We start from the raw sequence: 144,179 nt of genomic DNA, 5'->3' as shown, positions 1-144,179 counted from the left end.
CAAGATTAGATAAAGTTCTGTTACTTTCATGGCAATTATGTCAGTCACGTATCTTAGGTCGGATGCTTTTAGAGAGAGCTCAATGAATTTTTCTGACTATCTTAGGTTCATTTATGGTCTCACCTAAGTTGAAAGTAGAGTACACTATGCCATTGAGTTTAGCATCAAACTCATAAAATGTCTCAACTTCAATCATGATTTCGTAAAACATAGAGGTGAGCATCTGAAGTTTTGCAGCTTTTCTAGGTTTCTTTCTTAAAACAAATTATTATTGTTCAATTTTATTTTTCCATTTAAAAATCAATAATGGGGATTTAAATTCAACTTTTCATTATTTTTTTTTCTTAAAAATAATTTTAAAATTTATTTTAGCACAATTATTGTTCAAATTTATTTTTCCATTTAAAAAAATTGTGCATAAGGATCAAATTATTAATTATTTAGTTATTGAAAGAATGTGTATAAGAAAATTTTAAATAATTTAAATTTATATAGGGCGTTTATATGTTTATATACTTGAGGTTGGATTGTGTAAATTTATAGATAAGATCATAAAATATCAAATCATCCACTTCGTAGTAACAATAAATAATTTTTTTTAAGACCATAAGATTAGTGAATCCAAATTTTATAAGTTCATTAAAAAAAAATTCTATCTAATTAACTCAAAGAATAAAATTTCAATTATGTATTTGTTGTTAATTACTAGTATAGATTTGTGAAGGGGTTAAAATTTTTTGTCATTGTATTTATTATTTACGAGAAAAAAAACTTAATCGAATAACTTGCGTACAAGCTTAGGTTTGATTGAAAAGAAAATGAAATATGCTTAAACATGTAATCTAACTTAATGATGAGCTCAAACTCAACTCATATTTTAAAATTAAATGAACAAATTTAAAAATTTTGATACTCAACTCAACTTGAGATGTTTAATTAGAAAAATACAAAAGGTCAATATATAAAATCCTTCCAAAAGTAGAGAGGCAACTTATCTTGATATACATTGTTTTTTTTTATAATTCAATAGTTGAGAGATGAAGATTTAAACATTTGATATGTCTATTAGAAACACCAGGAAATGCCAACAAACTCAACTAACAAGACTCTTGTCAACTTAACAAGATATTATTATTTTTTCCGGTGTAGGGGTCTAGTCGTCAAGCACCTTGTCCACCTAGCCATAGCTCTTGGGTTCAAGTAGTGTGGGACACATTAGCACCTAGGCCGTGGGTCAATGAGGGAATCCTATTGTATATCCTACCTGGTAGGATATGATTTACCTCGATGATCATACGTTTATTCAACAACATATATATTTAGAATTAGAACACATGCTCAGATTCTAATTTGGCCGGAAGAAAAATCACACTTTGTTACAAGAACTCTAGCTAGTAGGTTACTATGCGATGAATATTATAACAAAAAGATGGTAAGATAATGCCAACAACAATAGTAAGATGATAGTGAGGTGACAAAATGGTGTCAATGGAGTAGTGGGAGCAGGACTTAAGGAAGCGGTAATACTAATATTGGGATTATTTCACATCCAATGATAATGGGAATGTCATGGAGATGATATACAGTATAGTAGTACATTGATAATTAAGACAAGATGGTAATGATATTAAATTTTTTTTTTTTTTTGATGGAAACGGGGTCTTATTTATAAGTTAAAGAGTTTATACATCAACAACATTTGACCGTCAGGCACAAAGTCTAGGTGCTCCGAGGCCTGCCAAATCCCTAACGTAGTGCACACATACAAAACTGGGACAGGACCCATACACAGACAAAATGTGTTGTTGGTGAGTCCCCCGCTTCGCCAACACATCCGCACAAGCATTAGCTTCACGATACACGTGAAGCACCCAAACCTCCCAGCCCCAGTCCATGAGATTCCTACAATCACAAATTAAAGGTAGCATATTAGGAGGATAAGTGACATTGTGATCTATTAACCAATGTACCACAACATTGGAGTCGAGTTCAAGCTGTATGATATTAATTGAATAATATGGTAGTAATGGATTTAGGATGGAGTCATAAAAAATTTCTAGGATTAAAATTACTATTGAAGGGGTACAACTCTCATTATTTATTCTCATTTAAAAAAAAAATAATAAATAAAAAAAATAAAAAATAAATAAAAAAAAGAACCTTTCTGATTGTAGTTGCTTATACTTTTATAGTTTTTATTGCAATTATGAAACTATCATCTATAGTCATGAATAATGTCAAAAGTCAAAATTAGGCTACACGACAAAATAAAAATGATTTTTTTTTTATAGATTCTATTATTTTGTACATTAAAAAGAAATTTTTTACAACACTTTGTACAAAATCAATCATAGATAATTGTGAGATTTAAAAAACTATCGAGTTACATTTTGATAGATCACAAAATGATTGAGCAAAAATGTATTAGAACTGTGGTGTATTTTTACCCCGCAAGCTTATTGTCCTCTTTGGGGAGCCAAACCCGCAAGGTTTTGTTTCTCGGCCCCGAGTATGTAAGTCCAGGATTTTCACCTCAGGCCAAGGACTTGCCTTGTAACCATTTTGGCTTGACACCTTTGTCTCACATCAGTTGGAGACGCACCCCACTCATGGCTTATAAGCCCTTGGAGCAACCATGAGTGTACCATTACTCTGCATGCGGGACAAAGGTGTCAAGCCAAAATGGCTACAAGGCAAGCCCTTGGCCTGAGGTGAAAATCCTGGACTTCCATACTCAGGGCCGAGAAACAAAACCTTGCGAATTTGGCTCCCCAAAGAGGACAATAAGTTTGCGGGGTAAAAATACCCCACAAGAACAATTTAATATATTTTATTTTATTTATATTTTGTTATTACTTAATAGATATTTTTTTTAATATATTAATTTAGTTAGAGTTTTAGTACATTTTTTTATTTTTGAAAGGTTATATTATTTATGCATTTCCCTTAGGAAACTAATGCAGCAAAATACCTACAAGAAACAAAAAATGTTTGTTTTAGGAAAATAACCTTAAATTCACAATGGGTTCCTTAAATCCGCAAGATTTGGAATCAATCATAGAAAATTGAGAAGAAACTTTGAATTTTTATAAATCTAATTTGTCTTAGAGGCAACAATTTTTTTTAAATACTGAAAAGAAATCCTAGGGCAACTAGGAAAACGTATAACAAACCATAATTTACAGTAATCAGGAAATTAGGTGTCAAAAATAATAAATTTTACCAAAAACAACCAAATTAGGATAATTACATAATTGAAAACTACTATCTAGCACATGACCCAAAATGAGAAACTTCATCCTGTTTCAGGTGTATGTTTCTCCTATCTCACAGCTGGTGGGACCTACCAGCTGAGGGTCCCACCAACTTGTGAGATAGAGGAAACATACACCCGAAACAGGGTGTAGTTTCTCGTCCCAAAATAGATGAGACTTTATTTTCACTTTTAAATAAAAAATTATTAAAAAAAAAAATTACTAAAAGTGACAAAAACAAGGACTATGGGACCAAATTGAAAACATATTTTAACTTTGTGATTTCGAGTTTGGCCATATTTGAAATGACATTAAATAAATTATTTTAAATTTTTAGATTCAGTTCAAATCACTTCATGGACACCATTTTATCACACCTCTATATTATTCTTATTATTGTTGCTAATTATCATTAACGAACCACAATATCATTTTTTTTTTTTTTTTTGGTGGTAAAAGTACCACAATATCTTGTTATTATAACGTACTATCCTTACCATCCTTTGGGCTAGCTTGTTATCAAATAGATAACAGAGTATCTTTACAAAATAATGGCACTATTTGGACTTAGGGAAGAAGGCAATTATGCAATGGGGCCAATTGCCTAAATTGACAGCCTCGTTTTAAACTTCAGCCAAAAATAAATAAATAAATAAAGACAGCCTCGTTTTAAGATGTAATACACTTTAAGTTTTTCTTTGCTAAAGTCAAAAGATAGAGAGAAAAGTGAACATTAAAATTTTCTTTTGCTAAAGTCAAAAGATATAGAGGAAAGTGATCATCCATAATGCTTTTACAATAATTTTTCAATAAATTTTAGATGGTAAGTTGTTATTAATTTTACTTTGAATTAATCAATGAAATTATTTTTTTACCCACTAATAACAACTGACAACAAGTTTCCACTTAAAATTTGTTGTATAAGTATTGTAAAAATATTGTAAACATAACATTTTTTCAAAAAAATATTATTATTTAAATTGGCACGTTTTAAATAATGTATTATGTACACAATGACTTTTTCTTCTTACCCTTCATTATCATGATCAAGATCGTTCTATGCATTTTATGGCCAAAGACAAGAATTAAAATAAAGTCATTTATATCTTTCAAATAATACTTAAATAAATTTTTTTACTTAAAATAATAAAATCTATTCTTCTCTTTATTTTAGATGATGTAACATTTTGTTTTCAATAAATAATATGGCTAAACCATTTTTTTTTTTGGGTGAAATTGTTGATCTTAAATAAGATTTTATCAATTTTAATTTTGAAAATTTTCTTTCTATCGAAGTAAACGGCCAGCCACATATTTCTCGCTTGAAAAAAACGCCCCCCGGGGGGGTGGTGGTGTGCTTTGTTCAAGACCTTTTATTCGGCAGGTGTGGACAACATATTTCACTCTTTCACTCTCCCAAGCTCACATAAAGACCTAAATTAATGGCAACATGCCAGCACTAGTATAGGCAAAAACAAACAAACAAGTTAAAAGCAAAGTAGCAAACAAAGATCTGAAAGAATTTTTCAAGGAAAATCTCAAACTTGAAGAGAATGGTTGGAACAGAGTCAAACGCGTAGCAAATTTAGCATGAAATTTGAGAGTCTGCTAAGGAAATTTGGAAGACAGACCTTGTTGCTACATCTTTTAGTTCTTAATGAAATTTGAGTTTATCCACAAAGGGGGGAAAATGTATAAAGAAACCTAACCAAAAAATAAAAACTTGCGAGTGGCTTTGGTTCATTATTAATTAATGATTCCATCAAGTAGTTTGGCAGATGAATATAAATTTTTTGTCCTATTTTTTGTATGTTTCATTTTAGGAAAAATCTCGTTTTACACTCAATAGTATACACTCTGTACACATCATATTCAAAATTAGTATGTATGAACGATGAACGCACTAATGAGTGTATGATAATCAATACTCTTCATTTTATACTTCGTCAAATCATAGTTTACCATACATTCTTTTTTATTTCCTTATAAAATAATCAAAGTTCTAATAAGAAAAAAACTAGATGACATATAAGAAAAAAATACACATGACATATATCAATTGACAGAATGACATATACCAATTGATGGAATGTAAAGTGAAATAAATGTTTAACAAGTACATTTATGCAATTGTTCCTTTAATGTTGGGTTCAATTAATGAGTAGTACTGAAGTGCATTCAGTAAATTAACGAGGAATTTGTTTATTAGCTATTATTACTTCTCAATACAGTAGGATTCACATGATTTAATTACTTGTTAACATATTTCTTTGATGTTTATTGTACGGATTGTGTTCAGTTCACTTGTGCATTATACCAGTTGAAATGTGGACGCATGGCAAGTGTTTAACACATGTTTCCATACCAACAGATTCAGTGCGTTGAAAGCATTGCAACCAAACCTACTCCGCAGATTAGAGATGCTGCCTCCTTTTGCTTTGAACTTTATATTTATTTGTTTGTCTTTTTGTCTTCCGAATCTCCTATTTATACTAGGCTCACCAGCCTCACATCTACGCAAACACAACACAAATAAGCAAAATGAGGTTCTGGGTACTCTTAGTCTTCGTTTTTCTCTCCTCTTCTGGGGCCCTAGCACAGCAATGTTCAAGTGAAAGCCCATGCATCAATGGGGCATGTTGCAGCAAATATGGCTCCTGTGGATACGATGAGGCTCACTGCGGCGTGGACTGCGTGAGCAATTGCCATCTACCTGGTAATATCAGCAATCTCATTAACCAGACCACGTTTGATGAAATGTTTAGGCACCGCTCTGATGCTTCGTGTAACACGTCCACCTTCTACGTCTATGATGCGTTTATGGAGGCAGCTGTTCATTTTGGAGGTTTTGGAAGAACTGGCGACAATGACACCCGTAAGAGAGAAATTGCAGCCTTTTTGGCTCAAACTGCGTATGCTACTGCAGGTTAATTAATTTTCCGGCTTTCTTTTTTGAAGTTTTATTTTATTTTACTTTATGTTGTGCATTTAAGTACCAAATGCAACATATATAACAACAATAGTGATGCACACAGGTGGGCAAGAAGATTCAGAGGATCCCTATTCATGGGGTTATTGCTACATTAAAGAACAAAACGCCACCTTGGATAATTATTGTGTTGAAAGTACAAATTGGCCATGTGTAGAGGGTGAACAGTATTACGGCCGAGGTCCCATTCAACTGCGATAGTAAGACATCATTTGCTCTATATACACCTTTCAGTTCTTTTTTCCTATATTTATTTATTTATTAAATTAAATCTACTTACTTCAGAAAAAGAGTGCAATCGTTGAAAGCTCTAGTACTTTTTTTTTTTTTACCATCCCTTTTGTGTGAATCAAGACCTACTTTATTTTATATATTTCTTCATTACATGAAAGGGATAGAAATGAGCCAACACTGGCTTCCAAAAAAAAAAAAATTTGAGACGACATTGGACAATATATCTTAGAATGTTATACCATTATTCATATTGATTACTGTACAAACTCATACGTTTGAAGAAGCTAACTCTCGGACTCAAACCTATGACCTATTACCTTTGGTGAAAGACACTTGTTATCACACTAAAACCCAATGTCTAAAAGAGGTGGAAAATTAAGTCAATCATTATTATTATATTTTGATAATTTAATGTTAAAATAAGTGTGGAATGAAGATTTGAAATTTAATTCTCCGATAGAAAAATTAGAATTACTGGAATATTATTATATTATAATGTTCTTGCAAACGAAATCTTATATGGTTAATAATGTGAAAGATTATCAAGGTAAGTGTAATTTACAGCCTCGTCCTATACATTTGGTCTGTACTTTCGGCTTGACTTTGAAATCTCATATTCTATGAGTTTTGCGTAGAACATTAATTGAAGATATTGGCTTTGAATATATATGGTGTAATTGCAGCAACACCTACTATGGTCCAGCTGGATTAGATTTGGATCATGCACTACTATTCGACCCAGATGAGCTTGCAAAGGACTCAGTCATGTCTTTCAAGTCTGCATTGTGGTATTGGATGAATTGCCATTTAGAAAAACCCTCATGCCACAGTGTCATGACCAACCAATGGGTGCCAAACTCAGACGACGTGCAAGCAGGGCGAGTGGCAGGCTTTGGTCTCACTACAAATATCATCGACGGTGAAAATGAATGCGGACTTGGATATGATGAACGAGTCGCGAAGCGGATTGGCTTCTACGAGACTTTCTGCGACTTAATTGGGGTGACCTATGGTGAAAACCTTGACTGTTACAACCAGAAGCCTTATGGAAGCTCTCCCGTCTCAAAGATCTACAAAGCTATCTATAAGATCTTCATGGAATAGAGATCTGTGGGATCATATTATAAATAGCCTAAGAAGGCAATCAATGATTATCAACTGTATTAATCATTGACTTATCTATCTAATTAAATAAATGAACCTACCTAGGAGCTTCTGTTTACTAGGTTTTGGTGTTGTAAAATTCAGTGGAAGGACTTCATGTTCTCCTGCATGTAATGTAATCAACGTTTTATGATATGTTATGTTTCAGTATTTATGTTCAAGCTCTTTTTTCTCTTCTTTCTTTTCATAATTATTGCTTCTATAGTTTAGTAATTATGGATTGTAGCCATCAATATAGATTTATTTATCATATATCTCTATATTGTTGCGAATTTCAAATCAATTTTAAATTCTTAAAAGTTTAAAACACAAAAGGAAATAACATTCCCTAGATTTTGACATTTACGTTGCTGGAAAATAAACTTTGATTGTTTGAAATAAACTTATACATACCTCTTCCCAAAACAAAACAAAAAAAAATATACATACTTTTTTAGTAAATAAAAAAATTAGTAATTTGATCATCATGGATTAGTTTATTGAATTTTAAAAAAAAAAAATACTTTCAAACATTAATAAGCTCTTAATTTTAGTGAAAATAAAATATTTACGTTCTAATGAATTAGTTTTAAGAAAGAAACGATGAACAATTATATTTAAATGTCACTTTAATACAAATATTTAACCATTGAAAAATAACAAATATAATGGTAATAAAAAATCAATTAATAAAGGAAAATGAAAATTAATATCTATACAATAGATTAACATAATATAAATAAAAGAAAAGATGCAAAATAATTATTTCTTAAAGCATGTCAACTTAATCATCTATTAAAATGAAATTTGATGTTCTTTTAAATTCCAAAAATCATTATTGATTAATTTTTTTACTAAATTTTGTAATAATTTCACTTAAGTTTATAAAATCAAAGAATGCGTTAAAAATATTTGTTAGGTTTTAAAACTTTAGGAACTAAATGTATTGGAACTTCATTTTGTATATATTAGCAAACCATGATCAAAACAATGAGTCTAGATTTAGGCTTGCTCAAAGTTTGTTTAAGTATAAGTTTGAATCGAGTGTTTTGCAGGAATTTATTGTGTAAAACTGCAAGGCTCGATCAATCGAAACACACAGTTCCAGAATTCTACAAAAAAGTTTCAAACGTAGCCCAAGCCCAATAAACGTGTAGGGTTAAGTGTTTTACTCCTAAAAGTAAAAATCCTAACCATGTTTTAGAAGTCTTTGAATAGTTGTGTATTTGCTCTTGTGTGAGATTTAAGAGGTGTTTACCTTAGAACACATGAAAAGCTCTACCAATATCAAGATTTGGTGGTGGTTCAATTGCTGCATAAAGAACCTTCAAAGAACAACAAAACCTTTGAGAGGTGTCTCAAAGTCATAAATAGGAGAACTTGTGCTGTAGCAAATTCAAGAAAATAGTTTGTGGATTCGGAGTTAGCACGTGGTTTTGATAGCAAGTTTTCTACTCGAGGTAGCATTAGAATGTTAGTGATCTAAGCCCTTTTGTAAAACTTCAATTCTTTCATAGTGGATCTGTTTTTAGCTTAAGGATAGTTAGGTCAAATCCTCCTCAAGTTTTTTACCGGTTTAATTTTCCTAGGTCATCAGCTCTTTGTGTTCTTTATATTTTCCGTTTTATGTTTATTTGTGTTTAACCTAATCCTGAATAACAATCTTGTTAATCAATTTAGTTTAATATTAGGTTAAACATATTGTGACAAGGGGTCTAAAAACCTAACAATATTATTATTTTTTTTTATTGTGGAGTCTAGTTTTGATAATATTCAGGCACAGACAAGTCAAATATTACATAGTTGATTTTATCATCATCTACAAATCAAGGAATGTTTTTATTTATTATATCATTATATGTCCAATATTCTTCTAATAAAAATAACTAATAAGCTGTTGAAAGAAATATCTGGCCTAATCTAAATATAAAGGAACATGAGATTAAGAAGAACAAAATTTATAGAGATTTTGTGGACAAAGCCAAAATTAAAATGATTTTCATATTGAGAAAAAATCAAATAGTTTTTAGCTGTCAGAAACATCATTTGTTGTCAAATTGATATAAGATATATTTTCTTCTCTTTTCTATTTTTCTATTTTCCTCAAAGAGCTCTATCTCTCCTCTCTCTCTCTCTTCTTGCAACAACAACAACCTCATTCATGTTAGGAGCTATCTTGCAACAAATTTAATTAATTCATGTTCTTATTTTTCGTTTGTTTCTTTTTTGTATAATTTCATTTATAGTTGTACCACATGGAATAAGTTTTTATGATTCCAAGTTTAGGTCCTAAATTCTATGGGGACTTTGTGGTTGAAGAGTTCGCAAGGTTTTAATTTTTTGAGTGTGGTGGTCGTTTTTATGAGTTTTGATTGGAGGTTGTGACCAAAGGATAATAGGATTTTGTTTCATAAAAACTAGCAATGCATTTATTCCTCCGTCGTTCACTAGAGAAAAATTCTGCAAATCAGAAAGGTAGATGAATTCGATTCCATCTTTCCTTTGGTGGAAGGATTGATTGGATTAGTGAAATAATGTTTTGCGAAATCATATAAACTTCAATTTGATTTTTGATTTTTTTTTTTTTTTTGGGCATGTGAAATTGATATAGGGGGAAAAAACACAAAAGGAGATCCTTGGCCAATGCATTCCAAAGAGGAAGAACGAGGCATAGGTGATGTAGTAAAAGTTCCATAATTCTTCTTTAATATAGGCTTGTGCATAAACACGTGAAACTTGGATTCGTAATCCGGTCTTTGGTTCTCCTATTCTATGTGGGGGTATCTTGAGGAGGATTTCCATCTCTTTTTCAGGTTCAGATAAGTTGGGTTTTTTGTGGTGATGTGCTAGGCTAATTGGTTTCTTTATTTTCAAGAGCTATGGCCATGGATTCTTCTTTCAATGGTAACCCTCATTTTCTCTTATATTTTTTGTTTTCTTTTGTTTCAATAATTTGAGTTTTGATTCTTTAATTTTTTTTTACCATTTGAAAGTTGTAACATCTAAGTATTTGGGTTCATTTTTTGTTGGTTTATTAAGGTGCTAAAGTTCAATCTTTTGAAGGATTTGTAATCTGCATGATTGTCATATTGCAGGACCATTGTGCTTCATGTGATTTTTGATGTTTATGTAGTTGATAAGAGTTTTTGGGTTTCCATGGTTTTCAATAAATTTGGTCATATATGGTTCTTTTTGGCTGTGAATTTTGTGTATGTAGAATCATGGATCACCATTCTTTATGATGTTATCTAGCATTTTGTTATTTCTTTGCTTTGAAACAGTTTTGTTGTGGTTGAATTTTTTAGTTGGTTAGCTGCATCTTATTTGCTAATATAATTCCAGTGGTGCCTTTTCTTTGCATGTTATGGATGTCATGCTGTATAACCAATTAACCTTTGGTTTGTAATTAAGACATTCCTCTATAAACTCACAATTTTATCTATAAAAGCCTGATGGTGCCTGTGTTTTGTGCATTTCTCCCAAAGGGCGCATGTGTCCCTACAAGGCGTTTTACTGTCAAGGTAGGAGCATTAGAAAGCTAAACTGCACAGATGTACCACACCAAGCAAAGTAACTAATTAGGTCGCTTTTTAAGATATGTAGCTCAAAGTGTTACAATTGCAGCTTCTTTAATTGTATTCCAGAAGACTTTGACATCAGGAAACTTCTAGCAACAAAAGAGTGGTCCTCCATGTGGTAAGAAATATTGATTCAGAAATCCTCTTTTCCAATGTATATCATCAACTCTTTGCTTCCCAGAAAGGGAAAAAATTATAGAAGGCATGATTTTTGCAGTATTACATACCTCTCACTAGGAAGCTCAGACATGGGTTTTATCGTTAAAAAAAAAAAAAAGAATTCTGCAAGAAGCCAAGAGGTTGTACTTACAATCATACAAAGGGAAAAAAAATTAATTTCAGTCATTAAAGAAATTAATCTTCACAATGTGATTACTATTAATTAACCACAATGATTACAAGAAGTGTCTATTGATATTATCTTTACTTTTGTCGCAAGGCGTTGGATTCACTAAACAAGCTTGGATTGTAATTTTCAGCCCAAAAAAGAAAAAAAAGCTAGGATTGTAACAATGATAGGAATAGTATTGAGCAACCAATATTTTAAATTTCTAACTAATGGATTTTTCCTCATCTTCAATAAATAATTCTCTTTTATTTTCTATTATTATGAAAAATGTTTATTGTTTGGCTTTATTGTAGTCAAGACTTATGTACCTCTCCCTAAGAGCATCTGCATTGGTGGTATCAAAAATTTTAGCTATACATATATAATTATTTGATTTTAATTGTGTGAGGACAGGCAAGCCGAGCACGTTCATTGGGTTATGGGTCACACCTGAGGACAAGAGAACACTCATGGATGGTTGAAGGGTTTGTATGGGCCCAAGATAGCGGGCCAAGGAGAAAGGGGGAGAGAGACGAAGCAACTGAGGCTCCCGAGGAGTCGAGCCACCTCGGAAGGGCTTTAGGGACATTTTGGGAAGATAAGCTTCATGGAAAGTAGTAGAGCTGGACCAACAACAAAAGAAGAAATATCTGAGAAGAAGGTTGTTACCACCACATTAAATGCACTGCACCAAATGAATTGGCCCCATTTATGGATAAATGACACATGATCAGTGTCATCCCAACTCATATCTCCTCACAAAGTTTCCAGGAGATCTTGATAGGACAAGCATCCAGAGGATTTCTTAAGAAATCAATAGGTGGAGGGCTGAGATAGAGAAGTGAGGGGCTATATATATAAGGGAATGGCCACCACAAAAATGGGGCATTTAATCTAGGAGGGAAGAAAAAAAGGAGAACACACTGTATTCAGATAAATTTGATTAAATATAAGAACATCTCATTCTCGGACTTAACCGAGGAGCGTCATTTCTAATAATTCGTATTCTTCAGCCTTATTGGCATGAATCCTATTCGTTTTGGCCCATACTTAACTTGCTAGGAAGTTTTCTTGTAAAACTCATTCTTTAACAAATATATTGTTTTGAGCTTCTTGGGCTATCATCCACTATTCTTGGTGGGCTTAAGTTCATATCATAGTCCTTACAATATGTGTTATCAAAGTATCAGATATATCAAGATATATGTGTTGTCAGAGTATCAGATATATCACCTAAATCATGTTGTTCTTCATAGATTATTTGATTTTATCTAGAGTTAATCTGCATGGTTTCTCCAAATAATTGTTCAGAATTGATTTTCTTTTTGTAATGGCTAAAAAGTTGTATGAAAATGGAAGTCTAGACACCCTTTTCTAGCGGCCTGACATGTTTGCCCTATAATTATTTACTAATTTTCTCTATATTCTTTTGCAATATGTTGATCCTAAAAGAATACAAATAGTATTATGAAAGAATTGGCTTCGGAATGATCATGCACATGTTCTTTTCTTAAATGGAGGATATAATAAGTGGGTTTGATGGTGGGGCTCTTCAAGAGAACATTATCAAGTGCAAAAAGAGATTCAGTAGAGCATAATGTTGCCCTAATATTTATGCTGACTATAAAGGATTAAGAATTATGTTTTAATTTTGGAAGTTGATAACCTAATGTTGATGGAAAAATAAAACTACATAAAAAAAAAATACTAAAAATTTGATGCATGTGTTCGTCCTTTCTCCCTTTAGGGGTGGTTATATATGAGAGTTTTTTTGGCTAATAAACTCTTCTCAAATACAAATGTGTATTTTGTAAGTTTCATTCAAGTTATAGATGGTTGAAATTCAGAATTTTTGTTTCTTTTGTAGAGAGAGAGAGAGAGAGAGAGAGAGAGAGAGAAAAAAAAAAAAAAAAAAGGAGCAAACCACACCAAAGTAGCTAGTTACATATAACTAACTGCAATAGAAACAAAAATTATATATATTCAAAAAAGGCCTATGATGTATGTAATTATAGCTACAAAACAATCTCATTTTGCTTTATAAAATCATTCTCAGCATTTTTCTCATAAAAAAATAAAAATAAAAAATAAAATCATTCTTAGGACCAATGGATTCAACAATTGCTCCACCATGGTTTTTCACCACAAAATCAAGTGGTTTTCCATCTAAATGATTGTGCTCCATGTATCTCTTTCCTTTCAGCATTTTAACTTGCATACTCAAACATAGTTGTCAATTTCGTATGATATATAAAAAGTTTTATATTTTAAGGGTGTATCGTAAGTACTCATGAATCATATGATATAGTAGTATATATCATAGCAATGGTATCGTATTGTACAATACATAGACATGTGCTTCAAAATGAGGTTTTTTTTGGGTTAAAATTTGTGCTTTTATTTAAATCCAATAAGTTGTTAAACTTTTTTAATACAAAATTATTAGGTTACTTAATTTAGCCCAATAAAATAACATGTACATAAGTTTTTTTTGCCCACCACTTTATATTTGCAAATTTCTTTTCTATACTATGAATAATGTATTAACTGACAATAAAATTATTTTTTTCATTTTTTTTCATTATTATTATAAGTCTAAGAGGCTAGAATGCCAAGAAGAAATATTAAAAAAATTATTAAAATAAAAGAACAAGAAGAGATAGTAAATGTCGACGATGATAAAGAAAATTTTAATGAATAAATAAATTTGCAAAATGATGAACGTGATGATCGGGTAGGTAGTTTCCCAACCCAAAACTGACCCGTAACAGTAACGAGGTTGTCGATCTGGGTTGTCGGTTTCGAGTGAAACTGAAAATAGCCAGAATCTGCCGAAACGCAGTGAGATCTCACTAGAACTTGCCAAATCCATCCAAGATCCAGTGAGATCTCGTTGGATCTGGCTAGAATTTTACCAAATCATGCGGAAAAATTGTTGGATTCGACCTAATCTGGTGCATATCATGCCACAAATTGTCGAATTTAGCTAAAAATGTGGTCGAAAATTTGGAAAAATTTCCGAAGTTGATGGTCTTCGGGTGGGTTTGTTTTCATGGGTTTTAGAGGAGAAGATCTGAAATCGACCTGCTGGAGTCGGGTTTTTGATGTTGGGACCTGAGTCTGACTGTCAGAGTAGTCGGATCAAGTGGTTATGGATCGATTCGGGCGGGTGGGTTGGACACCCCTATGCAAGATGATGAATATTATTAAAATAAATTATTATTTTGGGTTATTTTTTATTTATTATCATTTTTAGTTTAATTAATTCGAATATGTATATGAACACATGTTAATTTGAATTATTTAGTTAGCTTGTTAAATATTATTACATAAGTGATATTAAATTAGTCATTAGTTGAATACATTATGAATTTATAATAAACATACCCTTTATATATGTATATTAATAATTTATTTTAGTAAATTTTATTAATTGTTTGTGTATCTTACATTACATGATACAAAAATAAATAAATAATCAATTCATGATATAATTCATGTTTTAACAACTATGCTTAGTCCCCTAAGCCAACTATTGACAACCTCTTAAAGGCGCTCAAATGTATTGGTATTATATATATAATTAATTAATTAATTTTAAAATAACTTGTTTTTTCTACCCTAAAAAAATATTGAACACTCTAACAACAAAAATAAGAGGGATCCTAGCTATAGGGACACAATATTTTTAAATTAGCACACCACAGTCTCTAATTTATAGTTTTTGGTATGCTAGTTTAGGAATGTTGTGAAATTTTGTTATGTTCCTAGCATTACTCATAAAAATAATATAGGCCTATGAAACATAATCCTTTACTCTTTTTTTAAAAATAAATAAATAAAAAATAACATTAGCCCAAATAACAGTAAAAATAACCTAAACAAGAACAAGATTAGGGCAAACAACAATAAATGAAAAAAATATTTAACAAAAAGTTCATTCAAAAACAAAAAATAAAACTTTAATAATTTAGATTTATAACTCGTTCAATTCATTTCATAAAATAATTCTTGATTTGATTTTTCCTAAAACAGGGTACGACAAGAGATACTGTAGTCGTGATTTATCCTCGACGACTTTGCTCTCCTAGTCCGCAAAAAGAATTAATCCTTTTTTAAAACATGTTAATATTTTGGGTGTAATTTATTACCTCCTACATTAGGCCTTCTTTCCTAATTTTTTAAAATTTATTTATTGGTTATAATTTGGGGTTTAATTAATACATTTTATAGAACTTTTTTTTTTTTTAATCAAATAACTAACCTAATTGGTTAAAATTTAGGGATCTTCTTTCACTTGGAGGCCTTAGGCAGTCACCTAACTCGCCTAAATCTAGAGCCGGCTCTCACGTTCTCTTATCTTTATGGGAAATTTTCATATGGGCCGAGTTTATATACCCATAAGCTCGGTGCAGAAAATATTTTCCTTATTTTCTATCCCCCCCCAATTTTCATCCCAACCAAATGCATTGTTACTCTAATAAGACATGGCTTTTGGCATAAGACAATATTTTGTGCTTATTATGACAATAATATCACTTTTACCTGGATCTACAACTATAATATCACTTTTATTATGTATCATTCGCTATAAATCATGTTAACAATTATGAAAAATTATATGATTATACATACATTCATACATACATACATACATACATATATCTTTGATAATTGTTCTTTATTAGTTGATAACTCATACAATGCATGAATAAATTTAACATATTAAAAAAATTTATCTTTTTCTTTAAAAAAAAAAAATTGTCTCAATATGAAAATTATTGTAGCTATTAATAGACATTAATTATGATTGTGTTTATATATGAAACTATATATTTTAGTATTATGAATTTATTATTATTCTGTTGTATATGGAATTATATAGCAATAAAGCTAGCGACACAATCACACAACAAAAATTCAAAATAATTTCACAACATTCCTAATAATTTATTATTAGGTGCTATCTTGCAACAGAATTGATTCATGCTCTTATTTTTTGTTTAGATTCTTTTTGTGTATTTTCATTTATGGCTATACCACATGGAGTAAGTTTTTATGATTCCAAGTATAAGTCCCATATAATTCAGTGGGGACTTCGTGGCAGGGCCAGCTCAATAGATAATACAATTGATGCAATTGTCTAAGGCCCCCAAATAAAAGAAGGCCCCCACTTGTAAAAAAAAATTATATATATAATATATTTATCTATATATTTTAATTAAAAAAAAATTAAGCACTTTTATTGGTCAATAAAATGCATTAAAAATGCCCCATTATATCCTAAAATGCATAAGATTAAAAAGGGAAAAAACAAAAATAGTCAAATTTCAGCTAACAAAATTAAATTTTAGGAGACAAATTTATTAACTCATTCTTGAAATATGGTAAAATCAAAATTAATATCAAAAAAATTCATTAATAACACAACGCAATTGTCTTGAAATATGCTAAAATAGAGATTATAAATTTAAAAAACAAAAGAAAAATCTCTCATATCTCTATCTCTCTGCCCCTCCATCTAATTCTTACCTTTCTTTTCTTCCTCTTCATCTTGATTCTTGATCTTTTTCCATAAACTCAGTCTAACTTGAAATTTTTCTTTGTTGATTCGCTTCGATTCACAGCAAATTCAAAATTGAAAAGGAGAAGCGTACCAGAGCCAGAGGTAATCTTCTTCCCCTCTTTATCTTTCAAAAATAAAGATGATTATTTAACTTAAATTATATATATTTTCAATTTATTTCACTACACAATTGATTGATGGGACACGTTTTTACTATGATAGGACCCTTTTCTGTCCGTCTCTTATTTCACTGCACAAGCCATTGATGGGAGTGGGACACGTTTTTTTATTTCAATGCACAAGCCACAAGCCAGCCCTAGTTTTTTTAGACATAGGACAAGCTGGGAAAATATTAATACAAAATATTGATATAAAATTCTGCCCCTCTCTTAATTGGACCCTTTTCTGCTATGGTAGGACATTTTTTTTCTTTTACACTTAGAGCATTAGCATTGAAAAATTTCAATGCTACTCTATTTTACCATTCTAAAACACCACTTTATCATTATACCATACCATTTTACAATATCTCCAGCATCCCAAAACTCTATTTTTATTAAAATATTATTTTTTAACCTCTCTTTGTTATTTCTTTCCAACTCTTTTTCAATCTCATTTTCCTAGGCTTTCCAACAGCCATTTTTATTCCTCTCTCTCAACCTCTAGCACCGGTTCAACACACAACACACACACACACCCATACCGATCAACCTATCCAAACCCATCACCACACCCACACACACAAACATAAACACAAACATCAAACCAGCAACAAAGCCACACACACAAACACAAACCATCAACAGAGCCACACACACACAAACCATCAAACTAGTTGGAGCCAACAACAGCCACCACACCCACCACCCAAACCACCAATCAGCAAACCCAAGCCACCGATCTAAAACCCACGCCGTCGATTTGAAACCCAGGCCACCGATCAAAAAAATCATCACCGGAGCAAGCCCATTCAAACCCATTCAAAAAAAAATCATCACCGAAGCAAACCTATTGAAACCCATGCCGCCGATTTGAAACCCAGGCCACCGATCAAAAAAATCATCACCGGAGCAAGCCCATTCAAACCCATTCAAAAAAAAATCATCATCGGGGCAAACCCATTCAAAAAAAATCATCACCAGAGCCACCGGAGCAAACCCATTCAAAAAAATGAGAGAGATGGAGAGCAAATGGAGAGCAGAGACGAGAGAGCAGATGGAGAGCAGAGAAGGAAGAGAGAGAAGAGAACAGAAAAAATGAGAGAGATGAGAGACAGAGGAGAGAGAATCAAAGATAAATTTTTTTTTTTTTTTACAATACTGCTACAGTGCAATTCTATCTTTAGAATTGCACTGTAGCAAGTATTGCAAAAAATTTGCAATACTTGCCTTTACAATTCTCTGATGCAGATGATTTTAAGGCTGTAAATGCCAAATTTCCCTTAGATATGGCATTAGCATTCTCCAATGCTAATGCTCTTAGCCATAGGAGTACAGGCTGGACATCTCACATCTGCACTGCACAGGCACACCGCACAACAGCACAAGCTGCACTGCACAGTTATAAGACAACACGTTTTGCTCACTTTATCAACTATTATAAATTATTATACCAATTAATAATTTGATGTGTATCATATCGACTCATTTGTATTATAATGACACTAATTTTATTGAACTATGTAATAATTTTTTTTTTTTTGGGTGCAAATTTAGACTTTAAAGTGGTCACGGCTTTAGAAAAATTGCAATAATCAGGTTCTATTATTCTATACTTTAAATTTTATTTTTAGTTAAATTATCATTTTTAATTATAAATTGTGTGTTGGGAAATTTAGACCCCGGTTGATAGAATTAACAAGTTTTAAACCCAAGTTGTTAATTAGATTTATTGTGAATAAAACTTGTTAAAACAAACAAACATCAATATCACGTCAAAATCATGTAGCGGAAAAGTAATAAGACAAGATATAATAACCCAGGAAAACCAATAAAACAAACTAGTTTCACAATAAAAAATCTAAGGGGAAACCTTCCCAAAAAGCAATCTACTATAGTAAAAAGAAGTTTCAGATCTAGTATAAAACCTTTGTCCCTAAACTCTATAATCCCCGTAGATGAACTTACAACAGAAACCTTCTACCGCTTCAGAACCTCTAAACTCTTCAATATATGAACGCCACCCTTTTGATGCACGGATCCCAATACGTGACTAACCAAAGATGCACGGCTCCTAGTACGTGACTAACACACCAACTAGAAGAAGATATTGGCTACAAAATTCTTCACTTCATCAATAATGAATATCAAGAAGCACTTGGTTACAAAACCCTAAAGCGCAAAGACGCAGTAGCTTCCTTCAGAGAGAATAAGGCATCGGTCACTTTTTGCATGGGTTCTCCTTGTATTCTCTTATGTGACGGCCTCTAAAATAAGCCTTATATATGTCTAGGGTTGTAAGAAAAGAAACCCTACACAAATACATAAACATAGACCGAAAATCAGATCTGGAAATATGAATTCCCATAACCTCGATAGATACCTTGATAGATAGTATCTATCGAGCCTCATTAAATCTGCTGAAGAATCTTTTAGAATTAATTATTTTGTATATACAGTAGATCAAGCTATTTCATCAATTGAAAGTAGGTTTGAACAATTTCAAATATATGAGGATATTTTTGGTTTTTACTTAATTTTGAAAAACTAAAAGCACTAGATAATAAAAGTTTGAAAAAATAGTCTTAATCCCGAAAGTTTTCTTAGACATGATATTTATTATGATATTGATGGCTTAGATTTATTTTCAGAACTAATAGTTTTAAAAGAAGTTATGCAAATAGATGAAAATATTCCAATTAATGTACTTAATTATTTAAAAAGACTAGATTCTTTTCCAAATGCATATATTGCTTATAGAACATTACTAACAATACCTGTTACGGTTGTATTTGCATAAAGAAGTTTTTCAAAATTAAAATTAATAAAATCTTATTTAAGGTCTACTATATCACAAGAAAGATTAAGTGGATTAGCTATATTATCAATTAAAAAAGAAATGTTATAGGAACTTAAATACAAAAACTTAATTACAAATTTTGCATCTCAAAAAGAAAAAAAAATAAATTTTAAATAAAAAAATTCAATACATATTATTTAATTAATATTTAAATATAAAAAAGCTCTATTTAAAATTTTCGCCCCAAAATTGTTGAGCCGCCCAGCCTACGTTACATTCTTATTATCACTGGATGTGAAATTAATAGCAATTTTAGGATTATCGCCACCTTAAAATTCGGAAGGATAAAACTCCCAGCAGACAAAACACAGCCGCGGCTTCACATGGATAAGCCAAACCATGTGTGAATTGGCTAACGACAAAAATATGAAAAGGATAATAACAGAGAATCATTACAAAAAGATTAAAGAATAATTATTTGGAAGAAGATATATTATGAAGATGTGCGAAAGAGAGCCATTATTTAAATTGGCGGCCATGTTTTAAATGAAGTAAATACACTCTTTAATTACGCATTCAGGATGTACGTACAGACCATGCATGATTTTTCTTCCCGAAAAATTAGACTCTTTGTAATTTTTTTTTTTTTTTTTTTTTTTTTAGAAACTGACTCTCTGTAATTGATTATTCACATTTGTGCAAAACTTTATATCTATTTTAATATAAAAACTTACTTTTTTTTTATTTTATATATTTATTTTTCAAAATTTTGTACATCAAATTATCTATTTTATACTATTATTTATTAAAATATCAAATTTTCTTAATTTTTTTAATTACTTCTCTTTAACTACCCTTCACTCTCTTCTTTTGTCCACAATTACTATAACAACTAGCAACTAAGCAAACATAGCAGTTGAATTGATGTTGTGTTCGTGGGGTTTGGATTCTGGAGATTTGAGCCCATATTTGAAATGACATTAAATAAATTATTTTAAATTTTTAGATTCAGTTCAAATCACTTCGTGAACACCATTTTGTAAGAGCGTTCACATCAAACATGCTAAACAATATAGCATTTAGTATCTTAAAGTATCTATTTTAACACTCCATTTTATAATCCACCAACATCTGTGAGAGACCGTGCCCCCAGCCCGTTTTTATAGGATGTTGAGCCAAACTCACATGAACGAGTGAAGTCGTGTTATTACCTCTCAAAATGGAGGTTCGACTAGTTATATTTTCCCCTTTAGATTAAGGGTTTTACAATGGAGTCGTCACTTATTTAATTATTAGAAAAATAAGAAAATCATAATTAAAAAAATTCCTCATTTTATTAATTTGAAATTGAATTTACATTGATCATAGGAAAATTACATGCCTTTGGTCCTAAATACAATCTAAGATAAAGTATATGGCTTTGTTTCCTAAATACAATCTAGAAATTAAAAATTACATGGATAAGCATTTGATCTACTAACCCTTGATCTAAGCTCGGAGGCTATGTTACAAGATGGGAAGGTGTTAGGCACCCACTTTGCCCAGTGAAACCGGTCTTCTAGACTATGGTGGCCAACATTCATATCATATCATCCAATATGTCAATCAATTTGCATGTTGAATTTCATGTGTGTGCATGTGATAAACCCTAATTCAATTTATTAAGCATTACATTTGGATTGAAAAATAAATTCTAGTGAATGTGTGTGGATGGTGATAACCTAGATTCAATGATTTGAAAGAATTATTAAACAAACATGTTTTTCATATTTTTGATGTGGATTTAAGATTAAATCTAGTGATATGCATGAACATGTGATGAACAATCAAGAACATGTGAAAAACACATAAGAACAATTAAGAACATTCAAACATATTCAAGGGAATTATCATGTTTTAATCTTAAATTCTCATCATGACAACATAAACAAACAGTTAGGGAAGGGGATTATACATTCATGCAAGATTCATATGGTAGAGGAGGGGACTTTTGATGGAGGTCCTAAGGGTGGAGGAAAAGAAGAGCTAGGAGAGTGAGTCTCACTCAATACCTTGAGTCTCAGAAAAACCAAGATATGACAAGACTACTCAACTTCACTAGAACTCAAGAGAAGAGAAGAGAGAGAGATTTTTTGTGTCTTTTGAAATGAAGGAGAGGAGGGGTTTATATAGTAGTGGTAGAGGAAATATGAATGGAAGACCATTTAATGAGGGTTGATAAAGAATCATGAATTTAGACCTCATTTTAGCCTTTGGGGAAATTTGGTGCATTAAATGTGGAGATTGATGAGAGTGAGGAGCAAGCAAAGTTCGGTTTTCCCGTAGTTGCTGTAACAGCCTGTAGAGCCAATTTCGAAAAATCATATCTGACTCAATTCTGATTGGAATTGTCTCATTTTTGTGCTCAAATTGAAGCCCCGGATGTCTAATTTCTGGGAAAATTAATCTCATTCACAGATTTAAAATATTCTAAGAGATATTGATGAAATAGTGAGCAAAGATCATTTGTTAGAAAATGGTTTCAGCACAATTAACATTAATAGGTCCCAAATTAGCTCCCAATTAACATTAATAGGTCCCAAATTTACTCTAATTAAAAGACAATTGCAAAAATTACTCATTGAATAATTAATGTTTAACTATCTAGTTAATTAGGTGTGTGCAACCCTACCATATAATGTAGTCCTAACTAATCAAATTATGACACATCATTGATCTCAAATTGATTATACTTATAACTAATTGAAATCAATTATTCATAATCACATATAGTCGGACTCAATTTGTGATGGTGCATCTCAATCATTAAAACTTGATTTGATGATAACTTTCAATCTGGTGGTCCGATTCAGGCTTATGACCAGTCGACTTAATCATTACAACATCAAGATCATTTTGATGAAATGAGATTAAGGATCTAATAAACAGAATCAAAATACATATTTCCAAGGTAAAATTACCATTTTACCCATCATGTGAGGTTAAATGCAGATTGCAAAATTAAGTGTCAACAAAATGCCCCTTATTGGCAAAGCTTGAAAAACGAATGTCAATGTATGAAAGAGACAACTTTGCAGTCAGTTTTTAACCGTGGTGAATGTATGATGCATGTAGATAAAAATGCAGACGGTCGTATAGTGGATCAAAATGTGGGCCAAATCTCAGGGGAGATTGCCTACGTATCTCTTGGTGGGGGGATCATGTCCAAACGTAGTTTATGCATGCAATTTTTTTTTTTTTTTTTTTTTTGAATGAGTACAAGACATGCTTACCTGAGGTCAAGAATATATGGAGATTCTAGTCATGTGTTTTTGAGGACCAAAGGTTCGGGATCCTAGCTCATGTTTTCAGAGGACCTAGGATTTTTGGATCTTGGCTCATGTTTTTCAAAGGACCAAAGGTTTTTTGGGCTTTGGCTCATGTTTTTAGAGGACCAAAGGTTCTGGATCCTGGCTCATGTTTTCAGAGGACCTAGGATTTTTGGATCTTGGCTCATGTTTTTCAAAGGACCAAGGGTTTTTTGGGCTTTGGCTCATGTTTTCAAAGGACCAAAGGTTCTGGATCCTGACTCATATTTTCAAAGGACCTAGGATTTCTGGATCTTGGCTCATGTTTTTCAGAGGACCAAGGGTTTTTTTTGGCTTTGGCTCATGTTTTCAGATGACCAAAGGTTCTGGATTTTGGCTTATGTTTTCAGAAGACCTAGGATTTTTGGATCTTGGCTCATGTTTTCAGAGGACCAAGGGTTTTTTGGTCTTTGGCTCATGTTTTCAGAGGACTAAAGGTTCTGGATCCTAGCTCATGTTTTCATAGGACCTAGGATTTTTAGATCTTGGCTCATGTTTTCAGAGGACCAAGGTTTTTTGGGCTTTGGCTCATGTTTTCAAAGGACCAAAGATTCTGGATCCTGGCTCATGTTTTCAGAGGACCTAGGATTTTTTGATCTTGACTCATGTTTTTAAAGGACCAAGGGTTTTTTGGGCTTTGGTTCATGTTTTCAGAGGACCAAAGGTTCTGGATCCTGGCTCATGTTTTAAGAGGACCTAGGATTTTTGGATCTTGGCTCATGTTTTTCAGAGGACCAAGGGTTTTTTGGGCTTTGACTCATGTTTTCAGAGGACCAAAGGTTCTGGATCCTGGATTATGTTTTCAGAGGACCTAGGATTGTTGGATCTTGGCTCATGTTTTTCAAAGGACCAAGGTTTTTGGGGCTTTGGCTCATGTTTTCAAACTGGATCCTGGCTCATGTTTTTAAAGGACTTAGGATTTTTGGATCTTGGCTCATGTTTTCAGAGGACCAAGAGTTTTTTGGGCTTTGGCTCATGTTTTCAGAGGACCAAAGGTTCTGGATTCTGGCTCATGTTTTCAGAGGACCTAGGATTTCTGGATCTTGGCTTATGCCGATGTGTGTGGCCTTTTATACTAGTACCTGCAAAATAAACATTGTCAATTAGGAACGGAGTTATTCATTGAAAAGAAGTTGGCATACCTGGCGAATACCCCTAGTTTGGGACATATTCCATGTTTTGATGAATGCTGAGGATGGACAGTTGACTTGATGTTGCAACACTGGAAAATATGGAAGAGGATTATAGCTTTTTGTTCCCGAAGAAGAATTTAGTAAAGATTTTTTTTTTTTGGGACTTTTGAATTTTTTTTTTTTTTTTTTTTTTTAAAAATTTGGAAAACCTGAATTTTTTGAACGAATTGAAATTTTTTGATTGATGAATTTTTTTTTTTTTTTTTTTTTTGAAAAATTTGGAAATCTTGAATTTTTTTCAAGGAATTGAAAATTTTGATTGATGCAATGGATTTATTCATTGAAATGAATTGGAAGTACTTAGCCAATGCCCCTAGTTTGGGGCATATTTCATGCTTAGATTGAAGTTGAATTCATTTGATGTTGTGACCATTGGGGAACATGAAAGAAGATCATGGTCCGCCATTCTTGGTTCCTACAAAAAGGCTTTCTTTCTCTAGCTTGTTAGAAACCAATTATCGTGAAAACTTGCACACAATATAAATAGGCTAACGCACCAAGTTTAAACATGCTTAATGCAAACAAATGGGCTTAACCTAACATGCACCCAAACAATTTTGTCACATTATTTTGACTTTATTCTCCAAGGTTGTTTGGGTGAATGGGACCGGGCCTCTGCAAGGCTGCCTACGTACCTCTGTCATAGAGGATCAAGTCAAGACATAGTTCAAGAGAACTGGATTTTGAAAAAGAAAGATTTTTTTTTTTTTTTTTTTGTGGAAATGAGATTTCTCTTTCTTTCTTCTTCTTTTTATTTTTTATTTTTTTTTTTTTATGAACAAGAGGTGATCCTTTGAACAGCCATTTTGGCAAATCAAAGTATTTAAGAATCAAACAAATCTCTTTGATTAAGAAGGATCAAGATCATTAAAATCATGTAATCAAATTTGCTTCATCCTTTTGAACATCGTCAGATTAAGTCTCCAAAGGCAATCAAGAAATGAAATGTGATAATATTTATGAATCACATTGTTGGGTGCAAACAAAGAGAGTGCTCTAGGTTTGGAAGTTCTTTTGAATCATTTTGAGGATTTGAGAATTTGAGAAAATTTGTCCTCGGACATATCATCATGTGGGGTTTGACAATTTTAAGTATTTTTCCTTTTTAATTTAAGAGAAAAATATTATTAGAGTTTAAGATGTGCCTACAACTAGCAAGACTTCAAGGAGATCTTTACTCATGGGTTGTAATGTAGGCTAGGTTTGGGTTATGAAATGAAAGATATAAAAGGCTCAAAATTCCCTATGATGTTTCCCCCAAGTATGCATTACTCAAAAATCAAGTATTGGAGGAGTTGTCCCATTTCTTCTTTGTCATCTTCTCACTAGTCTTCATTGGTCACTTGTATCAACTTTTGTTTTTATGCTCATTCATCTTGAATCATACCTCTAGACTTTCATCTTGTAAAATCCTTTTCTTTTTAAATTACATCTTCAAATTTCCAATTTGCTAGGATTTTATCCTTTTTCTTTTCTTTTCTTTGGCCCTAACTTTTGCCTAGGCCGTCCTTTTGGGTTTTCAGCCTAGCGGGCTTTCTTTTATTTTCTTTCCTTTTTGGCCCTGACTTTTGCCTAGACCATCCTTTTGGGTTTTCAACCTAACGGGCTTCTTTTCTTTTCTTTTCTTTTCTTTTTTTTCTTTCTTTCTTTCTTTCTCTATTTTTTTTTTTTTTTTTTTTTTTTTTGGTCTTTCATCTCTTGATTGAATGAACTTTTGGGGACCTTTTTCCCTCCTTGTATTTCTCAGCTTAATGATTTTTGGTCATTTTGATGCACTCTCTAAACTTCTTTCTTGCCTCAATGCACTTGCACCTTTCTGTGCTTGATGAATCTTTTCCTTTTTTGATGAACTTTCTTTTGGATGAACCTTCTACTCTTCTTGGCACGATGAATTTTAGATTTTTCAAACTTGATGCACATTTTTTTTTCTCACATTAATGGAATTTCATTTCTCTTTCCTTGATTGAGTGAAAACTCCTTTTACTTTGATGATCTCTTATCCTTAGCTTAATGAATTCTCTACTTGTCTTTCATGTCTTCTAGGAGAGTTTCATCAATTAGCTTCAAAGTTATAAGGTCGACTCCTCCTCAACATGAGATTTAAGCATGCATACTTTGAATTTTCCCACCCTAGGTTTAGATTCTAGTGGGTTCATGCAAAAAAGAGGCTAACTGTTTAAAGGCTCAAATGGGCTAGCAATGGATAATGATCATTCTAGGTATTAAGGTATAATCTTGTTTTACCAAAGACGGCCTCCTATCCCTAGTAATGCTTGCTTGCAGGCACAGTGACTTGAGTTCTTTTAATAAATTCCTCTTAAAAGAAAAAGTATGAATGTTCTATTGGGGACACAAAAGTTTTCAGAAATTTGGAATGAATGCATGAGCGTTTTGAATTTTCTGATGGATAGATTTTCTTTGATTGCCTTGTAAGACCATTTCTTCTTTTATTCAAAGTAATTTAGCAAAAGTGTTTACACGGATCAAATGAAATTAATCCTTTCTCAGTACAAGTTGATTATTCAAGCCTTTAAACATCACAATTTAGAAAAAGTTTTGTCCAAGGGATCCTCATGTACCATTTTGAAAAGAAGACTTTAAAGAATCTTGAAATCTTTGAAAAAAAAAAGGTTCTTTTTGAAAAAGTCACTAGGAAGACCAATGCCCCTAGTTCAAAGAAATTTTTTAAATGACTCAAAGGCCAATGCCCCTAGTCCAAACACTTTCTCATTTGATTTTTTTTTTTTTTTTTTTTTTGGAAGATTTGGGAATCCTGACTTTTTTTTGGATTTTTTTTTAAATATATACATGAACAAAGTACATCAAATGCTACATGGATTTTTAGAATTCAAAGAAACATAGAAACATGGAATAAACAAACAAATTTTAAGCTTAACCATAATGTTATAAACCAAATGTGGAGTGAAGCAAAGTTGGGCCGCTTGCTTCTTCTTGGTCCATTGAGGATGCTTAAGACTTGTTGGGCTTGAACATTGATTATGATCTTTTGGTATTTGCTTGAAATGGCTTGGGTTTGGACTTGGAAAGCTTGAGCCTTGATTCTGATCTTTCAGTATTAGCTTGAAATGGCTTGAACCGTGATTATGATCTTTTGGAAGGCTTGAACGTTACACTTGGAAGGCATACATGTTGTGAGCCTTTGGCCTTTGATGTTGATCATGTGTATAAACCTTTGATAGGCTCAAGTGGTGGGCTTAGAATGATTCAAGAAACGATTTTGGGTTTCCATACCAATTAGAGTTCAATCATAGGCTTTTGGGCTTGAGTTCATTCACAACATACAAGGTTCAAACAATTATGATGGGCTCAAGCATTGGACTTGAGTCATCATGGTTCAAACAATGTCCATACACGTGTAATACAATGCAATTTACATGGACCGACCTAGAGGTAGGTTCTATGGGTTATTACAACATGGGTAGAAGGTAGGTTAAAGGTCCCCACAAACTAGGACGTCGTACCTCCCAACTTATGACGCCAGGAGCACCGCGTTGGTCCGAACGGTACAGTTTGTCCTTATAAACCACCATGGCATAACCATGATAATCCTTGTCACGGTGGGTGCTAGGTTCACCGCTGGGTATGTGAGTTTCCAGAAGACCACAATCCACGGCTAATACTACCGGGCTTCCAGGCTAGCACACAAATAAAATAAATTTCGTTCAAGCAAATGATGCATGACATGCAAAATAATGACATATTAGACATATTATATACAAAAAAGCAATAAACAAACAATGACATGGTTGGCCACTATAATCTAATTGAAGCTTAGCCCTCAATATCCTCAATGGAGTCGCCACTGTGAGAGACCGCACCCCTGGCCCATTTTTATAGGATGTTAAGCCAAACCCACGTGAATGGGTGAAGTCATGTTATTGCCTCTCAAAATGGAGGTTCGACTAATTATATTTTCCCCTTTAGATTAAGGATTTTACAATAGAGTCGCTGCTTATTTAATTATTGAAATAAATAAAAATACCATAATTAAAAAAATTCCTCATTTTATTAATTTGAAATTGAATTTACATTGATCATAGGAAATTACATGGCTTTGATCCTAGATACAATCTAAGATAAAAAAAAATAATAATAAAAATAAAAAATAAAAAAAAAACATTGCTTTGTTTCCTAGTTACAATCTAAAAATCGAAAAGTACATGGATAAGAATTTGATCTACTAACCCTTGATCTAAACTCAGAGGCTATGTTACAAGGTAGGAAGGTGTTAGGCACCCACCTTGCCGAGTAAAACCGGTCTTCTAGACTATGGTGGCCAACATTCATATCACATCATCCAATATGTTATTAATTAATTTGCATGTTGATAAACCTTAATTCAATTTATTAAGCATGGCATTTGGATTGAAAAATAAACTCTAGTGAATGTGTGTGGATTTTGATATCCTAGATTCGAGAATTTAAAAGAATTATTAAACAAACATCTTTTTCATGTTTTTTTATGTGGATTTAAGATTGAAGCTAGTGTTATGCATGAACATGTGATGAACAACTAAGAACATATGAAGAACACATAAGAATATATAAGAACATTCAAACATATTCAAGAGAATTTAAATAATTATTATCATGCTTTAATCCTAAATTCTCATCATAACAACACAAAAAACAAGTTAGGGAAATAGATTATACCTTCATGCAAGATCCATATGGTGAAGGAGGAGACTTTTGGTAGAGGTCCTAAGGGTGGAGGAAAAGAAGAGTTAGGAGAGGAAGAGTGAATCTCACTCAATACCTTGAATCTCAAGAAGACCAAGATATGACAAAATTACTTAACTTCACTAGAACTCAAGAGAGGGGGAAGAGAGGGGGTTCTTGTGTCTCTTAAAATGAAGGAGAAGAGAGGTTTATATAATAGTGGTGAAGGAAATATGAATGGAAGACCATTTAATGAGGGTTGACAAAGAATCATGAATCTAGACCTCATTTTAGCCTTTGGGGAAATTTGGTGTATTAAATGTGAAGATTGATGAGAGTGAGGAGCAAGCAAAGTTCGGTTTTCTCATAGCTGCTGTAATAGCCTGTAGAGCCAACTTCGAAAAATCATAGGTTCTCTTGGATCATTAAGAGTAAGAGTTCTCAGGAATGAAGAAATTGGATTTGGGGGATCAGGGTCTACAGCCAACATATTCATATCTGGAGGTCTAGAAGAAGCACCAACAATTGGATCTGGAGATTGGTTTATCTGTTCTTTATCTGTTTTCCTAGAAAGATTGTTTTGAGGGCTGGATTGTTGGTCTAGTTGAAATGGTGCGGTATTTGTGATGCTTGGGAAGATTCCACTTGTTCTAAAAGGATTAGGATATGAGCAACATTTCATCAAGAGGAATTCTTCTCGAGCTACTTCTGTATAATGAGTCACTGAGCCCAGAAATTCATTTGAAAGGAAAGATTTGGAGAAACATTTTGACAGAATGTCAAGGAGATACTACTCTTTTAATGGTATGGATGATGTTAATGCCAAGCATACTTTTCTCAACTCCCTTCCAGAACCATTAGGAGATGAAACTCTCCGTATGATGAATCTTCAAAAAATAACGTTGCAACAATCCTCCTTGGGAGAAATCTACCAGCATGTGCTGATTGCCTTAGAAAAGCTCTGCAACCAAAGAAAATTCCTTTCCGAAATTGACAAAGTCCATAGCAAGCTAAAAGACAATTGCAGAAGGAAAGACTTGCAAATCAAGTGCTATGAGAAAAATTGTGCTTGTCCACAGAAAAAGAGAAATCATTTCAAGAAATATTTTGGAAAGAAGAGATATTATGCAGGAAAAAAGAAAAACTCTTTTGGGAAGAAGAAATGGAAGTTTCTCAGAAGGAAGCAATTTAAAGGAAAGACCTCAAAAGTCTGCTTTGTATGAAAATACCTGTTTTCTCGTGGGAAAATATATGCATAAAATTCTGGCTAGCTCAAGTACACCTTCTCCTTGATACCTACTCTAGACCTATTCCGGTGATAGCTTTATTTGACACAGGAGCAGCAGCAACAATCCTTCATCCCAAAATTCTACCTGAAGAATGTTGGCTACCCCATCACCAAATGTTTAGAGCAGCAAATGGAGAAACATTTCTCATAACCTTAAAAAGTAAGCCTATCCTCATCAGAATCTTTCCAACCCTGACCATCAAACACCAAGTTCTTGGATCCCCCCTTACAGGCAGAGACCTTCTCATAGGATTTGATCTTCTTCACCAGATACCAAGTCTCAGATGGTCTTCAAAGGGACTCATGCATAAGCAACACCTTCTCACTTGGACCCAAGTACCCCATTTATTCACAGTTGACCCCTTTGATTCTCTAAAATTCCAGATTATCAAAGACTGTTGTGCAAACAGCCATTCCGAATTTCTCCTTAAAAATCCAAACCCCTTGTGGAAAAATCCAAAATTCTTCATATATCTCCCATTCAAGAAAAATGAAGATGTCAACCCCACCAGAGCCAGCCACAGAGGAATGAATCCAGAACACTTAGCTTTGGCCACCCAAGAACTATCCACTCTCCTATCTGAAGGCCTCATTGAACCTACAACTTCTCCTTGGGCATGTGAAGCCTTTTATGTCAATAAGCATGTTGAGCAAGTTCGTGGTAAACTCGGATTGGTAATTAATTACCAGGATCTCAATCACTTTCTTGCAGATGACAAATTTCCTTTGCCAAACAAGAGTGCCCTTTTTCAGCATCTTTCAAATGTAAAAGTGTTTTCAAAGTTTGATCTCAAAGCAGGATTTTGGCAATTAGGCATTCATCCAGAAGAAAGATACAAGACGGCTTTTTGCATTCCAGATCACCACTATTAATGGACTGTGATGCCTTTTGGTCTTAAAAATGCTCCCTCTCAATTCCAAAAAGCAATGGTAATGTTATTCCAGCCACTCTTGACCAATGCACTAATTTATGTGGATGATATTCTTTTGTTCTCAAAAGATGAAGAATCTCATGCCAAGTTGCTCGCTGAATTTTACAGTTTAGTAAAATCTCAAGGAATAATGCTTTCAGAAAAGAAAATGGTCATAGGGCAGTCTTCTATAGACTTTTTGGGAGTAAACATTTCAGATGGAAAATATACTTTGCAGCCTCACATAGCTGTCTCTTTGAGTGAATTCCCAGACAAGCTCACAAGTGCCAAGCAGATACAACAGTTTCTTGGAATTGTGAATTACATGTCAGATTTCATTCCAAAAGTCTTCAAATACAGGAACTGTTTGGCCCAGTTGCTAAAGAAATCCCCTCCTGAATGGAACTCTGCTCACACTGAAGCAGTCCAACAATTAAAAAGGTTATCTGAAAAGCTTCCTCCCCTACAGATTCCAGGACCAGGCAAACGAGTATTGCAGACAGATGCTAGTGATGAATATTGGGCAGCGGCTCTTTTTGAAGAAATTGATGGTAAAAGGAGCATTTGTGGCTATAAAAGTGGTGCATTCAAGCCTTCAGAACTTCATTACCATTCTACTTTCAAAGAAATTCTTGCAGTCAAACATGGAATTGAAAAATTCCAGTTCCACCTTCTTGGACATCATTTTTTAGTAGAAATGGACATGTCTTCCTTTCCCAAAATGCTTCAGTTCAAGAGAAAAATGCTCCCACATCCCCAGTTACTCAGATGGTCAAATTGGTTTTCACAATGGTCTTTCCAAGTCAAGCATATCAAAGGAAAAGATAACCTCCTCACTGATTATCTCTCAAGAAAACCTCCAGCCCTTAACACCATGATCCTCTCTCCACCCTTATGTGTATATCCTGTTACAGATCCATCCTCATCCACAAGCCTTCCTCCTAATGATATCCTTAGCATGATTGAAGACCTTCCCTCAGAAATAAAAGACCAGATAAAGACCTTAACTCTTAAAGCTAGAACCCAAAGAATCATTAAAGCCCTCCATGATTACCTCAAAAGGTGCCAACCTCATTTTCTGGCCATCTTCCCTGATATAAACCAGCCATGGAAAACACCTTTTGCCTTTTGGATAACAAATTGGACGGTTGCACATTATCTTTACATGTGGTATTTACTTAATGAATATTACTTGTGCCTCCATTTTGAGCCAGAATTTTATGCATATATTTTCCCACGAGAAAACAGGTATTTTCATAAATTCTGGTTTGAAATTTTGAAGAATGATGCTCATGATGGACAGTGGACAAGGTATCTTACCACAGAACATCCAAGATTTGGAAGAAAGATTACTTCAGCATGTGTGATTGCAAAGCTTAATTCCAAAAAAGACATCCGTACAGAAGGAATTTTTCACCCGGCAGAAATCCATTGGTAATCAATCCAGATGGCACTCCACATACACATCGAGACCCATCTTGGGTATCCTGTTACCATGCTCTCACAATGACAGAATCCCTAAACAAAGGAATCTTCCCTGAAATAGTACCTATGGACCCAGAAGTGTGTAGACAGCAATGGCCACATGATGATCACTGGGAAATGCCCAATCCTCTCATTGGATTTGATGACCCCTATTATCATAACCATGATCCAGATGTCAATATTGAAGAAGATGAAGAATGGTTCCAAGGAAGAGATGGATGGGACTAGTTACCTCTAACACTTAAAAAAAAAAAAAAAAAAAAAAAAAAAAAAAAAATTCCAGAATCATCTTTAGACTTGGCATTCTTATCCACAACAGTAGCATCCCTGCTCCCTCCTCAGAAACTCATCCAAGGACAGATCACTCCTCCATCCAAAATGGACACTTGTTCATTAGCTCTGAAACCTATCCTGGCATGCACAATTATGGTGATAGCAGAACTCAATCAGGCCCCTACCATCCTGCCACTTGTAGACTAGACATTTCGGCCCCTACTATCTACTGAGACAAATATAGTACATTATCTCTAAGCTTTGTATTCTATAAATAGCACCTTTGTAATTTTGTAAAAGCAAGAGTGAAAAAAGAAAGAAATCCCCTAGAAGCCTTGTATGATCACCAGTCCTTGTAAGTCTTTGTAAGATGTTCTCCAGAGTCTCCAATGTCTAATGTAAAAAAGTTGTTGAATCTAATAATATCTTCCAGTTTGTTGTATCTTGTGTTGTGCTCTATCCCATATTTTCATGTTCTTTTTTACATCTCCATAGTAGTTTATATCATTACTCAACTTCCATAATTTTCCTGTCTCCATAATCTTCTTACACCTCAAGAATCTCACTTCTTGATTCCAAATTTCTGGAATATCAAAATGCTGTCATAGGAACGGTTCTTGTGCTCAAATTGAAGCCCCGGATGTCTAGTTTCTAAGAAAATTAATCTTATTCACAAATTCAAAATATTCTGAGAGATATTGATGAAATAGTGAGCAGAGGTTATTTGTTAAAAAATAGTTTCAGCACAATTAACATTAATAGGTCCCAAATTAGCTCCCAATTAACATTAAATGGCTTCAATCACTCCCATTTCAAACTTAACTGGTTCCAAATTTACTCTAATTAAAAGACAATTGCACAAATTACTCATTGAATAATTAATATTTAACTATCTAGTTAATTAGGTGTGTGCAACCCTACCATATAATGTAGTCCTAACCAATCAAATTATGACACATCATTGATCTCAAATTGATTATACTTATAACCAATTGAAATCAATTATTCATAATCATATATAGTCGGACACAATTTATGATGGTGCATCTCAGCCATTAAAACTTGATTTGATGATAACTTTCAATCTGGTGTTCCGATTCGGGCTTATGACTAGTCGATTTAATCGTTACAACATCAAGATCATTTTGGTGAAATAAGATTAAAGATTTAATGACCAGAATAAAGATGCATATTTCCAAGTTAAAATTACCCTTTTACCCACCATGTGAGGTTAAATGCGAGTTGAAAAATTGGGTGTCAACAACATCAAATATTTTATCTTTTTTACCATTTCATTAGAATATTATTTATTTATTATTTTAATTCATTTTTATTCTCCACATCTCTTTCTCTCTCTTTCTCTGTGTCTCTCTTCTCCAACTTAAAACAACTAACCCACCCTTACCACTGTCAACCGCCACCCACTCAATGTCATCACCCTCAAAATGAAAACACTGAAAGTGAACCCACTATTAAAAAAAAAAAAAAAAAAAACATATATTAGTTTTGTTATTATATTTTAGAAGAATAATCATCTTGTTAAACTAATTTTAAATCCAAATTAATTAAACACACACACAAGCAAGACTGATAAACTAAAAGCAAAGCAAAAAAATGGTATTTCCCAAAGCCCAATTTTTTAAAATAAAATTTTAAGTAAAATATAAAGGGTAAGCAAAATATAAAAACTATTTGCTTCATAATCTTAAAAAAAAAAAACAAAAACAAAAATCACACACCACAATCCAGTTAAGCCTTGTGAGCCACGATTTCACTTGAGAGGATCACTTGAGTTGAGAGGAAGAAAAAAGAAATGAGAAGAAGAAGAAGAAGAACAAAGTGCACCGTAAAAAAAGAAGAAAAGAAAAGGGTCAGAGAGGCAGAGAGAGAGAAAAAGAAAGAGAAAATAATTAAAAATATATAGCAACTTGCAACAATAAGATGTTAGTTATAGCACCTTACTATCGCAAGTTGCTAAAACATTTGAGATTTGGCACTTTTGATGTAGAGCATGTTTTTGTGTTTTGAATTATAAAATAGCGTTTTAGCACTTTTCACATCTTTAATGTGAATGCTCTAACACCTCTATATTATTCTTATTATTGTTGCTAATTAGCATTATCGTACCACAATATCTTTTCTTTTTCTTTTTCTTTTTTGGTGCAGTAAAAGTACCACAATATCTTGTTATTATAATAGCCACCAGATTATAAGGTACATTCTTACTAAAGTTGTCAAAATTGAAATCCTATGTAGATTGTGGGAAGTAAGTGGGATCGTGGATCATAAAATCGTATATTATTTGAGAAAAAAAAACAAAAAATATACATTGATATGTTAAATAATCACATAAATTATACATTTATTTATAAAAAACCAAAAATTTGCATCCATTTAATGTAATTACCATACATCACTATATCCATTTGTAGGAATCATTTAAAGCAACCAAAATCCTCAAAACGTGACACTCTATTGGGATGCTATTTTTTATTCGGGTCCAACTGACACTCTATCTCTTTACATTAGAATAGCAAAACTTGGTTTATACAGATGTTATTTTTCATTTGGATCCAACTGAGCCTTCTATCAAATTAAAGAAGATTACAAGAAATCAGAATCATTTGGGATCGTCAAAATCGTACGATCCTACCGATCCTGAACGATTGCAAAGATCCTTCAAAAATCCAAATTGTTTTAGGCAGGTGGAATCATAAAATCGTAAGATCATAGGATCCAGATCGAAATTTTGACAACCATAATTCTTACCATCCTTTGGGCCTGTGGCTGTGGGTTGATGTTAAAACTAGAGAATCTTTACAAAATAATGGTAATGTTTAGACTTAGGGAAGAAGGCAATTATGAACAAGGGCCAATTGCTTAAATTGACAACCTCGATTTAAACTTCAGCAAAAAAAAAACAAAAAGAAAAAGGGACAGCCTCGTTTTAAACAATGTAATACTCTTTAACTTTTTCTTTCGCTAAAGTCTAAAGATAGAGAAAAGTGATCCTCCACAACTCTTTTACAAAACTTTCTCAACAAATTTTAGATGATAAGTTATTACTGGTTTTAATTTGAACTAATCACTAAAATTATTTTTTTGCCCACCAATAACAACCAGTAACAAATTTACACTTAAAATTTGTTATAAAAGTATTATAAAAATATTTTGAACATAACATTTCTCTAGAAGATATTGTTATTTAAATTGGCACGTTTTAAATAATCTACTATGTACGCAACGACTTTTTCCCCTTCATTGTCATGATCAAGATCGCTCTATGCATTTTAGGACCTAAGATGAGAATTAAAATAAAGTCATTTATATATTTAAATAATACTTAAATAATTTTTTTACCTAAAATAATAAAATCTATTCATCTCTTTATTTTAGATGATGAAACATTTTTTTTAATAAATAATATGGCTAAACCATTAAATTTTTTTGCGACATTGTTGATATTAAATAAGATTTTATCAATTTTAATTTTGAAAATTTTCTTTCTGTTGAAGCAAACCGCCAGCCACATATTTCTCACTTGAACCAAAAAATAAAAAAGGGGTCAAGATATGCTGACCTTTTTTTCGGCAGGTGTGGACAACATATTTCAACCCCACAAACACAACATAGTAGGTGTAGAAGGTGGAGCCGTCGCACGAAGCATCAGAGCGGTGCTTAAACAATATTTCATCAAACGTGGTCTGGTTAATGAGATTGCTGATATTACCTGGTAGGTGGCAATTGCTCTGGCAGCCGGGGCCGCAATAAGGCTCCGTGCCTCCACAGAAGCCAGTACTTGAGCTGCAACATGGATCATTGGGGCATATTTTGAGGAAAAAAAAAATTGTGGATTTATGCGAAGACAGGTTGTCAACACAGTCGTAAAATGGGTGTGGAATTGATTATGGTCCTAAAATAACTCTACCAATTCTTCATGACACTCCACAGTACACACCAAGAACCGGTGGTAATTACTAATTACCCCATGCAGCAGGTCTCCTGCACATAGCTAGATAAGCCCCTAATGATAAAAATATGAAAAGGATAACAGAGAATTTTTACGAAAGGATAAAAGTGAAGGAGGTAATTAAATTATGAAGATGTTCAAAAGACAGCTTTTATTTCAATTATGAGTCACGATTAAAACGATGTAATACACTCTTTACACGTTCAGAATGTATGTACAGACCATGCATGATATTTCTCCCCGTCGAATTAGACTCTGGAGTACTTGTTCTAATAATATAACTTTCCCTACCCTATATATGCAGCCAGGTAAGGGTAAGAAAAAATTGGTTAATATAGCTTTACCATATAATATAATAATGATACAAGGTTAAGTTGTCTCTCTATTTTGAACCATCTTTCAGAAGAATTTTATTGGCCTTTCGTAAGTTCTAAACATCTCAAGCCAAGTTGAGTATAAATACTTTTAACTTTTTTTACTGAAGTTTGTTTCAAATATCAGTCAAGTTTGAGCTCACTATCAAGTTAGATTCAACTTGTTTATCAAAAAAAAAAAGTTAGATTCAACTTGGTGCATTTTCTTGTCAATCAAACTTAATCGTGTTTACAAATTACTTAATTATTTAATTCTTCACCCATATATAGTGAAAACAATTACCAACATTTTTAACATCTTCACAAATTTATGTTAATATATATTTTTGAGACTATGCTAATAATTAATAACTAAAGTATAGATGAAATTATATTCTTTGAATTAATTAGATAAAATGATTTTTTTAATGAACTTATAAAAATTAGATTTACTAACCTTATATTGTTAAAAATATGTATAAATTTACTATGATATAGACTATTTATGTTATCAATAAATTACAAATAATACTTTGAAATTTTATGATCTTATTTATAAACTTATATAATCCAACCTGGAATCTGTATAAGTATATCTTTATACATATATACATACAAACATATAATATTAGCTAAAATATTTTTTCCCATTTTTAAAGTTTGAATTGATTTCCATCCCTAAATTTAAAATACTTCATTTTTCATTTTAAATTATTGAAAACGTTACACTTTTTGTAAGGTTGAATTTAATCAACCATGTGTTGGCTTTATTCCGTGACAAATTTGCTTGTAATACAGCGCTTAGAAACCCTGTATTTAGGTGGAAATCATGTAAGGGTAGTGTGTGTGAGAGTGTGAATAAATGCTCAAGACTGTACAATGAAGCAGGGACTTGCGGCTGCAAGCCGCTAGAAGCAGCACACGTGCAGAGCATGTAGGGAAGCTAAACAGACATGCCAGCTGGAGCACTACAAGATAAAAATCCAGACTAGCCACTCAGTTAGCTCGCAGCTTGAACTCGCGACTCAGTCAAGTCGCGAGGTCAAGTCGCCAGCCAGCCCTGTTTTGGAAAAACTGACTCTTTGCATTCCATTCTCACACCAGTATAAATATCCCTCATTCCCACAAAATATGTGTGGCCATTCAGAAAGAAAAAACCCTAAAAGAGGTTTCTTCAAAACACCCACCCAATTAGAGAGAGCTACTCATTCCTAGAGAAATCTTTGTAGTCTCTTCTCATTCCCTCTCTCATTGTCATACCTATTGAGATGAGATTTCTATCCAAACACTACCCACACACATTTAGAGTGTTGAGTGTTTTTGGAGTTTTGGGAAACATTGGAAGATGCCAAGGATGGCGGATGCTATGGATTATAGCGGAATCCGGTAAGCTAGAAAAGAAAAAGGTTCGGCGCAACCTCGTTGGAGCAAGAAACTTGGAGGGCTTAGGTACATCGGATAGATTAGGCTTGGAGGGTCTATTACTGTTCATGTATCCCAACTACATTTTCTAGTGGATTATTGACCGCTTGGAGGGCGGCGGAGAGGTTTTATGCCGAGGGTTTCGGTTTCCTCTTCGATAACACATCGTGTGTTGTCCTTGTGTTTGCATTTCTCTTCCCTTTATCTTTGCCTTTTATTTTCTGCTGTGGATGTAATTTTAATTGGCTTAGATTGTTTACCAATTCTATATTAAGGTTTTGTTCATGTTCCGCACATTAATTGTTTGATATAAAGCTTGAATTGGTTAATTTGTGAATTGGGGGTCTAAACGTTTAAGGGTGTTTATACACATATTTGAACTTTCACTTTTTGCCATTAAATTTTAAAAATATCTTTGTTCACTCCTAAACCATTGGAAAGGTTTCCTTTCCCCCTAGTTTTTCCCCTAAACTATTGAAAAAATAATAAATATATAAAAACAACGACAACAACAATAGCAACTCCTTAAAAGAAGATGTAATGTTTTCAATAGTTTAAAATGAAAAGTTAACTTTTTAAAGTTTAGAAATAGAAAACAAAACAAAACAAAGAAATAAACAAACTTCATGCAATCTATTAGTGGAAATGGATCCATTTTGCCTCTGGGGTTGTTGGTTAAGGCCTTGCAATATATTTTCTTTTGAAAATGGATTTTTCATTAGTTTTCAATGCGTCACACCATATGATATGTTATTTGTGTGATTGTTTATTGTTTTTCATATGAGGTATGTTATTCTTGATAGAAGAATAGAAGATTCAGACCCTAAGCCTAACGGCTAGTTCTTAGTTGAAGGTCATATTCTTCCTCAGCAACAAAACGGCACCGTATCTCATTAATACAAACGGTGACATTTTGCTTTTAGAAAGAATATTTCAGTAAAGCTACACAATGTCGTTTAGTCATCTTGGCTTGTCTTCCTCTCCGAGCTTCAGAGCTTCTTCTACTTAGATTAGCAGTTGAGATATTTTTCCTGTAACTAGATATTTTTCTGTTAAGAGCACATTAATCACATGTGCACAGAGTGTATTATTCAGTTAGTGTTGCTAATATTCAACCTCATAGATTTTACTCTCTGTTCTCTCAATTCCGCCATTGTTATACTGCATGTTTTCTTGTTTTTCTTCAATTCTGATAATTAATTTGGCAATCAATCTGAACTCATAACTAGTTAATTTAATAAATTGATTGATTCCTCTTTAAAACAACCGATGGGTCTAAATTTTTTTAACACTTTTGATTGGTATTTCAGTTCTAGCTCAATAGTGCATCTGTACAATGATAAGATGCAGTTCATCAAGAATTATGAAGACATTTGATATGTGTTTAAGTGTTTTCTACAAATATCATGTCTCCAAAATCAGTACTATATGTAGAATTCACTCCATGCTTTGTTATATCCTGGAGATGATTCACTAGGAATCCTTAGCAAACTCCCGTAAAGTGGGGGCAAATATCACCTTAAAAGTTAAAATACGGACAGTGATTCAACACACCTCAAAGCTATAAAATTTATGTTTGATTTTTCTTCATTCTCTCGTATCTGTAGCCGATTTAAGAGAGATGTTTCCAGTGTTTACGAAGAGTTTGAGGGATAAGTATAAAGAGCATTATGAATTTCTCAAAGACGAGCTAGCCAGCGGGCTATTGTTTTCCTCAAAAAATGTTACCAAGACTTGGGTATTCTACGTTCTGAGACAGTTTTGAATATGAGATTATTGTAGAAAGTTTTCGGTGGAAGGGAGAAAATTTGACGAGAATGGTAAGGACGATATTTCCAACAATTTATAACTGGAAAGAAAGGGATGCCTGTTAACTATATGGACTCTTAAAAAAAAAAAAAAAAAGTTGGGTAATACTTTGCTGTATATAAGTTTTTACAAATAATTGAAATTGTGATTTTCACGTTCAAAATTGTGATTTCACAATTTCAGATAAAAAATAAAGTGTGCAATAAATACAACCCAAAAAAGTTTATGTTGCGTGGCTGGAAGGGTACTCTACACTAGAGAGAATCCTAGAATGGTCCGAATAGTTGAGAATCAAATGGGTTATAGAAGAATGTTGGAATCAAATAGTTTCCTGCCCATGTTGCATAGGCCCATATCTACTCATTCTTTTATTTAGGCCCCCATCAGGTGGGCAATTGGTCCATATGTGCAATATTTCATTTTGAAATAACAAAATATAAAACTATAAGCAAAAAGAATATTATCATCAAGTTATCTCTTAAAGTGGAATCACACATTGCGGAGAGTATTTTAGTTCAACTAGTTGACACTTTAGTCTTTGAGATTCTAGAGTTCAAATTGTCCCCTCCTCGTTATAATTATATTAAATTATCAAAAAAAAAAAAAGTAACACCATCAATCTATTGAATGTTTTTGAAATTTTGTTGAGGTTTCTCAAAGTCAAATAGCAAAGTCAACCGGTTACATGGATCCTTTCTCAATTCCCACTATCACTTGTGGTGGAACCACCACCCAAAGCTTCCAGAAGTTGACCTAACATGTTTGGGACAAACGTATATTTTGTATATTCTAAATGAAGATCATGAACTGACTTCTCTATCTGCTCATTAATGCTGCATTAATTCACTTGGATATGGATCTACATTTTGGGTGGTGCCCAAAAGTTCATTACAGCTACCTTTTGCAATCGTGGTACATTTATTTACTGTGCCGTCCAATCACTTAGAGCTTAAAGACTCCACTACTGGATTGAAATTTCCCTTTATTTATTTGATAATATAAACTTTTTTTGGATTTGACAAAATTCATCATGACCCTGATAGATTTGTATTCATTTTTTTTCCTTTAGATAAATGGAAGCTTAGTGATATTTTAATTTTTTTTTTAATACCATATGCACTAAGCTTATACCTTACACACTTTTCAACTTAAAAAGAAATAAGCTTAAGTGAAATCTGATATCTTATTGTGGTGTGACTCTGATTATCATGATAAGATGATTAATTCTATGCAGAATGCACAAGAATATTGCATTATTGCTGCTATGGCTGATTCATCGTTAATAGAACAAGCTAATTAAGGAGGGTTCAACAGGAACAAAGTAATATTTGTAACCCATAAAATACAGAATCCTTTTTAATCTTTTATCTTTGATAATTTGCTAACTCGATCAACTATAAAAAAGGAAAAAAAAAATACCAAGATTTTTTGTCCTAATTAATGAAAAACAAAATAAACATCCATTTCGACCGAAAAATCCTACAGATCCCTAGTTTGAGCTCAAAGATTAAGTTATGCAGTAAGATGGTGTTAGACACCCACTTGATCTAGTGCTAAGATTAGTCTCTTAACTTTTAATGGCAAAAAAAAAAAAAAAAAAAAACCTTACTTGACAATCAAACTTGCAAGGCACCAACAGCATATCTGCTCAATTCTAACTACGGAGAAGGCTCTGAATGCACTGAAAATAGCAATCCCGAAAAGAGTTTTGCCACCAAACTCCTTATTGAAAGGTAGTGCATGCAAGTAGGATTACTAAACTAATCCTTGTTTTCGTTTATATGATGGCATGAATTAAAATGAATTTCCCTTCCTATGATATGAGGTTTGAAATGAATAACATGATTATGTGTTACATCAAATTAGAAATTTCACACAAGGACAAGGGTAGTGGTCAATATGTAATTAATGATTTCTTGAAAGCATGATCACATGAGTTGAGATCTGACATCATTATAAAATCTTACCTTGCATGAAATTAGTCAGGATTTATGAAAGCAATTCAATGATTTTTATTTTCTTTTTAAGATTCATTTGTCATCATGAATCTACACAGTCACATTTGTCTTTTCTCCATTTGAATTCTTCATCATATGGAATCACCTCTTTTTGTGGATTTCAAGTTTTTTTTATCCTATTTAGGATGTGTTTGGATATCGCTTATTTTGTTAAAACTGAAAAATTATTGTTGAAAGTACTATAGATAAAAGTAAAAGTTAGTTGAAATAGTACAGTGAGATCTATAAATAGTTCCAAAAAGTGTAATAAGACTCATGAATAATAGCAAAAATAAGCTGAATGATGAATTTTAATTTTTAATCCTAACCCAAACGCACACTTATCTTCCTTTTCTTTTTTTCTTTTTTGTCTTTTTACTTGGTTATATTTGGCATGACATTTATGAAATTATTTGATTGAATGATAAAAAATAAATTTGGCAATTAATTCCTAGGAGATCAATATTTGGATTGGGTAAGATGGGTATTTAACACTTTCCCATCTTGTCTCTTAGCCTCTGAGGGTGCAAGCACCCACGACGAGTGGTTTCCACGCTAAAAGTATGCCTCAACTTAGGGTGGACGGGGCAGAGGGTGTAAATGGAGTCGCCACCATGATTAGTTCTAGGAACCATATATATAGGCCATTGTGAAATGACTAATCTTTACCAGAAGACGTGACTAGATTTATGGTGTGAGAATGGAAAGGTGTTAGGCACCCAACTCCACCCAACCTATGGGGCGCCTCCACTCGTTGTGTTCCAAATCCTAATCCTATCAAAGAGTCCTCTAACATGTTATTCTATACTAACACACACTCTAGCATGCATCTAGCATACAACATGGCATATCATTGCACATACATCATAGCATAAGACCCTAACATTCACCTAGCATGGCATGGCATTCATATTTATCAAAGGGAAACAAGTACGTCACAAGGCAGTAACATCAACAAAGCATTAGCATAAGATCATGACACTAATCAAGCAGGTTCAATCACTTAAGCATTTGCATCATTGCACCAATCAAGCATATTCATCAAGTTCATCAACCATATCATGCTTATCATCCAAATCAAATGCATGCTCATATAATTGTGCATGATTTACCTCACTTACCTCACTGTATCACAGCATCTATGCATTAATGCATGTTCATGTCCATGTCCATGTCCATGCTCATGTTGTTCATCCAAGGTATAAACCTTAATTATTAATTCAACAATCAAAGCACGTAAAACATGTTATTCTACTAACCTCAGACCTAAACATATGAAAACTAAGCTAAAAGAGGCTAAACATGTGATAAAAAACTGAACAAGATATGCAAAACATGAAGAACCCTAAATCTAGGTTTTTGGACACGAGTACGCATGCACATAGACAAGATATGTGTATGCAAGCTACAAGTATGCGTGCGCATACATGAAGCATTCGCACACATACACACCTAGAAACACGAACCCAAAAAAAGCAAAGAACAAACAACCAAGTAGGAATTATAACAACCTATCATGCTTATAATATGAAAGATAAACAGCCTAAACTAACAACAAATATATCAAAGCAGTAAAATACAAAGAAAAACAAGCAAACAAAAAAAATGAGAAAGACAAAGTTAGACCTTTACCTCAAACACTAGAATTCCTTAAATTTTTTATTTGACCGTTCCCTTCAGTTAATTTAATCAAGAACAAAACCAAGCAGGTTAGTAAAACTTAAAACTTGAAGGCTCCGAGCACTATTGTACTCCAATTTCATTTTCTATAAAAAAATCAACATTTCAGCCTCAAAAAAAAAAAAAAAAAATTTAGGACTTCCTGTTGGGTCCTGAATAATATTATTAACAATATTAGCAATCCAAAATAACAATCACACACAAAAACACAAAATTTACGTGGAAAACCCTTTCTCTTTGAAGAGAAAAACCACAAGACAAACTCCAAATAATTTTACTATTATTAAATCAATCATAATAATTCTTGTGTATGTCTCACAGCTAAAGAAAAATATTTCTTATTTTTCTTTGCTCTCACACACACTAATTATCTCTCTTAAAGGCGGCAATACTTTGCTCTTTCCTTTCTATTTTTTTCTCTATGCACAACTCTCTCTCTTGGCTGTCTTCTTTCTCTAAGTGGCTCCCTCTTGGCTGCTCTCTCAATTCTCTTTGTGCAGCTCACCTTTTTCTTCTTATGTGGCACACTCTTTCTTTTTCTTCTAAAATACACACACCCACCTAAAACCTAATAAACCATGTCTTTATATATTACAGGCATAGCCACCTACAACTTCTAATCCTCATTGAACAAGGATTCTGACAACCAAGAAAACATTAACTTTTGGATGTTTTAGAATAAAAACTCCCTCTTTGATTCACTATTTTCTAGTGAATTCGGTCTATTTTGGTATAAGATCCTTTAGGGCCTTTTATAGTTATCATAGAGGGGTGTATGGTGACTCTCAGCCAATGTGGGATTCACTCTACATGATTTTCTATCCAAAAAAATTTCCTTACAAAATTCTAAAAACCCATATGCATGCACATACATGGGGTATGCATATGCATGCTTTCAATATGCGTGCGCATGGATGAAACATGCAAACGCATACTTAGGGTTTTCCTGTAAGTTTTTCTTCACCAAAACACCCTTCAAGCTAAAGATTCACAAAGATTGGGCCATAAATCAATCTTGGGCCTTTGAGTGATGTCATCATTGGGGAATGGGAGCTTAAGTCATAAGAGGCACAAAATGAGGTGTCTACAGCCTCAAGTTGAGATCAAGGGTTTTAGATTAGTGTTTTGTTTTTAATGTAATTATAAATTTCTTAGTTTGTAACTAGGAATCAGAGTAATGAAATATTTTTCCTTTAGATTGTAACTAGGAGAAAATGTCAAGTAAAATCTCATTTCTTTATTATTGAGACAAGTAATCATAAATTTCATATTTAATAGAAATGTTTTTTTTTTTTTGGGGGGGGGGGGGGGGGGTCTTGATTTTGTCTCATAAAGAATCAAATGATGAACTCTATTATACATTCCTTGGTCCAAAGGGAGAAACATTATCAATCAAGCCACCACTTTGAGACTCTAATCAAAAGGGAATACCCAAAAATTCAATCCCCTTGAGTCATGCCAAATGATTGCCTTGCCTCTTGAAATGTGTAATCTGAAATTGTCAGAAGTCTTGAAGCTTGGGACGAATCCCTTCGGTTATATTCCTTATAGCCATAGGTAGTTCACCATGACCTGATAAAGCCTCTACAATGATCATGAAATTGCACTAAAAAATAACCTCAAGCGCTGAAAAAATATTATTATTGAGTGAGTATTCACTTTGAAGTTCTGGATTCTCTTGAGGTAGTCCATTTATCTATTAGGAGGTTTTGGCTCCCTCGAAGCAACCAACAAACCAATTGGGTTCATAATGAAAGAATATTTAAATGAAATGATAAAGAAAAAAAAAATTCTTTGATGTTAGGTTGTGGACACAAGCGCCTGCGATGAGTCATCCTCTCTTTTAGGTAAGTACGCCTTAGCCTAGGTTGAACCATGGCAGAGGGTGTAAATGGAGTCGCCACCTAGTTTAAGTCTAGGAACTATAAATATAGCACCCTTCATGAAAGGACTAGTCTTTACCAAAGCACGTGTCCGAAGTTTAGGTATGAGGATGGAAAGGTGTTAGACACCTAACCCCACCCCAACCCACGTGTTAGCATCTACTCATTGTGTTCCAAATCTTAATCTCATTAAAGACATATTTAACATGTTATTCTAACTTATACACACTCTAACATGCATCCAAAAACAAAAAATCATGGCATAATCATCCCAAGCCTAACATTCATCAATCATGGTATTAAGCATACATCATCAAGGGCAAATTCAAACAAGCATGTCACGATATCTAAACCTACCTCAAAATCATGGGATTCAACCAAACATATTCATGTTCATCAACCATATCATACTCATCAAACAAAATAAATGCATGTTCATGTGATTATGCATGGTTTACCTCACTACATCACAGCACCTATGCATCAATGCATGTTCATGGTATTCAAACAATCTAAAAACCTTAATAAACATCAAAGAGATAAAAACAAACAAACTAAAACAAAACAGAGAGGTAAAGACTTAAAGACACATAAACTAGGTTAAAACAAAGGCTAAACATGTAAATAAAAGAAAGAAAAAAACAAATAGGGATGAATTAGGATTTCTGGGTAAGGGTATGCGTGAGCATCCTAACTGTATGCGTACACATGCAAGAAGCATGTGCACACATACACACCCGAAACCCTAACCCAGAAAACGCAGAAAAGAAACACACAGAAAGTAATAAATCTAACAACCTAGCATGCTTTAGATAAAAACACCATATATACCTAAACTATACAAACATATTAAGGTAATAAAACATATATACAAACAACAACAAACAAAACAAAGTAAAGAAAGGTGAAAAGACAAAGTTAGAAACTTTACCTCAACACTAGAACTCTTTAAAACTTGATTTTAACCGTTCCCTTCAATCAATCTATTCACAACCAAATTAAAAATGGATTAGTAAACGTAGAACTCGAAGATCAAGACCAAAAAAGGTCTTAATCAAACAAAATTTGACTTGAGGATATTTTGTGAAAAAACCTCATCTTTGATTCACTATTTTCTAGTGAATCTCGTGTGTTTTACCACTATTTTCGTCCTCCTTGGAAAAAGTGTCTTTTATGGCTTTATATAGTCCAAAAATAAGGGTTTGGGGCGGCTCTCAAGCAATGTGGGATTCGTTCCAAACTAAGTTTTAATGTAGAAAAGCTTTTTTTACATAATCTCTAGAACCCTAGCTGCATATGCATACCCATGCATGTGTGCACATGCAATAAGCATGTGTATGCATGGCTTAAGTGTGCATACGCCTATGCATGTATGCATGCGCACACTTAGGGTTTCTTGTTTCCTTTCTTGTACAAAAATAAGTTATATTTTCCACAAACACTTTCCTCAAATCAATTTTCATCTGATTGGGTTCTAAACCAACCTTGGATTTTAAAGTACTGCCATCATTAAGGAACGGGGGCCTGAGATGTAAGGAGTACAAAATGCGGTGTTTACATGGATGTATTATAAAGTGAGGTGTTAAAATAGATAGGTAAATTTTTTAGTTTGTAAAAGCTAAATTTTTTAACATCACTAATGTAAATACTCTAATAGCTATATAAAAATAATAATAATAATAATAACTAAAGTCTTGTACTCTTGTTCTAGAAATTTTCAAATAATACGGAAAATTTTAATAATTAATAATTAAAAAAATAAAAATTAAGTCGTATATTCTATCCTACGTTAGTTTTTAAAATCGATTTTATTTTTTTCATTGATATATTTTCTTATGTTAATTATTTTTATATATACTTAATTAATAAATGAAATGTCTCAACGTGCACACATGACACCACATGCCAGATGATCAAAAAAAAAAAAAAAATGAGACCACATGCCAATTGAGGACTAGATCAGAGCAGCCGGCGATAAATTAAGGTAGCTGAATCTCTACAAAAAAATAAATAAATAATGGAAGAAGAAGAAGAAGAAAGTAGGTGGACCCACAGATTAATAGTATTAAGAGGGAAGTCAACGTCCGTTATTGTTGAATAAAGCAAACGCAATGCTTAGGTATGAAATATGTCATTTAGATTAGGTCTTAAAAGTATGATGATGTTGATCATCTCTTCTTTCTCTCTCTCTCTTGTCTTTTTGGAATTTGGGTTCCAACCAAAAAAGAAAAAATCCAAAAAAAATCAACCCCTCAACTCTGTGTGTTAAGGTTCACATGACACAATACAAGCGACAACAAAACAAACCACTCTGGCATGACTCATCACCCATGATGATTATTTATGATTCTACGACTTTTTACTTTCACATATGTGGAAATTTCGCCTAATTTTTTTAATTTGCTTTCATACCTAGCTTGGATTAATATAAACAACTACTTGTGTTTATATAGACTGACCGTGACAATCTATATAAATAATTACTAATAATTGATATACATATAAATATATAAATAATGGTGGGTTCTAGTTAATTTAACTGGTAAAGTCGCTTATAGTTGTATAAAAAATCTAGAATTCAATCCCTGTCTACACCAAAAATTTATTAGTATCTTAGCCTAAAGATAAAAATAAATATCATCAAGAGCAGATTTTATAAATTGAAACTCTCTTAAAAAAACAAATATATATATATATATATAATGGAATTCACTAATCCAGATTAAATTTGGATTATATTGAATTGATGGTTTCTGTTGCTCCGTTGGATAGTTGTTAGCATTACGTCATTGTTAAAAGATTTCTAAATAAGAAAAACGACAGCATTAAAGTTTGATGCATGATGAGCCTTTATTTATGAGAAAGTTAGGAGCCAATGTTTACTAGGATTTTTTTTTTTTCTTCATTTGTTTGGAAAAAAAAATGACAAAGTTTAACCTTTTAAAATATATGTGCCAGTTGATCATTTACCAATGAACATACAATGATATGAAATTATAGCTTTTTTTTTTTTCATTTATCAGAAAATAAAAATAAAATTTTGTATTAGGGTTTAGTTCCATAAACAATTATAGGGAATGGCAGTACCCAATAAGCAATTATTAAGCAGATAATGAATTTCAGAACCACCCACATCTATTGTTGCTATTGTGGAAGACATTCATGTCATAGGCTCTAAAATTGATGTTGTTAATTTGTCAATGATGTAATTTGGATTGAAGAGATTCCTTGCTGTATTAGCAAACTCTTATCTAAGATGTAATTGGTTTGTGATGTTTTATTAATAAAAGTTTGCAGTGTGTTTATTCAAAAAAAAAAAAAGTAGATAATGAATTTACTAAAAGAGCAATATAATAGCAATATTCTAAATAAGAAATATTCTAAGATCCTTTCTACCCAAAAAAAAAAATTCTAAGATCCTTCTGAAAAAAAAAAATTACTTCACTAAAATGAGGTGATGAGGTAATAACTAGAGCTCACAACAGCATTAGCATGACATCCAAAAAGGTTCTTTCATTGACATTGGGGATTAAATTATAAATTTTGTATGATACTTTGCGTTCCTTTCAGTATTTCAATTAAAAAATTATATGGACTTATCTTAAAAAGTAATGTTATAGACGAAATTTTTTTTATAATTCTTTCCGCAACCTATTGAGACGTAAGTTGTTATTAATTTTTACATGAATCCAATATTTAACATCACATTATCATTTTTCATTAAAAATTTGTCACCTCAGTACTTTTAAAATAGATTATGAAAAATGTTGTGTAGAGCCTTATTAAAATTTAAATCAAGATTAAGAGATACAAAAGGCATATATGTTAGAGCAATGATACATACACAACATTTATAGAAGAAAAAAATTTCACAACAAATTTTACTATTATTGAGTTTTCAAATTGTCATTGATTCTTATCTAGACCTATGTATGACAAACAACACTTTATTGTCTACTAGTTCCAACTTCTCATTGCATCAATTGTGAAAAAAAATTTGTAACTTTAGATTTAGGATAAATTGCAAATTACACCTCTAAAGTCTGGAAGTGTATGGATTTTACACCCTGACGTTTCAGAATTTGGATTTTACTCTCTAAATTTTAGGAGTTTTTGGATTTTGCTCCCTAAAATTTAGGGATGTTTGGATTTTACACCCTAAAGTTTCAGAATTTGGGGTGTAAAATCCAAATACCCTCAAATTTTAGAGGGTAAAATTCAAGTTCTAAAACGTCAGGGTGTAAAATCCAAACACCCCTAAACTTTAGGACGTTAAATCCAAATTCTGAAATTTCAGGGAGTAAAATCCAAATATTTCTAAACTTTAGGGTGTAATTTGCAATTTACTCTTAGATTTATTTCATAAGCTCTATTTGTTTCGACATTAAAATTTTTTGAAAAATAAATTATTTTTCAAAAAATATTTTTTTAAAAACTATCTCATTTTTTTATATTTGGTAGAAAATTTAAAATAAGTTTTTTTTTTTTTTTTTTATCCCTTGACTTACCTTATTTAGCTTAAAATGAATAAAGATGTTATCCGCTAATTTTTTTTGAAAAACAACTTTATCTCATACCAAGTTAAATAAGAGAAATTTAAGAGATAATTTTTCTTCAATTTTTTTCCTAATACTACCAAACTCATAAAAACTTGAGAAACTATCTTCACATAAAATTTTCAATCCAAACAACATATTGAATTGAACTTGGAGAAATTACATTTTACCACCCTAAACTATATCTCATATTACACTTTGCACCCTAAACTTTTCGAATGCACATTTTGCACCCTAAACTATGACCCATATTACACTCTGCACTTTGTCGTTAAGTTTGCTATTAATTTGGATGAAAATTCAAAGTTATGGTGCAAAGTATAATAAGAAATATAATTTAGGGTGATAAAGTATAATTTATCTTTTATTTTTAAAGCATTGAGAAGAAGGGTAATTAGGTATTTTTACGTGATGTCATATTTTCTATCTAAGTAAACAGCAAACTTAATGTCAAAGTGCAAAATGTAACAATAGTCATAATTTAGGGTGCAAAAAGTGCATTTGAAAAATTTAAGATGCAAAATGTAACATGAGATATAGTTTAAGGTGGTAAAATGTAATTTTCTTTAGCCTAGACTATCATACTTTATTATTTCAATAATTTGATATAAAAAAAAGGACCAAATCAAATAAATTTATTCTTTTATTTTTATATATTTTTTATTTTATTTTATTTTTAAGAGGGAATCAAAGTTAAAAGTGTTCATATCGGAGAAGAGAGGATGTTCGAATCCCACAGGTAGATTGACCAAAGGGACTTTTCTCTAAGAACAAGGGCAAGTCCTCCATCATTATGACATAGGCTTGACATCATCATTATCATTGGTCTAAGGATGGAAAGTGGGTCCCAATTTAATGTTTTCATCACGCCTCCAACTTTCTATGTCAGGACCCAACCAACCCAAACTCAGCCTTAGAATCCTACCCTTTTCCTCTTCCAAAATTCTCCAGATTCGGTTAGATATAAATACATACACAAAGTTCAAGCTTTTGGATAGAAACACACACAAAATACAACGTAGTAATAAAAAGACGTTTTTTATGAGAGCTATCATACACAAACTTTGCCCATTCTTAAATACAAAAACACCAACAATCAGAATTAACAGTTTCAGAGTCTCTGCCTCAACCAGAAATATCACCATGTCTGAATCAGATCAAGCTCCTCCTTTTGACAATCCCAGATTGGTGGTCAAGAAGGTTCAAGCCAAACTTCAACAAGAGGGTGATGGTGCTGTTGTTAGAAGAGGCATTGGAAGGTTTATAAAATTTGTGTTTTTAATCAAATTTTGGTTCATGGGTTCTTGTTTTCCTGAACTTTTGGTTTCTGGGTGTTCATTGTTTTTGAAAAGATTGTCAATTTTGAATTATGGTTAGCTTGTTCTTGAGTTTTTACCATCTGGGTATTGATTATTTTTTGGTCCTCTGTTTTGTGCATTTGATTTTCAGGACTGACTTGAAGAATTTGGATCCTTTTCTTATGTTGGACGATTTTTCAGGTATGAAAATTAGAAATTTCCACTCTGGTCTTTTTCAAATTTCAATTTTCTTTGATTGATTTGGATTTGGTTTTTATAAATTTTGGGCTGTTTAATCTTGCAGTGACTCCTCCCGCTGGATTTCCAGATCATCCACACAGAGGTTCTGCACTCATTGTTGTTTTTGAAATTATGTGCATTCATGAATTTTGATTGTTTCTGGTTTTATAGTCTGGAGCTTATGTGTGTGCTTATTTGCTTGTAGTATGTTCTGATGTGAATTCTGTTTTACAGGTTTTGAGACTGTCACATACATGTTAGAGGTATACTTTGTCCCAAAGCTACTCAATTACTTGATTATTAGCAGGTTTAATTGTAAAGATACTGAAGTTGGGTTTTTTGAATTTTAGGGAGGCATTACTCATCAAGATTTTGCAGGCCATAAGGGTACAATTGGACCCGGTGATGTGCAGGTAAGATATATCAGCTGCTGTTGATCAATGGGAATTAGGAAATTTATGTCAGAGCTTTAATATATGAAATTTATTCCTCTTTGTTTCATATAATTTTTGTGCAGTGGATGACAGCAGGTAGAGGAATTATCCACTCTGAAATGCCTGCAGGAGGAGAAACTTCAAAGGGATTACAGCTTTGGATCAATTTATCCTCCAAAGACAAAATGTTAGAACTCTTCTTTCCATTAGGAATGACATTATTTCCAAATTAATAAGTTATGAATCACTCGTTACATGTTCTGAAAATTCTAAATTACTCAAGGAAATGAATAGTTTGTCCGAATCTTCTTCCATAATGGTACATAACATTAGTATCATTCGAGTAGATAGCGAATCACTTTAAATATAAGAAGTCAAACGTCCAATTTGTGGATTCTTGGATGTGAAGCTACCATATAAACTACATCAAATTGGCATGCCAGGTAACCCATGTGTGGTATCTTTCACCCCTTCATGCTACCTGATTTCTGTCTAAGACAATTTAGTTATTAGGAAATTTTCATGGTTGGCTACTATCCCAGGTTGTGCATATAACGAGTATGCTCCTCCTTGCATATTCTGCCTTTTACCCCCTCCCAATTCTCACTATACTTAACTATTGAATACCAAATGTGTCACTCAATTATAGTTCTAAGTTCCCTAAACCAAATTGAAAATTTTACTTTTCAGGATTGAACCAAGGTATCAGGAACTTCTAAGGGGGGACATAGAAAGGGCAGAGAAAGACGGAGTTGAGGTCCGAATTATAGCAGGAGAATCTATGGGAGTCCAATCTCCGGTTTACACTCGAACTCCAGCAATGTTCCTAGATTTCACTTTAAAACCAAGAGCTCAAATGCATCAGAGTATCCCAGAATCATGGAATTCCTTTGTATATATAATTGAAGGTGAAGGGGCATTTGGCATCCCAAACTCATCTCCAGTGGCAGCTCACCATGTCCTGGTTTTGGGTCCTGGAGATGGTCTAAGTGTGTGGAATAGGTCTTCAAAGGCATTGAGATTTGTGTTGATTGCAGGGCAGCCACTTAATGAACCGGTAGTGCAGTATGGGCCTTTTGTGATGAACACACAAGCTGAAATTGATAGAACTATTGAGGACTACCACTACAGCAAAAATGGGTTTGAAATGGCCAAGTACTGGAGATCTCAATAATCTTTGAAGTGCAGTCCAAGAGAAAAATAAATAAATAAAATATCACCGTCATTGTCACTTTCTTCATCTGCATACAATCAAGCAGGAAAAAGAAAGATTTTACACTCATTGTAGCTAGAGCTTCTAGAACATATAAAATGTAGCTGGAGCAAATGTGGTTATGACTAAAGTATGATGGGTCAGTTTATCTTGGTTAATCTCTTTTTCAACAACAATTTTTTTTGTTGTTTTTTTTTTCCTCAAAAAAAAAATTATTTAAACATTGGTGGCAGTTGATGATTAGAAGTTGATATTACATCTGTCTTGTGGGTTTGTTTAGATGACATCTTTTCTAATAGTTGTTGGTGGTGAAAATGGTGGTAGGGTTAGCTTTCTTGTGAGTTGGCTTCTCAATCATGTCAACACCTACAGGTGACCCTCCACCTAGAGTGTAATTGAGAAAACCACTTATTAGCATAGAGGTTGAATAATTATGCAAAATTTGATTTGGTTTATTAGGGTGAAAATCTTTAGCTTGATGAGTCTCATCGATACATTCACGTAGTCACATCATTGGAAGTGATGGTTGGTTGGTTTGTGGCCAAGTAACAAATGCAGTACCATTTCTCACTACTTGTTAGTGTCATTTCGTGGTCCTATGCTAATCCCAACAATAAAACACTGCTGATTCTAAGTTCTTCTAGAACCAACCGAACAAGGAAAAAAAGAAGAAGTGGACAGCAAGTGAGTAAAAGGTGTGATCCATAGTTTTTTCATTTGCGTATCTACGATTTTTGATTTTGACAGGAGTGCTTTGATTTTGACGGGAGTGATGTAATTCAACCATCATCATTGTATTGCTCAATAAAATCACATTCTGACGGGAGTGCTTTGATTTTAAAGATTATAACAATATTTGTGGTTGTGCTGCATTGAGCAATACGACTCTTAACTCTTATCCCCAATCATTTTTTATGAGAGGACAAGCAACACACACCACACCCATGAGGCTTAAGCAACCTTTGGGGCCCGGAATGCAGCCTATAAACCAATGCGAGATATTTTGAATGTCGTAATCGGTTCAAATTTTTTGTCAATTCTACTTTAATTTCTCTTCCTTTCTTAATTCAAGTAAATTATACTTGAAGAGATTTTTAGATTTCACACCAATCATTCATATTGGGTGTGCTAAAATAGCCAAAATGCTATTTTTACACCTCCAAATACCAAAAAACAACACCCAATGAGCTATACTTAAATTTTAGCAACTTACTGTAGCTACAAAACTAAATATTGAACACCGATTTTTTATTTAATTCTTTCTCTATTTCATTCATAAATAAATAATAAAAAATAAAGAAGGAATAAAGGAAAATAATATTTAAATGAAATGGTAAAGAATAGAGTATGGGAGGTATGATATATTGTTAAGTGGTATGCTAAAATAGAGAAAATAGTTTTTTGGTGTGCTAAATGTTAATTTTTTTAGCCTACCGGATGTGAATGCTTAGCACTAACACCATGTTAATATTTCACTCTTTTTAGCTAAAATATAGCTAAACTCAATTAAAAAAAAAAAAAAAAAAAAAAAAAAATCTTGCATAAGGCTTAATAGCCATTAGCCAATACTTCACTTTCTAAAGTGTGTATATGTGTGTGTATCCAATTAAAGGAGCAACAACTTGAAACTCAACCTTTGATTTGGTTTCAAGTCAACAAATGCCAACTCGACCCCACAAAATGATCATTGAGATCAAGTCGAAGAAAAACTCATGAATGCCTCTAAAGAAGATGAAAACAATATCTGTTTCTTGTTTTAAGACGATGATTAACACCACCAGAGAAGATATTTTCATCTTTAAATCCTATATTTTTGTCGTTTATGAAGATGATGAAAGCCTATGGAGAAGATGTCTTCTTCTCTAAAGACAACAAGAATTCCATCTTCGAAGACAACATCAAATACCTCCCAAGAAGATATTTTATTCTTTGAAGACCTTTTTTTTTGGTGAAAATTTGTGAAGGGATTTGTGTTTTTTATTTTTATTTTTTGTTGTCTTTTGGGTGAAATTTTATGAATTTGTTGAAGGGTTGATTAAATTTGACTGCAAACAAAGAAAAAGTTGAAATTGGGAAGGCTGAGAGAGAGAGACAGAGAGAATTCATACTTGTGATCTATGGAGATTAAAAATTTTAAATGAAATTGAGAGAATAAGGAGCATATAGGTGCATCAGCAAAATGAAGCAGCTAAAAACCTAAAATACAGAAAGTGAGGGAAAAAATTGCCAAATGCCCTTTTCGGGCAAAAATAGCAGCTTTTTGCCCCCTTTCCCAAACTAATTAGGGAAATGCCCCTCTTTTGAAACTCAATTTGTGCTAAATCGAGTTATGCCCTATAGCGGCGTTTTTAAGGAGCCTATAGTGACGTTTTCAGGACCTATAGTAGTGTTTTGTAACTCGACCTCTATAAAATCGAGTTATAGGTATAAAAAAATAATAAATAAATTTGTCTATAACTCGATTTCATGGAGGTCGAGTTACAAAACGTCACTATAGGTCCTTAAAACGTCACTATAGGTCCTTAAAAACGCTGCTATAGGGCTCCAGAAATTTTTTTTTTTTTTTTTAACTCGATTTATCTCAAATCGAATTACAAAAGAGGAGCATTTCCCTAATTAGTTTGAAAAATAAGGCAAAACGCTGCTTAGTTTGGGAGAATATGCCTATCGTTAGGTAAATGCTACTATTATTTTAGCTTTCCTAAGCTAATAAAGTGAGAGAATATGCCAACTATTAAGTAAATGCTATTATTTTAGCTTTCCTATGCGAAGAATATTTGGCCAAGATCTAAAACAATATCATTAATCTACATATAACCTAAGGTAGAGTGCCACATAAGCATCCACGTTAATGATATTAAAAATTTAGCTTTTAGCATTCAAAAAAAGCTACTATATCTGTTTTAATTCACCATTTTACAACTCACCTTACATCAATGCTCTTATTTTTCACAACACAACTAAAGACTATTCATTTATTTATTATTCTCTCTCTCTCTCTCCAACCCACAACCCCATGACCTCTCTTCTCCCCTGTCTCTCTATCTTCTTTTTCTTCTTCCTCTCTTCAACCCACAACCACCAAACCCATAACCCAAGATCAACCACCACCACCACCAAACCCACTGCCAAACTCACAAAATTCAGCCACGACCAAAATCAATCACCACCACCACCACAGCCAAAATCCACCAAACCCACGGAGATGGAGAGAGAGAGAGAGAACCGGCGAAGAAAAAAAAAGAAAAGAGAGAAGAGATGAACAATGAAGAAAGAAAAAAAGAAAAGAGGTGAAGAAGAGAGGAGACAATCAGACAAACCAGAGAAAGAAAGAAAAAAGAGCAAAAAGGGAAGAATAAGAGAGAAATAATTAACTATTATTTTTTTTAGCAATTGAGCTACAGTGGACTGCCATAGATGGCGGTTTAATGTAGCTCCATTGCTAAAAAATTTAGCATTAGCACCATCAATGTTGCTCTATTTTTGTTTGGTGGATTGTTAAAAATAGCAGTTTGGCACTACCATTGTGAATGCTCTTAAATTATATTCATCCTCCAGACCAATCTATAAGTAGTAAAGCTTTACCAATGTACCATTTGAGGAATTCACATCTAGAGTGATGATAGTACCCAAACAACAGGGAGAGAAACCACGCCATCTAGCATCCCTTCCCAAAAGATATCTTTAGATGTTAAATGAGAGCTCCATATCAATGACGAATCTGTTCCAATCGCCCTCCGGCCAAAAAAGAACAAGGTGATAACCTCTACCCTCAAATAGTAACAGAAATGATGAACTACTCCAGGTAATCACTCGCAAACTCAGTCAATGGGTAACAAGTAGAACAAAAACATTCGCAACACCCATTAGAGGAAGCCACACTTATCATAACTTGCTTAGTTGCTTTGTTTGAATAAAATCAGCATCCAACTGCTGCAAATAGAGAAAATGTTAACAAACCCAGTAGCTCAATTAACATTCCCATGAAGCATTACATTATCTTAGACACTATTTTAGAGGATAAAAGAATATACTGTCCACTTTATTTTGTGCAGTTACATACTTCCTGTATTGAAAATACAAAAAATTGACATCTTGATTTACTTTAATCAAAGATATAACAATTTCATCTCTATTTTGGTAATCACAAAATGAAACAAACAAACAACCAACCAACCAACCAAATCGAATTAACAGACCAACCAGAAGCCCTCAACTTGTACACTTTACCGGGAACAGCAAGAAAACATGTTTGGGTTTTGCTTTCCATCACTCCCGTTATTAACAAGGCTTACCCTGTTGACAGATAATTCCGCTTTGTAAGTATCGGAGTTCAAGACCTTCCTGCTGACATTGTTGTATATTTCTCGAATAACAATCTCAAAAGCCTTCTTAACATTTGTCGAATCTAAGGCAGATGTCTCCATGAAGAACAATCCTTCTGCTTCTGCAAGGGTTGTGCCTTCCTCAACACTCACAGCCCTGATATTCTCCAAATCACATTTGTTCCCCACCAGCATCATTGCCACAGTTGTATCAGAATGAGCTGGATGATTGTTGCAAACTTAAATCTTGAGTTCTCCAAACATGAGAAATCATAAAAAAAAAACGAATATAGCATAAAAAAGAATCTAGCACAAACCAGAACATGGAAGAAACAACTATCATGAAGTATAAGCAAACATATGTGCAAGCAGGACATTCAAGTGATTAGAATAATTATGATTCTTCAGAGTTTTATTCAGAGAAACAGATAGAAAACAATGATATATTCTTATTTCAAGTAATTCCATGACCAAGAAGTTGATAGTTTAAAAGAAATTTGAGTGGAATATTTGGTAAAAACTACAGGAATGTGAGTGAGAGAGAGACTTATGATCAAATATGAAAAAGTATGTTGTACCCTCGCCAAGCAAATATGTAATAGGATGGTAAAATTCATTGCCTGGCTATTAGTATAATTTAATGTAACAATTGTCTAATAGAAAAATCCCCATATGACCCTATAAATTGGAGGCAGTTTTCCTACAGACCACCATGTGCTTCACTCCATCTTGACAGCAAGATAAATGTCAGCTTTATCTACTTCTCACTATTTCTGACTGGCTTTGGCAAAAAAATTCCCACATTACCTGCCTTTCTTATAAATAAATCTGTTCATGAATGGATATTATATGTTGGAAGGATAAGGATTTTTTTGGGAAGAAAATATCTTACATGATACCAAAGTATAGGAATTGGGAGAGATTCTTATTGCCATTTGCAGGTGCAACCCACATGACCAATGACTGGTCGGCACCAGATCATACATTTGTTTATTTGTTTTTCTGAACAATATTTGATGTATATGCATATATATTGCTTTAGACTCTGGATAGTTATCTCAACATTGTTTCAAATACTACTAACATTGCAGTAGCTGAACATGATTCCAAAACTGATTTGCAGGACTTGATGTTCCAGTGAAACCAAAGGCAAGCACTGCAATCAAGTGACGCAATCAGCTTGAACAACTACCCAAAAATGACAAAGAAAATCCCTCCCAAGTAAAAAGGCACTTTGTATACTTACCTACACATTTTTAGATTAACAATTGAATTGGATCAAATAAGCAAAAAGTACACCAACTTATTAGTATATCAACTGCAAAAGAATGTGAATGTAAAACCAATGAAATGAACAGCAAGCTTTATGAATAATCAACTGATTTATATATAGGACAGTAATAATCAGCAAAAAAAGCAGCATAACTTTCAGTCAAGACAATAAAACCCTAAAACCCTAAGCTTATAGGTGAAGGAACACTTGAAAAAGAAAAACATAGGTTTTTTTAACAAAATAACTAACAGCCTTTCCTGGGATTTCGTGAGAATCCTCAAACACCGTAGCTTATACAATTTCATCTATAATCATACAACAAATTACAACTCAAAAAACCTTGGTAAGTTCACCAAAAATAATCATAATCAATGCTGGGAACTACAGCACAACACCTATGAGCCCAGTCTTTGAAGAAAGACTAGTGAAAATATGCATGTAAACTTCATTAATACAAGAAAAAATTAAACAACAGAGACTCAAGGGGAAAGGAATACAGAAAATAAAGGATATCTAAAAAAATACGACAACAACAACAACCAAGCTTTTGTCCCAATTTGTTTTGGAGTAAGCCACGGATCCTCAACAAATTAATCAGGGTTAACCACATGTACTCTTTTCCACTACTCTATTACATCTGAAGTGGTAGTCCCCGTTACTTTCTCAATTGACATATCCTTTTTTATTACTTCTACTAATGTTTTTTTTAGCTTCCACTACCTTTTTCCGTTCTCTCAAAGTGAATCAACTTACTCTTTCTCATTGTTGCATTAATCACTCTCCTTTGAACATAACAAAACCATCTCAAGAAATTCTCCCTTATCTTTTTCCTCAATGGGGGTCACCCATAAATTTTAAGCAAATTTCCTTCAAATCCTCTATTTCCGTGTATTTCCAACTATTCATCTTAACATTCTTATTTCAGTTACACTTATTCTATGAATATGTTGCTTCCTAATAGCCTAACATTTAGTAGAATAGAGCATAGCTAGTTTTATAAGAGTTATAATTTTTTTCCTTTAACTTAATAAGTATTTTACAATCACACAATAGTCTTGATGCACTTCTCCACTTCATCCACCATATGATTCATAACCTCTTCAATATCTCTATCTTTATGAATTATTAATTGAATATATTGAAAGCTCTTGCTCTTTGGTATCTATTGACCATCAACTCTTACAACCCCTTTATCTCTATTTTTACTTTTACTAAACTTTCATTGCATATACTCTATTTTAGTCCAACTTAATTGAAAGCATTTAAATTCTAAAGCATCTCGACCAAATTTCGAACCTAACATTAACTCCACATCTACTTTCGTCCACAAAAACTATAGCATCTATAAAAAGAATACATCAAGGGACTTTGTCTTGAATCTTAAAACTATATCATCTACAAAAAGCATACACTAAGGGACTTCCTCTTGAATCATTTTAATAAGCTTATCCATCACTAGTGCAAAGAGATATGAACTTAATGTTGATCCTGGGTGCAAACTTATAGTGATAGGAAACTTACTTGTGATGCCTACACTTGTTCACACACTAATTACAACACCGTCATAAATATCCTTAATCTACTTTGGAGGAACTCCTTTCTTTTCTAGAACATACAACATAGCCCCTCTAAGGACCCCTTATCATACACAACCTCAATTCATTTGAAGTTCAATTCATACTACTTTCTAAATAATGTCAAACAATATATCAAGATGTAAATATATAAATTTCAGAAAACTTGTGCAAATTTGGAGGTTTTTTTTACCCTTTTTATTAAAATGGGGACATGCTATACCACATGGACTCCTATAGGTGTCAAAGTGGATATCTCAGACTAGTGTAATCCATGAAATTTGGGACAAAGGGGATCAGCTAAGTTAGAAATTATGAAATATTTTCTAAACATGACTGTCAAATAAAAGTGTCTAATAAAAATCAAATATGTGTCAGGACATGGGAATTTGACTCACATTGAGAAATCCTTGTTAAAGTGAGAAGATTAGAGAGCATCCCAGAGATTTACATTGCCCTCAAGTTAACCACTGTTGCTGAGTATGTACACCAAAATAGGTGCACAGACACCCATACTTATGTTGTGCACAACAAACTTCACAAATTTGAAGAGCCCATATGGAGGGAAAAATCTGTTTCTGTAGTACTGTGCATAATTAATATATTTAGGGACATGAAATTGAATCTGTTAAGTCAACTCTACTAGTGAGTTTACACATTCATTTGTATTCACCATGGGACATGGGATACGAAAAGTAGGTACATATCATCAAACTCACTATGCGAACCAGTCATATTGTCAAATTTGCTTTATTTATGGCTTTATAAGCTGTCTCAAATCCATAAGCTGCAAGAAGCAACCATAGCACCTTCCTTCTAATTTCAAGACTGATTCGCATTTGAATCTTAAGTGATATTAATTTCAAGAACTATTTCTTAGCCTAAAAGGGGAAGAACTGCACTCATAAATTGTCTCAAATCCATAAGTTCTTAAAGAAGGTTCCTTGACTACCATCACTGTGAGTCAATTTCTGAAATTTTCTCCATCAGGATTCACTCCTTTGTCTGTGCAAAGGTCATATGAACACCATAATACATTCATCAATGTAATTGCAGTAGTGTTGGAATTTTGTCTGTAAACCTCATGTATATAAACCAACCTCTATAACAAAGCCAAAACACAAAAAAATACCAAAACCGTGGATGTAGGCCTTGGGAGCTGAATCACATAAAAACTTGTTTTGTTCCTTTCTTGGTTTCGGCTTTTCCACGTAAGTTGCAAGAATCAGCCAAAGCACGTTCCTTCTAATTTCAAGACTGATAATTCCATTTCCGCTCCCAAAAATGCCCACTAGGAAAACCCATATTGAAAAGAAATATATACCTTGATTTGTATTTAAGTATTAAATTATATCAATTTTAAGGAGTGCCTCTTAGCCTAAAAGGGGAAACTGAGCTCATAAGCTGTCTCAAATCCATAAGTTATAAGAATCAGTCATAGCACTTCCTAATTTCAAGAATCAAGACTGATCTTTCAATTTTGCTCCCCGGCGATAACAAATTTTTGCAAGAATTAACCAAGTTGCAAGAAAAACAGATCATTCAATTCTGCTCCTCAAAAAAGCCTACCAAAGTGAAGGCTGTAGAAACTAGGGTAATTCTTAAACAAAAGCAACACATACCTTGATTCATATCTAAATCTTAAATGGTGTTAACTTTAAGGAGTGCTTCTTAGCCTAAAAGGGAAACTTGCACTAAAAAGTCTAGATCCAAAACCATATCACTGATTCACAATCCTACCAAATCATAATGACCCAAAAATGGAAGGGAATAAATGTTTTTCTCATTAATTGTGCCTTACATCCAGAGCATTTTTGGAGCCATAAAAACCAAAGTTGGACTTCAATCCAAAAAAGACTTGACAGTGTTCCCTTCGGCATCTAATCCAAGCTTATCAGTTATCACAATACCTGAATTCCAAGTATAGAGTCTGATATTGACTAAAAATTCATTGTCTTCTTGTCACACTACCCGAATGATTGGATATTCTTACAGAGCTATCACCATGTTTTGAAAAGATGCTTTAATAAAATCCCTTTCCTTCAGTTAATTTAAGTGCTGGCACATCAAGTAGTCGATTTAGATGACACAATTGCACACATCCATAGACTCTTATCAAGAGTCTTAACTTACAACATTATCAAAGTAAATAATTTTGGAGTGACCAATCACGGGCGGCGAGTCAGATTTAACCAAGTAGATCTCACAATTCAGTGAATCACATAGGACCCTTTATGGAAAAAATGCAAAAAGGTGAAGACTTTATCCAGATCTAGCCTCCCATGACCCTACTTTAGCCAGTTCATTGCTTAGATTACCTTCCAATCTATAATAAAACAATAATAAAGATTATAACTTACTCAACAAGACTTTAAATTAATTCCCTTTCTGTTTCTGTGACTTGCTTAAAAATGAAGTTTCTCCAAAACCCATGATTAGAAAGCAGATCTAAAGTCAAAAAAGCACTAAAAACTCCAACAACCCAGATCAAAAAAAACAAAACCCAGATACCAAATCAACCATATATAGTTAAAAAAAGCAATGAAACTAGTAGTAGTAGCTTACTTTTGAGCTCATCAAGCCAGCGAGCAATGCTATCAAAAGTGGAGCGGCGACTGATATCATAGACAATGAGAGCACCAACAGCACCACGATAGTAAGCAGAAGTGACAGCACGGAAGCGTTCTTGGCCAGCAGTGTCCCAAATCTGAGCCTTGACTTCTTTGTTGTCGATTTCCATGACTTGGGTTTGGAACTCGACGCCAATGGTGGCCTTGGAATGCATGTTGAACTCGTTTCGAGCGTAGCGAGAGAGCAAGTTGGATTTGCCGACTGCTGAGTCTCCTATTATCACTATCTTGAATAGGTACTCTTCGCCTGACTCCTCGTCTGATGACATGTTTTGAAGTGTTTTCTTTGTTTTTTCGGTTGTTTTTTCAGTGTTTGCTTGTTTGGAATGGAATGGAAGCAGAAATGAATGAATTGATGAGAGTAAACTGTTTTTTCAGACAATAATTAAGGCTGTACTATGGGGAGAGACTGTCTAGTCTTTTTAGAGAGAGAGAGAAAGAAAGAAAGGTGTTTTGATTTGGAGGTGGAGGTGTGGGGGTAGAAATTATTGCGTATTCAAGCTGGCAGAAACATACTGCGCATGTTGTGCCTTCATTATAGACTTTTATTATCTTGCCAAAATAAATATTAAAAATACATTGAATTATGGGATTTTTTTTTTTACTTTTTTATTTTTTTTTTAAATGTCTTTTACTTTTTTTTATTTGGTGATTGAATTAATGAGTGATTGGATAGGACTTCAGCTACGTCGTCTTAACTGGTTCAGTGTAATTAAATAACATATACGGAAACTAAGATATGGTGAGGGAGGAAAAAAAATTCATTTTTTATTATTATTGATTTTCTTTTCTAGTTTTTAAGAATGAAGGTAAAATATTTTTAGATAATATTATTAAGATCCCCTCCTTTTAGATTTATTTTGTTCCCTTCATTTCCGGATAATATTATTAAGAATCTTATAGTTCAATTAGTTGATATTCTTGGTTTTTTAATGGAGATTTTCGGGATTCAAATTCTCATCTCCATTATACCATCAAATTTATCAAAAAATGGCTCATTTCACATCCATTGTGGTGGTTTTTCAATCTTTCTTCGACTAGATCACACTATGTGAGTTACTGGCCTTCAAAAATCACTAACCGGAGCCTAATTCTTTTGCCACTCTCAAAGTAAGTAGCACTGCTTTAACCCCTCCACAATTTGAATTCCTCATAACTTTGATTTTAGAGCAAGCATAAATTGGATGGCCTTCTTCATTTATGCGGATAATTTGCTAAGGAAATTATATTGGTTCAAATCACTGCATCGACCCCCCATCCACAAGAAGTTGGAATTTATGCTATATTTGGTTAGGGTTAAAAAAAAATAAGAGTATGGAAGAACCGAAGAAGGGATAAAGAAAAGGCAGAGAAAAAAAATGTGATTTTTTTATTATTTAATTGTGGTGAAAAGAAAAATAAAAGAAAATGAGGTGGACGTAGTTTTCTACCCAAGCCCACTGATTTTTCTCATTCCAAAAAAGAACTGTTTTTTTCTCATTCCAAAAAAGAAAATAAAGTAAGTAAAAACAAACAGATTAAGCTCTTGCAAGAAAACATAGATAAAGGCTTGAGGGCCACAGGCTCACAGCTAACATCCAAAAGGTCAAGGAACTATTTCCTCAAGGACCACACAACAAGTTCATGAGTGACTTCAATTGGCTTCTATCCTAAACAGCCTGAAGGAGCAAAGGGGGGAGAAGCTAAGCCCCCCACTTAATATTAGCAGCACAATCTGCAATCCTACAAGGAACCTCACCACATTGCTTTTAGAGGGCATCAAAACATAATTTCGAGTGGCCCTCACACACAACCTTCTAAAGCTAGAAGGAAACCGCTAGACTTATTGCCTGTAGCATTGTATTGGCTTCAGCTTTAGATAAGGATGTTGATGTTTACCTTTTTAAAAGTGGCAAATACCAGTTAGGAACTAAAGTGTGCATTTGAATGAGCTTATTCTCTCATAAGCTTATTTTGTTTATTATTTTTATCTAATTAAAAAAAAATAGTTTTTAGAATAAATAATTTGATAATTAGGAGAGGAGAGATTTTAAACTTTGGTCGTCTTTGTGGAAAACAATAGAAAATACTAGTTGATTTACAAGCTCTTGACATGAAAAAAGTATAGTTGTACCTCAAAAAAAATATAAATTTTCTTTTAAGGTGAAAATATATTCATTCATTCAATTTTCAACCGAGTGCTTTAGACTTTGTAATTTTGTAGCCTACATAATATTGTATTAATTTAAGGCTTGAGTTGTCAAGAAATATTTGTGAGCATTACAATTTTAATGATCCAAAAACACTGATTATCTTGTAATTAGGCTTTTTCCTTTAAGACCCACTTTTGTCTAAATATGGGCTGTAATTAGAGAAACCCATCATGAAGTAATTAAAGAAAATATGTGGGCCATGAGCCTTGATTTTTATTGAGGAGATAATATGAGGCCTGAGCCAAATTCAGGAAACAAAAGAAATAGGAGTCATGAGTAAATTCTATGATGTAGAAAAAAAAAAATACCGTCCATGAGCCTAATCCATATAGTAGAAAATGTGAATTTTGAGCCCATTTTGTAAAGTAAATAAGAAGTTTTGGACAAAAAGACTCAACTTTAGTTGAGATTTGGGTTTTGTAGACTTTAAAATGAACCTAACCCAAACAAAACATATTCTTCTAGATTTATAAAGTTCGCGGAGTTGACATGAGTTGGCCAATTAAATTGTGCCATGTGAGACCTCAAGAAAAAAAGTGAACCGAAGCTTGTGCCATTGTACTTCACAATTCTCGTTTTCTGTTTTGTAGTCAGGCAGCCAGTGTTTCTTGTATCTGCTTCTGAAGAGGTTTTTCCAGACAAACAAGCGTAATTTCCTTGTACTGGAGTGGCAGTAATTATTATCCTAGAACCAAAAAAGTGTCATTTCAAATTTCTGTTTGATGAAATGATATCTTTGGATAAAATTGAGCACTACAATCGATGATTTTTAAGCTGCAACATTATTATGTGAACCACACCAACTTCTCTAATTTCACAAGGACTCATGAAAATGCTTTTACCATGCTAAACGAAATCATTGCAACCCCCTTTTTTTTTTCCTTGAAAACAAAAATGAGAAATTCGAACAATCTAAGTCTTAAGTTTTAACCCTCCACACCCCACATCACCACCACCCCCCCCCCCCCACCCCGCACCCACCCCACACACACACACACACGCACACACACACAATAGGCATAGAGCAAATCTTTGACTGAAGAAATATTGTGACAGCTGGTTTTAACTTTCTGCAACCACAGTAGGGAGTACTTGCTAAATGTGACAACTGCTTCAACTTTTCCACAATCATAATTGAGGAAATTTGGCTCTACTTCAGTAAAACTCCTGAAAAATTCCTTGCATTCCCACCTCAAAACATACTCAACACTCGACACCCTTCTTTTCCTAAATGAAACTTAAATAAAACTATTTAAAAAAAAAAAAAGACAACAGTTTGATGTATACCCTTACTTAAACACCCTTTTATTTAATGACAGTCGAATTATACCCTCCTCTTACATAAATATGGGTCTTCAATGCAAAACTCACATGTAGAATCCACCTTTATGTGAGAGGAGAGTGTAGTGCACTAAATAATTTCACGTACCACATAATCACTATTCACACATCAAAACACTCTCAATCCACATACAAACATCAAACTATTAAAATTAATATTATTGCCACACACAAAAAAAAAAAAAAAATACGATTTGAGAATCTATAAGATCAAAGACCCAATTCCGAAAAAGACACTTGATTGGAGGGAAAATTATCTTATGAGAAAGTCTCGACTCAACTAGTTTTAACTCTGTATGGAGAATCCAAGTGGGTGCTCATGCAAGACATCCAATAGTTAGTTTCCCATTAGGCCAATGTGGTCGCTTGCCTCAAATCCTCTCTTTAAAATCAGATTGGGTCATTGGCTATCTCCTTTTTTCTCTTTTCGAATAAAGTTTTTGATCTAATGAATTCACGTGGCTTTCATAATAATTAATAACTTTGAATAGATTTGGATGATGGTGAGAACAAATTTGATGTGTGAAGAGTGATGATGTAGCTAGGCACTATTGGCAGTGTAAAGGAGAGTTTTACACTAAGTTCTTATCAAATTTATTATCTTAAAATTTAACCGTGTGGTTACATAAGTCTTATGGATGAATTTAATTGTCTTTGGATGAGGATAACAGTCAAAACACATTTTGTGTTGGTCAATGCAACTACATAGTTGTATTCCTCAGTAAACATTCTCTTTATATGTATAATTCATTCCCAGCATATCAGCTATAGATGTAGTAAGAACTTTCTCACACAAAAAAAAAAAAAAAAAGTTACGATCTCTACAAATTAGACATGCTACCCTTTTTCCAACCCCCGAAAGAAAACCAGCGCCCCATTTGTACACTTGGATTCATATAAACATTTAGTGAAATGGAAACAATCATGTTCCTTATAAATGCACCTATCAATCAGTCATTTAGACTGACCAACATCTCAAAATTAAAGCATATATCAAAAGGATGTACAAAAGGATCAAAGATTAGAAAACTGAACCGCATTCTATTCAATCCCCTCTACAGAAAGAGATACACATTTTTTTCCTCATGGACTTGGAAATAACAGTATTGCTTCATTATATACATCTGAATTCTATAACTCACTACTGCAATATTAGATCTAATTTGGCAAGGTAACAAAATGTGGCCTAGCTTGAGTTCCCTACCATCTTCAACATCCCTGACTTCAATGCAAAACCTTTCTACCATTTATTTCTTGTTGGCAAACATTATGTGGTTTGATTGCATCCACAGGTGCAGCCATCAAGATCGTTGCGGAGCTTCTGGAGGAAGGAAATAAAATAAATGTTAAGGAAAGATCAAAAGGAAGGATAAGAGGTATTCAAATGTCTTTAATCTCAGAATCATCCAATGCTCCATGTTAAAGGACAACATTGTTGACCCTTATATAATGAGAACAATCGTTTCCAATTTTCACCCACAAAATTTCATAAGGATCTTATTTCAACGATGTCTACCAACATTCAAATTTTCAATTTCACAATCACCATCACTGTTTATAACCATGTTTTTCATCATTCATCATTCATCATCATCATAGAACCCTATGCATCATACTCTATATGAAGAAAGTAAAGATCTCAGCTTGTTTATCTTAAATGAGTATTCAGAGTTAAGATTTTCATGAACAGTGATGGAGAGAGTATTTGATTGAATGGGGCAAACATACATACATCTCATACACTTGAGGACATTCGTAAATACACACAATCACACACACTTTATACGTAATACTTAAGATCAATTTGGACAGTAAAATGCTACTCATGTGAATGCTAAGTGTATTTCAATGTTGAAAACCCATAAAAAGATAGCGTATATAATATATTGCATTTATTTGTTAGGATTATATATATAGTTCAGAACAACCCAAGGGATAATTAATGTTGTGCAAGCACATGCAATTTTTGCAAGAACTAAAAAAGACTTCTGTATTTTCTTTCATTTCTCACTAATTTTGTACCCCACATTTCTTGCCCACAAACAAATTTGTTTTCATCTTCACCCTGATCACTTTAGACATAATTTATTATAATGCCAATTTGACATAGAAACTTTTTGAATTAGAAAAGAAATCTCTTCTTTCATAAATCATTCATTTAAAATCTCCAAAAAAACAAAACAAAACAAAAAATGCAGCTCAAACAATCACTGATTTATTAAAAAGCAGTGGCTGTAAAGGTATTGTGTTACATTGTAAAACATGTGTTTCTCAGAAGGGTACTTTACAAACCTGAACTTGATTTTGAAGGCCTTTGATATGTTGAACTGCTAAGTCCAACATGTCCGCATAACTCGTTTGCTGCAAGTATATTAGAGAGAAATTTACAGATTGTAAGATATATTCACTCAAATAATAATTTGAAACATAAAAAATAAAAATTTAACAACAATGTTGGCATGCTAAGTCCTGATTATTTCTGGTTAGGGTAATTATTTATGTAGAAGAATTCAAATATCAAAAAAAATTTATGTAGAAGAATTCTAGTAGTGAAAACATAGTGGTTTTGTTGGGGGCACATATTATCTTATATAATTTTGGATTTACAAAGATCAGCATAATAAATTGAATACCACAATACTTCAACAAAAAAATTAAAATAAAATGTCTTCCCCACCCCCTCCTCGATACATGCCATCATATATTACAAAGTGAGACCTAGTCTTTTATATATCAGTATAGATTCTTATAATTTTATGAAGTATTTTAGCAAATTCCACCGTGTCTCGTATCTGAATTAGTCTCAAAATTGAAATCAATTCAGAAATACACAAGCATATCAATCAATAACTTTTAGAAATATTGTGAAATAATCACATTAATTAGATGACTCAAACTTAACCTTGACTAGAACTAACTGAAGTCAGCTTAGTGAATCTTCTCTTGCCATTCAGCCTTATCTAAGGTCTTCATCATTCGTATTGTTGCTTATTTCCACCAATGACACTTTGGTCTACGTTTTCCCATTTGCCGCCTTTTTTTTTTTTAATGAGTAAAATGGGGCCCACGTATCCACGTTCGCTCTGTCAACAAAAACCATCTCTCTACTGTCTCCATATTAACAAATTTCTAGATTTTCAAAGTTTTGGAATTAAGGGTTGGTGGTGGTTGTTATATGATCATACCATCTTAGATGTCTTTCCCTTATGTTTTCCTCACTTAGATTTAACCCCACTCTTTCTAAAATTATTAAAATTTCTTAATCAACCTTATCTTGTGTTCCCACATTTCTATTTTATTATCCTCCTGTCTGCCATAATTTATTTTGTGGAAATTTCTTTGTGTCCTAAAATTTTACCATAGAACATGGTGATGCATCTGATACATTCCTACATGTGCTGTACCTGATACATCATACACTACTGTTTACTGTTTCTTGACCATCGATTCTTTTTTTTTAAATCCCAACTTTTAGGTTTATAAACCTTGCATTAAACAGCCGAAAGATTAGATTCTAAGGTATCTTCTCTATGATCACATTCTAACTAATCCCTAATTGGCTTCATCACCCAATACAATTTCAACCACGCATACATAATATGCGCCAAGGACATTATTTTAAATGATTTTGTAAGACAAGAAAGTAATGCCCAATAACATTCCCAGTACAAAGGAACAAGAGCATATCTTAAGAAGTCAAATTGCTTACAAAATAATCTTCTAAGCATCTACTTAGGGATTCAACATTTGTTGCTGGTCCAGAATAAAAGAATTCCAAGTTATTACCTTATCCATGTTAGGGACAAGATCTTGTAATTTCTTCAATTTCCCGCTGATTCTGGTTCTTCTCTCCTGTGAATATTAAAAAAGAAACAAGAAACAGAGTCTAGTTGTAATCTTGAACGAAAAAATATACAAGGAAAGATGCTATGCACTTCAATCTTTGAAGATTTGTGTTTTGATCCAAGATTTCTAGTAATGGCCCCATAAACAATGATAGACTTGTATGCTTATATCCAACAACCTCTAGGTCAATTGGCATGTCCGGCTCTCACCATTGGGGTGGGCTTGGGTTCAAAACCCACTGGCTGCAAAGTCCCCTGCCTTTATGTAGCAAACAAATAAATAAAAAGATTTGTATACTTGTGATACATTCATAATGACAATTCCACATGATTCATGACATGAACCAAAATGGAACAGTAAGATTTTATTTTGGGTATTCTAGATGACCAATTTACTGCAGAAGTTTTACTAACCCTTTCAGCAATGCTTCGGGGGTGAGTGGCACAGCCACGCTTAGCACGGATTTTACATGGAACAGAGTCTTCAGGGATATGAAGTAGCTTCTCCACTGTGGCCATCTCAAGAGTCGTTTGCGGCAGGCTAAACTGAGTTGTCAATAAATAAAAAAATCAACCAGCAGAATTGTGAATTGATGAAAGTCAGGAAGTTACTGATAAATATCAAGGTGAAAAGGCTTATTGAATTTCCATTATCAAATGACACATATCATGTACAAAAACCATGCTCTAATTAAAGCTCAAAATTCTCACTTCAAGTTATAAATTTTTACTTGAAGAATAAACTGTTAACCTAAGTCCAGCAGAAAGTATATCTAACTAAAAAAATAAAAGGCTAACATGGTAATGATTTGTGCTAAAATTACTACATAGTACAAATGACCTAACCTAAGCTCACAGCTCACTTCTTCTTTTCCTCTTTCATTCTTCTTTCTTTCTTTTTTTTCCTTCCTCAAGAAATTAAAATTCACTTCTTTATATTTAAAGAAGAGAAAAATGCAACCAACACACTTGTGAGAGAAGTTAAAGCAAGACTCTATATAGTTTGAAGAGAGTGCTATCTTAAGTTCAATGGATCTGAAAAAGGCAAGAATGGATTATGAGAAACTACCATTTGCCCTGATGATATACTATCCATGTGTACCTAGAATTGGAACTATAAAACAGCAGATACATATTTGGCTAAAAATAAACAAAATTGTGTTTGAAATAAAGGAGCTTCATCCAGTTGAAGTACTGAACAAAGCTCAAAATTTTGTAGAAGAGTGCAATGTAGCAAATGGGATTAGATTCTGCAGCAAGTACATCACATAAACACTTACAAAAAGAGGTTTAATCGAAGTCGCCTCATGTGGTTATTATGATATAAACTTAAGGGGTGATGGGGCCCAACAAGACAGTTTGGAAAGATTTACAAGAAACATGGGAATCCAAATTCTAAAGCATGGATTTTAATTTGTGGACTACAATGATGCTAAAAGCTCCAGCTTGGATTTATTTATATCCGATTGCGGGGAGTTCTATCGTATTTGGGTCTAAAGTTAAATTTGAGTTGCTGTCAGATTTTCTTTTTTCTTTTTAAGTGTTTTATGAGCCAACTTATAATTAATGTTAGTGTTAGGGTTCATAGATGTGTTGGCAAATCCTAGTTTCAATACATGTCAAATTTGGGTTGTATCAATAGAATCTTGTTAAAATAAAGTCTGGTTCAGAACTTGCTTAAAGACAATGGGGTTATGATCTATTCAAAATGATGAGTTGATCTTTTGCTCATATCTTTTACACCATTATGAATATTTCAGTGAAACTTTTTTTACTGGAAGGTAGACATTTGAGACTTGACACAGATTTGCCCCAATTTGAATATGAAATGATAAGACCCTTTGAAGTTATCACAACTGTGTTAACCCTGAGAGTTCGCTCAACTCTCACTAGACACTCTCTAGCAAAATTGCAGCAAACAGTAAACTAACGTTGAAGGCCTGTCGACTTAGCCTAACGATTTTCTAAATAAATAAAAAACCCTCATTGCACAATTTGAGTCGAGAGAGGTCGTCATATCAAGATTAATTTGAGAGCAAACCTCCCTAAATCTGAACGGAAATTTCCTCCTTGAGTTTATTCCATGTTGAGCCTAATCTTATATTCCTTAAAACCACAGAATTTTTTACCTTCTGAAGAAGTTCTTTGGAGTACTAGAGTTCTGGGTTGTTGCAGACAAGGTTCAGTCGTGGAGAAAGTTTGAGTAGAAGAATTCAAGATTTCTACGGTCACTACAACGGGAAGTCCAGCAAGGCATTTGCTAAGGTTTCATTGAGTATAGGATTGCAAAGGTTTTGTAAGTATAGGCTATTGTAACAGTTTCTTCTATAGTGTATTTTCCAGGGGGTTGCTCCCCTAGAGTGGTTATTTCTTTGAAAAGGTTCTTCATTGGTTTTCCACTTCGTCACCAAAATTTGCATGTTGCTTTATTTCTTATAGATTTGGTAGTTGATAATCATGGTTGGACTATTTGTTTATGAGAAATCAATAGATAATTTGTTCTAACGATCAATTAATCTACTACATAAAAAGTTTGGGGTCTAAATCATTTTTCAATTGGTATCAAAGCATTTAGAACACATAAGGGTTAAAATAGAATTTTTCAGAAAATTTCTAGAATTTTTCCACTGCCATTGTCTGAGTGTGTGAAGCATTCAAAGCCTAGGAGTGAATCCCAATATCCAACAATGAATCTATTTCTTTTTTCCCTCTTGTTTCCCCTCCTTCCTTCTCTATTTTCTAATTATGATCAGTCAAATAACCTGAAATTCTAATACTTCACTCTCCACCAAATATCTCAATTTAAGTTCCTTAGCCCTAATCCAATTTCAAGACACAACCCTATTAGCCCAAGTTGTTCAACATAATGGGGCCTTAGAGAGGAAACATTGTTGCATATGTAATTTTTTAGTTATCAAGAAACGCAAGGCAGTGTATTATTACAAGTTTGTGCTTTTATTCTATTGACTATCAGATGCCACATGCTGAATATTGTTTCAAAGATCCATAAAATAAGTTTAATACCTGAGTTTCTAGACCATTCAAGCAGTTGTAAATGTCTCCATCAAGATTTTTCGCCCGTTTGCTTGGTGGGGCTGAAAATATTATAGAATTTGCGTTGTCCCAGGAATCCATTCCAAAGCTACTAGTGGCATAAGAATGCGAGGCATTTTGGTGGCCATTGTCAGAGCTGATGCCATCAACAACATCCTCGCTCACCTCTGAGATTTGAGAAAGAGAATCTTGTCTTGTGAAACTCAACTGAGACTTCAACCTTGATACTCCATGGCCGCCATTAGAGCCACCTTGTGAGGCGTAGCCTCCAGATCCCCTTGTAACTGAAAAACCTGCAGTTCAGTTGTCGTTAGTAACATTGATTTGCTAAATATGCCTGTTTAGCATTACAGGACTTTTTATTACCTTCCAGTACAAGTTCATTTAAGAATGTTGCACTCTTTGAATCTTATCAGCTTAGCCAGTTTGGACGCATGTATTTGAATTTCATTTAACACATTTGATCAACATTGCTATATGCTTTTGTTTTAAATTTATCAGAAACATTACTTTGACTTTTTACTAAATGCTTCATCCTAGTTTTGCTAAAAGAATCATAAAGACCTTGTCAAGCATGATATTTTAACTTTGCCAAACATATTGTTTTGATGTAACTCTTATTAAACAGATACTAATCTTATCTTGCTAGTGGACATGTGAGATTATTTACTCTTGACTTGATTTGAAAATTTCTTTCTTTCCTTGTATTGTCAATTTCCTTTTCTATACCATCTTTTATCTTAATTCAATTTTCTTACTAATTACATTATTTTATTGTTAAAATGGACACACGATAGCAGCCAACGGGTGATCCATTAACATGATTTTCGGACTCAACACCCCTTCAAACCCAGTTCTCTAACTACGACGTATCAAATCATAACAAGTGTTCCAGGGACTAAAACTCCCCAAACATTAAATATGTATAATCATTCATAAATGATTTCACATACATGCCTTTTATTTTTTAAATTGTGTAATTCTCTTTCTAATATGCATTGAGAAGTTAACTCCTTGTAGTGTGAATGTTTGGCCTTCTGGCTAAAAGCAAGTGTCAAAATGTATTAAGAAAAGGAAAAAAGACTGAAAAAAAAAAAAAAAAAAGAGAATTTAGTGAGTGATATCAAAAATATACTCCTAATGTCAGCATCTGCACTATGTATACTAAAAGAATCTGGCAGTTTTTTTTTTTTTTTTAATGCAATCAGGCAGTCTATTATGTGGTGCCACGTTGGCCAATGCAAACCCCATGTGAAGTTCACATTGATGAATGAACAAGTCAGACTTGTATTATGTTTTAATCATCACAATGACTTTAATAAAATAATAAAAAGAGAGTTGTGATTAAAATTCTTCAATTGGCTGCATAAAAAATAAAAAAAATGAAATTGATTTTTCCCTAGTCTTCTTTATTTATTTTTGGTCATTCTTTGATTCTATCCATTTCTTTACAGTCAATGTATCAGAATTTCATACCCAAAAAAAAAAAAAAGGGGTAACATGTACACCTCTATGGACTTCTATAAAAAATCTCTTAAGCCTCGACAGGGCACACACTTTTCTTTAGTTTCTTACATCTAAATCGTGACATTATAAAATTCCCACATGTAATAAAATAACTAGATTAGTAATGAAAGATGTGACAGGCCTCATATTTAAAGGTGACCAATCGGCAATCCTCCATATCTGCTTAAATAAATAAATAAAACTTAATCTTCGAGACACCCAAATAGAAAACAAATATAAAATAACAGAAACGACACCAGCTGCACCGTGCTCACACGTGATTTGTCAGCTGGAAACACGATTTGTAACGTTAATGTGAAGGAAAGTCTTTAAATTAGAAAGAAAAACATATACAAAGTCTTTACATTTATAGTCGATGTATTTAGATTCATTTAATAATGTTAACATATATCTTTGTCACAATTATTATTAGGATTTAAGCATTTGAAAAAGGGTAATTAAGAATTTCTGCATTGAGCTAATGCTCATTTAAAAATCAAATTATAAATGCAATATAGGAGCATTGATGAAATGAAAAGAGGTTTACGTGTCGAGACAGTTTAGAAACACAACTTTTACCACAACTATGAAATAATTGATTCTAAGTTTTAGAAAAAAAAAAAAAAAATTGTAAATTCATGTAAAAAGTAATTGTCCATTACACATTATCCACTATGTCGGCAATTCACCCAAAAAATATATATTATATTGGAGTCACTATTAAACATAGTATATTACACCTTGACAATGAAAATGACATGTCTAATAATTTTGCTTTGCTTAAATACCAAGTCAACGTTAATCGTAGTCCTGGTCCTTGACGCGTTGAAAGGCCCACCAAACCGAGGGCTCCCCTCCTCCACTACTCCTATATTCGCCCACCACAAACAACACTCATCTATCAAGGACAAAACCGTCATTTACTCTCTATTGGCTGATTTTTCATGTGGATCCCACCTTTTTAACGTGACATTTTGTCAATTCATAAATCTCTTTCTTTTCTATCTTCTTCTTTTTTCTTTTTTTTCTTTTTCTTTTTCTTTTTGGGAAAGTTATTTATTAAACTCTGTATCAATTTTTGGCAAAGATACTACCAACCTAAAATGGAAGTGTACAAGGCAGTCAAAACTCCCAAAATTACTCCAAATACCACTAAATTTTCATATGCAATCCACTCCATTTTTCTTTTAAATTTTAAATTATAATTCAACACACTAATTAGATTTTGTTTTTAGTCAATAATTAAAGACTTTACATTATTAAATATTAAAAATTATAACTCGAAAGTGTACTTGATAATTAAATCCTGACTTGTTTAGTAATTACGTAAAAAAAATTATGAAACAAAAGTATACGTATTTTTCTATCATTGTGTGTTAATATGAAACAAAAAAAAATTACAAAGTATAGTTTCTATCATTGTGTATTAATTTAAAACCGTTAAGTTTCTCAAAAAAAAAAATTTAAAATAAAACCGTTAAAAATGCAATTTTCTATAAACCCAAAATTTGTAGTTGACCAAGTTTTAGAGTTTTGAAAAAAAAATTTACTCATTACCTAAACTTTTCCGAAGTGGAAAAAAGCATCTAAAGTAAAAAAAGTGAACAGTTAAGGTAAAGTAAAAGGTACCATTATCAGAAGCGAGATGGCTAAGGAAACCAGCAGGAGAGCTTCTTTGTCGGACCAGAGCTGAAGCTGAAGAAGAAGATGAACACGAAGACGAAGAAGATAATCCAGCTCCACCAATTTTCAAGTTACTAGTGAAATCACCAAAAGAGGGCATTTCGTTGAGACCGTACGATCTCTGCAACCCTCCTCCTCCTCCTCCTCCTTTGTGGTGGTCTTTGTTGGGATCGTTGGATGAGTTGACTTTGCAGGTTGACTCGGTGGTGATAGAAGAGGAGTCACTAGAAAAGTAGTGGTGGCTTTGGCTGTGACTGTTGTGGTGGTGGTGGTGGTGGTGTTGTTGTTGTTGTTGTTGTTGTTGTTGTGGGGCCATAAAAGAAGGTGGTGGTGGTGGCGGTGTTGATCGAAGGGCTGAGAATTCGCGGCCGGTTTGTCCGATGATGGAATCGACGGCTGTGGTTAAAAGAGAGCCCGGGGCTGAGCCGTAGCGTGTGAGTCCCGTCGTGGTTGTGGGAGGCGTGGGACCCATGGGCTTTTGGGACGATGAAGAAGGTGAAGATGATGGGTACATGAGGAGTTATACGAGTATGTTTGAGTTTTTTCTTTTTTTCTTTTTTTCTTTTTTTTGGGTTAAGAATTGTAGAGAGAGAAAGTAAGAGAGATTTAGATATGGAAAAAAGAAAAGAAGATGTGTGGAGAGGGAAGGGAAGAGGGGATGCTTGTTGGGGAAAATAGACTAGGAGAGATTATTGCGTCACAAGTAGGTGATTAATTGATTCTGTCACCCTCGCCTCTTCTCCATTGTTTGGGGTCACATTTGGACAAAATTAAAGTACACACTATAATAATGAATCTTTTTTTCTTTTCTTTTTTTTTCTTTTTTCCCTCTTTTCCCCTTTCATTTAAGGAAGATTATTAAAGCAACCACATCTATTTGTGTAAATTTTTTGTCTATTTTGCAAGAAAAAATCTTATTTTGTAAGAAAAAATCTACTTTTTCTATTTTACACATCCACTTTTACAAAACACTCATATCAATTTATCTATTCTATACATTTATTTTATAAAATATTCATTCTTTTTATATTTTTTATTATTTCCTTCACTCTCCTCCATCCTCTCACAGACCCAACACAAACCCAAAATCACCCACACCCAGCCACCACCATCAAACCCACCCACGCAGCCACCACCATCACCCCACAGAAAAACCAAACAGTAAATCCAAACCCCATAAAAAATCGAGACCTCGAAACCCTATCATCAACGACTCTCATCGTCTTGATCCTCGGTGGCACTAGAGTTCGAGACCTCGACCCTATACAAAAACCCCATGGCACCGAAGGAGGCGCTGGAGCTGTCCAAGTAGTAACGAGCTTCGCCCTCCGTCATCATCTCCGTTTGGAAACGGATTGTTGGATCAAAGAGGCTGATCGGCGTTTCCAACTCACTCGTCGCCCAAACTCACCAATCGGACTCAATCCGTGGCGCGCAAGATCACCGCCGAGCTATCGTCGTCTTCGTCTTCGAAGCCTGAGATTTTGAAGAAGAAGGAGAAGTTGATTGGCTTTGCAGAGTTGAGATGAGAGAAAGAGAGAGCTGTGATGAAATGAGAAAGAGAGAGTTGAGATGAGAGTCAGACGTAGGAAAGAGAAGAAATTATTAAAATAATAAATACACGAGTTATAGTGACCGTACATATATGCACGGTCACTGTAGCATTTGTATAATTATGCACAACTTTACACCCATTGATGTGGATGTTTTTTTGGCAAAAATGTGTAAAATGAAGGAGTTTTTGTATTATAGAAGAGTATCTACCAACTGATGTAGATGCTCTTAATGGGTAAACTGTAAACAGACATTGGCCCATTTATAAATTAAAATTTATGATGGCTAAAATTAAAGATTCTCTATATCATTTAAAGTAACGCCATTAATTATTATTAAAGTTTATTAAACTTTTACCACTTCATTAATATTGTTATAGTTCAATCGGCACACTTAACGCTTTTTTTATTATCAAAACATTTAGATTCAAAATACATGTATTTTTAAATAAATGGACAAGATTCTGTTATGTCATTAATAATATAAATAAATGATAAAATTTAGTTACAAAATTGGATGTAGTCTAAAGTTACAACCTTACTCAATAAAATAAAAATTACTATTGTAGGGTCTCAATTTTTAGAGCCCAAACCCCAATCGTGTGAAGTCTTGATCCAAAAAGCCCAACACAATGAATTTTGTAGAGTATGAGTTTAAGAACTAAGTTTAGATAAGTTAGACAGAGACTTGCATGGGACAAAGGTACACATGGACAAGAACAAAAGTCATTAAGTTGAAAAATCTCACAGTCCGAGGAGATTCAAAGTTTAATTTATGTATACAGACCAGTACATTAGGGTTTCTTTGCATGTCACAGTATTCTGACCTCTCTCTCTCTCTCTGCCCCCCTTCCTTATGGGAGTTTCTATACATTATATAGGTCCTTCCTTACCATCTAGGTTTTACACTTGTTGATCATCCAAGCCTTCACTTAAGCACCCATCCCATCAGACACCTCTTTCAGTCCTTTGTGAGTTGCGGTAGCCAAGGCAACACTGTTTAGAGGTCTTCTCCACATTAATGCAGTCAAGAAGGTAGTTGTAGCGCATTCAATGTGGTGGTGGCAGCTTTTACTGAGATATTTTGTGTTTCTTTCATTTTCACGTATTTAGGGGATGGGTTTCAGTGGCTTGGATGTGCCTCTGCTCCAGATTTTCAGTGTCCGAGGAGGAATTTCTCCTCGGACCTTTTTTCTTTGTCTCTCGTGATAAGGCTTAAAACGTAGATCACTGAGCCACGTTGCCTCCTCGGACGGGCCCAAGGCCCAACTCATTATTTTGGGCCGTAGCCCCCACAACTATATATTTTAAAAATCTAACTGTTGAACTTCATGTTCTTTATGCTTTTAATACCAACGGCGGAGCCAATATTTCGGTCTGGAGGGCAAGATTAAAAGACAGTATTAAAAGAAAAATAATTTAAATATATTAATCCATAACAGTAACAAAATAAATTGTAAATAAACAATTGTAATTACAAGTATATGTTTCATATTGTTAAAAGAAAGAAACAAAAATAACCAATTCATAGTTACTAACAGTTGAAAGAAGAGATTAATGTAAATCTATAAATTTTTTTTTTTAGAAGAATAAATACATAAAGTTTAGACATCTAATTTGATTCCTTAAAATAAATTAAGAAAAAAAAAATTCATCTATAAGTTTTTTATTTTATTTTATGAAATCTAAAAATATTAAAAATATTACAAATACTTGTAAAGTTGTATATATGTCTTACTGTCTTATTGCTTCTTAAAATATGTAAAATTTAACATTTATTTCTTTACCGTTCTAAGTTTATAACAAAAATTCGGATTTTGAAATTGTAAAAAAGTTAAGAAACAACGACATTTCATCATGATAAGTTATTTATGAGATAAAGTGCCGTGAATGGTGAAATAGGTAAAAAAAACAAACGTGTAAAGAACATGATACAATATAATAACTAAGAAAAAACAAATAATATGATGTTAGGACTTAGGCATTTCAGGGGAGCTTTATCCCTTATTTTTGGTATGTTTCTTTAAGGTGGAGTGGGGTTGCTTTTTATATATATATATATATATATATATATATCAGAGGGGTCAAAGTGTCAAACTCTTTAATAACGTATCACCAATACAGTGATTATAAGTCATTTTTATAAAGTCAGGGGTGGCAAATGCCCCCCTTGCCCTATGCTGCCCTCTGCCCCTGTTTAATATATATGTTAAATTTTGTATAAATCTGATATTATTTACTATATGATTTATAAATTTATATTTTATATATAATTTTAAACAATTTATTGATAACATAGCTATTGATCTTTAATTTTCTATAAATTTTGCAAGTATGAAGGATATAAAATGAAAATATAATCCAATCATGGATTTGTCAAAATTCACCTCTAATAAAAAAATATTAAGTAAGGTTGTAGGTTAAGGCTATAATCAATTTTGTATCTAAACTCTGTCCATATATAAAATGGTTAAGAGTAATAAAGCATGAATAAAATTATTTAAAAAAAAAATTATTTTTATGTTGTTTTGTGTTTGAATTTAATTGAGAAAACATTTCTTTAAAAATTAACTAGCCTCATCACACGCGCTTTGCGCTTGCGATGAGGCTTTTTTTTTTTTTTTAGTAGTCCTATTTTGTAGAAAAAAAATTGTGTAGGGTTGCGTTTTTATATATATAATTTTTATTTTGAAAATCTAATTTATAAGTGAATAAATTAATTTGAAAATTAATAAGAGAGTGGTCCTATTTTTTAGGCAATATTTTAGTGAAAGTTAGAGTTGTATTTTTACTGGATTATCCTTTAATTTTGTCTCTACTTAAACATAGAAGTGTAGGGGCATTTTTGAACTAAAAAAATGAGGAATCCAAACAGGGAAAACCTCTTAAATAATAGTATAGATAACATAATAATATATTAAAATCTAATCTACTCGTTTTAAGACAAGTGAATAAGATTTTAAGAATTTTATAATAGAGTTGTCCTAAAAACTCTAAAATAACATAATCCAATCATTGGAAAAAAAGAAAAAGAAAAAAAGAATTGAATATCTTAATTGATATATTTTCTTTATTTTTTTGTCCTCCGGTGGCTAGCAATTGTCAAAGTTTGTTAATTTTATGAAGGCTAGTGATCCATAGCATATTGTCAATAATGACGGCCCTAGAATGAATTAAAATAGTTGATAAAGTTGGCTAATCATTATAGAGAACACTGATGGTCCGTTTGAATTGAGGGGAAAGGAGGGAAGTAGAGTAGAGAATAATAGAATAGATTTAGCACAAAATTAGCTTATTTTTAGCCAATGCTACTCTACTCCCTTCCACTCTCCCTCCTTCCCCCTTCCATCCAAACAAGCCATTAATTTAAGTCTTACACTTCGAATGATCAAGGGCTAATCTCTTTTTCTTTTACACATACTTCTATAATATTGACATAATATGTTAAACTACATGTTAATCCCACAAGAGTTTTTTTTTTTTTTTTTTTATTAAAAAAATGTTTTTTATAAGAAAAAAATATTGATGTGTTTGGATATTGCTTATTTTGCTAAAACTAAAAAATTATTACTGAAAATACTGTAAATAAAGATAACAGTTAGTTGAAATAGTACAATATAGTCCATGAATAGTGTCAAAAAGTACAGTGAGACCCATAAAATAGTTTCAAAAATAAATTGAATAGTGAAATAATTTTAATTTTTAATCTTAATTCAAACGCACACTAAATATACGTGTTTTTATATAAATTTTGATTTTATGAGATCAACATAATGACATATAGCTAAACATTTCATGTTAGGGTTTTTTTTTTTTAACTTACATGTCATGTAAGGATTATATAAGGACAGGGGAGTACAATTTTTTTTTTTTTACAACATTAGTAATTATCATTTATTTATATAATGGCCGTATGATAAGTTAAAGGCTTCCTCTCAAAAAAAAAAAAACAAAAAAAAAGTTAAAGTCTGGTCAGCCGAAATATAGTATTAGCTACTCGTGGATGCACGGCCCATTTTTTAGTTTTTATTTTTATACCAAAAACTATAATTTAGAAACAAAATTAAAATCCAACCCAAATCTAATTCAAGAATGAAAACCATAATTTACGGTAAAATATCTGATAATGAAACAAAAATTTTAATATAAAGAAATATGAAAGATGTGGAAAAAAAATGTGGTGCTCATCATTACTTTAAGGTAGCAATACGAAATTTGATTGGGTGAGAAGTTCCGTGGATTCCAAATCAGCCAATTGAATTACTGAATTGTGGCCTCATCCGTGAAATGCAGCTAGTGGGGGACTGGTGGATAGATACCGACAAGCATTTGATGCAAACATAATTCACTGGTGGCTGTGACTCCTACCGCGTGACATGTCACATGTTCATCCACTTTTTTTCTTTTTATTCTAATTTTTCTTCATTACCTTTTTCATGAAATGATAGGTGGTGATTTGTCTAAATAAAAGTTATGTTGGGGATCATTTTCAAAAAAAAAAGTTATGTTGGGATCAGTCTATGTAAAAGTGATCGGTTCTTCTATAATTACAATGTATGTACTGTAACTCTGAAATGATTGATGGTGAGTGATTGTCTAAGTGGGTGAATTTTTAGAAAGATAGAACTGCTATAAGAATTCCATCAAAAGCCAAATTGTGATCGGTTCTTGCAAATCTGAAACACTAAATTCCTCCAAGACCACTCGAGGGTTGGCCATAGAGGCTTTGATGGTCAAGTTATTGAACCGATGAGATAGAACCATGAGAGGACTAAGATCAGAGAAGCAAAACTCAGTCTAGCAACTAATGGATAAGGCTGGCCAAGAGGGAACTTTTTACCTTTTTCATATAGATTTATAATTTCTTCTCTATCATCCATAGGGTCCGTTTGGATTGAGCTTATTGTTGCTAAAACTGAAAACTAAAAGTACTGTAGTAAAATAATTTTTAAATGTGTGAATAGTATCGTGGGATCCATTTTTAATATTTTTAATACGTGAACAGTACATAAACAGTACGTAAACAGTATGTGAACAGTGAACCCATGTGAGATTACTGTTCACGTACAGAAAAAAAAAAGAAAAAAAAAAGCAAAACGTGGAACTGAAAACGCAAGAATAAGCACTCCCCAAACACTCACATAATCTACTAAATAAAATACGTGGTAAAAGTCCTTTTTATCAAAAATTGATGGTCACAATTCATAGGGTTAAAGTTGACTAAAGCATTTTTGTTTAATCTAGGTGAACATATGCACAAAACTGTCACCCAAAGTAAAAGCAAAGGTTAAGATATTTATTGACCAAGATATGCATGTGATGAGTTTGAGTAAAGTGTCGTGGTATTCAAGGTTAAGTTAACTTTGGTTGAGCCAAAATTAAGTATGAGATTCAATGAATGTTGGACTTCATCAATTTATAATGGAGACCCCATTTTGACCCAATGGAGATGGAGACAAAGCACACAAAGCGGTGAAAGATGAGACATTGTTTTGTGTATTCGTGTCTGTCACGTTCTAGTGTGACAACTTGGGCATAGCCAGTTCGGAAATTTGACCATTTCTTTTCTGCCTGCGTCACAAATCACAAAGTACAAAACTTAATTGGCTGCACAAAGCATGGTAGTATGTGGGGTTAATACAATAATGCTTGCTAATTACTCAGATTTGCGTGCAAAATTAATATATTAAAAAAAGATTTGCGTGCAAAAAGTTTTGTTAATATTGTTTAAAGTCCATTCTTCCTTTTTGTTAATGAGTCCGTGAGCTTTTACATCATAATATTTTTAATTTTCATATAACGTGGTGGATTCGTAAAAGCTACTCTATAAATAAGAACAGAAAATGTGAAAACATGCAAAAAAAAAAAAAAAAAAAAAATTTAAAATTAATACCATTACCATCCAAAATTCTTTTTGTTATTTTCCTTAGAATTCACAAAACTATCTTCATCATCATCTTCTTCTTCTTCTTTCTTACAAAAGCATTAATATTAACGGTGTTAAAAAGTAAATTGCTATTTTTAACACCACTGTATACAAAAAGTGTGTAACATTAACGGTGATATAAGTAAAAAATTTGCCTAAGCTACTGTAGGGATAAGGGCCCGAATTTGTTTATTGGGCCTTGGCCGAGAACGTTGGTTGGTCCAAGGGTGAGTAAACAATAGTGAAGGTGTCAAGCTCAGAATCCCATAAGTAAGATGCAAACAGAAAGGCTGTGGAAGGCGATCCAAGGAGGAGTATATCCTCGGATAAACAGAGTACAGATCAAAGGTATATCATGTCGATTAGAGTGGCCTTCCAGGAAGATCTACTAGTAGGAACGTGCATTACAAACGCACAAGAGGGATGGGGGCCCAGAGGTTTCTAAGAGAAAGTTGCTGCCACCGCATTGAATGCTCTGCAGCTAACTTTCTGGCCGTATTTATGTGGAGAAGATCCCTGAACAGTGCTGCATTGGTTACCCCAACTCACAAAGGGCCAGTAAGGGTGTCCGATGCGACAAGCACTCAAGTGGTAGCCTGGATGATCAACAAATTGAGGGCCAAGATCATCGAAAGGGAACTATATAATGTAAGAGACCCTCTATAGAGAAGGGATTGGAAAAATCAAGAAAGAAATACTGTAGCAATCTAGAACTAGACTTGTAACCTTACTTAAGAACATTATATAAGAATCAGTTTCCTCAGACTTTGCCAATGACGTTTTTTCTTCAGTTTAAACTTGTATATTTTCACTCTTTTATCATCAAGTCTACCTAACTTGTTGTTTGGTTAGCTAAAGCCCAGTTTTTTAACTCATTCTCTACAAATTCATTGTTTTGGGCTTTTTAGGCCTAAGTCCATTCATACATTAGGCTAGGAACCCAACCCAGGTCCCTACAATTGGTGCCGTCTGTGGGAAATTACTAGTGTTATGGTAAAGCCAACTTAAAACGATGGTAGGTTCAGGTCCACACATGGCAGAGTCTATGGGGTCTCAGCGTCAAGATCACTTCTGTGATCTTGAACGAAAAAGGGACCGGGAGGGAAGTGTACATACTACCCATACCGGTAAGAGCCAATCTCAAGGTAAAAGCCACGTCTCTCATGAGGAGAATGCCAGAAATATGCAGTTGGAAATTGATCATTTGAAGAGAAGCTTACACCATGAACGTAGAAGGCGAGCTCCTTCCAACTCTAATTACTCTTCCGATGATGAGAAGGACGCTGACTATAGACAAAGGTCAAGGACTCCCCCTAACGAGTCTTTCTCATATGATGAAGACTACCGCCATGAACGCAGAAACATAAATTCATCTTCGGGAGACATGGGAAATGACGCTATGAGTAAAGCACTCAATTAAATTTCCAAGTCACCTTTCACACGTTGGATTGAGGGAGGGAGACTTCCTCGGCGGTTCACTCAACTCACATTCACCATGTATAATGGAAGAACAGACTCTGTGGAGCATGTTAGTTATTTCAATCAAAAGATGGCTGTACATTCCAAGAACGAGGCCTTGATGTGCAAGGTATTCCCATCCAGCTTAGGGCCTGTAGCAATGAGGTGGTTTGATGGTCTGAGGGCAGGTTCCATCGATTCCTTCAAGGAACTCACTCAGGCGTTTGGATCCCGTTTCATTACGTGCAGCAGGGTTCCTCGACCTTTAGTTTCTTTATTATCCTTGTCCATGAGAGAAGGAGGAACCTTGAAAACATATTCGGACAGATATTGGGAGATGTTTAATGAGATAGATGGTGATTTTGATGATGTAGCTATCAGCACTTTCAAGTTTGGCCTACCTGCCGAGCACAACTTAAGGAAGTCTTTGACTGGGAAACTTGTTATCAGTATCTGCCAGCTCATGGATCGGATTGATAAGTATAAGAGGGTTGAAGATGACTAGCAGCAAGGCAAAGGAAAGGGCAAGGTTATCCCTCAAGAGATGAGGGATTTCAGGTCGGACCGTTACAACAATAACAAACCCCGGAGGGATTTTGCTAGGTAGTCTGAGCCTGAAGCTCCTCAGGCGGTTAACGTTGTGTTTAGAGAACCGGTGCATCAGGTTTTGGAGAAGAAAAAAAACAAGTCATACTTCAAATGGCCGAACAGAATGAGTGGAGACCCTTTGAGGCGCAACCAAAGCCTTCATTGCCAATACCACCAAGAGAGGGGACATACCACTGAGGACTATAAAACACTGTGGAACCATCTGGAGCAACTAGTCAAGGAAGGGAAGTTGCAATATTTTTTGCATTGGCCTAACGGACCAGGAGACCAATCAAGGTCAGGGGCTTGAGAGAATACTCCTTCAAAGCCCCTGCTAGGTACCATCAATGTCATTTTTTTTACGCCTGGGAGAACTGGCTTTCACCTTTCCAAAGTAATGTCTGTAGCTAGGCTACCAGTTGAGGACTCTTACTTCGAGCCGAAAAGAGCCAGGATGGAGGTCCAACCATTGCTGTGTTTCTTGGACGAAAACAAGATTGGAACCATCCAACCACATGATGACGCTTTGGTGGTTTCCCTCAGAATAAGGGGGGTATAATGTGAAAAAGTAATGGTAGACCGAGGCAGTTGTGTAGAAGTCATGTACCCTGACTTGTACAAAAGGCTGAACCTAAAACCCGAAAATCTAATAGTCTATAACTCATCTTTGGTAAGTTTTTATGGGAAATTTATTATTCCAAAAGGGCAGAGTAGGATGCCCGTTCAGGCTGGCTCAGAGGTAGTGGAAGTAGACTTCAATGTGGTAGACGCATACTCCTTCTACATAGCCATTGTGGCCTGGCTCCATACCCTAGGAGTTGTTTCTTCGACTCTACATCAGAAGGTGAAGTATCCGTCAAGAGACCGGATTGAAGAGCTAGTAGGGGATCAATTCATGGCTAGGCAATGCCTTGTGTTTGTAATTTTGCATCAGCTAGCAACTGAGTCCTCGACCTCTATTGAGGGTAGCTTATAGCAGTCAAAGTCTCCAGTATTACCCGTGAAGGGGCCAACTGAGGAGGCCAAATGTGAAGACTTAGAGAAATTTACTGTAAGTGGTGATCCGGAAAAGATTTTTTAGGTTGGAGCTCAACTACCACCTCAAGAAAAAAAGGAGTTAGTGGAATTCCTCAAGAAAAACGTTGACGTATTCACTTGGAATGCTTATGAAGCTCCAGGGGTGGATCCGAGCTTCATCTGTCATCATTTGAACGTCAACCCATCTATCATCCCCAAAAAGCAACCACCTCGACACTCATCCAAGGATCATTTTGACGCTGTCAAAGACGGTGATAAAGCTTAAGCAAGCTGGAGTTATCAAAGAAGTATTCTACCTTGAATGGTTGGCCAACACTGTAGTTGTGAAGAAGAAAAATGGAAAGTGGTGGGTATGTGTAGACTTTACGGATTTGAACAAAGCATGCCCAAAAGACCATTTCCCCATGCCTCAAATTGACCAGTTGGTAGATGCCACTGTAGGTCATCCTCGGATGAGCTTTTTAGACGCTTTTCAAGGCTACCACCAGATACCTTTGGTTTTGGACGATCAAGAGAGAACAACATTTGTCACCTCCGTTGGGAACTACCATTACAAAGTAATGCCCTTTAGTTTGAAGAATGCCGGCGCTACCTACTAGAGGATGATGACCAAGATGTTTGAACCACAGTTAGGGAAAACATCAAGATTTATATCAACGATATAGTGGTAAAGAGCAAGGTAGATTCCAAGCATGTTAATGACCTCGTAAATATTTTTGATATCATAAGGAGACACAAGCTACGGCTTAATGCTTCCAAGTGATCTTTTGGTGTCAAATCAGGGAAGTTCTTGGGCTACATGGTCACACACTATGGAATTGAAGTCAACCTTGACCAAATTAAGGCAATTAATAATCTGCTGCAACCACCCCAAAATCCCAAAGAGGTCTAGAGGCTTACGGGGATGACTATTGCTCTAAACCGATTCACCTCTCAGTCAACAGACAAATGCAGACCTTTCTTTCAGTTATTGAACAAATGGAAGGGATTTAAATGGATCGAGGAGTGTGCCTTGGCCTTCCAGCAATTGAAAGAATATATGTCTTGACCACCCATTATGTCCAGGCTCGAAGTGGATGAGGTTTTGTTTGCCTACATTGCAGTGGCCTTCCACGTAGTGACTTTGGTGTTAATACGGGTTGACAATGGTATACAAAGGCCGGTTTATTATATGAGCAAGTCACTACATGAGGCTGAGGTCCGTTATTTACCACTGGAGAAGGCCATTTAAGCAGTGGTGCATACTACGCGTAAACTTCCCCACTACTTCCAGTCACACACGATTGTCAACTTAACCCAGCTTCCACTCATATCTCTACTTTGAAGTGCAGATTATACAGGGAGAATTGCAAAGTGGGGTACGATTTTAGGGGCTTTTGACATCAAGTACATGTCTCGCACCTCCGTCAAGGGTCAGGTCCTCGCCGACCTGGTGGCTGAGTTTGCTGAGACCCTAGTAAAAGAGAAAGTAGAGGAACAAAACATGGATGGAAAATCAATTTGTGTAATTTCCGTACAAGAACCTTTAACCTAGAAGGTCTACGTTGATGGTGCAGCAAACTACAGAGGATCTGGAGTAGGGCTAGTTTTGGTATCCCCGAAAAGGATTACGATTCAAGGCTAGTTGTAGGCCAAGTTCAAGGGGAGTTAGAAGCCAGAGATTCCAGGATGCAGGAATACTTGAGCTAGGTTAGACATTTATAGTCTGGGTTCGAGTCTTTTAATTTGTTACAAGTTCCTAGAAATAGAAATACACATGCAGACTCTCTTGCCACACTGATAACCTCCTCGGCACAAAATTTACCTCAAGTAATCCTCGTGGAGGACTTATGTAAACCCACTGAAGTAAGAGCAAATATGGTTCATGTTCATCAAATAAGGGTGGGTCGTAACTAGATGGACTCTATTGTACTATTTCTAAAGGAGGATGTTTTGCCCGAGAATAAATTAGAAGCTGACAAGGTACGAAGAAAGACTCCTCGGTTCTGGCTGTCCGAGGACCAAAAACTATATAAATGCTCCTTTTTGGGGCTGTACCTACTATGCATACACCCTGAGGCAACATAATTACTCCTTAAGGAGTTACATGAGGGGATTTGTGGAAGCCATACTGGGGGCAAATCATTGTCACACAGAGCCATCACTCAAGGTTATTAGTGGCCAAACATGCAAAAAGAAGCACATGAATATGTGAGGAAGTGCAACCAGTGTCAAAGGTTTGTACCAAACATTCACCAGCCAGGGGGGGTCCTTAATCCTCTGTCCAGCCCTTGGCCATTCGCTCAATAGGGCTTGGACATTGTAGGCCCTTTCCCCAAGGCGGCAGGAAATAAGAGATACTTGTTGGTCGGCACGAATTACTTCACAAAGTGGGTTAAAGCTGAGCCCTTGGCAAATATCAGGGACGTGGATGCCACGAAATTTATTTGGAAAAACATTGTCACATGGTTCAGGGTCCTTCGTACCCTCATCTCAGACAATGGCCTTTAGTTTGATAGCAAATCTTTTAGGAGATACTGTTGTGACTTGGGAATTACGAACAGATACTCTACCCCAGCTTATCCCCAAGGAAATAGACAAGCCAAGACTATTAACAATGTCATAGTGAGTGGACTCAAGAAAAGGTTGGATGACGCGAAGGGAAAATGGGTGGAAAAGCTGCCACACGTCCTTTGGACTTACTGGACCACACCTAGTTGGTTTACTAGGGAGACGCTTTTCTCAATGACTTATGGGGCCGAGGCTGTCATTCCTTTGGAAACTAAATTCCCCATGCTAAGAACAAGTTCTTTCACTCCAAGCGACAACGATGGGCTATTGGAGAAGAATTTATACTTAATTGAAGAACGAAGAAAAAATGCAATGGTTTGATTGGCATATTACCAACACAAGCTCAAGCAAAGTTATGATGCCAATGTGAAGCTGAGACCGTTAGCGCTTGGAGACTTGGTGTTGAGAAAGGGGTCATACCGCATGGGGAAAACTAGGGCCTAACTGGGAGGGGCCATATCGCATCACCTCGATGGCTGGTATAGGAGCATACTTCCTCGAAGACCTAGATGAACATGTAATACCACGCCCTTAGAATATAAACAACCTGAAAATGTATTACTATTAATGAAATTTTCCTTTTTCATATGTTTATATATTGTGTAAATACGATGTACTTCCCATTATTATTCTCCTAAATGTTTAAACAAAACCTTAGTCATGCTTGGCTTCTTGGACCATATGCTTTGAGAAAATTAACACTACATGACAACTTTCTAAGTATTAAACAAAACCATAGTCATGTCTAGCTCCCCAGACCACATGCTTTGGCTAAATTAAAACTTAATGACATTTTCCTAAGTGTTTAAACAGAACCTTAGTCATGCCTGGCTCCTCAGACCACATGCTTCAGGAAAATTAACACTCCATAACAACTTTCTAAGTATTGAAGCATATCCCAGGTTACACTCAACCCCTCGGATCACTAGCCTTAGGTAACTCAAAATTTGTGGATACTTATCTAAATGCTGGTCAGAGTAAAAGTTGTCTGTCCCTAATAGAAGTAAGTGATAATGCTCTTTATTGCTAACTCTTGTTCAATTTACTTGAAATATCAGTGAAATATTACTACTAACTTTTATTGAAGAAAGAATAGCAACAATACACTGCTATCTACAACATTGCAAAGCTAATAACACATAAGGTAAAATAAGTAGAGTAGAAAGAAAGATCTTGTCATTGAAAAAAAGAGGGAATACATCACGATTGATGGCAAAATGCCATTACAAAAAAGACATACACATAGAAAACTACAAAAGAAAATCCTATATCTAGATCTTTGCTTGTGTAGGGTCCTTCTTGGAATCAGTAGGCTTAGAGTGGGCATCGCCAACCTTGGACATAGCCTCCACATCCTTGGCCTTGGAGACCACGTCCTTGATTGTGAGATCGTCCCTAGATTGATTGGCCTTGACCATTGGCTGGACCTCCTTACCCTTCCCAGCCCCTATTAAGTCTTCAGCATATGGAGTAGGGGCTTGATAGTGGGAAGTTGCTTAGGAGGGGAAAGAGGATCAGCAACAGAAGGAGGTAGCATTGCTAGGATTTCTCGTATGTCCTCGGGGAAGAATACATTCTTAGTCCTCCTCAGCTCGAAGTCAGCAAGGACTCCCACCCGATTGAGCGCTTTTGCCCAAGTCTTGGTACAGTAATCCCTACAGACTCCTGCCACCTCCTCAGCCAACCTTGTCTCCGTCTTCAACACCCCATGCTTGTAGGACGCTGTCTTTACGGCCTAAGAGCTTCCCTAGCCACCCGAGCTGCCTCCTTGACTTTTTGCAACTCAGCCCTGAGATCTAGGACCAGCTGCTTCTGGGTGGCCAGGTCTATCTCGGTCAAGTGCAGTTTTTGGCGTTGGTTCTCAACTTGCCTCTCGACTGTTATTAAACCCGCCTTGGTGCTCAGGTGAGCCTTGTCTACTTATTTAAGATTCTCGGACAGTTCGACATGCTTCTGCTTAAGGGCCCCCAGCAACTTCTTGGTCTCAGCATTGGAGTAGGCCTTCACCTTAACTTGATTATAGGCATCCTTTACCCACTCCTCAACCACAAAAACTTGTTGGGTAACCTGTATGAAAATAACGGAGAAAACCCATGTAAATGGGAGAAAGAATGAAAGCCTAACTCAACATTTAAATCTGAGACTTATTAGATCACTTACCATGGCAAGGTCCCTCTTTAGGGACAAGAAGAGGTCGGACTGCTTGAAGCGCCTGATAGCGTCCATATCCCTGGGGAAGAGAAGAGGTTGCTCTAGGATCTCGGCAACGTAGCTTAAGTGCCCTCCCTGGAAGCTTCGAACTGAAGCGTCCCAGAAGATGGGAATGTCATCCAACTCTAGTCGGGGTGCCTAAGTGCATTGCGTTCGGCACACCTCGGCCCCCAAGGAATCCTCCCTGCTTTCCACCAAAGTCTCCCTTTGTCTATCTCTGTTTGTCTTCTGCTGCTTCGGATCCTTCGATGGGACAATCTCTCTTTCCTCAATCTCCTTCCCCTTCCTCTTCTTCTTCTGCAGGTTCTGGTCGAGGAGTAGGTTGAGGGGAGACGGGAGAGGAGGAAGAGCAGGATTGGGAGGGAGTGGGACCTTTGGGGCATCCTTGGATGATGACCCCTTTCTCCTGGCCACTAAGTCTTTAAGGCCTTTCCGGGGGTTCAAGGCCATCTCTTCCTCTTCCACAGAGCTGGTGTCAACCCGGGCAACTATGAGCCTTGGAGAATGGGCCACAAAATGTTTGTCAAGATCAACTTCGGAATCTGAGAGCTCCACAGGCCTCTCCGGTGCTCCTTCTTCTTCTTCAAATCTGAATTGGTCGATTTCGGCCTTGAGGAAGAGACGCGAAGAGGCTGTTTCTTCCCTCAGAGCAGCTACCTCCCGGGAAAAGCGTTGGGGAGGTAGTTCAACAGGCAGGAGGTCTTCCCGAGCTAAGAAACCAGGCCATGAAACGTCGATCCGGTGGATTTTGGGATCACCCGCCTTTATTGCTTAGCCCATATCTTGAAACGCGGTTAACAAGGGCTCGAAGTCTAATACTAAGTGGACGGCTCATAGTTGCTCGTCTTTACTCACAAAAACCTCGAACCTCAACAACTTGTTAAGAGCTGGAATGTTGACCAGGCTGAGTCTCGGAGCAACGTGCCTTTTATCTGCAAAAACATCCAAGGAGGAAATCGTGGTTAGACCAGTGAAAATTATCATCAGAAGAAGGCGAAATGCTAAAAATGAAAAGGAATAAAACTAAAAGGGCTAAACCCCCTGCCAAAGGGACTAATTCTAGGGTACCCCACCTGGCTCTCCCACCCGAGTTGGGCAGTGAAGACCGTCATGCCACTCCCCGGAGACAATTAGGTTGTCATCCTTCACGCCTTTGTTAGACTTAGGAAGACACAATATCAGTCTAACAATGTCGGACTGAGACTTGAGATAATATCCCTCGCCGACAAGCTTATGGCACTCGTACATAGGAACGATATCATGCCATGTGAGCCCCAAGCCCATCTGCTTGTTGATAGCGTCTACGCTACCCAAAACCCTAAAGAGGTTAGGGGCACACTAATGGGGAGTCAACCTATGGTTGATTAGATAGTCTTGAGTCACCCTACCTATTGGAAGTGTCATTCCTCCTTCTATGAAAGTGATTAAAGGAATGACGACCTCCCCTTCCCCTCTGTTTGTGATTATTTGGTTTGGAGCACAGTATTGCAGGGCTACTCCCTGTGGAATATGGTACTTAGTTCTAAAACCTTCCATACCGGCATCAGAATCTACTAGATGCTTAAACCTACCCATTTGGTTAAGCTAAAGGGAAAGGGATTAGGTCTCTAAGGAAAGGTAACAGAGAATGAAAGGCCGAGGAGAGAAAAGCTTAAGGATTTAGAAACTTACAAGAATAATTACGGTAATTGCTTCTGGTGCTTCTTAAAGGTTTAAGTTTTTCAGGAAAAAAGACTTGGAGACCTTAAAAGTTTGGGAGGCTTTGAGAGTTTGAGAGCTATGAACCTCTGGAAAGCTTGAAGACTTGTGAAATGGGGAAAAATGATTTCCCCGGATGCCTTATATAGAGGGGGAAGTTGAGTGGGAGTTATCCCGCCAAAATTTCAAGTAGAAATGTCCACGGTAGGATTTGCGTCTCACCGTTGGATGCGGGGAACAAAGCGCCGCTTGGAGCAATTAATGACACGTCACGGGCTTCGAAACGTCAGTAACGGTTATGGGGCACACAAAACAGTACTCCCGCACGTGTAAACCAAGGAAATGAATGATCTTGATTCTTAAAAATCAAAACTCCACTTTTTCTCCTCAGATAGGAGAGAAAAACCAAAGTTTTGAAGGGCTATTGTAGGAATAAAGGCCCAAATTTGTATATTGGGCCTTGGGCCTCGGCTGAGGACGTTGGTTGGTCCGAGGGTGAGTAAACAGTAGTGAAGGTGTCAAGCTCAGAATCCCATAAGTAAGATGCAAACAGAATGGCTGTGGAAGGTGATCCGAGGAAGAGTATATCCTCGAATAAACAGAGCACAGATCAAAGGTATATCTTGTCGATCAGAGTGGCCTTCCAGGAAGATCTACTGGTAGGAACCTGCATTACAAATGCACAAGAGGGATAGGGGCCCAGAGTATTTAAGAGAAAACTGCTGCCACCGCATTGAATGCTCTACAGCTAACTTTTTGGCCGCATTTATGTGGAGAAAACCCCTGAACAGTGCTGCATTGACTATCCCAACTCACAGAAGGCCAGTAAGGGTGTCAGATACAACAAGCACTTAAGTGGTGGCTTAGATGATCAACAAATAAAGGACCAAGATCATCGAAAGGAAACTATATAATGTAAGAGACCCTCTATAGAGAAGGGATTGGGAAAATCAAGAAAGAAATATTGTAGCAATCTAAAACCAGACTCGTAACCTTACTTAAGAACATTATATAAGAATCAGTCTCCTCGGACTTTGCCGAGGACGTTTTTTCTTCAGTTTAAACTTGTATATTTTCACTCTTTTATCATCAAGCCTACCTAACTTGTTGTTTGGTTAGTTAAAGCCTAGTTTTCTAACACATTCTCTACAAATTCATTGTTTTGGGCTTTTTGGGCCTAAGCCTATTCATACCTTTGGCTAGGAACCTAACCTAGGTCCCTACAGCTACAATGCACTAAAATAATATTTTTTATTCCCATCTCTCGTTAAAATAATATTCCTTCCTTTCTTTTTTCTATTTCTTTTTTTCCTTCTCCGTTTCACTCATTCTCTCTTTGTCAAAAACAATACTCTCACCTCTCTCTCAATTTCTCACCCATCATCCTCCTCATCAAAGTCTCACCTCTGATTCATCCATCATCCTCACCGTTTCAGCCAGCATGAAGCTTGGTTTTTCTTTTCTTTTTTTCTTCTTCCTTCTTTCTTTCAGTGATGGAAAAGAGAGAGCAAACTGAGGGAGAGAGAGTGAAAGAACTTTTACCAAATGAAGACTATAGACTCACTTGTTTCTACTCTCTAAAAGTGTTGTTGCGTAAGCTTGTAAACTGAAGGAAAGAAAAAGAAGAATGGTGTGAACTAGGAATAAGTAAACAAATAACTAAAGAAGAAGAATGAAAAAGGAGAGAAGAAGTATATTATATTATTATGGAGTGGATATTTTTTTAGGGTCTTGTGGTGCAAATTAAACATTGGAAAGTTAAGCATTATATTTTAAAAGTGGAAGAGATGAGACATGAGAGTGATGGTTGGCTGGTGAATTTAGAGAAAAATAAAAGAAAAGAAAAATAAATTTTTTTATAATTTTTGTTGAGTTAATATTTTATATAATAAATGTTACCTTTACAATAATTTCATAATAAGTTTAGTTGTTAAGTTATTAGAAATTGTTTTAGGCCGAAGAAAAAAAAATTGTATATGTGTGTATATATATATAATTTGGGATTAAAAAAATTATTGTTACATTAGATGATTATTTGCAATTACGTAGCGGTGGCGGTTGCAGTGGTGGGGGCAGTTGCAGTGGCTATGGCGAGGGTGATTATGGTTGCAATTAGGGGTGTGCATGGGTTGGGTTAGGTCGAGTTAAGTGAATTTTTTAACCCAACCCACCATGGTGGGTTAAAAAAAATTCAACCCAACCTAACCCATCACATAAGTCCAACCCAACTCACATGGGTTGGGTTGGGTCGGGTTGAACCCATGGGTTTGACAATTTTTTTTTATTACTATTGTTATTAAATTGAGCAAAAACAATATATATCACACCTGCCACTAAGTTGATAAACAAAATATACATTAATATATGAACTAATATTCCAACTTAGTTATACATTAATATATGAACTAATATTCCAACTTAGTTATACATTAATATATGAACTAATATACATTAATATTGGTTTTTATATAGGATAAGAGGAAGAGCTAGTTATTTAAAAAAAATATTAATTATATAAAATATTTTAAATATATGGGCAAGTCGGGTTGGGTTTGGCGGGTTTGGAATTTTATGACCCAAACCCAACCCGACCTGCCATAAAAAAAAAAAAAAAATTGTAACCTAATCCAACCTACTAAGCCCTAAAAACTGACCCAACCGGTGGGTTGGGTTGGGTCGGGTCGGTTTTGGTGGGTCGGCGGGTTGGCTGCACACCCCTAGTTACAATGGTTGTGATTGTTGTTTATTGTAGTGGATATATTATTTTATTGTGTTGTTTATATTATTTTATTGTGTTGAAAGCTAAAATAAAACCACTGATGTTGGATATTTTGTAAAGTGAGAAAGTAGAATAGATAAAGTAATTTTTTGTGGTGCTAAATAGCTAAAATTATGACTCCACCAATATAGATACTCTAATAAGTGGGATTGATAAATTGGAATCCAAATTCTCCCTTGTGAGTTTGGCATTCCCTGATGACAAAACTATTGCATATACTATTTGGGTAGATCATAAAAGGTGGGTTTAGACAAAATAATAATAATAATAATAATAATAAAAATAATTCCCTTACTCTCACTTCTTTTATGTTCTCTCATATCAACCAAGTAAAGGAAATTGCTTTTCCACTGGGTATTTTTCTTCCTATACTTTCCCTTATCTCCTCTTTCACCCATTCCAAACATAAAGTTAAAGTGAGTTTAGATGAGTTTATTTGACTTGAAAGATAATTTGATGTAAAAAAATGTTGGAAATATTTTAGTGAATAAACTAGTTTTGATACAACATATAATATCTTAAATAATTAGCAAAATCATAAAATAAAATAGAGTTTAGAATGATGTCACAATGCTATCGAATTACGCTATGAAAACTTTGTTCTTAAAGGTTGATTCGTGTCACTCTAAGTAAAACTTGGTACGACCGGTTCGCTTGGCCAAACAACCCCCAAGATTAGACTATAACGTCAACTTTCATGATGAACCCATTTCCACTTACGAAGGTTCAAGGATAACCATTTATTGTTTTTCCTTAGAACAAATATAAATTGTAGAAAAATATGTGGAAGAGAGAGAATAGAAATTATATATTTGGAAATATAGAGTAATAGAAAAGACTTATAGGAAAATGTGTGATTATGGGTATTATATAGGCTATTCATGACAATAATAATCTATAGTTATTGGTTACTAATATATATATATATATATATATATATAAAATAGGTAAAACTGAGAGAAACTCAAATTAGAATTCCAAATTAGAGTTCCAATTTTGCGCCATGTGTCCTAAATTATTTATTCTTAAAGAGTTTTATTTATTAATTTTAGAATCAAATGTGGGACTACATCATAAATATTTATCTAAGTGAGTTATTAAGTATAAAAACCAAAAAGTCTAGAATAAATGAATCGTAAAAAAAAAAAAAAAAAAAGTGCTTCACAATAATAAATAAACAAAAATAATAATTTACATTTTACACCTAATAATATCTTTATAAATTTTTTTAAAGAGTTGACAAAATATAAAAATGACTATCAATAGTATTTAAATTATATATATAGAAATTATATTATGTATCTTATTGTATATTTTTAAATGTATCCATGCATATGCATGGAGTTACAAGCTAGTAACTCATAAAAGCCCAATGACTATATTAATCATTAATCCGCAACGGTTATTTTTCTCATAATTGTCCAACGGTTATTTTACTCATAAATTCCCAAAGGCTAAAAAATAAATAATAATAATAATAAAAGGGTTTGGAATACACACTTACACCAAATATATATATTTATATATATATAATAAATTATGCATAGAAAAAAAAAAAGGAAAAAAAGAAAAGAAAAGAGAGATGCTAGAAGCTTTAAACTTTTTGCCTTTGTCTCATCTTTAATTTATCCTAAGTCAATTAACTCACTTAACATCTAATCAACTAGGGCATCACATAAGCTACAAGAAATTATGGGATGCCAAACTCAATAGGGAGAATTTGGATTCCTTTAATGGAAGAAAAAAAAATGTATTTTTTTTTGTGGAAAAATTTACATCATCCATTTGCATCATTCTTGCTTCTCTTAAAAAAAAAAAAAAAACAATTTGCATCATTCTTGGTGTAAACATGGTATGATAGGACATTACACCCCAAAACTAAATGTTAATATCCCGGTTTATCTATAATTGAGTAAAGTCCATATATATGTCAAAAGAAAGCACCATCGTAACATAAGCGTCGTGAAATGCCTAATACCTTCCCTTACATGAAACCTAACTTCTAAACTCATGTTTATATTTTGAAACAATAGTTTGACCCTAGAATAGGAGATCCTGGATCGTCCCATTGGCGTAGGTTTGGTAACAAAATATAATAGATATAGGTTAACATCTACACTTTAGAATGCCAATGATTAACATTGACTCCTTTAGCACGGACTTTCACCATTGCCCACCAAATAAAGTCCCTATATTTGCGCAAAGTGGATATTGACAACGTCCATAATTATTTTCTATTTAAACCAATGAGTTAGTGGACTTTTAATTAGTCCTTTAAAGATTAATGAAAATTAACCAAATTTAATCACATGCATGAATTATCACCTATTTTTTAAACCAATACAAATGGGGGTTTCACATAATTTAATTTAAATTTTAAAACATTAATTTTTTCTCAAAAAAGACCACAGTATCCTTTAATTTCATGATGAGTTATTATGATCTACATTTTAACCCGAAGTCAATTATGAAATTTTTACATTTATGTGAAAATGATCTTTTGGGTTCAATTTTGCTCACATGGGGGTGTTTGGTACATGTGTTTGAAAACATGTGTTTTGTTATTTGAAAACATGTGTGGAAATATGTGTGAGGGAAAAAATATATAGAAATGTGTGTAATGTTATTTAAAAACTGAAAATGTGTGTTTGAGTGAGTGGACCAGACACCCGATTTTTCATAATTGTGAAACGAGGATGTTTACAATTTGGTAGTTATATTGTTAATATTTTCGGAATTAATTTTACTTTTAATGTTGTCTCCTATAGACATCTTGGCTCTACCACTGTCTTTGTTAAGTTTTTCATTAGGGAAGGAGAGGATTAGAGGTTAGTTCCTACTATGAGAGCCTGTTTGGTTGGGCTGAAAAGTGGGAGGATAGAAAATTAAGGAGAAAAAAAATGGGAGGGAGGTGTATTTAGTTGGGACAGGAAAGGGGAGGGGGCAGAGAAAATGGTGAAGCCCTGTTGTTTTTTCCTTAGGCCTACCAAAACTCAATCTCCACAAATTAGGGAGAAAACTCAAGAGAAACTAAGGAGCAAAAGCTCCTAGTTTTTTTTTGGAAGATATTGCCTAAGCTACAACGTTAATTTTTAAAATTTTTTTAGTCTTTTCTTCTTTAATATTTTGTCTTTTTCTGATATTATCACTTATCATTTGGTTTGTTTTTATTTTATTTTATTTTATTTTTATGGGAGCACTAATTAGTTTCTTTTCTCATCAGTTTGTTTTTTTGTTTTTTTTGTTTTCTTGTTGTGCAGCCACCACCACCACCCTTATTGCTACTTGCTAACCAGACATGGCAAAATGGGTCAGAATTTTCTAACCCGATCCATAAAATACCTAATCCGAACTTGATTTTTTTAACCCGAAGCAAAAACGGGTTGATCCGTAACCCGACCCGAATAACCCGTGACTTGACCTGTAAAAAAAAATTCGTAAAAAAATATTTAGATTACGTTCTGATACTAGGTGCATAAAGCACAAAGTACCAAAACTAATAGTCAATAGATTATAGTCTTTATAGATATAAACAAAGACAAGACAAGATAGCTATAGCTTCACATTCAATTTGACTATTTGAGCTTCACAAGTCACAACCAATAAGGGCTAAGCTTCAGACATGAGAGAATGAGACAACTTGACAAGACAACACAAAACTGTCAAGACAACCATTAAAAAAAAAAAATCTCATTCAATGAATCAATTTGACTAGCTGTAGTCCAAAGCTAAAGGTAGTAAGGCACAAACGTGTAACCACAAAGGCCAAACCTGACTAGCTGACTTGCACGGTGCACCTTTGGTCCATGACATGTAGTTTTTTTTTTTTTGGTGGGAATGATATTATTAGTGATGTAAACTTAAAATATACTTTTTACAAGTTTGCTATCATGTGTGTGAATTACTTACCTTTCTACAAAAAAATCAAACATTTATTTTAAATATCTTGATTTTCCATGTTAATTATGTATTTAAATTTTTACAGATTAAGAATTCGAACTTTTTGTACTAGTGCTAGACTTATTGATAAGGATAGGTCATTATTCATATATACTGGTTACATATGTTTATTTCTTTCTTAATTCATGAGCACTCTTTCTGGTGGCACTAGTATGTATAGAAGTATTGTCCTCATGTGAAGTGGCATCCTGTGACTAAGTATGCAAATACTTCTCTGAAAAAGGAGTTTGAATATAGAAGCAAACTCTGGCTTACTGGCAGGATTCCTCTTCTAACACCCATTCTGTTTTGGTGGTCTTTAAAGCTGATTAAGTTGTCTTGCTAGCTACTACTAGATGGCTTTTCTATATACTGGTGCAGGATAATGAATTGTACAGTCAATATTCAGATTAGCTGACTTTATTGACTTTTGCATCATTAGTAAAGTTGATTAAGATGGTTTGCTACTTTGTTGGCTTACTTGTTTTGTTTGTTTTAAGATCTATCTCTTTTTGAAGTTGTAAACTTGTAATTATATGCATTTTGACAATAAACTATTAGCATTGAAGACTTTTTCTATCGTTAATTTATGACTATAAATAATTCTTGTCATGCTCAAAACTGTCAGAATTGGAAGGATATTAACAAGTGGCATTAAGTGCAATTCATTTCCTTAATTGATTTTATTCATTCTCTTTAAATAGGTTGTCATTGATTTGTTTTTATAATTAAAATAAAATTGTTTGAAAAATATGGGTCAACCCGACCCGATTGACCCATAAACCCGATTGACCCGACTTGAACCCGACCCAAGCCGCCCGTTTTGCCAGGTCTACTTGCTATGACCAATTGCTCTCTCTCTCTCTCTCTCTCTCTCTCTCTCTCTCTCTCTCTATATATATATATATATATATATATATATTTGATCTCACTCTTTCTTAAGAAAAATTTGATCGGTCCCTTTGCCGATGGTCACTACTCACAACTGGTGGCCTTTTTTCCAGGAGTTAGTGTTTGCTTTGGGGTTCATTTGTGGGTTGTGTTTTGCTAACTTCATCTCTCTCTCCCATTTTTCTATTTGATGTTGGATTTCATGAAATTTGTTTGTATTAATGGTTTTTTTCGGTGGAGATTTGGGCTGAGTTTTGGTTTTTTTTCGATGGATTATGGCTTGCGATGTGGATATCTGGGTTGGGTTTTAGCTTGCCATAGTGGTTCCAATGGATTTTGGTTTTGGTCTGTTTATGGAGTTGTGGTTAGGTTTCAACGGATTATGAAGACTTGGAGTTATGGCTGAGTTTGATGAAGGAGATGAACGGTTTTTAGCGGGTCATAAGGTGACTGTTGGTTTTATCAGAAAAGGGAAGGACTTAAGCAAAACAAAAACTAGACAAAAATTGGTGCCAAAAAGAAAATGAGTTGGAAACAAAAAAAATGAGTACATGATTTGAGAAGAGATATGTACAAAAAATGAAATCCGAATCTTTTGGTCTGTTCGTGATTCTACTCACTTACGCATCATGTTAGATATGATCATTGCAACCTTTCAACCTAACTTCATCCACATGTCACTCACATGTGCCTTAATACCATCCCTCCTCCAAATACCATATCATAGGTTGACTCGTTTTCCTATATCACTCTCAACAAATCCAACACAATAATGCTAGATGTTGAAATATCTATTATTGGTATCAAAAGAACAGGTAGAATCATTCTAATTGAGCAACTCTTCATGGTTTGTTTCTGTACGTGGATGGATTTTAGGAACATATATCACAACAAAAGATTGAGTAGGGCAATCCAATGTCCAAAGTTTTAGGGCCCGTCTGGTAGCAGTATTTAATTATTATTGTTCAGTTTTCAGTGTTGTGGAAATATATGTTTGAATGTTATAGAAATATATGTTATAAGTGTTATTGTTATTTAAATACTGAAAATTGTTATTTAAAAAGAGGTACCAAATAGCTTCTTAATAACCAAAGATTTATAATGGAAGAACAACCTGCAAACATAATTAAACAATTAAAAGAGTTGGTAGGAGGCAAGTCGAAGCTCATGTTAGAAAGACATGGTAGGTTAATGTTGGAAAAATATTGGTAAAGAGTAAAGACATACATTCTCCTTCGGTTTTGAGGGGGTATTTATAAGGGTTATATGGGTGAAGAATGGTGATATTATCTCCCTTGAAATCAGGATAAAATCATGACAACACAGTAACACACCCTTCTTTTTAGTCAATTGAGGGGACGTGTTCCGTGGTGCAACTCCCTCAACAGTAGAAGAATGGTTCCTATCTTATGGCATTTAATATAAAGGCAACAGTAGAGGGAAATTAATGTGGTTGTCACATGTTTTGACTTCTTACAAATGCTCCTTTTCAAGCCGTGTGATGCAGGACCATGGTGAAAACTTATGATTGTATTTATCTTTTATTTGTAATCATTATTTAGGAAAAGTTATATATGGACTCTTATTGGTAGTTTTTTATAGCCTAATATTTATTGGGAGATGTAGGAATTGTCAGGAAGTTGCCTTTTCGTTGGAAGCTGTCCAGAATTGATTGTAAGCATTTAACTTTCATGCAATGTAATCACCTACACTACATATACATCAATGAGAAATCAGAAGTGATAGAGAGTATTTGATTTAGAAAAATTTGTGTCTTGCTTTGGAGTTGAGAGCGATTTCTCATGAGAATCAAACGTTTGGCTTGGTCACGATGAGTGACATCCACGATTAGTAGCATTGAGCAACATTTGTCTAACACGAATAGTAGCGTTGAGTAACATTTTCTACCTAGGTTGAGTTGCATCCCAAGACTATTCTCATTACCTTTGGTTGAATATTTGATTTAATCAAACAATGGGTCATGACCTGCATCTCTGTAGTCGGTCACCAAGCTCCAAGTCTATATATTAAGAGGATTCTGATAATTAGTTATTGTCTTTTTTATTTCAAAAATACTCATAATTTAATTAACTTATCCTTATTTCTAAAACATAAAAATGAGGTTAAAATCATAAATTGATAAAAAAAAAATAAAAAAAAAACTACCATGTTTATAAAACTACCCCATATTCCAAAAAAAAAAAACAAAAAAAACAAAAAAAGAATCTCATTGCACACATACAAGGTGCGTGTGATGAGGTTAATATATATTTAAAAAAAAAAGGCAATAAATTATACAAAATATATTCTAATATACTTATGGAAATAGATTCCATAAATCTATTGTGGGTTTTCATTATTATTATTTTTTTGATGAGGCTAATCTTTTTTTTTTTTTTTGGGGGGGGGGGGGGGAAGAGAGTGTGACAAAGGTTTGGGTCAATTCTGAAAAGGCACTTCAATTTTAGGGGTAATTATTAAGTACTCTCAGAATACTATAAATGTATATTTTTTCCTCTTACATAACTGTGAGTCTCACTAATTAAATTTATGGTTGGACCCACATACACACATAAGGGAGAAGGAATAGGTTTTAATACAAAGATACCATAAACTCCTAATACATAGTAATGACTTATGAATGATTTTTATTTTTATTTTATTTTTTATTTATGAAAGTAATGAATGAAATTAAACTCTACTACATAGTCCATGAAAACAAAAATTTAGGCTTTCTTTTCTATATAAGGCAATAGAGGAACTAATTATTTGATTAACAAGGCATTTTATTAAAGAGAACAGAGTCCAACATAATGATTTTCAAAGAGATTTGATGAACATTTTCTAGGATTCGGTGGTTTGTAGTACCATTCCAAGGATATATTATCTTAAATTTCCTCTTTTAACCGTTTTTCTATATTAAAAAAAAAAAAAAAAAAAAAAAAACCATAAAACCTCAACTATGATCTGCTCATCAACAACAAAAAGGATACATAGATACTTAATAAAAAAAGAACAACCATTATCTGAAACCTATTCAAAACCCTTAACAAGCTCTTTAATTGTAAACATAATACATAAATCACAAAGGTCTTTTCAAATGAAGGGTATGTATGGAGCGGAGGGAATGGAGAGAAGAGTAGAGAGAATGGTTGCTGTAATGCCCTTATCCCTTCTATTCAAATGAAGGGTATGTTTAGAACGAAGGGAGAAAAGAAAAGAGTAGAGAGAAAGGTGGTTGGAATACCCTTCTTCTTTCCACCCAAGGGAAGAGAATCACAACTCTTATACAATAATGAGCTACATATTTTATTTATTAAATTTGGGTCACTCAGTTTAGATCTTCCCAAAAAGCACATGTACTTAATTTGTACCGAATCCACGTAGTTAAGAGGGAGGTCTGGTCAACCAATGAGAAGAAAATGAAAAGGTTTTCTTTGTTGTGTAGCCTAGTATTGCCACTTGATTAAATAATAATAATAATAATTTAAAATTGAAATTGAAATTTAAAATTACAATAATGAAAAAAACACACACACACACACACACGACTGAATAAGAGTACAAAATCTCTCTCTCTCTCTCTCTCTCTCTCTCTCTCATGCATACAGCTGAGATGAGACTATGATGCATCCCTGGGTCTAGTGGCACACAACCACTGCCTAGGGGTCTCAACTCAAGATCGTCACCTGTGATCGGTGGAACATGCCAACTACCCTTTTCTGACTCCTGCGTTTACATTGTACCAAAATTATTATGTTTGAGAAACTCCTAATAAGAAGAAAATTGCATCTTTATTCTTGATAATTAATTGATCATTTTAAATAAGTGATTAGCAAGCACATACCTGGAGAAAAATTGAATAAGGTGGAGGCATGTGGAGAGTAGGCTCATGCCGTGGGAATGACAGTTGGATCTGCAAATTTATGGACCTAAAAAAGAAAATTAATATTAATTGATCATTTCATTTTATTAAAATGAATAAGGTTTCTCATGTACACACAAGATTCTCATAAAGAATTGCAATCAGAAAAAAGAGGAAGTCAATAAAAACTACAACAGGATTCACATCACTTGCACCAAATGCCGATCACCAAAATAATTATCTCAAATATGCTGATTTCAGCTCAATTACAGAGAGTTCCACACAACTGAAAGTACAGTTAAACCTTTGCCTCCATATAGTCCCATATTGATATAGATAAAATCCTCATCAAACAAAGGGGTTACATTTCACACAAAGAACTTCTGTACTCACAGACCAACCTCTCCAACTGAAAAATGCAACAATGACCCTCTTAGGCATCCACTTTTCTTTAGAAGAACAATAAGCCCAATGAATTATTTTTGTACATTCATCACCAGTCTACCAAGATAATGCACCTTTTAATAAGGTTGTCCCCCATCAAAATATTTCCAATAGCTGCTGTCCGACCCCCAAAAAAAAAAAAAAAAAAAAAAAAAAGCAACTTTCCTGGGAATGTTAATCCATCAAATGCTCTTTCAGGGAAATCACCTGTCATGGCACCTCTCAAGACTTCCTAAAAAGAGTGGACCTCCAACTTAACATTGGTTTTAGGCCTTCACTGCAAGCTATCTGAGCCCACACCACTTGAAATATTGGCGTATAGGTAATTCAACAAAGAATCAACTTACCCCAATTCGTGTGTTGTTGTATGTGTGTGTGTTATCAAAAAAAAAAAAAAAAGAAACCATTGAAAGCTCATAGAAACCTGATTCCATGAGTAAGTAACCCTTCATTTGAAGACCCTGAACAAGAGTATACAGACGACTTTTTCCATTGCAATAGAAAACAAATTTAGATTCAACTTTTTCAATGAACAATTCTCAAACAATACACATAATATATCATACCAAAATCTAACCCTTCTCCCATCCCCAACCACATAACTAACCCAACCTGCAATTCTCTCCCAACCTGTGGTCATAATCCCCTTCAAATTCTGGAAGTGAAGATTCAAAGTGGATTCAACAAAATGACAAACCCATTTTAGGAAACTTGAGGACATCTGCCAGCTAAAATTTTGCTGGTCTGTTGAATTGCAGTTACACATCAGAAACCAACGGACTTATTCATCCTCTGCCAAAAAAAAAAAAAAAACCTATGGATTTCTAAAAAACCAGATACTAAAAAGTTTAAAGAATTGGAGCATACCAGTCATAAGACATAATTCAAATAAAGTAGAATAGTGGCCCAGGACAACACCAAAAGGATCCAACAATAAAATTTAAGAAAAGAAAAATAAAGAATAAATAATCTAGGAGTCAACACCTGGACTTGCTTGGAGACGGCACCAAGAGAGGACAAACATATGAGTCACCACCAAACCATTGGAAATTTCTAAGAGATTTCATTAATCCATCAAACAGAAACAGTCTCCATTGGAGTACAATACTGTACTCATATAAACTATGTCTTAAACCCTAATTTTACTTGATTTACGAAACCCTATTTTTTATTGACTTAGGAAATCCCAATATATTGAATTACAAAAGCCCTTGATTCTAGGAATTTAAATAAAATAGTAATAACCCCTTGACTCTAAGAATTTAAGTAAAATAGTAATAACCTAAATTAACTAATAAGACCTAAAATAAAATCTAATTGAATAATAAAGATATAAGGTTTTCAAAATTAAATAAAACCAAATTAGAATAAAATTTTCTTTGCACCTCTCGCATCATTCTCCCTTGGTTTGAGAAAACTCATCCTCAAGTTTTGAAATGTCAAAGGATAAGAATTATGGCACATGACTCTCAACAACTCTTAACTTACATTTGGCCATGTTAAGATAAGAGAATTGTTACATTCCAACACATCATTAAATTCTTCTGGAATTACAAATCAATGTGTGGAATCAGTATTGCATATAAGACAACCTTATCTTGATTAAAAAGAAGCATCATTGTATCAACCTTTTCCATTTCTTCAAGTCTTTCACTTCATGCACAATAAATGATTGATCGATAATAGATGCATCAAACTCATTTTCCATATGTGCACCCTCTTAGTCTTTGTGCTCTTGTTGAACCGTCTACTCATCAAGTAGTGAGGAATCTTCCTTTTTGAGTAGTAGCCAACATATTTGACTCTTCAACAGGCTGAATTAAATCTTCTACAAATGGTTCAAATATTCCACCATACTGTTTAGGTGCTACAATTTGTTTTTCTTGCCACACAAACGTTGAAGCAACATCTGTTGGCACTTGCACTTCTATTTCAGCACAAGTTTTTGTAGATCAACACTATTGACTCTCATGGGTGAAGCTTTACCTTCAAGGTTATTAGTCATTCCTGACACTTCTAATGACTCCAACCTAGCAAACTAGTCTTGAACAACTTTTACTAGATTTTCTACCGTTTGTTTCATGGAAAATCCTGCTGGAGTGGGCTTTAGACTTAAAACAGAGTGAACACTCATTTTGTTTTCTTCAAATTGTGCCACTGATTGTTTGTTCCATTGCCTCAGATTATTTCTTTGATCTAGAAATCATATCGATAAGATTGCGGTGGATATCAACCCAACTTCTTTTGCCCAACTTATTGGATTAACATAATTGAGTTTGGTTTGGCCTATTTGTCTGCTGTCAAAATTTTCCAATACTGCCATTCAAGTGAAAAATGTAACTTGAAATAATGCTTTCACCCACCAAACACTCCGTGAAGGAAAAAGACAATTCCTTGTCTACTTTCCTCAGCACACTGTAAATACTATATACGACTTGACCATGAATTCCCTTGGTTTAGAAGCCAACCATATCATCCTGTCATCTTCACCCCTGACCCCTTTCAGATTTTAGTTGCATACAACAAAATCCAGGAAAGAATTCAAAGGCTCCAACTCCCAATCTTGATTTAATTTAATGAATCTCGATGACCATGTAGCATGCACAAGAAAATAATCTAAATACTCTGCCTTTCTTGTAAACCTATCTGATGCAATATGGAATAATTCTAGATAAGAAAACTTTCAGCAACATACGTCCACACCATAATTCAAGCCAGAATCATATGTGAGTACCATCTCCTACCTCATTTCTATCTAACTTAGAGTACAAATTCCATCTGCCCCTAATGTATTTCCACACTCCCATACCATAGCAGCCTCCAACTATCGCTGAACACCATTGAACACTTAAACACCGTACTTCCTATCCACAACTTTCCTCCAAAATTGATCTCTGTCCATCACATGTCTTCACAACCATTTCCCGCAAAGCTTGATTGAAAACATGAAGCCTCCTCTGCCCTAAACAACCAAAGTCTTTGTAACTTCTCTAGTCTTGGAGCTATTGATAAAGGTACAAGAAAAAGAGATAAAACACGTTGGCAAACTCAAAAGGGTGCCTTATATTAGCGTTTACCTTCCATCCCCCTTCCCTCCAAGTGACAAACATAATATTTTGCAATTTATTAACCATTGTTCTATCTTCTCTAAAATCTATGCTATAGAAGTTTGCATATGAAAGAGGAATACAAAAGTAATATCCAAATTATGTCACTAGGTAAAGCATCCACCCCAGAATGAAGAGGACCCACTAACTCATTATCCATTATTCACTACTTTAAAAACCTGAACCAAACAGGCCCAAAACTCTCTTTTAAGGGTAGGAATTTGGATAATATATCATAAATCATTCACCTCTTTTGTTGTGCTTGCATATGAATGTCACTATACAGAATAATACCTGATGCTTTTTCTTCCATCTTGGAAAAAGCTTGTCCCTAGCAGTTGGAACAAGTGATCCCCCATCTCATCATTTGTCACCAGTAAACACTTACAATTAACAGCAGCATATAACCAGTACCTGTGAATAATGAGAGAACAAACTTTTCACACAAGTTTACTAATACAGTCATAATCAGGCTACAAATGCACTGGAGATTTTAATTTTGTAACTTTTTGGTTAAATTACAAATTACACCTTCCATTTCAGTCCTTTAATTTCATTTGTTGTCAATTTAGCCCTTTTGTCTAATTTCATTACATTGTGTCATTAAATGTATTTTATATATATATATATATATATATATTAAGTAAGAATAATTTTATTAAAAGAGACTATTTCGTGTATAAATGACACAAAGAAGACTAAAGAACTACAAAAAAGGAATTATCTACATAGGTAATGACTATGAATAACACAATGGAAGTACTATCTGTAAAACACGATGCATAAGACCACTCGTATTAAAAAATAATGAAGGAATCAAATTCCACATATCGAATGAATGATTAACTCCCCCATTTGCCACTCACATAATAGATAAAAGACCTCGTCCAACAATACCCATTGAATCCTAAAGGATCTAAAGACAAAACTCCACAGCTCAAATGCCACATTGCAATGTATCCAAAGATGGTCCACCATCTCTCCATAACTTCAGCACATATAACACCAACCCACAAGGTTTTCACAAGTATTTTCCCCCAAGCCACTGTCCACACAATGAAGGAAACTGAGGAGTTTTTAACCCCCATATGGCCTTCCAAGGGAAAGACATAGGGGATGAACCCCATAATGCTTCACAAAAAGAATGAACGCTAAAATCCCCACTTCTATTAAGCTTCCGTAGCATCTGATCTCCTCCCTCCCTCATAGGAACATGAAATTCTAGTAGGTGCAGTAATGAAGCCACCCCTTCCATCTCCCAATAATTAAAATTCTTAATGAACCCCACATACCACTTTCAAACAGTATAGGATACATCATCCTCAAAGATTGATCTCCACACCAAAAATCATGCCAAAATCTTATCCAATTGCCAAAGCCCATGTCAAACCAAATGTATTGTAAAAACTATCCCTTTTCATTCTAATACTCTTCCACAACCCACAACCACGAGTGCCTCGAACAAGTTTCGTACATCATCCACCCCACTCCTCCCAATACTTCACAGTAACTACTCGCCTCCACCATTGAGTGTCTGCCCACCTATATATAGTTTCACAAACACTTACCCACCAAAGATTGATTGAAAGTAGTAAGCTTCCTAATCCACAATCCTCCACTAGTCATAGGAGTACACACCTTATCCCATCCAACCAAATGATGTTTGAACTCTCTCCTAAACCATTCCACAAAAATTCCTCTGCAACCTATCAATAATATTGGCCACACTAGTGGGAGTGGTAAACAAAAATAAGTAATATGTAGGTAGGCTCAAAAGTGCACTCTTCAACAGTTTTAACCTCCCCCCTTTTGACAAGCCTAGCCTCTTCCAACTAGCTAATTGACATTTGAATTTCTCTAAAATAGGGTTCCAAAATGTTGTTGATTTGAAGGAGGTCCAACAGCATACCAAGGTAAGTCATTGGCAAAAACCTACCTTACAATACAAAAGGTCAGCTAATCAATCACACTCTCCATCTCACCCACTGACACCATCTCACTTTTCCCCAAATCAACTTTTAACTCCATCACCGCCTCAAACCAAGTCAGCAACATTCAAATGTACAAGATTTGTTCAGTGTTAACATCATAGAACAAGATGGTGTCATCAGCAAACAATAAATGTGAGATAGACAACCCACCATTTTCATCATTCCCAACTTTCAAGCCTTTGACAAGACCTTCCTCCTACATCTTCCTCAACATTCTACTAAGAAGCCCCATAACCAGGATAAAAAGCAAATGGGATAATGGATCTCCTTGCAGTAATCCCCCAGAAGTGCCAAAAAATCCACAATGAAAGCCATTGACCAAAACAGAGACTTGTATCGTGGTAATGCATGTATGAATCTAACCTCCCCACTTTTTTGGAAGGAGAAGATCTTTGAAAATTGGAACAAGATTATTAAATTTTTTGTTAATCCTTTTTTCTTCATGTTCTTCTCAGGGTTTAATCCTTCTTTTTTTAATACCAAATAAAAATTTCTATTGTTCAAAAAGTTTTCTATTAGTAAAATGGTTTTATATTCCTTTTTTGGATTTTTTAAGAAATTCAAAATAACCAAAACTACTTTGTTTACGCAATTAATGGCAGCCCACCTAGCAAAATTAGACAGAAGGACTAAGTTGACAACAAATGGAAGTTAAAGGACTGAAATTTAAAATAAATAAATAAATAAATAAAAGTTACAGGACTAAAATTAGAGGGTGTAATTTGTAATTCACCTAACTTTTTTCAAAATAAATCAAAAGTGCCTTAAATAAAAAAAATCAAAGATCAATTTCAGTCATGTTAATAAAGGGAGTTTTCATGCATAACATGATAAACAAAGCAAAAATGTGTTGAGACAGCATATATAACCAAAACATATATAATTTGTTAGTGACCTCAATCTAACCTATCTATAGTTCAATTTTGATTATGGTTCAAATGAATGAAAAGACGCAATCATGCAAACTCACCAATCATTGTTTGAAGCAGGAGTAGCAAAAAGTGCACCAGAGTTTTTCCAATTCTCTAACAACTTCTTGTTATTAGGATGTTGAGCAGGGCCACCAGTCACATGATTTTTATGCAATATAACCAGGGACAATCAATTGGAAGGACTCATTTATAACCATATTAAACTACAGCCAAAAAGAATTGATAAGCACTCCAATGGCAGATTTTTAGAAGGATTCAAAAGATAAGTGTCATAAGTTTTAACATATATCATTCTTACTTATCAAAAAAAAAAAAAAAAAGTTTCTTAAGCTATTTCTCAGTATCCCACTCACCTGGGAAAACTTGAAACTATGCTGGTTGATAAACATTGGCACCATCTACAACCGCGTGAAATGGACCATGCCGTTGGAGCCACTCATAAATGAGTTCACCTTCTCAATCAATGAGGATGTCACTGACAATCATTTTATTTATTACTTGTTGAAGCATACAGAACCAGCAAGTATCAACCAAACCAAAATAGTCAAACCATTTCAAAAATGACAAAACGAGGAAAAAACGAAGAAGAAATATTTCCTTTAAAGCCTTATTGCACCAAAGAAATTGGCTTCCAATTTGGCCTTAGATACCATCACAAAAGTCTTTTACATGCATTATGTGCCAATTTTTCCCAACATACCAAACCTTCAAAACAGAGCAGCTTAAGTGTACTTTTTGCTCTTTTTATTATTTATTAATTTGACAAGCTACATATGCATCTAGTGGGTTTTGAATCATGATCACACCCCTCATCCACTCTTGTGGGAAGATGAAGTGCCCTTTGAGCCAGAACTCAATGGTGTATTAGTAACAAAGAGCAGCTTAGGCATACTTGCTTTTGTAACAAATTTTAGTTTGAATTCCAGCATAGGGATTGGTTTCTTGTTTTATTATTTTTTTTTAATTAAAAAAAAAAGAAAAAAAAAAGAAAAAAAAGAGAGGGGCGGGGGGATTGTTTTGATTTCACTATATTCGCGTGCAAAGTGTATAACTGGGGGCATATCTCAATCAGGCCATCAACATTTTCTTAGCGGATCTTACTAATACTCCTACAATATGATTTTCCGGAACTTCCAGTGAAAAGGGTCACCAAACTGTTTCTGTAAGAGCCTTCACAAATATGCATACAATCAAGCAACTCAAAACATTAAAAAAAAAAAAAATTAGAATACTGATATGCAATATACAAAAAACCAAAAGTTTTTTATGTTTCCATAAATCTCCAACTTACACACTCATTCAAATCAACAACAACGGAAAGTACAGGGACTCACTCAATTGTTAGCAACTTCCACTAGTTCTTTATGTGTTGGTCTTGTGTACAGGGTTTTACTGATAGTAATTATTACATCATGACGTTTATAAAGTTGTTGCCTTTCTGTACATAATACTTTTTCGTTGTAATTTGGGTCCAATGTAGTCTTCTTTTTGATAAATTTATCATTACCTATTAATAAAAAAACAACAAAGGAACACATTTTCGCACCTGGAACCAAACAAAATCGGCCTTAGCCTCTCTTTGGCAAGCCACATTGGTCAATGAGGCAGCAAAATTTTCCGTCGGATCGATATCAATACAAACAAGCTTCTCGCCACACGATTGACAAAAACCCCGGTACCATCCATTGACGATGCCATCCTCCACCACCTCTCACAACCCCTTCCCTCACTTTACTCACATCCCAATTCTCCTGTGCATTGTTTCAGATACCTTATGTGCATTCTTACACACACCACTAACTTTTCTAAATCGCCGAAAGCTCATCCTCCTCAGCCACCACGCCGGACTCAACCATATCAGCATCAACCACATAAGCCTTATCCGCCATCACTTTCTCGCTAAACCCAAACAATGCCTCAACTTCAGCACAATTCCAAACCCTTGATCAAATCAAAAGCCATATCTGGGTCTTCCTTTGCTGCAGCTATCCTCGCCAGGCCTGTAAACGTTGCCTCATTTGGGACAACCTTGTTCACAACAACCATGGCTTGAAAAATCTGGAAACCTCTGTTTCTATCCAAAGAGCAGCGCAGAGATAGAGGGCAAAATTTGCCAAATACCATGTTTTTAATAGAATTTTTTTTTTGGAAAGTAGCACTGTGGTGAAATTAATTAGGGAAATAGACTATGAGTATGGCAAACTCGAGTTCCCAGAGCATCCACAGTAAATATTGCAAAAAAAGGGCAAAATTTGGTATTTAGACTGTTTTCAGAAAATTTTTTTGTGAACAGCATGCGCGTCAAACTATGTAGTTAGTTGGACTGATTTTGGAATTCAAGTTTGTCAAACTCGAGTTCTGGCCCAAAATTTAAACTATAGTGGCGTTTTTTTTAGTGGCGTTTGTCAAAAACGCCACTATATGTACCCTATATTGGCGTTTTCTATAAACGCTGCTATAGGAACTAAAAAAACGCTACTATAGGGTTTGCTTTCCAGCCCAAAATCGAGTTTGGCAAACTCAAGTTCCAAAAACAGTCCAACTAACTAATTAGTTTGACGCGCATGCTATTCTCCAAAAAAATTTCTAAATTCAGTCTAAATAGCAAATTTTGCCGCAAAAAAAAAATGTGATTTTACCACACTAAAGATCTACTTTATTATTTTACCGTATTATTTTACAACATCTCATTTATCAGATGTTTTATCATTCAATTCTATACATTAAAATAATATTTACTACACATTAGAATAATATAAACTACACAATAAAATAATATATCTAACATAATAAATAACAACCACAACACTACTGCTGTCGTCACCACCACCACCACCACCACCACAACCACCGTCATCAACAACCCACTACAAAACCCATTAAAAACAGAGCAATGCCCACTAACACAGTAACTCAAACCCAAAAAACACGACCAAAACCCACTAGCACTGGCAATCCAAACCCACGAAACTACTAGCATCGCCAACCTAAAGCCACGAATCCACTTGCACCGGCAACCAAAACCCACTAGCACCGGCAACCCACGATCAAGATCTCACTTCACCTCAATGTCGATGCCCATGATCAAGATCTCAACGTCAATGCCCACAATCGTGACGAACACTCCGATCTCACCTCAACGTCGGTTCCAATCGGCGATGACGATGACAATGCCCGGAGAGATCGGTGATGACGATGTAAAATGCAACCGGTGAGAGATCGGCGATGACGGATCAAGATCAAAAATTTATAAGAGAGAGGGAATCGGTGAGAGGGAGCCGGTGAGAGAGAACAGAGGTGAGAGAGAAGAGAAAATAATAAATTGAAGAGAGAGGAGAGAGAAAAGAGAATAAAAAAATATTAATCAGTTATACCATTTCCGTCCGTACGGTTGCAAATATGCAATGGCACTGTTCATATGTGGCAAAAATTATGGCATTTGGAACATCTGATAAAATGGGGTTTTTGTGTTTGGTGTGGCAAATGTGCCAAATATTTGGCATTTGGCACATTTACCACATCTAGTGTGGATGCTCTTAATACATTCTAAAACTAATTAGATAGGAAGGTTTCCCTTAGATATAAAAGACCATATAAGTACTTTGACCCTAGAAGCTAGATCCAAAAAGATTATCAGTCTTTCATGATTACCTTAAACATTACAACCATTTTCTAGCCATTTACCCCGACCTAGACCAGCCATGGAAAACACCTTTTGCATTTTACATGTGGTATTTGTTTAATGAGTATTACCTATGCCTTTATTTTGAACTAGGATTTTACAAGATCTCTTTTCCTAACAATAATAAATAGTTTTAAAAAATTTGATTTGAAATTCTAAAAAATGATGCTCATAATGGAAATTAGAAATAATATACTACTACAGTTCATCCAAGATTTGGACACAAAATCAATATAGGATCCATGATTGTCAAGCTTAATTCAAAAAATGACATCCAAGCAGAAGGAATCTTCCACCTGCCAGAAGTCTATTGGCTCACTAATTCAAATAACTCCCTTCATGTGCACGTGGACCTCTCCTGGTTATGTTGCTAGAAAGCACTCAGGTGGACATAAACCCTCAACACAGGAATTGAAAATCTACATGAACCAGGCCCAAGTACTCCAGAAGTTTAAAATCAACAAGAGCCACGTGTCGACTCTTGGGAGCTACCCGATCCCCTTCTGGCATACCACCATTTTGAAATCTATGACCCTTATTATGACAACCATGACCTAGATATGGATCTTGATGATGAATGGTACCAAGGAAGAGATGGATGGGACTAACAGTGTTCAACACTTAAAAAAAAAAAAAAAAACTATCATCCTTATCCAAAGCTATTGGAAACTTTTATCATTTTCAACCGAATTTGCCAGAACCAATACCCTCTGCAGCAGCTTTGTCCATTACCAATGAAGCCCAGACAACCTACTGTATTGTCCATAAGAACTATTTGTAAATTATGTTTGATTTTCATTTGAGTTTCGTGGTTTATAAATAGCAAGTCAGTGTTTAAAGGAAGGCAGAATAGAGCCTTAGAGTTTTAGAATCCCTTCCTTCCTCCTTATGTAAAAAACCTTGTTCAATCTAATAATATTAGCCAATCTTATGTAATTTTCCACTCTTCCTTATGCTTTCCTGTAATGTTTTATATTTCTAATATATGCTAGTCTTACACTCCCTTTGAATCTCTCCACGTTTATCTGTGTTTTCCCTCTCATATTTGTGTTTTATCTCTCATATTTGTTTTATATTTCTAATATATGCTAGTCTTACACCCCTTTTGAATCTCTCCACATTTATCTGTGTTTTCCTTCTCATATCTGTGTTTTCTCTCTCATATTTGTTTTATATTTCTAATATATGCTAGTCTTACACCCCTTTTGAATCCCTCCACATTTATCTGTGTCTTATCTATGTTTTCCCTCTCATATTTGCGTTTTTGTAACACTTTTCCCAAACTTCAATATGCCTTTAAAAGACCCTCACCTCCGTGATGGCCTTAAAGTTCAAGTTCAAATTATTGGAGCTTCTCAGGTACAAGATACTTATGCAGCCACACTCCATTATTAGCTTGCGGGCTTCAAAATCATGCCTTTGATATGGCAGTGTCGGAAGTGGCCCAAACCGATGATGCATTGCTTATCCAAGTTGACCTAGGATTAACTCCTATGTGCACATTTGTCCCTAGACAACTTACAAGAGACCAAATGATTTCCCTTTTTCCAAAATCATGGATCACAAAATATATGAGGTGCTTCACCAAGAAGTTTAGCCAATCCAATTTAGCAATGCTTTCTTTATCAAAAAAGAAAATGGAGAAGTAGAGACAAGATTCTTGAAGGCTCTACCAAAAAAGAAAGATGTAACAAATCTTTCCAACCCAAATGGCACTATTTAGCAAATTTTGCTAAGATAGAGCAACACATTAGTAATGGAGTAAGGTGCTTGTTTGGTAAGGTAATTCAAACAACAGTTTTCAGTGTTTAAACACTGAAAATCGTGGACTCAAAAAAAAAAAAAAAGCGTTTGGTAAGAGAATTTTTTTAGGAGTGTTTTGAGTTACGTTTATCATTTTAGGGTGTTTAAACAATGAATTTAGAAATCTCCTTTTATTAGTTTTTAATTTTCAAATAACGTTACTCAATGACACTTTTGGAAATAAGTAAAAAATTGTAGGTCCCACTTATTAGACTACATGTCATCACTTAAAAAAAAAAAACACATACATACCAAATACGTAATTATGTTTTTTCACTTTTGAAAATACATTATTAGAAATATAGTATCAAACACATTTTTTGCATTATGAGTACTTTAATACGTGATTTCACAACATTTTTTAAATCACAGTTTTCACATAATTTTGAACAACAATACTCAAACACCTCTACCTAGGCTTATTCATCCTTCACCCGCCACTGATTGAATCACCCCTCATTGCACCGAGCTACTCGACTCAAAACTTCACCGTAGGTGTTTGGTGCAGTGGTCAACAGTGTTTTCCAAGAATCGAAGCCAATAGGTGTGGTGAACGGTGGTGAGTTTTGCCCATCAATGAGAACCGCACCGCACTGCTTATCTACACACGCGCGCACACACAGATATATATTTATGTTTAAGAGAGAGAGAGAGAGAGGCGCTATTGAATTTGAAGGAGGAAGAATAACACGTCAAATAGGTTGAGGTAATATGATATAAAATGAAGTCATTTTGTATTTTATTTATTAAAAGTTTTGATATTAAAACGACGTAGTTTTGGTCTTTTAAAAAGAAAGAAAAAAACAAATTAGGGAATGGCGTCATTTCATCCTATGTTAAATTTCTAGTTTCTCATTTATATTAGTCTCCCTCTCTCTCGTCCTCTCTCTCCACAAGCCCACTGCCCACAGGCCACAGCCTCTCTCTCTCTCTCTCGTCACAACCCCTCTCTTTCCTCAGCCTTTGCCACTCGCTGCCATCGTCCTCTGCCGCTCGATGCCACCATTCTCCAAGTGTCTTCCTCTCCACTCTTCTTTTTGTCCTAGCTATTCTCTGGAAGATTGTAGAGAAGATTTTGATGGTCAATACTTAGGACTACTATGCTTCTCCTTCTTCTATTAGGTATGTTAATTTATTTGATTCTTAGTTTCTAGGTTACTAACTATGCTTTGTCTCGCTATACTTTTTAGAAAGATTGTGAATTTCTTTGAGATATTTTGTGTGGGTTTTAGAGAAATATAGTGAATATGTTTTTTTTGTTTCTTTTAATGAATGTTTGCATTGTTTGATGATTCAGTATGGGTTGTTTGATGTGGTGTTTTTTATTTTTTTATTTTTTATTTTGAACTGAACGCACTGCACAGAACCGACATGGTGCACCGCACCTTGTGCAGATCGATTCCTACCCCTCCACAGGTAAGGTGCGGTCAGGGATAAGGGGAAGCCACCCCTAAAACCGGCCGCACCGCATTGTGTACAACCCTACCCTACCAAACAGAAGGTTAGGACAAGATTTTTTAAGACTAGTTTAGGACAATTTGTAACCTTTAAAAAAAAAAAAAAACAAATTTTAAGTTTTTTTTTTTTTAATTGGATTAATAATTTTAAAGCATAAAAATTTAATTGCTTATTTATATAGGTTAAACCATTAGAAATCCAGATGGTATAACATCAAAATTTTATTTAGTTACCTAATTAAATTATCCTAACATGAAGTAAATTGCTCATTGTTACTTTTTTTTTTTTTTTTTTTTTTAACCCTCAATTTTTACTATGAATCATGTGGAATCATATACTCATATTGATGTTTGTGCAACTTTTATTTATTTATTTATATTTTTGGGTTGATAATTTGATGTTTGTACAACTCGTCACATCTATTAGTGGTAAAATTTTAAAAAATAAATAAAAAATCATTAGTGGAATTGGAAAAATGTCCAGACACCCCCCCTGAACTTTGAAGTAGTGGCCAAAACAATCCCTGAACTTTTTTATTAGTCAATTTACTCCATAAACTTTATATATCTGCCAAATAAGTACCTCAGTTAGTCTACTGTTAAAAAACTAACGGAATGGTCACGTATATCTCACCTAAGCTTAAAAAAAAAACTCAAACCCAAAGAAAATCAAGGTCTCCCGTGATGTAGAAACCAAGTGGTTCCAATTTATATTGGGAGTACCTACCCCATAGATATGTTGAAATTGGTGGGCCTATATACACATATAAATTCGCAGACAAACTAACAAAATCGTTCAAGTATATTTAACAGTTGCTTTATGCTAGTTTAAACCAGAATAAATTTGTTTATTTTATTTTTGAGATAGAAGCTGTTAAAATATTGAAGGGTTTGCCAAAGCTTCAAGAAGCAAGAACTTGGTCTGGCTATGGTTTTTCAAGAAGCAAGAAGCTGTTAAAATATCGAAATTCTTGTTCACCTAAGTGTGACATTTTTCTTAAAAATAAAAAGAACTGGGTATGGTTTTTCAATAAGAAAAACTAAAGACTTTTAAGAAACCAAGAACTTGATTTGGGTTACGCTTTTTGAACCAAAAAAAGCTTAAGATTGTAAGAAACGAAGAACTGGGTTTGGCTTTCAGAGACTTTGCTTTTCTTTGGGTTTGAGTTTTTTTTTTTTTTTTTAACTCACGTGAGAGACACATGACCATTTCGTTAGTTTTTTAACAGTAGACTAACTGAGGTACTTATTTGGCAGGTATGTAAATTTTATGGAGTAAATTGGCCAATAAAAAAGTTCAAGGGGTGTTTTGGCCATTACTTCAAAGTTCAGGGGGGTGTGTGGGCATTTTTTCCTAGTGGAATTATATTACATTACATTGCCTGACCTAAGTTTAAAATTATGTCAAGATTGAGATTTTTTTTTTTGGAAACTTAAATACGGTTCAATATGTTAGAAATGCCCTCTAAAGTGCAAACTTGCTTTTTCTGGCTATTATCATGAGTGGTGACATGGTTACCAAACTTGTACCGTATGATTCTAGCTAGAATCTTATTAAAAATGAGGGTGTATGGGTTGGTTTAGATCAATAATGGAATTCTTGCCCATGCTCATGCAATATTTGCTCCCTGGTTAATGATAATAGGCATAATTCAAATAATCTCATTACATGAAATCCCTAGATACTTTATCTCATTACATTTTCTAGGTCCTATTAATGCCTTTTTTGGGCCAAAAAAAATAAAACTATATCTTTCTTAGTTCCACTTTGTCTTCTTATTATTTCTTAGCCTAGAAGATGACATTTGCAATTTGGAATTATGCCATTTTAAATTTTACATAGGTACAGATGGAGTGGGGATGTGATTGTTTAGGTATGTTTTTGAAACTGAAATGGAAGAGAGCTGGGGAAGTTCTAGTGGAGTTGAAAACTGGTAACTAGGATTGTTTTCATGTTTTAACGGAACAAAATGGGGGAATATTAGTATATTGTTGCCTCAATGAAAAATGACTTCTAGTTGATGTGGACTGCTATCAAAACTGAGGATGATAAGTGGAATAGATGTCAAACTTATCTACCTTCCTTTTAATGAACAAGCTATTATTCATCTTTTCAACTCTTGCAAACTTGCCTGGGAGCAGTGTGGTTTGTGTTCTCTTGTATATATTCTTTGAAAATTTGGTTAGGAAATTACATCTCTGCTACCAATGTTCTAATGTATTGTTGTTATAACTTGGCTATGATGCTGCGGACGCTCAAAGACTAGCTCTCTTTATTTAAACCAGTGTTTGTTTAGAGAATGCTCTGAATGAAAATTACTCTTGGTAGTGTGTGGAAGGTTAAAAATAGTACATGGAAGGGGACATATTTTGTGGCAAAGGACACATCCTGCTAGAGGAAGTTGGCAGGTTTCAACAGTTAGGAAACAAATTTTATGAACATAAACTTATTCTTAGCAATCAAAAATTGGTTATTAGGGAAGGATTTCATGCTGTGCATATTCCTTACTAGCTGCATTGAAGGGGTGAAAGTTCTTAATAAATTGACTTGATGGTGTTGGATTCTTACCCTAGTGGATGCTAATATCTGGAACTTAAAATACCATTTACAACATTGATAAGCAGGTTTTGACTGATGCTAAGCCATTAGCAAAGAAGGCATCTAAGTGTTAAATGCTAAAATGTGCAGATATATGAAATTATTCGATGGTGTTGCATTCTGCTTATCAACATATGTCATTTGTTATTTTCTTGGTTTCAGCAGTTTTTGTTGATCTGTGACTTGTGTACCAAAAAAAAAACAGGAAAATACTTTCAAAGAAAGAGGTCATGACCGAATCAAAAGCATGGAATCATTTTGATAATTTCATAATATGAATGCCACCACTGCTACAATCAAAAGAGTTCTAATGACAACAAAGAAGAAGCACATGTGGCATTTACAACTTTTCTGCCTCAACTATTAACGTATGGTGGTTATAAATTTGAGGCAACTATAAAAAGAATAATGACTAGAAGAAAGAAGATCATGAAATATGTTTTTCACTTCACATCCTTATTCTATGTACTACTATCTCCTGAGAAATATGTTTTTCTTTAATTGTGACAATATCATTATATTATCTGTACACATAATTGTTATTATCATACGATATGCAATAAGTATCATATTGTAACCAAAAAGTTATGTATCATAAGTGAGAATCGATAATGTTCATGAATTGCACAATACATAGGTATGTGTCATATGAATGGTAATAATCATATGTATTGTATAATACATAAGCATACTACTAGTTTTGTAGAGTCCATATTTTTAGGTTGGCAAATTGTGATAAAATGTAAGCAATTTATAGTGTTTTTGGTGAGTCTTGAGTGTATTAAAGGTGTATTTTAATGTCCAAGATAAAGAGCTAAGTTCAACTCAAGAAAGACTCAAGTTCAGCGCAAGAAAAACAAAGTTTCTGCAATTTCGATTGCAAGCTCAATCGATTGAGATGAGTTTGATTCTAGCTCGATACCTAGTTTGACTGATCGAGATTGCATGTATTAACAAAAATAAAAAATGCGAAAAATGCCATCACTCATTCATTTCAAGCCCGATTCATGATTTGTTTATTGTACTATTTAAAGGACATCATAAACCATCCCTAAAAAAGCTTTTCAAAGAGGAAAATCATTGTTTGAGTGGCTAGGGTTTGTATAACCAAGTTTCTCTCAATTTCATTATACTGGAGAGATTCAAATTAGATTTGATTTGGGATAATAATAAAAAAATTAATAAGGAAATAATATTTTAATCAAATGTAGTATAAAATATATAATCTAATGTAGGGTGTTTTGAAAAATGTGTATGTAAAATAAAAATGTAGGTTGTTATACTAAAATAGACAAATTTAAGAAACAATGATGTTTTGTGTATTTGTTAATAGATAATTGTATTGTAACGTATTGTGAAACAATAATTTTATGTCTTTGTTTTCATTGATAGTTTGTTAAAACTAAATAGATGCTTATTTGGAATTTCATGATTTTTTTTTCTTATACTCCGGTCCTTCCTAACTTAAAATCTTGGCTCTATCCTTGACTGTAACCGATGCATATATTATCTTAAATCACAATGGCCTAGAGACAACTACTCTTATCTAAGTTGTATTGTATTAAATTTCTATGCTCATGGAGAAGAAATTGAGTTTTGTACTTTTAGAGGTTGTAAATTAACTATACTCAGTGTCTGTTTGTCATCAGCTTATAAGCTCAGCTTTTAGTTTTTATGTATAATTTTTTAAAACCTTACTTTTTCCTGTATTTTCTCTTTTTTTCATAATTTTTTAAGATACAAGTATATTTTAGCATACTTTTAGCAAAAAGTTTTCAACAAAAAGCTATTTAATCTCTCTAGTTACTAAGATGTATTCTGATCTTAATTAAGATACCATACATCTATGTACGTCTTTAAACTCCTCTGAAAAAAAAAAAAAAAAAAAATGTACGTCCTTAAACTATTTAGAAAATTTGGGCCAAGCCCAGCCCAAGCCAGGAGTAGTATTTCTTTAATTTCCTACGTAAAACTACCCACAACTTCCAATGACTATTTATGTCAAAATATATAAATATGGGAGGAGTGTGTGTGGGTGCGTAAATTGGAGAAATATAACAAAAAACATTCATTGATCTCTTTACTTTCCATTCTCGATCTGTAGAAGTATTTTAGGCTTCGGATTCATGTATCTTAATTACTACTATATTAGCAATTAGCAAGCATCACCATGTACAAGAAATGCATAATTAAAAATGTTGATAATAACGTTTTCTAATCGGTTCCTCTCTAAAGGTTAGTGCTCGTTTTATAACCTCTTTAACATGGGGGATTCACACGCATATCTGATATGTTAGGTTCTTCTTTTTAACGTTTGCAGGATTTTCCATTTGCACTTGGTGTTGATTTTTCTTTAGGTCAACGTACTCCTCGCTTAAAAAAGTGGAAAATGATGGCAGAGAATATTCTTCCTTAATATTTAAAGAACAGTAAAGTGGTTGTTATTAGGCAGAAGACATGAACATCTTGGCCTGTAAAATTAATCTGGAAACACATGGAGTAAACAATTCTCACAGAACACTCTTAGTGGGTTTGCCTTAATGGATGCTGAAGGCAATGGTATTTATTCCAGTTTATACGGGGAAAAAGATAAAAATTCAAGAGAATGAAAACCCATCTCATGCATTTCCAATTACACCCTTTCATTTGTGTTTTTTTTTTTATAACAAATATACAACTCCCCTCTTTATTGTTCTGTTTGGTGAGTTTATATTTGATTAAAACTCCAAACAAGGGAACCCTATGTGGATTTTTTTTTTTTTTTTTGGTTAAGAATATTAAGTATTTTAACACATACACGGGTAGAAGGGGAGAAAGTCTTAAAGGAACTCACACTATGTGGAAAGTATATTGCCCTTCCAAGTGAAACTATTTAGTATACAAGGATACGAAGAAAAATCCTCCCTCATTCTTAATATTTCACTTTATACTCTATCAAATACGATATGTCATGTGTTTGGATTATTATTATTTTTTTAATTTTAATAATTTATTGAGAAACATTATGTACCACAGATTGATATTAATGAAGTATAAAACAAAGGGAAAAGTTTAAGGATACTCTAAGAGTATTGGTTTAGAAAATTTTTATTAGAAAAGAAAAAAAATAAAACAATTAATTGTTTTAATTGCTTTAAGGGCATCCGTTAACATGATCCTAATTAAAATAAATTACTCAAAATTAGTCTAAAATTTTTTATTATTATTATGAGGATACAAATGCATACACCATTACGATCACCCTCTTTTATTCATTGGGAACCGAAACCCCTTTAACAATACTATGTGCTTTGTTCCTTGGTTTGTAAAACATTATGGACAGATTACGAGTCCAAGTCCAAGGATGCAACATTGTAAAGCTATTTCTCATCTCTAGAATTCTACTGGGGTGGGGTTGTATAGAATGTGGGCATGCCGTTTTAAATTAAGGGAGTCAAGAGTTAGGTCATTTGCTTTTCTATAAAGGTCATAGAATTTGTCATTTTTAAAGCGGAATTTCGTTTCTCTTTTTTTAGCTTTTGTTTTCTTAGCAACCATTGAAGTCTTATTTATTTATTGATGTAAACTTTGGGAGTCTTATTAATAATTAGCAGCCCCCACTTTATTTTATTATTTTCATCCTCAAATGCGGTTGTCTAATTAAGAAGTGGGAGAAAGTAGTGAATGAATAATTTAAAAATTAAGGAAATTAGAAAGAGAAAATTTCTTTCCACTAAGTAAAGCCCAAGATGGTGCACGAACCAGACTCCAAAGATTCCAAAGACCATGCTGGTCTACCATTCTCTTTGGATCTGGCTTCTATCTAGTGGCCAGTGCCACTGGACACATTGGATTGCAGACATGTGTCCAAGACTGGACACGTGTCCATACCCTGATGATGGGTCCAGTGGCCATTGAACAGAAGCCAAACCCATTCTCTTTTGCATTGAGGTGGGCTATGACCCTATGAGACTACTCAATTAATTATGATAATTAGTCCATGTTCTCCACTGCAAAAATGAGACACAATCATAAATAATTGCTCAGAGACTATTCAATTAATCTAGGTTTGAAGTTGAATATTCTTTTCTTCTAATTTTTCTATTATATTATTTACCTTTGTAAGATTCAATGAAATGTAAGTTTAAAATGTTGATGCACTTCCACCGGAATGCATTAAAGTCTAGTTGGTTGGCTCAAATAAGTTCGTGCATTTATTTAGAAATGTTCATCCCAAAACCCCAAGTGTCATTTTTTATATGTCTAAAGGTAAAATATTAGAGGTGTTATGCAAGGATCCACTAATGTATTAAGTTTAAATGGTGAATCAAATGATGAACCATGAGGATTCTTTAAGGTGACTACACAAATGGGGCGATGAGCTTGATTTTTTAACGGTCAGCTTTGCATGTATTTGCTATTAGCAAGTAAGGCTATGGAATACCCATGAATGATTGCTCCTTGCAGAGATAGTAAAAGGTTTTATGCAGGGGGTGTGTATTCAACTCGAGAATTTGATTCAACCTGTTGTCTTAGATTCATTTTGTTAGTTTTTAGACCCCTGAACACACAATGTTTAAGCTGATTTTATTGCTAAGTTGTTACTTATTAAGACAATTGTGCAAACCCTATGTTAAACATACATCAAACATATCATACAATGGAAAAGGTAATATGATGATCTAGAAAAACCAATGAAACAAACCAGTTTCAAGGTAAAAAACTTGGGGGGACCAATTCCAAGAAGAACAATCCACTATCAAATAAAAGTTTATAGTCAAGAATATTTAATTCGCAGTAAACTTAATTATGGTTACTAAACCTACCTCCGAAACCCTCAGACTTCTTTGGTGTGGATCTATCCCAACATGAACATCTAGTTCACACTTTACTCTTTAGTATGCTTGATATCTGAAGCTTGGGCTGCAACTTTGTTTCATTGGTACTTATGGAATAAGACTGATTTCTAGTAGATTCTTGAAAGAGTAGAAGACACAAAACCTCTTAGATCTCAAAAGAGTAGCTCTCCAAACGTACTTTAGGGTTTTCCTTATATACCAAGTAAATTTGGATTGAAACCTTAAACGTTTGATGGGCTAATGGGCTTAATTTAAAATCTGCAAAATCGCAGTTCGATTGGTCGAAGCTTTCTCTAGATCGATCGAGCTAGCTTGATTTTCAATTCCTAAACTTGCACTTTGAGCAATGTTTAATATGATTCATAGATTCTAAGATATACCTAGAAAAGTTTATGCATATGGCTTGCCAGCAAACAAATCATTTAAAATCTAAACATTTAGACCTAATTATTTAGAACCTAACACATTTTTCACGAGTTGATAGGTTGAATTGGGTTCTAATATTTTTTTGAAGATTGGATTTGGATGAGTTCAGGTGTTTTTTTTTTTAATCTGAATTACCTAATCCAACCAAGATTATTAATAGTTTAACAAATATATGTACTTTATATTTGTTGCTTTGATCTATTTTGGATTCTAAGACTTAGATTAAAAATCATTAGTTTGATTTATTTTGGCTTTGTAAGATTTAATTTAGATAAAATATGAATATTAGGCCCAACCGTGTTTATGGTAATCATATATTATAATGGATTGAATTAGTTGAGTGAAAACCCTATGTTTAGAAGGCTTGACAAAATGGTCCCAACCCTACATGTTGGGTAGAGTTGGAGAATTCTAAAACCAAGGAGGTTGGATTGGGTTGATAAATACCTTAAAATTCAACCTATAATAATGTATTAGTGATTACATGGCCTGCTTGGAACTAGTACAACTTGCTTACCTGAGTGGAATTAGGATGATATTGACATAAACCTCTCTGAGATTTAAGTCAATGCTCCCAGCAGTAATTTTCTATATAGTAAGTAGACTTGAGGACGGGTTTGATCAGGTTCATGTTAGTTAGTCATTTCTTAGTTTTTCTTGATAAAGTGTCATGAATAGGCACTATTATACAAACCTTGTAAAATATACGGAATGTAGGAGTGTCAAGAAGCAAAATACGTCTGCTTCTAGAAAATAAGAAACAAAACATGTTTGCTTCTGAAAATAATCTCGAATCCATGAGGGTTTCTTGAATCCACAAGGAAAAAGGGTTTTGGAATCCACTAGAGAAACAATAGACAAAAGTTTGAATTTTTATTTTTTATTTTATTTCTTTTTTGAGAAACAAGTTTGAATTTTTATTAATATCAATAATCTGAAAAACGTATACAGACTTGGAGGCTTATTTAAAGGCTCCATAAAACTTGACAGACAATAAAATATATTCTAAAATGAGCCCTAATTAATACCTAACCATAATAGGAACCAAATTTGACCCAAAAAACATTAAAAGCACCTAAAAAGAAGGAAATAAATTACCTAGACCTAAAATAACGTTTTTTGCATAAAAATACCAAAATTAAATAATTAAAAAAAATTAAATTGTAGATTATGTCCTACATCAGACCCCTCCACTTGAAAAAAACTCGTCTTCGAGTTCATTTTAAATCTGATATCTTCCATGCCAAGAGAACAAATACTTTGAATACTTCATCTTCTTTGTCTTCTTGGCAAACTTGAAAGTCATCAATTGAGCAACTTAAACTTCTTGTCTCTTGATCTTCATGCAATTGACAATATTCACCAAATAAGAGTCAATAATTAAATCAAATCTTTCCACCCCAATAAAATCAATAAACTTTGTTTTGGTGTCTCCCACCAAAATAATAGGAGTCTAAATGTTGAAATCATCTAACTTGACTTCATTGAGAATGTTGACAACTTCCTATATAATTTCTTCTTTAATGGTCTCTACTATCTCGACTTCAAGATCTTTCTCTATAATAGGGCCTTCATTAATCTCCTCTACAATCTTAATTTTATATTCTTCTTCTATAGCAATGTCTTCATTAATTTTCTCAGAAATCTCTATATTTTCTTCAAGAAAAATATGTTATTCAACATACAATTCTTCTCTTAATGGTAGAATATATGGTGCTCCAAAATAATTCAAGTGTGAACTTCTTGGCCAAAAATAATCTTGTTTTGTATATGATAGAAGTTCATCACAATCCAAAGGATAAAATTTGATAGCAAGCATCTTTTTCATCTTTGGTCATGAACGAATTTTGTTTTTACCTTGTCGCATTCTATCAGTCTGTATTCATTCCTAATAGGCCAAAAACGAATTGATCCCTTGTAATAAATTAACCAATTAATTTAGCCAAGTGAATTAATTAAGTTAATTAGCATGCAAACGCATGGTAGCACAAACAAATCACCAATAAATTAAGTATGCAGCGGAAAATAAATTGACACGGTGATTTGTTTACGAATGAGGAAAACTAATACAGCAAAAACCTCACTGGGTGATTTTAAAGTCACCACTCCCGAAATTCCACTATTATCACAACAAGCGGTTACAAGTACAGGATTCCCAATACCTTATACCAACCTACAGTTGAACCCTTACCCCAATACCTAATTGGACTTGTTCCGTAGTGACAATTTCTCCTTTCGATGCATGGCTCCCAGTACGTGACTAACGAATTGCGCGGATCTTAGTACATGACTTCAATCACCAACTAGAGAAGGTTGTTAGCTGCAAAGTTCTTCAGTTCATCCCAATGATGAAGATCAAGAAGATGCTTGGTTACAAAATCCTACGGTGCACAAATACAACAACTTCTTCACAAGAATGATGAACTAGAGTAAATTCTGTCTCCGGTCACAATTTGTTTGAACAAACTTTACTCAACACTTGTGCAACTTGTGAACACTTTGACGACCCTTAAATAATCCTTTTATATGTCTAGGGTTGTGAGAAAGAAAGGCCAAACACATAATCACGGATTGAAGTCAAAACAGAACTGAAACTCTGTTTTTCATAAACCTCGACAGATGCCTATCTGTCGAGTTGCTGTCGAGCAGCTGTCGAGCCACGGGGTTGGAATAGCTTCTTAAGTTCGATAGATGGCTAGCTGTCGAGCTAGCTGTTGAGCTTTAATGACAAACACTTCTTCAGCTTGTTTCTTTGATAGACTCACATGGCTTTAACACTTGATCTTGAAACACAGTTTCTTGAAGTATTCAACACATCCTAAATCTACCAAAATACAAATAAAGTTTGTTTTGTCAAAGATTAACCAATTACATAAAATAGTGACATATGTTCCTAATAAGTGAATCACATATGTCCTAACAATTCCCACCAAGGTAAGACATACTCTCTAAGTTTATACAAAGCAAGTTTAACTTTTTTTCTCATCATAAATATTCTCATAGTCAAATACATCCTCTAGATCAAGTAACCAATCATGAAAATCTGCTTTATAAAAATAACCATTAAAACTTTCGATTCTCTTATAGGCCTATACAAATTTTTCTTACCAATAGGTTGCCCGTGAGTTATGTTTCTGCGATAGTTATCCCTATTGTTTTCATACTCCAACAATGTCATCCTAACAAAGATATCTGTGAGTGCTAACTGTGCGTCACATAATTCTTGCTAAGTTTTCTGTCACTGGAATTGCTAACATCTCATACGTCAGCCACTAGACTAGGATAAGTCAAGGCTCTGATACTAACTGATGTGAGATGCAGAAGCGTCAAGAAGTGAAACAATTCTACTTCTAAAAAACAAGAAACAAAACACGTTTATTTCTGAAAATAATCTCAAATCCATGAGGGTTCCTTGAATTTACAAGGGTCCTTAAATCTACAAGGAGAAAGGGTTTTGGAATTCACCAGAGAAATGATAGACAAAAGTCTGAATTTTTATTAATATCAATAATATGAAAAACATATACAGACTTAGAGGCCTATTTAAGGGCTCTATAAAACTTGATAGACAAGAAAATATATTCTAAAATAAGCCCTAATTAATACCTAACCATAATAGGAACCAAATTTGACCTAAAAAAAAATATTAAAAGCACATAAAAATAAGGAAATAAATCGCCTAGACCTAAAATAACGTTTTTTTCATAAAAATACCAAAATTAAATAATTACAAAAATTAAATTGTAGATTTTGTCCTACATCAATAAATCATGTAACTCATATATACAAGTTTCTCTACTTCCTCTTTAAAGTTCTCTAAATTTCTCTTCTATCGTTTTTCCTTATTCTTAGAAGGTGATTAGCTCATATTAAGTCAATTTTCACTAATTCTGATTCGTTTTTACTATTTATTTAATTCATTTCTTTTAAAACTTGGCAGATTTATTATAGTATGACCCATAACCAACCTTCAGGGTTAGGTCAACTTGATATTTTTCATATATTTTTTTCACATGCAAAAAATAATAATACAAAATAAAAACAAACATGATAGTATTGTCCATAATTTTTTCAATACAAATAAAGGAAAAAATAAACAAAAAAACTCAAAAAAAAAAAATTTAAATAATTCATAAATTCTTAAGTTTACACGGTCCAGAATTTACTAAGCTGAAAGCTTTCATGCCTCAACTTAGTTAAGAAAGAACCCATGAATGTCTGTGAGGAGAAAATAACAAGAAATGAAAGTGTGAAATATGTTTACATAGAGTTAGAGGGGAAAAAAAAAAAAAACATAGAAGAAGAAAAAGAAAAAGAGAAAAGAGTGAAAAAAGCTCCCTTTAAAAAAAAAAAAAGAAGGTCCACCCGTGTGACCCATTTCATCGGGTCCGTTTTTCACAAGTCCAAAAAATCACTACCCAAACCAATATTTTTCCTTTTGGATTGGTTTGGATGGGTTATTGGGTCTGGGTTCAATTATTCTTATTTTGAGAAATTGGGTTCAATTATATATACTAGGTATAATAGTAAACGTTTCTCAAAAAAAAAAAAGGTTTAATAGTAAACTTAGCCGTGTATATATGGTAGTGGCATTGCAAACGTTGTGCTAGAATCCCAGCCATTTCGTCGATCAATGTCGAGCGGAGCTCCTGTTCTAAATTCATAGGCAAGATAACCAGGTGGGTATCTTGGAGTGGAGTAAATTTAGGGCTTATGAGTGTTACTTCATAAACTTAGGTCCTGTGTTTCGATCGGGAGTTGTGTTTTCCTATTTGTTTGTTTGGTTTTGTTTTTGGGTAACAAGGATGTGCTGATGGGAAAAAAATAAAAATGATTATTAAATAGCACATAGTAATGTGTCACCTTGGATTAATGATTATGTACAACGATTATTAACTAATAGAAATTAATGACTATTTGATCAACAGTTGATTCAGCCCAAGGACATGTTATCTTACACTTAACAGGGTATAACTATCTGTCACGGGCACAGTATCATGTCAATTCAATTGTTAAGTTGTAGAGAATAGGGTTAGCTATGAACGTTATGATCTCCATGACTGCGTACAGCCTTGCAGCGATGGTGATGAAGAAAGTAGAATGGAAAATGGAATAAAATTCATACAAATATAATGTTCTGCTTCGGACCGAGGAAGATCATTTCTCTAATAACTATGCTTCATGAGCTTGGGAAAAATATCTGATAAGTTATTCGTTGCATCTACGGTCATATATATATCACCTACACCAAATTATTGGGAAAATACAACCTGATAGAAGCCCATAAAAAAAAAAAAAAACTGATAGAAAGCAAACTACTTATACGACTTGAATAATTTCTATCTTAATCTTTTCCAAAGCCAAGATTTAGTTAGAGAAGCATAAAAATCATCATCTAAGGATAAAGTTCAACTAAAAATACTAAAAATAAAGATAAAGTAGAAGTAGGATTGAAGTAGAAGATCCCACAGCAACTAAACCCCTCACGCAACAATGCACTATATCGCTAAATATCATACATATTCTAGATTTTTAAATATTTAACAAGACATTAACGCTTCATTTGTTTGATTGGAATTTTTTAAAAGAATGATATATATAGTGCTTGATTAGGACTTTGAAATTGATCCCAAAAGTTTATTTATTTATTTATTATTATTTTTTTATTTGATGCTGAGGGAAAATGCTTTATATTTAGGGTAAACATAGTGGTGGTGGAAAAGGTGCAGTAGAGGCGAACACATTATGGTGGCAGTGGAGACAATGGTGATAGTAGTGTAGGAGTCGTATGATGGTTGTGACAATGGTAGCAATGGTGTTGCAGCGGTAGTGATGCTGATAGTGGTGGTGGGACAATGGTGGTGGTGATGGAAGTAATTGTGATACCCTAGATTGTGCAAATTTGATTGAGTTGGATTCTTTGAGTGTGTGTTGTGTAGGCTTGTGTTGAGTCACATATATATGAGGTGTTTACTAATCCATTTGGGGTGTATGCATAAATGTGGCTAGGGCTTTTCTTAGGTTACAAAATTGTATCAAAGCTAACTTGACAACTCCATGTGGCTCAAGGGCATATGGGATTGACGAGGACATTAGAAACTTAAGCGGAAAAGATTATGATACCTTAAAATGTGCATGTTTGATTGATTTAAATTGTTTGAGTGTGTATCATGAGAGCGTGTACTAAGTCCCATATTAGGTATTTACTAGGTGGATTTTGGATTTATAAATGATTACTTGGAACCCCAATTACAATTTGACTAGTTCTTTTGAGAGTTTAAGCCAAATGTGACTAACGCTTTTCTTGAATAGTTATAGTAATGAAAGAGGCAGTGGTGCTGGTAGTACGAAGAAATAAAAGTGATGAGTATGCAAGGGAACATTGGAAAATATTTCTTGTTTTTCAAAAGCAAAAAGCATTTTTCACCACTTTTAACCAGTTTTCGTTGATCACAAAATATTTTTAACTTGTTTTACGTGATACCAAAACATTTTATCTTGACTGATCTATTTTTCGGCTTTCTAAAAATTGACTAATGTAAGAATTTCAAAAAATGGAAAATATTTGTTCGCATTTCTTTTTCTTGCACTCCTCACGTACTCATTAACACAATATCCACAATTACATTACAAATTACAATGTACATAACACAAAAAGGTCATATCCACATTTAAAACATGGAAAGAGGATGTGTGAGACAAATATTAACCTTGAAGAAAACATTTCCGATTACACGTGCAATGCACATAACGCAAAAACTGAAAAGCAAAATGCATTTTCCACCACTTTTAACTTGTTTTTCCCGTTGAACACAAAACATTTTTTCTCGATTTTTTTTTTTTTTTTTTTTTTTTTTTTTTTTTTTTTCTAAAAATGCACTAATGTAAGAATTTCTAAAAATGGTAAATATTTGTTCACGCTGCTTTTTCTTGCACAAATAACACAAAATGGTCATGTCAAAATTTAAAGCTTAAAACGTGGAAATAGGATATGTATTAGGGCTGTAAATGAGCTAAGTTTTATCGATTAGTGCATATTCAAGCTTTGTTCATCAAGAAAAATAAAAAACTCGAGCTTGGCTTGAGTTTGTGACAAGCCTAAAAATAATGTTTGAGCTTGAGCTCATGGGAAAGCCAAAAAGCTTGAGCTTGGCTTGACTTGACTTAACTTGATTAATTAGTCAAGCCAAACTCAAGTTTAATATCAAGCTCAAACTCGAGCTTAAGTCAAGTTTTTGAGCTTGAGATTTAAAAAAAATACATTATTAAATGCTTAAATCTCTAAAACTAAGAAAAAAGAAAATAGTATACTCATTTTATCATACATCTAGTCTTATTTATGATTAGCTAATATTCAAATTAATAATTTGCATAATTAAATTCATTCATTCATCATTCCTGATCTACAAATTCAGCAATTGTTCAAAATACAATTTTTATATTCATGTTAGATGGTGAAGGACTAGAAAAATATCTGTTTGTAATTATTATGAATTGGAAAATACTAACATGTTTCATAACTTTACTTTAGATGATTGATAGGGAAGGATCATATGTGGCCTACTTAATTATTTATTCATTTTTAAATGTAACTATAGCCTAAAAGTGGTTCTTGATCAGTTTAAAGGGAAGGAAAAAATTAAGGTAATATAGGTGGTAGTCTCATGCTGGCCATATCATTATTAAGATATGTGTAATGAGTATACTTAGCTAACACATATAAACTTATAAATGAGTTTATACTTGAATTGTTGTAGATCAAGCTTAATAGCCCACGAGGTTGTTTGTGAACAAATCTTTTTGCTTGGGCTTGACTTGTTTATTAAACAAGCCTAAAACTAAGGTTCAAGTTTGGCTTATTTATAAACAAATAAATATGAACAAGTTTTTTATCGAGTCAAGTCCGAGTTGTTTATGATCAGCTTGGTTCATTTACAGCCCTTTATGTATCGACAATCAATGTGAAATAAGTTGTGTGAGACGTTATTACCCTTTTACAAAACGTTTTTTCACCTAAACAAATGGAGACTAGATTGTATCACATGTTGCCTTAAACAAAAAGATATCAAGCTGGTCACGAGAGGAAACTCCACTTACTAAAAAAAAAAGAGAGAAATACGTGTAAGCAAATCTGTATGATGAAAAAAGCGGCAAGCATAGCTGTAAATAACCAATAATTTGATTAAAGATGAACTCAAATAATGAAAATGCAAGTGAGGTGATTCCAAATGTCCTTACCTAACAATTAATATGTATATTTTAATTCTTTGGTAATCAGTTCTTCACCCATATTTAACAAATCCAGGTCATGATTTACATTTGTTCTTTACCTATTGGTAGATTAATCTCTTAGTAATCTTGAGGTGTTTTATTGGTCATACATAGCTGCCGACAATGCGTGATTTCATTTGAATTTTTACAAAGAAGAAAATATTTACCGATGACTATAAGGGTCCATGTGTTTCTTGCCTTGTAATCCACTCTTGGTGCCATTGGCAGACCTAAAAGAAAGCTGACTCCCCTATAATATTTTGGCCGATAATTTAGAAGCAACCACTTTACACTAGCTCTTACCTTTTGCATAGATTAAAAGGCAAAGCTGATATCTTTTTCATTTGGGTATTGATTGCCTAACCTTAATATAAAAATACTTCCCATAAAACACTCATATTTGCACTATTGAAGTGATCACATTGGCATTATGGTCAAGTACCCTTTCAAACAGGAAAATTTCTAAAACCCTATATGTACGTATCTTCGCTTACTTGTAGCTTTGGAATTGAAAGAAGAACAATTAAACAGGATAATATATTAGATCCTCGTATGAGCAGTACGGTCCCATTTGCATTTGAACAATAAGAAATAACAAGTCAACAAGACAACAACATCATCTATAATTTTAACTATTGTTTTCACATTTAAAAATACACATTGTCTAATTTCTTCCATCAAGCTTGATGGAAACTCTGAAACTTAATTTGTGCTGTCGCATTCAAATGATACGATTGTGCTCAATATGAGGGACACACTTTTTTGCAAAAGTCCAACAAACTGATCCCAGAGATCAAACAAAGAAGTTTCCATTCTATTTTTTATATTATAAGTTTATTTTTTTATATTTTATTCGGTTTGTGGTTGGAAAATTATTAGGCTGAAAAAAAGAGAGAGACATATGTCACTCATATATATATATAATCTGTTAATATATTAATTTGCATGACTTTAATATGCAGCCGTCACTTAAGCAGTGTTTCATCAATCATCAGTTGCGGCCTCCAAAATTATGAGAAAAATATCCACAGTACGTTCTCGCTAGAATATCTCCACTAAGGTCAAATCAAGCAAAAGTTATTACAGTTGCATCGTAAAGTATCTTGAAATTGAAGGCAAAATGTTGATAATAAAATGAAGTTACCAATAAAATAATCAAAAGCTAGCTCAAATTCAGAAATCGGAGCCACTAGATGTTTTTTGATGAAATGCTTAGGTCAAATTCCTGATTACTACTTAAACTCCATTTGAATGAGTTATTTTTATTTTAAAAAAGAATGTATAGCTTTCTAAACTATCACAATTTTTAAGGTAGAATTATACTCATATACGGTAACAAATTAAATAAAATAAACATGGGAAATTAAGCTCATCCAAATCACACTATTTGTAATAACATGGTTTGTCTTAGTACAGGCCAACGATAGTATGTGATGAAAAATACTAAATCAGCAAATTACTTTGCTGTGGTTGACAAGGAGAAATGGTTCCAACAACATTTTTAAAATGTAATTATTTTTATATTGTTGGAATCCAATCACCATATTACATATATATAATATATTAAAGTTGAAGAACTATTAAAATCCAACTTGAATTAAAATTAATTTTTAGTTGTAGTCTACAACTTAGTATTTTATAATAAAGTTTAGAACCCAATTTGAATTCAAATTATTAGATTCTAACAGTTATCTAATATTGCACCACTTGTACAATTTAATTTTCTTAATTTTGGCATCAAGTAACCTATTCATAATACTTAACCAAAACGTTAAGATAAATACCTCACTCACCTAAATAAAATCTCTTTATTATTTCTACCGTTGAATGTTTCTGTATGTAAGTACGGTTACAACCAAGTTGAATCTTATAATTTGGGTTTACACCATTCAATGTTGTAATTTGTGTTTACAATATGACTTGATTTCAAATATAAGAAATGAGATTAACATAATTAATAAATGAGAAACCCTAATTTTGAAAGTTTATTAAATATATTTTGGACAAAATTAGAAATATGACAAAGGTGTAGGGGCCAAAATTTTAGTTTGGTAATTTGTTTCTTTGTATCAATAAATATTTAATTGATTTCCTTTTGTGTAAGTCAAAAAACTATAATTCTTAATTCTCATTTGCATTTGCTAGATATACTCTAAAATGTGCAACAAAATCACTCCCACCTTGTGGAAGCCATCATAGAAGTGAAGGACTTTAAAGATGGAGGTGGCCATGAGTTTATGGGGACAAAATTTATAATATAGGTGGTCATGTCTACCATTCTATGATTTATTTATTTATTTTTTTTGTTCTATGTTCGTTTTTAGACCCCTTAAAATACAACCAGATTAACCTAGTTAATTAACCAAGTGATTACTTAGTCAAATTATCAAATCTAGGTTAACATAAATATATCATATCATGCAAAGCAGCGGAAATATAGAAAACACAATGATATGATGACCTAGGAAAACCAAATCGATAAAAAACCTGGGGAGGATTTAACCTAACTATCCTCAAGGTAAAACAAATCCATTATGAAAGAATTGAAGTTTACACAATAGCGAGTTAGACCAATAACATCCTATTGCTACCTCGAGTAGGAAACTTACTACCACGACCATGTGACAGTTTCGAGTCCTCGGACTACTTCTTTCTTGGATTTACAGCAAGTACAAGCACTCCCACTTGTGTATCTTTAAGCTCTTGAATCAGAAACTGAATTGATCACCAAACTCTTGACATTAATCTTGAGATTGGAAACCCTAAATGTATGTGAAGGCAAACACCTCTAGATCTCACAAAATATTCACACACAGAGCATAAAGAGCAACCTCAAAACGTGACTAGGGTTTTCCCTTTTATACTTAAGGCAAAACATAAAACCCTACACGTCAAACGGGTTTGGGCCGAGTTCAAAAATTTTGTAGAAAAACAATCTGCACGAACTTAGATCGATCGAGCCAGAAAGATTTACACAGTAAATCCTGCAAAACACTCGATTCCAACTTTACACTTAAACACACTTTGAGCAAGTTTAAAATCAGATTAAACGTTTTGATCATGGTTTGCCAACATTACAAATTGAAGTTCTAATACATTTAAACCTAAATGCTTAGAACCCAACATTTTATTATATAGAACTTCTCATTTTTTATTGATAGTAAGATAGGTGTTTCTCTATTGATTCATATATTATACTAGTTGTTAACAAATTGAAAAATAAATTTTGTTGTAAAAAAATCAAATAAATATATATCTAATACCTAATTAATAAATATAACATCCAAAGAAAGATTAAGTGAAGTAAATATATTATCAATTTATAAAGAGATGTTAATTAGATAACTAGAATACAAAAGTTTAATTAGTATGTAGTTTTGAATACACAAGTAAGAAGAATAGATTTTTTTTTTTTAATTATAAAAAATTATTATTTTATTGATATTTAAATATATAAAAACCTTAATTTAGTTCTTGCCTTAAGTCTCAAAATACATGGAACCGGTCTTGGCCGCAAGATGAAGCTTTTGGTAAATAACTAAAGGCCGTAACTAAATGGTCTACTACAAGTCGTTAGATATTCCATATATAGAATCTTAAAGTAGCAGTATACCATACACTATATCTTGTGTAAAGTTATAATTTTCAATTATGTTTTGTTGGCTTTGATTCCGTGTTAAATTTGATTGTATTTCTTCAATCATTCCCATGTATGTTTGTGGGATTCAATGTAAATGTTAAGTGTGTGACATTGGTGAAGAACAATGAGGAATAGAGCAACTCGCAACTCATGACTAGGCCAACTTGTGAGATGACCCGCGAGATGCATTGCCAACCTATTTTGTGTGCTTTACTTATTTCTTTACCCACACTATAAAAGTCCACATTACCCACGAAATTGTAAGGATAATTTTAGAGAGAAAACCCTAGAAATCCATTTGAGAGTTAGAGATTGTACACCCATAATCATCTACACATTTCTCTTAGTTTTCCTCTACTCTTACCTCTCTAATTACATATTCTTGAGAGGTTCTCAACCCAAACACATACCGCACCCAATTTGAGTGTTGTGAGCTATTTTGGTGCCTTTGGAAAGCATTGGATGAAGTCATTATTTGGTGGATGCAATTAGAGCTAATTGCGGGATTCGGATAACTAGTGAAGACAAGATTTGGTGAAGTCCGTTGGGAGTTAGAACTCGGAGGGTTCAAGTACAGTGGGTAAACTAGGCTTGGAGGGTCTTTTTGATATCCTTGTACTTCAACTTTATTCACTAGTGGATCATTTCGGCTTGGAAGGCCGCAGAGAGGTTTTTACGTTGAGTACTTTGATTTCCCTCTTCGATAACACATCACAGGGTTATCTCGTGTTTGCATCTCTCTTCCCTTACTTCTTGTACATTTTAATTACTTGTTAATTATGTATGCCTTTGCACTAGGAAATAGTTCCGGTTAATTGTGCTTTAATTACTCTTATTCCACACTTAGTTAAGTAGAATAAAAGTAATTTAGCCGTAATTTTAAAATTAGAGGTCTAAACAAGCTTTAGTGGTTTTACTATTGAGCTTTCATCTTGAAGTCATACCCGCAATGTACTAGTGCCGAAGCACACTTAAACCAAGACCCTCAAGCTCTTTCATTGGTAAATAATTTTTCTATATCGTTCAATCTAAATTCGTCAACAAAAAAAGAAAAGAAATTCTAAAATTTTTTTACGCTACTTTGCATAGCAATGGCTATTGTTTGCTAATGTCAATCACATTTACAATAGGGACAAAATGGAAACCTTCAGCATCGCAAGGAAATTCGGACTCGATTCCCTTAGTATTCCCTTTCCTCGGAGACTTGAACTTGGGAATAGGGACATTTGATAGGGAGTAAGCCAAGTAGAGTGGCATCAAAGCAAGATCTGGCCAAGATCTATTATGATTAACACACTAGTCATACCATTCCGACCCATCACAGGTAGCGCCCGAGGAACTATGTGAAGATTGCGGATGATTTAGAATATTAATTAGCGACATAGGCACTGTGCTGTGCAAGTAAAGCTTATGTGTTGAGCATGGATAATAAAGCCAATAACGCACACGTTTAAACCACACAAGTGTAGCTATAAATAATTAATGACCTTCCATCACGGTTATAACTTCACGTAAAGAAACGGTGTAGAGAAAAGTAACAGACACAACTTCCTTAACAACGGACAAACTCATGGGAAGAAGGTAATTAATTACTTCTTGAGTGATTAATTATTCCATTTAAAGAGATTAAAATTTTACTTGAGCATCGAATTAAGTATCAGTCGCCAGATACCATCTTGTTGTTTTACACTTAATTTTTTATTCTAGAATCGTGAACTGAATCATCATTAATGAAGGTTAGATTTGTTCGCCGTAAGCCTAATTAATTTATATGGGTCAGTTGTTCAATGAAAGCATTTAAGCACCAACACTGAACTTACAGTCCATTGGTGATATACATAAAATTAAATAGTCCCATACGAAAAGGGTAATATTATTTAATAATTCTTATATATATATATATATATATAATTTGAGGAATAATAATTCTTATAGGTAAATGCTCAATACCCAAGCTTAAAAAGTTTGACCATATATATAAATTGGGTCAATGCAAACGAAATGAATGCATTTCCTTATTAAGTTTAGTAAGTTGTTCTCTCAGGGGCGGCTTCACATTCCCTAACTTGATAAAAGAAATTATTATATATAAATTTAAAAAAAAATTATGACTTTTTTAACCTTTAAAGAAATTTGTGACTATCCTAAATTTTTTTAGGCCCAATATAATTAAATTTTGGATAAAATTTGGCAACGAACTTGATTATAGACTAAGACTACTGTTGGGTTAAGATTGCTTGACTCCGGTTAATTAATTCATTATTCAAGTTGATTAATTAGGTTCAACTGCATGTAAATTGTGAAGGCACCAATAAATCACCAAAAATACTAAATGCAACGGAAAATAATTTTACACGGTGATTTGTTGACAAATAAGGAAAACCTAGCAAGGCAAAAACCTCACCGGATGATTTTAAGGTCACCATTCCCAATAATCCATTGATCAACAATCAAGCTGTTGAATCCAGAAACTTAAACAGATGTTGTTGGCTACAAAGTTCTTCACTTTATCAATAATGAAGATCACGAAACATTTGGTTACAAAACCCTATGGCGTACAAACGCAATAGCTTCTCACAGAAAAAATAAGTCTCTTGGTTTCTGTATTCGTATATGATAGCTTTTAAAATAAGTCTTATATATGTCTAGGGTTGTGAAAAAAGAAATCCTGAACAAATACAAAAGCCTGGGCCAAATTTTAGATAAAGTCTCGATAGCAGGCATCTGTCGAGCTATTTGCTGAAACTTAATGAACAACTTTTCTTCACTTGTTTTTTGGACCAATCTTCATGTCTTTAATACTTGATTTGAACAACATGTTTCTTGAAGTACTAAACCTATCTTAGATCTACTTTATTACAAGTAAAATGCATTTTGTCAAAGGATTAGCCAATTACAAAACATATGATCCTAACAATCTCCCCCTGTGGCAATCTATGACAAAACCACAAACAACAATTATGAGAGAAGTCTAACACAACTATCCCATAACCACCAAAAGTACATAAGTCTAACCCTACTACGAACTCTTGAAAAACTTTGCAAGAAGAGAAATCATGGCATGGTAGACTTGCAACCCATCTTAACTAAAATACTTAAACAAGATTCATCAAGGTATCAAGTGTGAAACATAGACAAGTTGTATACAAGAAGAAACATGTGTATAAAGAAAGAAAAGAAACAACACATGTGAGACAAAGGTGAAGAAGACACACATCATCATCATCATCATCATATATATATCAAAGAATACAATGTATGTAAAAGAGGTCACAAGAACATGGTATATGAAGTGAGAAAAGCTATAACAAAACCTCACTACATCCCTCAAAGCATTCTCCCCTATCTAGTATATCCTATGCTAGCTCTCTTCCTAAACTAATGACTATTCTCATATACAAAACTACTCCCTCTTTTTGTCACGAGTGACAAAGGTTGCATCACTAAGAGGTCGTTATCTCATCATCACTAGAAGAGCCAGAACCATTAGTAGCATTATCATCATCTCCATTAGAAGAGGTCTCCTAAGTATGCGTGAGTGAAGGTGAGGGCGCAAAACCACCAAGGCAAGACTTGTGGCGAGTGATGCGACCGATTCTAGTGTTCATCTGACACATCTCATCAAACAGATGGTCAAGACGACAACCAAAACTAGCACGCATGTGCTGAAGCCGATCCATGATGTTAGTGAGAGAAACATTTGCCCTAGAGGAGGAAGAAGGGGCAGATGTAAGGGTAGGGTCTGCATTCATTGTCTCCACACGAGGCTACTTTGCAGTGAGCTACGCTGCACTCCTTCGGATGGACTCCTTGCTTATGGCACCCATGACATGAAAGAGAGGAGAAGGAGGAATGGTAACGTGCATGTGTGTGAGGATGCATGTGATAGTTGAAGGAAAGATGAACTTATTATGTGTAGCAGTGTCTTGATAGCAATCTATAGTAGATACTATCATTTGTGAGGGAAAATCTATAGAAAGATATTCCATGAGAGAAAGAAGGAAACGAGCACAAGGCTCAATGATGGTGTTATATTGTGACCGTGGACTCAGTACAAAGGTCATCACCATATTAAAGATCTGTGGACCCTTAGCAAACTCGATTGTGGAGAAATTTAGAGTACCTCCCCACAACATGAAATTCTCACAAAATAGTGAGGCCAACTCATCTTTAGAGATAGAAGAGAGACACTCATGACTAGGATAATCTGGATGATCCACCCTAGGGATGTGTAGTACCTTGGAAATGAGCTCCGGGGTAACTACGATACGTGTACCTCATAGTATACCTAGGTATAGAGGTATCGATGGCGTGCATGTTGGTGTAAAACTCCTGTATGAACACATCGGGACACCATGAGGGTTTCTCATATAGAGAAGCCCATCCCCGAGAGCTAAATGCATCGAGTAGAGGAGTGTTTGGAAAGTCAGATAGAATGACCTAGCATTCCGAATGAATCGCCCAATCAGAAAAGTTTTCAAAGAAGTCATCTCGTGCCTTCTCATCACAGAACTGAATAGAATCAGAAGGGAAGGAGGAAGAGGAACCACTATGTATTAGATTCTTAGAAGGGACAGATTCTTAGAAAGGACAGATTTCTTAGGTGCCATAAGAAGAAGACTAAATGAGAGAGACAAGAAAGACAGAGAACACAACAGGACATAAGGCACATGAAAGAAGAAGAAAAATGACGTGTAATGCATGATAATGCATAAGCATGTTATGTGCTAAAGAAATTGCATCATGGATAGAACCTAATCCAAACTAACAGCACTCACATTGTAAAATCAAGCACATAACCTAGAATGCATGAAAACATGATTATAATAAACATAGAATGCAATGCACGAACATGTGAGATCATTTTAACAAAACCCAACCCAAAATTTTTGTCAAAACTACAAAAACCCCAAATTTTTCCCAAAAACTTGAAAACCTAGATCTAAATGCATGAAATGCAAGAAGAAAGGGAAGATGAAGAGATTGAG

General features: G+C 33.9%; 5 protein-coding genes, 1 long non-coding RNA gene and 1 pseudogene across 7 annotated transcripts; 4 read left to right on the top strand and 3 right to left on the bottom strand.

Moving 5' to 3' along the window:
* The first annotated feature begins 5,775 nt into the window (after nucleotides 1-5,775).
* On the top strand, nucleotides 5,776-7,805 carry LOC115962850 (endochitinase-like). The gene is made up of 3 exons (XM_031081723.1): nucleotides 5,776-6,180; nucleotides 6,290-6,443; nucleotides 7,161-7,805. The coding sequence occupies exons 1-3, from the start codon at nucleotides 5,796-5,798 to the stop codon at nucleotides 7,579-7,581; spliced, it is 960 nt and encodes a 319-aa protein (XP_030937583.1). The 5' UTR covers nucleotides 5,776-5,795; the 3' UTR covers nucleotides 7,582-7,805.
* Nucleotides 7,806-51,827: 44,022 nt separating this feature from the next.
* Nucleotides 51,828-54,537, top strand: LOC115965628 (pirin-like protein). Its single transcript, XM_031084892.1, has 7 exons — nucleotides 51,828-52,156; nucleotides 52,347-52,396; nucleotides 52,500-52,538; nucleotides 52,670-52,698; nucleotides 52,786-52,848; nucleotides 52,953-53,056; nucleotides 53,560-54,537. The coding sequence occupies exons 1-7, from the start codon at nucleotides 51,939-51,941 to the stop codon at nucleotides 54,041-54,043; spliced, it is 987 nt and encodes a 328-aa protein (XP_030940752.1). The 5' UTR covers nucleotides 51,828-51,938; the 3' UTR covers nucleotides 54,044-54,537.
* A 3,427-nt stretch (nucleotides 54,538-57,964) lies between these two features.
* LOC115963267 (ras-related protein RABA5c) lies at nucleotides 57,965-64,410 on the bottom strand. The gene is made up of 2 exons (XM_031082212.1): nucleotides 63,820-64,410; nucleotides 57,965-58,628 (listed from the first exon to the last, which is right to left on the bottom strand). The coding sequence occupies exons 1-2, from the start codon at nucleotides 64,151-64,153 to the stop codon at nucleotides 58,309-58,311; spliced, it is 654 nt and encodes a 217-aa protein (XP_030938072.1). The 5' UTR covers nucleotides 64,154-64,410; the 3' UTR covers nucleotides 57,965-58,308.
* A 3,910-nt stretch (nucleotides 64,411-68,320) lies between these two features.
* Nucleotides 68,321-78,132, bottom strand: LOC115963690 (transcription factor bHLH128). The gene is made up of 6 exons (XM_031082789.1): nucleotides 77,452-78,132; nucleotides 74,287-74,609; nucleotides 71,677-71,808; nucleotides 71,204-71,269; nucleotides 69,710-69,778; nucleotides 68,321-68,738 (listed from the first exon to the last, which is right to left on the bottom strand). Exons 1-6 carry the CDS (start codon nucleotides 78,017-78,019, stop codon nucleotides 68,685-68,687), a joined length of 1,212 nt encoding a protein of 403 aa, XP_030938649.1. The 5' UTR covers nucleotides 78,020-78,132; the 3' UTR covers nucleotides 68,321-68,684.
* Nucleotides 78,133-86,479: 8,347 nt separating this feature from the next.
* LOC115964845 lies at nucleotides 86,480-86,947 on the top strand. Its single transcript, XM_031084081.1, has one exon. It carries the CDS (start codon nucleotides 86,480-86,482, stop codon nucleotides 86,945-86,947), a length of 468 nt encoding a protein of 155 aa, XP_030939941.1.
* An 18,389-nt stretch (nucleotides 86,948-105,336) lies between these two features.
* On the bottom strand, nucleotides 105,337-114,653 carry LOC115962780 (annotated as a pseudogene).
* A 4,175-nt stretch (nucleotides 114,654-118,828) lies between these two features.
* Nucleotides 118,829-122,611, top strand: LOC115965511. 2 transcript variants are annotated; one of them, XR_004086073.1, is made up of 3 exons: nucleotides 118,829-118,839; nucleotides 118,879-119,082; nucleotides 122,222-122,611. It is a non-coding gene; the product is annotated as an uncharacterized LOC115965511 (long non-coding RNA). The 2 variants fall into 2 exon arrangements; XR_004086072.1 differs by lacking the exon at nucleotides 118,829-118,839 and having other exon boundaries at nucleotides 118,846-119,082.
* The last annotated feature ends 21,568 nt before the right edge of the window (nucleotides 122,612-144,179 follow it).

This window comes from Quercus lobata, chromosome 10, assembly GCF_001633185.2.
Source record: "Quercus lobata isolate SW786 chromosome 10, ValleyOak3.0 Primary Assembly, whole genome shotgun sequence".
Taxonomy (NCBI): Eukaryota; Viridiplantae; Streptophyta; class Magnoliopsida; order Fagales; family Fagaceae; genus Quercus; species Quercus lobata.
This window is presented reverse-complemented; position numbering and strand designations above follow the sequence as displayed.

Coding starts and splice junctions, on each gene's coding strand:
- LOC115962850 (XM_031081723.1), top strand. CDS start 5,796: ATGAGGTTCTGGGTACTCTTAGTCTTCGTTTTTCTCTCCTCTTCTGGG. Junction 6,181..6,289: donor AACTGCGTATGCTACTGCAG/GTTAATTAATTT, acceptor TGATGCACACAG/GTGGGCAAGAAGATTCAGAG. Junction 6,444..7,160: donor GGTCCCATTCAACTGCGATA/GTAAGACATCAT, acceptor GTGTAATTGCAG/CAACACCTACTATGGTCCAG.
- LOC115965628 (XM_031084892.1), top strand. CDS start 51,939: ATGAGAGCTATCATACACAAACTTTGCCCATTCTTAAATACAAAAACA. Junction 52,397..52,499: donor TATGTTGGACGATTTTTCAG/GTATGAAAATTA, acceptor TTAATCTTGCAG/TGACTCCTCCCGCTGGATTT. Junction 52,849..52,952: donor TTGGACCCGGTGATGTGCAG/GTAAGATATATC, acceptor ATTTTTGTGCAG/TGGATGACAGCAGGTAGAGG.
- LOC115963267 (XM_031082212.1), bottom strand. CDS start 64,153: ATGTCATCAGACGAGGAGTCAGGCGAAGAGTACCTATTCAAGATAGTG. Junction 58,629..63,819: donor CTGGCTTGATGAGCTCAAAA/GTAAGCTACTAC, acceptor ACAATCATCCAG/CTCATTCTGATACAACTGTG.
- LOC115963690 (XM_031082789.1), bottom strand. CDS start 78,019: ATGTACCCATCATCTTCACCTTCTTCATCGTCCCAAAAGCCCATGGGT. Junction 74,610..77,451: donor CCATCTCGCTTCTGATAATG/GTACCTTTTACT, acceptor ACTGAACTGCAG/GTTTTTCAGTTACAAGGGGA. Junction 69,779..71,203: donor TTGTCCCTAACATGGATAAG/GTAATAACTTGG, acceptor ATATACTTGCAG/CAAACGAGTTATGCGGACAT.
- LOC115964845 (XM_031084081.1), top strand. CDS start 86,480: ATGTATAATGGAAGAACAGACTCTGTGGAGCATGTTAGTTATTTCAAT.